This window comes from Pongo pygmaeus, chromosome 2 (genome assembly GCF_028885625.2).
Source record: "Pongo pygmaeus isolate AG05252 chromosome 2, NHGRI_mPonPyg2-v2.0_pri, whole genome shotgun sequence".
Lineage (NCBI taxonomy): Eukaryota > Metazoa > Chordata > Mammalia > Primates > Hominidae > Pongo > Pongo pygmaeus.
In genome coordinates, this window is record NC_085930.1 from 59,967,723 (window position 1) to 60,082,342 (window position 114,620).

General features: G+C 45.5%; 1 protein-coding gene and 1 long non-coding RNA gene across 2 annotated transcripts; both read right to left on the reverse strand.

Moving 5' to 3' along the window:
- Positions 1-4,207: 4,207 nt before the first annotated feature.
- On the reverse strand, positions 4,208-8,515 carry PRR20G (proline rich 20G). The gene is made up of 3 exons (XM_054482952.1): positions 8,348-8,515; positions 7,784-7,842; positions 4,208-5,109 (listed from the first exon to the last, which is right to left on the reverse strand). Exons 2-3 carry the CDS (start codon positions 7,833-7,835, stop codon positions 4,532-4,534), a joined length of 630 nt encoding a protein of 209 aa, XP_054338927.1. The 5' UTR covers positions 7,836-7,842; positions 8,348-8,515; the 3' UTR covers positions 4,208-4,531.
- A 31,408-nt stretch (positions 8,516-39,923) lies between these two features.
- Positions 39,924-113,849, reverse strand: LOC129033942 (uncharacterized). The gene is made up of 5 exons (XR_008501712.1): positions 113,626-113,849; positions 79,806-79,838; positions 79,445-79,495; positions 42,130-42,326; positions 39,924-40,329 (listed from the first exon to the last, which is right to left on the reverse strand). It is a non-coding gene; the product is annotated as an uncharacterized LOC129033942 (long non-coding RNA).
- Positions 113,850-114,620: the final 771 nt, after the last annotated feature.

Below are 114,620 nucleotides of genomic sequence, written 5' to 3' on the forward strand. Positions count from 1 at the left end.
GCTGAGGCTGGGCATACAGGCAGGCCAAAGACAGCCCAAGCCCTGCCAAAAGAGGAAGGTTGGAATGGGAAAAACACCTGCAGCACTTATGCATTTCTAACATGAGTTCCTACTAATTGATACACAAAAGATATAACATCCAACAAAAAAAATTGTGTAAAAAAGATATATTAGCAACTAACAGAAAAAGATACAAAAGTGGCCAATAAATGCATACAAAGATACTAAACCTTATTAGTAGCCAAGAAAATTCAAATTAGAATGATAATGAGATAATATACTTTTATCTAAGAGATTGGCAAAAATTATAGAGTCCCAACATTTATTGCTGGGGAGATAGTGTGGGGAAGAGGTGCCCTTATCACTGCAGGTTGGAATTGGCATTGATGCCACCTAATTTGAATACAATTTCTTAGTATCTATAAAAATAAAATATGGCTCAACCCAGCAATCCCATTACTGGTATATACCCAAAGGGATATAAATCGTTCTATTATAAAGACATGCATGCATATGTTCATTGCAGCACTATTCACAATAGCAAAGACATGGAATCAACTTAAATGCCCATAAATGATAGACCGGATGAAGGAAATGTGGTAGACACCATGGAATACTATGAAGCCATGACAAAAACAAAATGAGATCATGTCCTCTGGAGGGACACAGATGGAGCTGGAGGCCATTATCCTTGGCAAACTAACACAGGAACAGAAAACCAAATACCACATGTTTTCACTTATAAGTGGGAGCTAAATGATGAGAACACATGGACACATAGAGGGGAACGACATACACTGGGGTCTAATTTAACTTAAAAGTTAAATTAAAAAATAAATAAATAAAATAAAATATGGCCATATTGGTTGGCATAGGAATCTCACTTTGAGAATTTATTTTACAAAGTTAAAAAACACAAGGCCAGGTGCAGTGGCTCACATTACATTTCGGGAGGCCAAAGTGGGTGGATCGCTTGAGCTCAAGAGTTCAAGACCAGCCTGCACAACATGACAAAACCCTGTCTCTACAAAAAATGCAGAAATTACCCAAGTATAGTAGTGCATACCTGTGGTCCCAGCTACTGAGGAGGCTGAGGTGGAAGGATCACCTGAGCTCGAGAGGTGGAGGCTGTGGTGAGCCGTGATTGCACCACTGCATTTCAGCCTGGGCAACAGAATGAGACCCTGTCTTACACCATGTACAAATGTTTAGTGAAGCATTTTGGTAGTAGAAACACCCTGGAAGCAGCCTATTAGCAGACCGTTGCCTGCACAACCTAAAGCCTGTGCATCTTGCAGACAGATACCCAGCAAGGAGATAGTGGCACATGAGCGTAGGATGTCTGAGAGGGTGCTTGTAGGCTTATGCATAACAGACCCCAGTGACAACCCAAGAAGCAGCTCCCACTGCAGTGTGCTCATTGGGGTTCATGCTGTGCTTCAATACTAAGTCACCTCTGCCCACTTCGGAGGGGACATGGGCTCAAGAGAGGCACTGGTCCCCACCACATCTGCCACACCCGAGTTATCTGCCTGGACCCTGTAGTCACTTCAGCATGACCCCTGGTGGATGGCATGCCGGGTGTTTGTAAAATCAAACCACAAATGATGCTTTTAACATACACATTTGCTTATATAGACTCGTGTGATTATGGGGAAAGATACAATAGAAATGAAGACTAGAGACAGCCGACATTGTTTTTCTACCTTTTGTCTCTTTTTTCTGGTTTTGGTAAAGATATTTTACATTCATAATTTGTGAAATTTTAGTAAAAGAGCTATAGTAAAAAAAAAAAAAAAGTCAAAGGGAAGGGTTTATTTAAGAGGATTGAATACACATGACAAAAATTTTTGATGGGAAAAACTCTCTTCACGCTACTTGGACATTTTCTCTTACAAGTGACTCAAAATCAGCTAATAAAACCCTACTTAATAAAATACAAAATCCAATTCATAATACACATTTTATCAAACTCTAAAAAGATGAGAACTACCTCAACTTGATCAAACATCTATGAGAAACCTACAGCAAATATCTTGCTTAATTGTGAAACATTTAAAATATTCCCGTTAAAGCCCGGAGGAAGCTAAAGACAAAGCCATCCAATTACTGATTCCTTATTTAGCACCATAAGTATGTCACACTCTCCTTGTTTATATTAACCCCCCATGCCTTTTGTTCTAATTATCAAATTTTCTTTGATCCCCCTTTTCCTTAATCTGTTTGAAATTTTACATTCTATTCCAATTCATGTCGTGGTTCCCAATGGAGACATACATTTCAACTTATAAATGTGTCAGAGTCTAGAATTTCATTGTTCTCTTATATTCAGCCTCTATGTCATCTCCAGGAACTAGACAAGAACTTTAATAACGTCTAGCTCCTTCTGAAGTCCCCCATGCCCCAAATGTCTATGTCAAAGTCTTCTGGAATTTTAATTCTAGATCACCTATCTTTCTTCCAGAATCTTACTTATCTAGACTTAATAATATAGCTAACTAATTTCCTTGCTTTCTGATTCTTCTTGCATCCCACTTCTAGGTTTTTTGGGTTTTTTTCCCTGGCTGAAAAACATTATTCATACTTTCGCTGTACGTAACAGCTGAATTCAAACCGCCCTGAACAGAAAAGGGGTTTAGTAGCTTGCACACTATAAGTTGTGTACTCTAAGTTCAGGGGAAGCTCAGGCTTCAGGTCCAGTCTGAGTAGGAGTCTCACTTTTTCTCCTTTTTCTGTAGGCCCTTTCTCTCTTCATGTGGCCTTGCCCTTGAGCTGACACTTCTTGCCTCCTCCACTCCCAAAACATTTGATTGATCATAGAATTCTAGATTCAGAGTTACTTCCCTCTCGAAGCTCTAAGGATGTTGCACCATTGCTTTCCACAATCATTGATGCTGCCACGCAAAATCTACTGTAAGCCTAATTCTGTTTTCCATGCAGGTCTCAGCTCTCAGGCAGCTTTTGGAATGTTCTCTCTACCATACTTCATACTCTCAAAGGGTGTTATTCTTGTAGCCTGCTCAGGATTCACAACTTTCTTTCATCAGGAGAATTCATATAGCCATAATTTCCTCGTATTTTGCTGTCATCCACATGTTCAGGTTCTCCATGTTAGACGACCTCTGGATCCTGTGGATGATGGATCCTGTGGGTCCTCAGGATGACGGATCCTGGGGGAGCTCCATGTTAGATGACCTCTGGATCCTCAGGACGACTGATCATGGAAGATCTCCAAGTTAGATGACCTCTGATCCTCAGGACGATGGATTGTGAGAGAGGTCCACGTCACATGACAAGTGGATCCTCAGGATGATGAATCCCAGCAGAGTTCCACATTAGATGACCTCTGCATACTCAGGATGATAGATCCCGAGGGAGCTCCATGTTAGATGACCTCTGATCCTCAGGACGACAGATCGTGAGGGAGCTCCACGTCACATGATGTATGGATCCGCAGATAACAGATCTCAGGGGAGCTCCATGATCGATGACCTCTGGATACTCAGGACGACGGTTCCCAGGGGAGTTCCACATTAGATGACTTCTCATCCTCAGGATGATGGATCCTGGGGGGAACTCCATGTTAGGTGACCTGTGGATCCTCAGGACAACAGATCCTGGGAGAGCTCCACGTTAGATGCCTGTGGATCCTCAGGACAATGGATCCTGGGGGAGCTCCATGTTACATGACCTGAGTATCCTCTGTATGATGGATCCTGGGGGAGCTTCATGTTAGATGACCTGTGGATCCTCACGATGATGGATCCTGGGAGAGCTCTATGTTAGATGGCCTGAGAATCCTCAGGATGATGGATCCTTGGAGAGCTCCATATTAGATGACCTGTGGATCCTCAGGACAATGGATCCTGTAAGAGATCCACATTACATGGCCTGTAGATCCTCAGGACAATGGATCTCAGAAGAACTCCACATTACATGACCTGTGGATCCTCAGGACAATGGATCCCAGGAGAATTCCATGTTACATGACATCTGATCCCCAGGATGATGGATCCCTGGGGAGCTCCACGTTAGATCATCTGTGGATCCTCAGGACAATGGATCCCATGAGAGCTCCATGGATGACTGCTCTGTCACACTGTCCAACTCTCTCTTGCCCAAATATCTAGTTTTTATTCCTCAGTCCTATCTAGTCTGTGATTCAAACCAACAACATAACTTTGGATTCCAACAACCTTGTTTTTCATCCCAAGTATCTTTAATTGGCTTTTAATATAAGCACATTAAAAGGACTCAGAGAGCTGCTGGTTTATTTGAATAAGCATTGAGGAACTCCATGCATGTGTATCTTTGACAGAACATACAAAGCAGAGGCAAGAGGGGCATTGGAAGCAGATGGACTACTGTCAGGATCCTGGGAGGAGGACTTGGAGGCTCATGACAACACAAAGTAAGGGCTCTGACTGGAATGGGCAGGGAGGAATGGAGCAGAAATGGGGCTAGAGTTTGGGGATAGGGGGAAAGACCAGGTGGAAGAAAAGGAGGCTGGCAGCAATATGGGTGACAGAGGTTAGTGTGCAATGTGGGCAAGGAACACTGGGACCCTGTACACGGAGGTGCCACTAGAGGTCTGCACAATGTGCAAAATAGTTGAGTCACCCAGAGGCCTGAACCCGAGGCAGGGATAGAGGGCCAACATGGGCTGCCTGGCCACAGCCACAGGCCCAGGAGCAGGAGGTGGCTCCTGAAACCCCACCTCAGGCTGGGCTGCATGGGGGCCGGGGCCTTCCGGCACAATTCCAGGCATAGGAGCTGCTTCAGTGAAAGAGAAGGCTGGGGTCTGCCCGGCTTCCGGTCCCCCCTGGTGGCCTGGCTCTCCATGGTAATTCAGATGGAGGTACATGCCTGGCCCGGCTCTCTGGCCCGGGACCCTGAGAAGCCCAGCCCTACTGCCACGGCCTCGACCTGCCCGCCAGCTTCCTCCCCTGCGCTGGCGTCTTCCTGCAGGAGGAGCTGGCTCTGCGCGAGCTTGGGGCTCCCATCTCATGGGTTTCACATAAGCAGTGGGTTTTGCCGGTTGGACTGGGTCTACAGGGTCTTCACGGTCCACACCAGAGCAGCCTGGCTCTGTAGGAGGCCCACCTGAAGCTAAAAGAGAAGCAGAGTGTAAGGAGATGGAGTAGGGGCTGCCCAGGAAGCCTTCAGGAAGGGAGACCAGGAGAGGGGTTCTGGGAGGGCCCAGGGGAACCCGGGCAAACAGAGTGAGGGTCAGGAGATGCCTGCAGAGTGAACCCTCAGGAGCACTCTGTCCAAGGGCCTAGCCTGGGCTCAGCACTTTCCATGAGCCTCTCAAGTCCTCGCAACGACCTTGTCAGTCAGATATCATGATCGCCATTTTACTAATAAGTAAATGAGTCTATAGTTCCCTACAGAGGCTGAGTTTGAATAAAAATGACACACTGCCTGCCCTCACTGTGCTTAAACCTCAGTAGGAGAGACAAACAGAACACCTAAAAATGAATGATACTAACGAGTGACCAGCTGGGAGGTGAAGGGTATCATAAGGGAGGTGGCTCCGGATCCAGAAAGCTGGCGTTGTATTCCCAGGCAGCTTCACTTATCTGGGCATCAGTGGCCCTTTTCATAAATTGGTATAATAACATGCCAACCCCTGGGTCCTTACAAGAACTGAGTTACTACAAGAGAAATGTTTAGATTACTATCAGGTGCAAGTAAGCATCTTAACATGTATTGGGAAGGAGATGATCAGAAAGTCTTATTGGAGAAGTTAACCTAATCCAGGGATATCAAGGATGGGTGGGATTTAGCAAGGCAAAGGCGGGAGAGGATTAGTAGGGATAGCAGGGAGAGAGAGGATTCCAGGTGACAGGGGGCCGGGGGTAGCTGCATGGCTTCCAGGAGGAAAAAAGCCTGGGGTAGCTATAGGCTGGTTTGGCAGGGAGGGGAGGCATTCACACAAATACATGATTGAGCAATGGAACAGAACAGGAAGTCCAAAACTAGACAAACGTCTACAGAAATTTTATCAATGACAGAGTAGGCATTGAAGATCATCTGAAGATTCTTCCCTGGGAAACCTGTGTAGCCTAAGAAAAAGTCCCAAGAAACTGACATCTAAGGTTGCCCAATTTCATAGCCCAATCATATCTATTCTGTGGAACCCAATCAACAAGCCCCATCCATGAGCTTAGAGCTCCCAACAGCTTCTTCTGGGTCGCATTTTTAAACTATAAGCAGCAATCAGAGATCACCAAACATCAGAGGAAAGGCTCTAACACAAGAGATAGAACAATAACACAAGAAAAGCCAACTTGGAGGAAATAGTTTATGCCACAGATGAGACTTTCCAAAAACATCTATAATTAATATCCCCAGAGAGATAGAAGGAATTATGCCCATGAATCAATTATAGGGTACTTTTGAAAAGGAATGTTCAGAAAAACTACAGCTTTTTGAAATTAAAATTATGAGAGCAGAAATGAAAATCTCCATGGAAATTTTGGAGGATAAAGTTGAGAAGATCTCCCAGAAAAGAGAGCAAAAATCCAAAATGATGGAAAGGAAGGAAGATAAAATATAAGCAAATTAGAAGTGTATTGTTACTGAGACACATCCCCATAAAATTCCAGAGTGCTGGTGACAACGAAAGATCCTAAAATCTTCCAGAGAGGGAGAAAGAGAAAGGGAAGAAAGGCCATATGGAAAGGGTCAGGATTCAACATGTCTCAAAAATCACACAGCTCAAAACCAGCAATTAAATCTAGAAGATTATAGAAAATGTATTCAAAATTTCGAGGGAAATGGATTTCCCACCCAAAATTTGATATCCAACCAAAGTATCCCTTAGGAATTAGAATGAAGATGTTTGCAGACAAGCAAGATCTTAAATAATTTCCCTTCAAGGCATGCTTTATTGTAATGTGCCTATCAAACTAGACAAGATTAAAAGATTTAGGACAGTGTATGAAGGCAAATGTTTTCAAGAATAATTTGGCAATGGCCATCAAATTCCAATACCTCCAGAAAAGAACAAGGTGAGAGTACTGGTTTATCATACGTAGATCGAGACATAGTGTAAGGACTCACTCTTCCAAAGAGAAAAAGTAAAATAAGAAAGAAAAAAATACCAGATAAAGGAACTGGGATAAAACTCAAAAGAGGAAAAGGAATTTCCTAGATGATGTGGAAGGGAGATCCTGGAGTGGCAGCTGGGAGCTGACTCAGAGCAGCCAGTCCCGGTTGGAGCAGGCTATGAGAAAGTGAAACTGAGAGAACGCTTGATTGAGTTTGAATTTAAGCAATTGGGGAAGAATTGAGGGATAGACTCGCGATAAGTAAACACATAATAACCCAGGAGAAGTATCAAGTCTTGGAAAACTCAAGTTATGCAAGAGGCGCGAAGTAATCCTAGTGTCCTACTGGCTCCTGGGCGGTGGGGGAGGGGCAGAGGGTGTGTGCCCTGGGATTGGTGTGGCTGGGTGAGTGGTGGTGGTGGTGGGAATCTGTGAACTACAGCTAAATACTCCACTACTCTAGCGGGAAGACCATAAATAAAGTCTAAACGGAAAAAGAAATAGCAGTAGGGTACACATGTTATTTAAAGAATGAGAGGAAATGCTAGAAGAAATGGCTACCCAGATGGAGGTGGTGGTCCCAAAGGTGTGGGAGATTGAGAAGGAGCATGGGCTGCTGCATTTCATAACATGTCACATTTGCATATCTAAGTTCTATAAGTCAATACCAAAGGTAAAGTAAAAATCTGGAAAAAATTGAAAAGAGAGTGGTAGGCGTTTGATGGTACCTTGATTTGGGGCCATGGAGCGAAGTCGTTTCGAGCGCCTTGGTTCCTCCATGAGGAATCTGCGGGAGGGGGTGGGGGAGGAAAACGCGTCTGTCAGTGTTAAACCACAGCCTAATTTCCCAAGCATCACGCAGCGATGCGGACCCCACCTCACCCCCTCCTCCAGGGCCACTGCAGCTCGCGGGTCTCAGAGCATTTGCACTGAGCCCGCGGGGCGCAGCCAAGGGGATCCTGTGAAGGTGGGAGTTGGGGTGGGGGGAGACTTCCACATTGTAAGGGATTTCCAAGTGGAGCCAGTAGCAAGTGGGGATTGGCCTAGAGGCAGCTTGATTAACTTATCCCAGTTTCTTCAGGCAAAGCTGGTACCGGGGAGACTTAGGCCTCCTGGAGGAATGATCCCTCCTTAGCGGAAGAGAGAAAAAAGATGGAGGATGGGGAACAGAGTTGCGAAGAAGACAGCGGTGACAAGGCATGTGGCCTCGGCCTTCTAGAGCACTGAGGATTCTGTCCCTACTTGTACCCACGCAAACTCTACCCACCCCTCAGGGACACCCAGACACACACCTGATCTGCCTGCAGCTAGCTCTCTTCTATGAGGAGAGGCCTGAGGAGCTGGAGGTGTCCACGGGATCACGGCTATGGCTCCGACGTCGCCCTCAAATGCGCCCCCTACCAGGCAGGCAGGAGGGAGCACCCAGCGGTCCTAACTCTGAGCCCGGCAGAAAGCTGACTGACTGCTCGCGATTACGAGCGCTCCCTCTTATAAGGCGGTGAGGCCATCACGTGATGGGAGTGGTCAGGGGCGGGGCCAGCTGGGGCAGGCCTGACTGGGCGTGGAAGGCCATTGGGCCAGTCCTTTGCCTGTCAAATAAAGCCCACCGAGAAGCCCCTGTTCATAGATGTCAATGGTTGATTGATCAATCTAATTGTTGAGGAAAAAAAATTCGTAATTACAATTAAGTGCCAGCAAAAGGGAGGTGTGGTGCTGTGAGAGTAGCGAATAAGAAGATTTGATTTAATTAGATCTGAGCATGGTGTAGGAAAGCATGGAGGGGGGGATATTTGCACTGAAGTCTGGAATTTGGAATTTGAAATTAGTCGACGTGAACCTGGCTGGGAAGGGCAGGGAGGGAGGCAGGAGAGTGAAGAAGGGGCACTGAGGCCCGGACTGGAAGGGAGCCCAGCCCATTCTGGGAATGGAAGGGGAGACCAGGCCCAGGCCCCGGGTATGTGAGGTGGGGGCGGGGGCCGCAGGAGCTGGTCTTGTTCCTGGAAACCACCAAATGGTGTCCTGAGTGGGTGAACATTTCAAAAACGGTCAGCCTGGCTGTGAAGGAGAGAACTCAAGGTGCCCAGGTTAACTCTGAGAGGCAAGGAGGCTACGCAGCCCTAGGGGCTGGGCGCAGGATCGTGTTAGGCTAGGACTGTGGGCGGCAGAGGTGCAGAACATTCCCCGGGCGGAAGAGAAATCTGCAAGGGAAAGTGAGCCGAGTGTGGACAGCCCTTGGAGGGAAGGAGCCTGCAGCCTTGCCTCCCGTTCCTTCAGACGAAGGTGGACCAGGAACCTGCGCTGAGTGTAAGATGGGGAGCTTGGCTTCTGCACGTTGGGTTGAAGAAGCTTTTGAGGCACCAAGTGAGGATGTCAAGTGGCCTTTTGTAAAAAGGGTCTGGAGCTCAGAGAGATGGCGATGGGGCTGGAGATACGTGTAAGACACACACCTCGTGCGTTTACTGCTGTGGGTACATACACGGGCACACGGGAGGAGGAAGAGAGCAGGAAACACTCCAGGACAGAAGAGGGCGCCTGCAGAGGGTTGGTTAGTTGGTTTGCTTGTTTGTTTCTTAAAGAGCCGGAGTCTCCCTCTGTCGCCCAGGCTGGAGTGCAGTGGTGCAATCTTGGCTCACTGCAACCTCCGCCTTCCGGGTTGAAGCGATTGTCCTGTCTCAGCCTCCCGAGTAGCTGGGACCACAGGTTCGCACCACCACACCCGGCTAATTTTTGTACTTTTGTAGAGATGGGGTTCTCCATGTGCCCAGGCTGGTCTTGAACTCCTAAGCTCAAGCGATACTTCCACCTCAGCCTCCGGAGTAGCTGTGACCACAGGCTAACGCCACCACTCCTGCTAATTGGGTGGTGGTGTTGTCATCGAGACAAAGTTTTGCTGTGTTGCCCGAGGTTAATCTCAAACTCCTAGCCTCAAGCAATCCTCCCGCCTAGGCCTCCTAAGTGGCTGGGATTACAGGCATAAGCCGCCACACCCTGCTCCCATAATGCTGTTTTAAAAATCCTGGCGAGGTACCGTGTCTCATGCCTGTAATCCCAGAACTTTGGGAGATGGAGGTTAGAGGATTACTTGAGTTTGGGAGTTTGAGACCAGCCTGGGCAACATAGCAAGGCCCCATCTCTACCAAAAAAAAAAAAATTTTTACCCGTGTGTGGTGGCACTTCCCTGTGGTCCATCCACTAGGAAAGCTGAAGTGGGAGGATTGCTTGAGCCAGGGAGGTCAAGGCTGCAGTGAGCCAAGACTGCACCACTGCATTCCAGCCTGGGACGCAGAATCAGACCCTGTCTCAAAGAATATATATATATATATATATATATAAAAAATACATATTTATATATATATTTATATAAATATATTTTACATATTTATATAAATATATTTATATATATTTATATAAATATATTTATATATATTTATATAAATATATTTATATATATTTATATAAATATATTTATATATATTTATATAAATATATTTATACATAAATATAAATATATTTATATATTTTTATATTTATATCAATATTTATATATATAAATATATTTATATTTATATATAAATATATTTATATTTATATAAATATATTTTTTATATATTTATATAAATATATTTTATATATAAATATATTTCACATATTTATAGATTTATATAAATATATTTCACATATTTATAGATTTATATAAATATATTTCACATATTTATAGATTTATATAAATATATTTCACATTTTTATAGATTTATATAAATATATTTCACATTTTTATAGATTTATATTAATATATTTCACATTTTTATAGATTCATATAAACATATTTTATATTTTTATAGATTCATATAAATATATTTTATATTTTTATAGATTCACATAAATATATTTTATATTTTTATAGATTTATATAAATATATCTGATATATTTATATAAATATATCAAATATATCTGATATATTTATATAAATATATCAAATATATTTATATAAATATATTTGATATATTTATATATTTATATAAAATATATTTTATATAAATTTATATATATAATATATTTTATTTATATATAATATATTTATATATAATATATAATATATATTATGTATATTTATATTATATCATATATGATATATGATATAATATATAATATATAAAATATATTAAAATTATATATATTAAATATATATAAATTATATAATATATATTAAATAGATTATATATTATATATTAAGATATTATATATTTATATATTATATATAAATTTATATATAAATTTTAAATATATTATTATATATATTTATATATTACATTACTTATACACTATATATATATAGTGTGTGTGTATATATATATATAGTGTATAAGTAATGTAATTCCAGTTAGGCTCTCAATTTTTTTGTTGTTGTTTGTTGCTTTTGTTTTTAAAAAAATCAACTTCATTGAGGTACAATTTACACACAGTAAAATGCATCCATTTGAAGTACCCAATTTGATGGTTTTGATAAACTTGTAGACTTGGGTAACCACCCCCACAATTAAAATACAGAATAATTTCATCACTGGGCCAGCTCCCTTGTGTCCTTTAGCAGTCAGCCCCTTCCCCTATCCTCTGCCCTGGCAACCATTGATCTGCTTTTTATCTCTACAGATTATTTTTGCCTGTTCTAGGATTTCACATAAATGGAAGCATACAGTACATCCCCTTTTCTGCTGGGTTTCTCTTGCTTGACATAATGTTATTGAACTCCATCTATGTTGTAGAATGCATAAGTCATTCATTCCTTTTCATTGCTGAGTGGTGTCTCATTGCATTAATAGACCGCAGTTTGTTTATCCAGTCACTATTACCTGATGGACATTGATTGGGTTGTTTCCACTTTCGGACTATAATGAATAAAACTGCTAAGAACACTCATGTACAAGACTTTGGATAGACATATGCTTTCATTTTACTTGGGTAAATATCTACAGGTGAAATTTCTGGGTCAAATAATCAAGTTTTTTTTAGATTTATAAAAAATTATCAAATTGCTTTCCTATTGGTTGTGGGATTTTACATTCCTTCCCAAAGTGTGTGAGGGTTTTGGGCACTCCCACATCCCTGCCAACACTTGATGTTGCTGATCCTTTTCCTTTAAGCCACTCTAGTGTCTGTGGAGTGGTGTCTCATAGTGGTTTCAACTTGCATTCCCTTGATGACTAATGATATGCTTAATGGATTCTTAAAAATAAGTGTTTTTATTTTAGAATAGTTTTAGACTCACAGAAAAGTTGGAAAAAACACAGAGAGTTCTCATACAACCCACACAAAATTTATCGTTCCTAGCATCTTACATTAGCATGGTATATTTGTCATAATTAATTATTATGGAAATAGCAATTATTGATACATTAACCAATACTGATACATCGTTATTAACTAAAGTCTATGTTTGGTCTATCCTCAGTTTTGACCTAACATACCTTTTCTGTCTCAGGACCCCATCCAGGGTACCACATTACAATTAGTAATGGCTCCTCTTAGGTGCAAGGGTTTCTCAGGCTTGCTTTGTTTTTGATGACCTTGACACTTTGATTACTGGTCAGGTATATTGTAAGACGTCCTCTCCTGAAATTCGTCTGATGTGTTCCTCATGATCCTACTGGAATAGTGTGTTTTTGTAAGGAAGATTGCAGAGGGAAAGAACTATTCCCATACCATCCTGTCTAGGGTGCACACTATCAACATGGCTTATCACTGTTGGTATTTGTCCTGGTCACCTGGCTGGGACAGTGTTGGTTAGGTTTCTCCACCATAAAGTAATTTTCCCCTCTCTTTCTCTGCTGCATTTTTTGGGAGTCACTATCTGTAGCTTACACTTTAAAAAAGGGAAAGTACGCTTATCTCCTTGCAGGAGAATGGCTACCTAAATTATTTGGAGTTCCCCTGTGTGGGGGATTTGTCTATTCTTCCCCATGTATTTATTTATATAATCATTTATTTATATCAGTATGGACTCATGGATATCTGTTGTATACTTTGGATTATAATCCAATTCTTCATGGGATTAATTATTTAATAATTTAGCTAATTGTTTTATTAAATATTTTATTACATATTTAATTATTAATTATTTAGTTAATTATTTTGTTACTCAAAGTTTCCAGCTTTGGCCATTGGGAGCTCCTTCAGTTGGCTGCTGGGTCCTTTTGTCACACCCTCATACGGTTTTGCTGTGTCCCCACCTAAATCTCATATGGAATTGTAGCTCCCATAATTCCCAGGTGTTGTGGGAGGGACCCGGTGGGAGATAAGTGAATCATGGGGGCTCTTTCTCCCATACTGTTCTCATGGTAGTGAATAAGTCTCATGAGATCTGATGATTTTATAAGGGGTTTCCCCTTTCACTTGATTTTCATTCTCTCTTGTCTGCCTCCATGTAAGATGTGCCTTTTGCCTTCTGCCATGATTGTGAGGCCTCCCCAGCCACATGGAACTGAGAGTCCAGTAAACCTCTTTTTCTTTATAAATTACTCAGTCTCAGGTATGTCTTTATCAACAGTGTGAGAACTGACTAATACATGCCCCGTCACTGTGGCTTTTGATTTGGTTTGGGGCCCCTCCTTGCTCCCTGGCACCACAGGATGTTCTGTGCTCATTTGCATATTCTTATCCTTATTGGGCTTTCATGTTCTCACTGACCACAGCCATAGATATTTTTGTGAAGTTTCTGTTCAAAACTTTTACCCTTTTTATTGGGTTGACTTTCTATTCTTGAGTTGTAAGAGTTCTTTGTGTGTTATGGATACAGGTCTTTGATGAATATATGTATTGAGTGTGAATGTATTCTCCCAGTCTGTGTCTTGCCTTTTCATTTTCTTAACAGTGTCTTTGAAATAACAGATTTTAATTTTAATGAGGCCCAGTGTCTCAAGTTGGGATTCCCAGGAAGCCAACTCTGAGATGGAAATTAGAGTGCAGAAGGTGTATGAGGTATGCCTTTTAGGGATGTAGAAGGGAAAGAGGCAGGCCCACTCAGCCTCAATGCTGTGCCTCAGTAGACCCTGTGGGATGTTCTGGTGGTAAGGTGACCTGCTAAAACTGTTCTGAGTTGGGGCAACAGAGCTAGGCCTTGATGTCCCCATTGAATGTCGCTGGATGCAAGCTGCCTGGAGGATGAGTGTGCCCATGGGTAAGGGTCAGAGGAGTCCCTTCAGCCAAGGCAGTCCCTTAGGGTCCATCGGCAAGGGCTGAGGGCTGTCTGCTGGTGGCAATTCCACAGCTGAGTTCACAAGTACTTAATTTCTGAAGAAGGGTCTAGCAGCAAATCACAGTGCCCATTGCAAAAAATGCATCAATGTTTCCTTGTACAATTCATGTTTTTTGTGTCCCATCTAAGGAATCTTTGCCTACTCCAAAGTCATATAGAGTTTTCCTATATTTTCTTCTAGAAGTTTTATAGTTTTAGCTTTCACCTTTAGGTTAACAACCATTTTTGTTAATTTTTGTGTAGAGTGTGAAGTAAGGGTTGAGCTTTATATTTTTAATTATGGGCGTCCAGTTTGTTCCAACACCATTGGTTAAAATCAATGCTGTTTTTTTCTTTATTGGAATTGGATGAAATGTTTTAAATTTTATATGGAGAATTAAATTTCAGAGGAAAAAAGTTGTGAAAAAGAACAATAGTGAGTTGAGCCTTTCCCAGCTATTAAAATAGTAAGGTATTGGCAAAGGAACAGGTGAATTGGTTGATGAGAATAGGTCAGAAACATATAACAGCTAACAATAATAGCTAACATCTATTGGACACTGCCATGTGCCAGGCATTTTTCCCAGTCCTTTTCACATATTCATGCATTCAATCCTCCCAGTAACTTTAGTGTGTAGGTAATACTGTTATTCTTATTTTACAAAGGAAGAAACAGGGGCACTGGGTGCTTGAGAGGCTTATCCACAGTCACCCAGCTACTGTGGGGCAGAACCAGGATTTTAACCTGACTGTTATTCAAGAGCCCCAAGTCTTAACCTATGCATTATATTGCTTCTGTCCATAAGGGAAGTCAGTATCAGACAAAGACCATATTTTGATTCAGTAATAAAACATGTATACTAGTTTACTATTGCTGCTGTAACAAATTGCTGCCGTAACAAATTGCTGCCAACTTAGTGATTTAACGCAAATTTATTATTTTACAGCACTGGAGGTCAGAAGTCCAAAATATGTCCTACAAGGCTAAAATCAAGGTATCAGTGAGGCTGAGTTTCCTCTGGAGGATCCAGGGGATAATCCGTTTTCTTGCCTTTTCCAGCTACTAGAAGCTGCCTTCATTCATTGGCTCACAGCCCTTCCCTCCTTCTTTGAAGACTCTAATGTAACAAAAATACCCTCGAGGTCCCCAGTGCTGAACAACTGGGAGATAAGGAGGATGGAAATGAAGAGGCATTGGGGGTAAGTGTGTTTCACGGATTGCAATAAAATTGTTTTCTCCTCCTGTTTTTGAAAAATAATTCTTAAAAAGTTTTTTCTTCTATTAATTTTTGTGAACCATTTCACAAAATTTGTGAACCATTTCACAAAATTTGTGAACCATTTCAAGAAAAGCTGCCTATTATGAAAAAATTCAAACATTTCTACAGAAAAGTAGACAGGAGAGTGTGATACCTCCCTCATGTACCCATCACTCAGCCTCAACAGGTACCAAAACTTGGCCCATCTTCATCTGTGTTCTACCCACTCCCTCAACATTGGGTTATTTTGAAGTAAATCCCAGGCACAATGCCACTGAGACCATAAATATTTCAGTAAGTATTTAAAAGGTAAGGACTCTTCTTAAAAATCATAATCACGATAAGAATGTTTAAGTAAAATAAAAGAAATAAAGAGGATCCCATTAAGAGAATGGGATTGAATATATGAGGCTGAGAAAGATGAAATGATCAGGTTCCGAGAAGAGAAGGCAGGGATAATGAGAGAAGCAGGGTTGGAGGGATTGGTTTTAGACAAAAGGAGGGGACACTATGGTAACAGTGAGGAAGAAGAAGATGTATGTAGTGTGTTTGTGTATGTTGTGCCTCTATGACAGAATATCTGAGACTGAGCAATGTGTAAAGAACAGAGATTTATTTCTTACAAAGTAGCAGGCAAAACCTGGGTAACTGGCACTTGCTGTCACAACAGAACCCTTCTCCTCCCATCCCAGTTGCTTTCCTCAGTCCAAGTTTACTTCTCCCTCATGTAAGGTTGATGTGGGTTTGGCAGCCTCTGCCACTTGGAACATAACACCCCCATTTCACTCTCACTCCCGTTTCATTGGCCAGCTCCAGGTACCTGGCCTCAACTTAAGTTCAGGTGAGGCTGGGAATGTGGAGGAGCACCTGGATACCGGGTGGGGGCCAACTTTCTATCCTACAGGAGGTTTGTACTGGAAGACTGTTCTGGAACATTTAGCCACTTTAATAAAACACACAAAAAAGGTATTTTTTTAAAGCAAATGTATCATAATCATTTAGGGAGGTGCCATGGAGTAGGCATTAATTCTGCAGACTCAGAGTGGCTGTACCCAGGCTGCAAACCCCGTGTCCCACTCACGGTACATGACCTTGGGCAAGTCACCTAACAGCTCCAAGCCTTCATTCCTCCACCTGCAGAGTGGAGACTCATAATGGCACAGAGATTTATCTGAGGATAATTTGAAATAATAGGTGAAATAATGAAACAATGATGGATAATATTGTTTATAGGAAAACAATAAATTTTAATTATTATTTTTATAAACTTATTCAAGTGATATTGTCTATCTGAAAAATCCAAGAATAAGATAATTAAGAAAAGTCTTGATTACAAATTTAAATGGAAAAAGCTAAGTTATTTCCTATATACAATCAAAAACCAACGCCACGGCAGAACGTAGACTACAAACACACACATACATAGAAATGCTGGAAAATGTATAAATATAGAACTGACCTTGAAAGACAAAAATAACTGATATAATGGTGACTTTATAAACATTGGCTCAGAATGGAGACTTGCCCTCGTACCCCCACGTTTGAGAGCCAGAAGTGAGACTTCAGTTACAAACTGGGACCCTGGAAGAACTGCCCATTGGTGAAAAAGGGAACTAAAATGAATCTTCCCAGCAGCCCAGAGAAGCAACAAAGAGGCTGAGGTTTACTGAAGCTCTGGGTGAAAGAATCCTAGGTTCCTAAGCAGGGTGTGGAATCCCAATTTATACTAACCATATGTTGCCAAAATCTCAGACAAGATATCAATTTTTAAAAATCTTATCCAGCATCTGTTAAATTTATGAGGATAAGTAGCTCAGGAAAACAAAAATTTTCTCTCTAGCAATACTTCCACAACATAGAACATGAGAATTCCCAAAGGAAAAAGTCCTCAGTAAAGATGAGCTCATAAGTAAAAACTACAAATCCCAGACCCAATATTGCTTTATCTATACCCCACCCACTCCCTCAACACCCGATCCTTTTGAAGCAAACCCTAGGCATCATGCCATTTCAATAATAAATATTTCAATACACATCACCAGGAGATAAGGACTCCCATATGAATGATAACGAAGTGAGTCTCTGAGTGGAAGAGTAGGCTAAAAAAAGGAAGAGAAGGATTAGCATATCGAGAAATTTAAATAACAAGTATAAAGCCAATATGCTTAAAATTATTAACAAGATAAAATAAGGAATAAAATGCATAAGCATGAACAGGAAAATATGAAAACAAACAAAACATGTAGATTTTGAAATGAAGCAAATACAACTTCTTGAAGTAAATATAAACATAAAAATTTAAATTTTAAGTGGCCTAGCACTTTGGAAGACCAAGGTGGGAGAATCATTTGAGTCCAGAAGTTCGAGACTAGCTTGGGAAACATAGTGAGATCCCATTTCTATTTCAAAAATTTAAAAGAATAAAAGAAATTAGTTGGACATGGTGGCACATGCCTGCAGTCTCAGCAACATGGGATGCTTGAGCCCAGGAGTTCGAGGCTGCAGTGAGCTATGATTGCACCATTGCACTCCAGCCTGGGTAACAGAACAAGACCCTGCCTTAAAAATATTTAAATTAAATTAAATTAATATGACATAGCTTAAAGGTAAAGAATTCAAACATAGTGCAAATGGATAGACAAAGAGATGGAATATATGAAAGAGAGGTTAGGAGACAAACATGGGGGAGGTTCTAAAGGCCTCCAACATACACTTAAGAGGAGGGAGAAGAGGCACAGCCACAGAGGGCACAGCTGAACATGCTCTGGAATCGAGCTAAGACTTGAAGGCTAAGACAGAAGAATAAAAAAACTGCAAGCAGGCTAAGAATAAATAACTTGACACCCAAATATTATGTGAGTACAACTGCCAAAAACAAAAGGCAAAGAGAGAAAGCATAAAAGCAACTGGACAAAAAAGAGACTATATAAAACACCTAACAGCCTGGCAGAGCCCTCTCGCTGGCAGCCCTGGAGGAAAGAAGGCAGTGGAACAATGCTCTCAGAGTGGGAGAGCCCATCAAGGCAGAATTCCATACCCAACCAAACCGTCAGTACAGAAGATTAAAAAAAATAGATTTTCTAAAAACCTGTGCAGAAAATGTATAGCTCCATCCAGACTTCTGCTAAACGAACTTCTAAAGGAAGATGTTGTGTAGGGAAAAAAAAGAGTACCAAAGAAAGGCATGAGATACAAAAAGCAATGGTGAATAAACAACCGATAAACATATGCAAAATCCCAAGACAGCCTTCAGGACAAAAATAAATAAATAGTGACTATTGAAAGGGAAGCTCAAAAATCATATGGAATGAAACCAAAGAACACAGTGGTGTGAGAGGCGTGGGAGAGAGGAACTGCCACACTTAAAGGCCAAGGCTCTTCAAACTTGCTGCACGTTAGAATCACTCAAGCAGCATTAGAAATCTCAGTGCCCGGGCTCTATTCCATACTAGTTAAATCGGAACCTCTGGGAGTGGGAGCCAGGAGGCAGGATCCTCTCGGGCAATACAATGTGTAGCCAGGTTTAAAAACCAGTTGTCTAGGTTGGCAATGGCTTTCAACCTTGGCTGTCCTTGAAGTCACCTGAAGAGTGTGAAAAAACAAGGATGCCTGGGCCCCACCCCCAGAGATTCTGATGAAGTGCAGCCATGGAAAAAAAATCTCACAAGGAAAACACCAGCTCTGCTTCCTTTTATAGATTTCTTCACAAAAGTAATGACCCACAGGCCATTCAGTACACATGAGCTACAGTTATTCTTGAATCATTCAGATTTCAATCTCTCGCTCCCACAGCCCGTGGTGCAGAAGCTCTCGAGCTGTTGCTATGACCCTGGGTTCTGTTTAATGGTACAGGCCTCATGTGAGGTCTGCTACCCACCAAGAAAATGATAAGGACTTGGAGAAAACAAGAGGAGCAGCTTTCAACCACTAGATGTGACAAACACAATAATTATATGTTTTCCCTTAAAAAAAAACACTTTAATATACCTTCAATATACAATGTGAAAAGTACTTAAATACTTTTCTTCTGAATCTTTTTCCCTGTAAAACTGGCAAGTGGCACACTGTCTTCTGGCTCTAGGTAAGATGTCAAATTAGCACAGGATCACTGCTTCCAAAGATAGCCTCAGAGATACACCAATGCCAGAGGGAGGTTGATGGATTACTCAAACCAACACTAAAAGCAGTGAGACCCCCTGGGGCCACTGGCTGTGGCTGGTGCTTGGAGAACTGGCAGAGAGATGGAGCACTGGCACTTTTGAGTAGAAGAGAGGGCAGGACCCTTTGCACAGGACAGAGGTGGAGGAGGAAGGCCCTTTGCACAGACAGAGGTGGAGGAGAAGGGCCCTTTGCACAGGACAGAGGTGGAGGAGGAGTACTTTGGGGATAACTCTAGTCTCCCCACATTGCCTCAAGTAAGCCATAGCCTGCTGATCTCCACAGTAAGGCAGAAAGACAGCCATCAGCCAGAGAAGCGAATCTGGGATATACCAGTGACTCATGCAAATCAATGAGCAAAAGGCAGGACATTTATTCTTATTTATAAGTGGAAGCTAAACAATGTGTACACATGGGCCTAGTAAGTGAAGTAATAGACCCCGGAGACTCAGAAAGGTGGGAGGGTGGACTGGGGGTGGGGGTGAGAAACTGTCTAGTGGGTACAATGTCATTGTTCAGGTGATGGCTACACTCAAAGCCCACCTGCACATTATGCAATATATCTACGTAACAAAACTACATCTGCGCCCTCTAAATCTATAAAAAATAATAAATAAATAAGATAACATAACAAGATAGCCAAAAAAGGCGGGAAATTCAATAGAACAATGAGCAAAAGATATGAAAGGGCTGTCCGTTGAAGAAGCTGGACTAGAGAAGAAGAGGGAGCAGTGCTCAGGCTTTTCAGTAATTAAATGAAAACACTGCATCCACAGGATGCAACGTATTCCTGTTCAATGGACAAAATGAGGAAATTGGGTAATACACATGTTGGGGAGTACCAAGGTCATGGAAGCCCTGTGCACAGCTGGCCATAATGTGCGCTGTGCATTTATTATGAAGAGCAAGCTGGTAGCACTCAGGAAATTAAGTATGAGTGGCCCTATGACCCAGCACCCACCCTCCTGAGTCAATCCTGGTGAAAGTCACACATACACAAGAAATGAGAACCAGAAAGTTCTTTCATTGTAGTATCACATGTGGGACTGGGAAGGGTGAGGCAACCTCCATTGCTAGAGGAAGGGAGCCATCCACATGGTGGGCGCATTCTACGTGACACCGTGCAGCAGCCCAAAGCCGTACGTACACTAGAGCACATACAGCAACGTGGCTTCATCTGAAGATGCGTATTGTTGGGCTAAAAAGGAAAGAAATACAATTAGACCTACTGGATATTACCATTTAACTAAGCTGAAAATATATACATGAAACAATACTACCTATTTTTCAGAAGTACTTGCTTTTCTAAAGACATAAACCAAACACACTGGATTGGGTGCTGCTGGGGAGGTAAGGTCTGGATGAAGGATAAGGGGAAAACAAAAAAGAACCAGAAAGAACCTTGCATGGAGTAAGGATGAGAACCGTCCATGATCTGAGGAGTGCAACCAACAGCCTTCTGCACCTCAGGCCACAGTTAAAAATAAAATAAAACGGGATGCTTTTTGGATGACTGTATGCCTGATATGTCTGCAAATATGGCAATTCCTTCTTTTTTCAGTCCTTCAGAGCAGCCACCTTTATAGAGGCAAGCTCTCAAGCCTGTTTCGGGGTCAAGCATCCCATTTCCTTGCTCTGTTTTTGCATCAGAACTACATTGTTTTAAGGTTGTCCCTTTACATGTTTTAAAATCACTTATAGAAATTCACCCCCCAGCTTTGCTAATCCAATATTTACTTAGCTATTCCTCCTCTTTGGGAAATAACCTGCATAATTTTTGTGATCAGTTTTCCATTTTGGAAAAAAAATTACTGGGGATTTTGAATTACATTAAAATTAGTAAATTGACTAAGAAAGAGTTGACATATAATTTTAAGTAAATTTTTAACTTTAGAATAGTTTCATATTTACAGAAAAATTGTAGAGATATTACTGATGTTTGTTCCCCATACATTCAGTAGCCAGTTCCCCATTACTAACATCTTAAATTAGTTACGATTACCTTGTATTTGTTACAATTAATGAACCAATAATGATAATTATTATGAACTACAGCCCATACTCCATTCAGATTTTCTTCATTTTTATATGATGGCTTTCTTGCTGTCCCAGGATCCCATCGGGGGTGCCACATTACAACTAATCTTCACGCCTCCTTCAGTTCCTCATGGCTGTGACAGTTTCTCAGACGTTCTTTGCTTGATGACCTTGAGAGTTTTGAGGCATACTGGTCAGATATTTTGCAGGATGTCCTGCCACTGAGATTTGTCTAGTATTTTTCTCATGATTAGACTGATATGAGGTGTGTTGGGGAGGAAGACCACAGAGGAAAAGTGCCCTTCTTATCAAGGGCACCTGCTCTCAACATGATTCAAACCACTGCTAACGTTGACTATGGTCACCTGGCAGAGTTAGGGTTTGTCAGGTTTCTCCACTGCAGTTACTCCTTTTTCCCCATTTCCACCATAATCTTCAGAAGGAAGATACTATGTGCAGCCCACACTTAAGGGGTGGGGACTATGCCCTACCTCCCTGAGGGCAGAGTATCTAAATTATTTGGAATTCTTCTCTATAGATTTGTCTTTTCCCTTCCCCAACCCCACTAATTTCTTTATTCAATCATTTGCCTATATCAGTATGGACTTATGGGCATTTATTTTGCAACTCATTTGGGGGGGGTTATAACTTGATGCTACACTATTTATTTTGCCATTCAGAGGTTCATTGGAAACTCTTTCAGGTAGTGCCTGTGTCCTTTTAAATACTCCCATCATCGTAGGGGTTTTGGTTTTGGATTTGGTATATTTCCTGCCCTAGTCCTAAAACCAGTCGTTTTTCCAATGAGCTTTGGTTCCTTTCATTGGAGAGTATTAGAAACCAATACCTGGGCCCCAGCTGTGCTAGTTGGTGCTGGAGTGTCATTGCTTTGAGGTCTGCTCAGCTGACAGAACAAGGAAGTAGGTGTGTATACAAATCACACACATCTATTGACCTATTGATCATCTATCTATATGTGTGTATCTCTCTATATAACCAATTACATCTATATTAAGCTAAACCTAAGTTCATACTGATGTCTCCAATTCTAATCCATTGCCACATGGGTCATCCTAGCTTCCTCCCTTGCTTAACTGGAACCTCCCACTCCAAAAGTGAGAAACTTGGCTCTCACCATCCAATCCATTAACTTAGAAGTGTTATACTGAATGCCAATGGGAAACGACTTTATCAACAGTCCCATGATTTTGTAAAGTTCCTTTTGCCCATAACCAGTTATAGAAATTCACCTCCCAGCTTTGCTTATCCAATATTTACTTAACTATTCCTCCTCTTTTGAAAATAATCTGTATTATTTCTGTGATCAGTTCTTTTTGGAAAAAACAATTTTACTGGAGATTTTGAATTACATTAAATCAGTAAATTGGCTAAGAAAGAGTTGATATATATTTTTATTGACATACATTTATTATATTTTCAGTCTCCACCCATTTCTAAAGTTACTTAGGTCGGTGTCATTTTCCTTCATTCCCTTCCGTGAGGTGGTTTCATACATTTGTAATACAGTTAGATTGTTTTGTCATATCCTGCATTCTACATTGGGATCCTTCCACCTCCTAAATGACTGTTTCTTTACTTTGAATATATTAAGGTTCATTCCTCATGCTGTGAAGTTCTATGGGCTTTAACAAATGCATAGTGTTGCATTCACCACTACAGTATCATGTAGAATAGTTTCATTACAATAAAAAAACTCCTGTGCTTCCCCTGCGCTTCCCCTGCTCAACCAACCCCCAGCCCCTCATATTTCAATTGTCTCTATAGTTTTTCCTTTTCTAGAATGTCATATAATTGGAATCATACAATATGTAGCTTTTTCAGACTGACTTATTTCACTTAGCAATGAGTATTTATCCATGCTTTTTTGTGGCTGGATAGTTTTTTTTCTTTTAATTAATAGCTTTTATTTTTTTAGAGCAGTTTTAGGTTTACAGAAAAACTAAAAAAAAAGTACAGAGTTTATACCCACCTCCCCGGTTTCCTCTGTTGTTAATATCTTGCACTAGCGGGGTACACTTCTTAAAACTGATGAATGAACATTCATACTTTATGATGACCCACCCTTTACACTAGGGCTTGCTCTTTGTGGAGTACATTTTGTGGGTTTTGACAAATATATAATGTCATGTATTCACCATTATAGTGTCAGGTAGAGTAGCTTCATCATCCTAAATATTTTCTGTGTTCAATGTATTTATCCTTCTCTTCCCATGAACCCTTGGCAACCACTCATCTCTTTACTGTCCCCATAGTTTTATCTTTTTCCAGAATATCATGTAGTTGGAATCATACAGTGTGTAGCCTTTTCAGACCGGGTTCTTTCACTTAGTAATATGCATTTAAGCACTTAAGACATTTCTCCATGTCTTTTCACTGTGTGATAGCTCATTTAGTTTTATTGCTGAATAATATTTCATTGTATGGATGTACCACCATTTATTTATCCATTCGCCTATTAAAGGACATCTTGGTTGCTTCCAGGATTTGACAATAATGCATAAAGCTGCTATCAACATTCATGTGCAATTTTTTGTGGGCATAAGTTTTCAAATAATTTGAGTAAATACCTAGGAGTGCAAAATTGCTAAATTATATAGTAACACTATGTGTAGCTTTGTCAGAAATGGCCAAAGTATCTTTCAAGGTGGCTGTACCATTTTGCATTCCCATCAGCAATGAATGAGAGTTCTTTCTGCCTCACTTTTTCACCAGCATTTGGTGTTGTAGTGTTCTGGATTTTGGCCATTCTAATAAGTGTGCAGTGGTATCTCATTGTTTTAATTTTCATTTCCCTGATGGCATATGATGATGAAAATCTTATAAATGTGCTTAGTTTTCACAACATATTTTAAAATATATTAAGTGTTCTTATCCAGAAATACAGTACTCCATTGATTTTCTTTTCAGCAAAATATAGTAAATGTATTTATAGCAGTCTTAAAATTTTTTGGTAAATGTTACTTTCAAATACTTAAATATTTTCTGTCCCTATGTAAATGATCTCTTTTTCAATGGTACTGGTTACTTATACAGAAAATTCATTTGAGTAAAATTGTATTTAGACTGAAGCCTCTTAATTAATTCGTTATTTTTTCTTTGATACTCTTGGGAAGCATAGATATATAAACATATCATTTGCAAATAATTATAATTTTGTTTATTCACTTATAAGAATTATACCTCTTATTTATGGTTCATATGTAATTGAAGTAGCTAGAAACTGCAGGAAAATGTTAAATAAAAATAATAGAAACCAATATACACATTTTAGTCCTAATTTCTATTAGACTTTGGTGTGATGGTTGCTGATGTGAGATTGAGTTTCAGACTGAGTAAAAAAGAATCCTTCCAAATACCCAATTTCTTTCAGGGAATTAAATAAATTTGTCAATTAGGCACTGACAATGAAGCTGTAGAAGTTTATCTATATGGAAAAATGACCACAATACATTGTTACGTCAAATGCGAGATCCTAAACACTACTTATTCCTTCATCGCGTAAGGAAAAATCACATGAGGCCCAGAAGGCTGCGGACCTGCACCCTCCCGGGTACAGTGCACACTGCTCGGCCCCACCCCCTCTCGGGCACAGTGCACAGAGCTCGGCCCCGCCCTCTCCCGGGTACAGTACACATAACTCCATCCCGCCCCTCTCTAGTACAGTACACACAGCTCTGCCCTCTCTCAGGTACAGTGGCACGCAGCTCTGCCCGCCCCCTCCCGGGTACAGAACACACAGTTCTGCCCTGTCCCCTACCAGGTACGGTACACACAGTTCTGCGCTGCTCCCTCCCAGGTACAGTACACACAGCTCTGCCCCGCCCCCTCCCGGGTACAGTACATACTGTACTGTACCTGCCCGCCCCCTCCCGGGTGCGATACACAAAGCTCCGCCCTGCCCCCTCCTGGGTACAATGCACGCAGTTCTGCCCCGCCCCCTCCCAGGTACAATACGCACAGCTCTGCCCGCCCCCTCCCGGGTACAGTGCGCACAGCTCTGCCCCCTGTCTCTCGGGTACAGTGGCACACAGCTCCGCCCCCTCCCAGGTACAGTGGCACAGGGCACTGCTCTCCTCCCAACATGGCCTTTCCAGAGGACCCTCAGGTCTCCCTTCCCCAGGCCCTGGCATGGTGCTCAGCCTCGGGACCAGTGCAGGGCAGAGAGAGGGCACAGTCTGCACTTCCTCCACCCTCCGTGCTCTGGATCCTCTAGGATATGAGGAGAAGGGGTAAAGCCTTTTCCATTTACAGGTGCTGTGGTTCTAGAGCCAGCCCCCAAGGGACACCCACTGCACCATGCCCTGACTTGCCAATGAGCACTCCTCTTTCCCGCCTCTGCTCTCCGCTCCTGTCCCCCAAGGGAATGTCCACAGTCCCTTTGGCAGGCAGGCTTTGGGCCGGGGTCCTTCCGGGATGACTCATGACCAGACCTCCACCCTACTGTCCACTGACATGGAGATATCAAATGTCCTTGCCCTGACTGACAGTATCTGCAGGCAGCTTTCCTGCTCCCTGTTCCTGGCTGCTGTGGGGAGCACTGCCATCCAGGCTCCTGGGAGAGTCAGGCACCTGTCCTCATGCTCATAAGCCTCTAAACTCCAAGGGATACAAGTTGCTTCCAAGAACCAGCTGATGCTTCCATCCAAGCATAGCACAAGTTTCCACAGCTCCTCCAGCCATGGGCTCCCCTATTGCATGCCACCCTAAATTTTATAGTGACTCTCTTGGGGTGCCCTTGCATCTGACCCAAAGGAGGAACACACTATCTTTGACTATAGGTATTGAAAGGACAATCAATGGCATAGCCCTCTAAGTCTAAAAGTTTCCTGCAAATAATCTTTTCCTCTGCTGAGCAACTCACCTCTTCTCAAAGCTAGAGGCAGTGGGTGATGAAGATGGATCCAGCTGGCTATTGTTAAACCCTGCAGGGATGTGTCTAGCACCAGCTTTTCAGAGACACTTCTCTAAGACAACAGAAAGTGCCATTGCTGTCCAGTTATCAAATTTGAAAGACCAGACACAAAAATGTTATCTGTGAGAAGCAGCATACAGCAAGTTTTATTTTATTCTTTTTGTGCGTCTGTTATCTGATGGTGTGCCAAAATTGGGAATGCCTTACCTCTCTGACAGCAAAGTGCTTTGATTCCTTTGCTTCCAACGAAACAGAAACCACAGGACACCAAGAGGCAGCCACCAGCTAGAGGAGTTCACCCCCCTTTCGGTCCCCTTTAAATTTCCAGGCTTGACACTAAACTAGCTTGGCTCAGAAAGGGGCAGATAGAAAGCAGCCTCCATCTTTGACACTGCCGCCTTTTCTCCCGGCTGTGTTAAATCTTTCTTCCCCACCTCAGTGAAATCTCAGGCAGGCTTCACAGCACTTCTGATCCCTAACAAAGAAGACAATCTGGTCTGGTCCAATATCAAAACTCCAGACTTTTATCGCATTAAAAACTTTTGCTCCTCTAGCGCTTATCTCAGTGAGGCCTTCGGCTGGGAAAGGAAGAGTGGTTACTTTTTCCTCTCCTTGTCCCCCACTCCTCCTCTGCATGGTAGACCCTGTGGCTCCAGAGGTCACCTGGGTCGAGGACCGCCTCAGGCAGCCTTCCATCCCTTGGTGTTGCCAGAGCTCCCCATGTTGCGAGCCCAGATGCTGCCTCTTATGGAGTGAATGTTTGTGTCCCCTCAATCCACATGTTGAAATCTTAGCCCCTAATAGGATGGTGTTAGGAGTGGAGCTTTTGGGTGTGGCGTTAGTGATTGGGTCATGAGGATGGGGGCCCCATGAATGGGATAAGGGCCCTTATGAAAGAGGTCCCAGACAGCTCCCGCCTCTCTCTACCGTGTGAGGACAGTGAGAATGCAGTCAGCTGCAGCCTGAAAGGGAGCAGCCCAGAGCCCAGCCCCACGGGCGCCCAACCTCGGGCTCCAGCCTGCAGCCCCGCAAGGAGTAAAGGTCTGCTGCCGCCAAGCCGCCGACCTTGCCTGGGCTTTGTCGCAGCAGGCACTGACTGTTCCCTTCCATGGGGCTCCCAGCTTCTTGACATTCTCCCTAGGCGCCCTGGCAGCTTCAAGGCAGGACTGAGACTGTCTACAGGGTTGCACCCTCCTTCCTCTGTCCCTGGCCCTCCGCCCCATGCTGACTTCTAGGCCACCCCTCTGAAGGTGCCTTTTTTGAACAGAATCTCATTCAAGGTGGCCCAGTCCAGCTTCTCTTTATTGGGCCCTCCCGGGGCCTGCAGGAAAGCTGTGGTGGGAGTAAGGTCAGTGCTGAGGAGCCAGCAGCCCAGCAGTTGTCCCCCTCACCCCGCCGTCTCAGTCTCTCTCTTAAAGGCAGCTCAGGGGAGTCAGGTCGTTCACCACATGCCCTGAAGCTCGGGAAAAGGTGCTCGCCAATCTCAGAGTTGTCCCCCTGAGGCCCCTCACCTGGCGAAGGGGAGAAAGTGGCAGAGTGTGCCAGCAGCCATCCCCTCCAGTCGCCCTCCCACAGTCAGGTCTCAGCCCCCATTCTATGGCCTTTGCAAATCTAGCACCATGTCGCATTTCAATGTCCAAGCCAGTAGTTGTGCTTGGCTGTACTTGTAGAGCTTCCCAAACAGTGGCCTGAGTCCATCACCCAGATGAAGCCTGGAGGTAGAGTTCCACGCTGGCATGAGGCCATGCCCTGAGGGTCGCATTCTGCGTTTCCAAATGTCTGAGCCACTGTTGAGTCCTCAGGATGGTTGCAGAACTCTCGCTTTCCTCTTCGTATTTCAAGCAGAAAAACAGAGAAAGGCGAAGAGGGACAGGCTCCTGGGGTCAGCCTTCCTTCCTCTCCCTTATGTTTCGAGGTATCACAGGACCACATGAACTCCAAGGAAGACCAGGGAAGAAAGGAGAATGGTTGTTAGGAAGGGCAGGAGTCTCTACCACAGATAAGCCGGCATCTGGCCCCAGGATGTGGGCGCCAACACTGGGGCCTCGGACTTGGGGCCTCAGCCAAACTCCAGATGTCAGCAAAAGTCCCATTTTCACATCCTCTTTTCATACCATGCCAGATATTTCATGCACTCCCCTCAGCCTGCTCTCTGAAAGATGGAATTCTTCAAAGATCTGAGCCCATGCAACTCACTTGGGTGAGTAGGAGACATCAGATATCTGAGGTTCTGCAACTGTAGCCAAGACTTCCTAAACCATCAAGGAGCTGAGGGGTGGACATCTTCCGGGAAAGGGGAATGGAGTTAGTGTGTTCTATTCATTTTTATGTTGGTTTTCTCTTGAGGCATAAAATGAGGACCCAAGCTAACGTCTAATCAAAATATCTTTTTTACCTTAGTTTGGATACCAATAAAAAAATTTCCTATAACGTTTATATACATCAAAGGAAAAGCAAACAAAATAAGATAAAGATAATTTAGATATAGTATAATTATAAAATGAGGAAATAAACTCTGCAAAAAGGACCTTTCAGCTCTGCAGGAAGCCATGAAAATCTCGACTGACCCTGTTTAGAATGTGGCTCTCACCCATTAATTCCACTCACTGCCCAAGAGGAGGAAAGTGTCTTGGAATGAAGAAGATTGTCTCCAGGGACTGACTTTCTTTCTTTCTTTCCTTCTTTCTTTCTTTCTTTCTTTCTTCCTTTTCACCCATTTAAAAAATCAAGCTTTATTTTGATTTCTAGGCACATATCTTTTATATTCCCAAAGTAAAAACACTTTTTTATACAAAATAAAGTTATTTCCTTCAGTACAAGGATTCAATAAAGGCTTTATTTTTAAAGCCTTCATGAACTTTAATATTCCTTTTCTTGTCATGGTAAAAACACTTAACATGAGATCTACCCTCTTAAATTTTTAAGTATACATTACAGTATTGTTAACTATAGGTACAGTGTTGTACAGCAGAGTTCTGGAACCAGAGACTTTGGCAATAGCTGTTTTTCTCCTTATTTTCTCATAATGATAATGCGTTCCTTGTGTATTTACACATTTTTAAAGAAACTGGTTCCTAAGGATTTTATTATTAAATGCCTGCACTCGAGCTGGGATGGGAGCACCCATCAGTCTCCTCTCCAGGGAAAAATGGGGCCTCAATGGGGAGAAGTAACCAGCCCAGAAAAAAATCAACAGGGTATGAACAACAAAAGATAATAAATCCAGACTAAACGAGGAAAGAAATAACTCCTGTAGCTATCCTCAGTGAGGAATATCACCAAATCTTTGTATAGCCAGGAATTTACCAATTCCCTCAAAGTGTGGAAAAAAAAAATCCTACCCAGCAAAACTCCAGTGCTATCATTGAAGGTCATTTTTACTTTTGCATACCTTTGTTCTTTCATGGTTCCCAATATATCCCCTTTCTACACTTTCGTGAATTAATTTTGATCATTTGTATTTGTAAGATAAAATCTTTCACTTTTTCAGGGTTTCAAAATGACCAGCACAGATCTGAATGCAGCATACATTTGTAACACACATGTCCTCTGTCTGTAGACACAGTACCTTCCTCATTTTGATGTTGTAAAACGTTTTCATCCTATGACTAAATTTTCTATACTGCTAACAGGCTGTGGTCAATAAATTAGAGGGCTCCATGTTTATTGCATTGATCACTTGTCTGTAAAGGAAAAAAACATTTTTTTATCCTACTATATTCTCACTCGACACCCTCAATATTTCACTTCTGACATCAAGCGTGTGTGGGTTTTTCTCACACACCAAGCAATCCTCTAGCGGACATCAGCTGGGTGTCTCACAATTTAACTCAATTCCGACACTACCTACCTGGAGATTGTGTCAGATACCACAGGTTGAGGGCTCAGCACCACAAGTCCGCTCCCACTTTAGATGCCAATCACCAGTCCCAGGTTGTTTTTCCTGTGCTTCTGACTGACCTGCTATGAATCAGGGTTCCCATGAGCGCCTTTCTCATGTTTAATAATTTGCCAGGACAAATCAAAGAACCAGGGAAACATTTTACTTACTATTGCCAATGTATTACAAAAAGAAATAAGTATTTATTATAAAAGGTAAGACAAAAAGAGGATAAAAGCAATGGGATGAAAAAATATACCATGAAAATATTAACTGAAAGCTGCAGACAAACACAGGCATCACAAAAGATAAAAGGAAATATTATTCGTGGAAAAGGGGACTTTTTGCACAATGACAAAAGAGTCAATTCTGCAAGAAGATATTAATAATCCTGAACATACATGCACCTAGCAACAGAGCGTTAAAACACATGGAGCAGAAACCGACAGGATTGAAAGAAGAAACACACAAATCCATTAATACATCTAGAGACTAAATAAGTGGACCTTGGATTTATTCATCAGTTCTTCTAATTTTCTTGTTTTCAAAATTCTGATTGTAATGCTATCATTTCCTTTCTCTTGCTTTCTTTAGCTCTGCTTTTTTTTTAAAAAAATTGAATTATTAGTTTATTTTCAGGTTTTCTTATGTACTATTGAAAGTACTTGGCTGGGCAAGGTGGCTGACGTCGGTAATCTCAGCACTTTGGGAGGCCAAGGTGGGCAGATCACGAGATCAAGAGATCAAGACCATCCTGGCCAACATGGTGAAACCTTGTCTCTACTAAAAATACAAAAATTATCTGGGCTTGGTGGCATGCACCTGTAGTCCCAGCTACTCAGGAGGCTGAGGCAGGAGAATCACTTGAACCCAGGAGCCAGAGGTTGCAGTGAGCTGAGATTGCACCACTGTACTCCAGCCTGGTGACAGAGTGAGACTCCATCTCAAAAAAAAAAAGTACTTAAGGCTTTGAATAATCCTCTGAACATAGTTTTAAGTGTCCCCATTTGTTTAAATATGTAGTGTTTTCACTATTGTTGCTTTTTAAACAAATTTTAATTGAAGTCTTATTTTTCTTCAGCCAAGAACTTTCCCCCCCAGAAGACTGCAAGTATTAGTCAAAGGAAAAAATATTAAGATAATAATAGACATTAAAGAAGTCTATTAGATCCATGTCCCTGAATGGAAAGCCTAAATAGTTCCAATATGCTGTTTCTTCTTAAATAATTGTGATATCTAATTCAAATTGGCAGGGTAGTTCTAAAGATTACGTGGAAGAATACACTTAAAAAATGATGAGCATGATCTTATGTTACTAGATAATAATATTATTAAAAGGCATAATACCATGGTGTGATCCTGGCACTAGAATAGCTGAGCAGATAAATGGAAACTGACCTTGTATGTATGACAAACTTGTGTGTGATAGAGGTGACACAGAATACAGGAGCAAGGAAAATAGGGAGAAAGGCTAAGACATCAGAAGAAAAGGCTGGACTGTGCAGTAAATGCTACTGGGATATTGACTAAATACTCTAAAAAAATACAAATCATCACTTTGCACCAAAGTTAATTACAAATGGATTAAAGATTTCAAAGTAAAAAGTGAACCAATAAAATAAGTAGAAGAAAATAAACATGATTTACCTTATGCCAATATGGAAAAGCACTTCCAAGATAAATTTTATTGTTTTTATCAAAGTAATACATATTCTATGTAAAAATCATAGCACAGCTATTACCAAAATAAAAAGTACCCACAATTCCATAACTCAAAGAGTTCTCTACTAACATTTAATATAAAGCTTTCCAGAGATTACGTATGAATATGTATATAATGCTGTAATAGACCCTGTCTTAGTCCATTTGCATTGCTATAAAGAAATACCTGAGGCTGGGTAATTTATAAAGAAGAGAGGTTTATTTGGCTTATTTGGCTCATGGTTCTGCAGACTGTACAGGAGGCGTGGCTCCAGCACCTGCTCTTGGTGAGGCCTCAGGAAGCTTCCACTCATGCTGGAAGTGGAGGGGAGCTGGCACGTCACATGGCGAGAGCAGAGCAAGAAAGAGAGAGAGGAGAGGGAGGTGCCAGGCTCTTTTGAACAAGCAGTTCTCGTGGGGCTCATAGAGCAAGATGAAGGACTCCCCCCATGACCCAAACACCTCCCACCAGGACCTCCTTTGCCTCACTCCATGGCCAGGTGTGGAATCCCGAGGAAGTCCAGGCTCCAGAGGAGCCCTGGACCACTCGTGGCCTTCCAGAGCCCTGCAGGGCAGCAGGCACTAGAGTTTCTCCTATCCAGATTCCCAAACCCATCTGAGATTCTATCCATCCCGCCTCAGAAGCCTCTGCCCAGGGACTTCCCCAACCCCACCCAGCCTGCAAATGCCATGCCAGCCACAGGACAAGGAGATGTAACTTCATTCTGAGTTTTCTTTCTCCATTCCTTGTTCTTCCCTGCTGGGCAGGCCCCATAACTTCTCTGGTCCTGTAGATGGCAGGGGCAGTGATAGTTATAGTAATCGTGTTGCCAATACACCATCCCAGGGCCACATTAAATCACCAGCTTCTGTTTCAATTCAGTGATCTGACGTCCTCATGCAGGAAGCAATCAGACAGGATTTAGAGCCATGTCTCCTTCCCCTGCTCTGGGGCCTGCTGCAGACCAGGAAGAACCGTGTGCTCAGCTCCTTCCACTCCTCCATCATGCCAAGCTACATTACCCCTGCTGGAGAGCAGGGGACAGGAAGAATTTTCCTTGATTGGGACCTTGGTTGTTCTCTGGTTTCTGGAATGTGCCAGGTGTTTTGAGTTGGTACTTCCTCTTACAGGGCCTTCCAGGGGCTGCTCATCCTAGGGGATGCCTCATATTGACAGCCCCCTTGCTGTGATCACTCCCAATTCCCTCTACAGCCCTGGATCTGTGTGTCCCTTCAAGCCTCGGGCAGCCAGGAGGCTCTCTCAGGCATGTGTCCACCTCCAGTCCAGGTGACACGCTCACTCACTCCTTAGCCCAGCAAATCTTGGAAGCAGAGTGACTTTCCAAACCAGAGTCCTTTAGCTTAGCCTCTGCAGGTCACTCAGCCAGCCCTCACCCTCGGTACTTTCTTTGTTGTTGTTGTTGTTGTTGTTGTTGTTGTTGTTGTTGTTGTTTGAGACAGAGGCTCACTCTGTCACCCAAGCTGGAATGCAGTGGTGCAATCTCAGCTCACTGCAACCTCCGCCTCCAGGGTTCAAGTGATTCTTCTGCCTCAGCCTCCCGAGTAGCTGGGACTACAGGTGCGTGCCACCACGCCCAACTAATTATTTTTTGTATTTTTAGTAGAGACGGGGTTTCACCATATTGGCCAGGCTGGTCTTGAACTCCTGACCTCGTGATCTGCCCTCCTTGGCCTCCCAAAGTGCTTGGATTGCAGGCTTGAGCCACAACACCAGTAATGTACTTTCATATGTGATTCAGACAGTGTGCTATGGCATTCCCCAAACTGCAAGAGCAGACAGCAAGCTCTCAGCAGTTTCTTTGGTACGATGACAAGATCACAACCCCAACACACCCCTTGGGCAAGGTGGGAATAACAGCAGAGCTCTCTCCAAAGTAATCCTATTCCATATATTTCTCAAAAGCCAATTATTGGTCCTCTTATACCATCAATACAGATGAGAGGTTAAGAGCTATATAAATGGTTTTTACGACTTTTATTATTTTTCATATAAATTCGTCATACTTTCATGTGCATTTAAGCCACCTGGAGACCTTGCTAAGGTGCAGATTCTGAGGGGGCAGGTCTGAGGTGGGACTGAGATTCCGCATTTTAACGGAATGGTATCCATTGATTGGACCACACGTGCACAGCAAAAGGCAAGTAGCACTGGCTGCTACACACTGGAATCATCTGGAGAGATATAAAAAGCACTGAAGCCAGGATCCAGCCATGGAATCTGATGTCCTTCATCTGGAGCATGGCCCAGTTTCAGGAATTTGGAAAGCTCCCAGGGGATGGTGCCATGCAGCTGGGGAGAAGTACAGACCCAGGCAGGTTCCAGGGACCTGTACTCTGCTGTCTTTGGGCTTCAGGCCTCCACTCCTTTTGACTTGCTGTTGCATGGCTTTATCCTACCTGGGCTGGTGGGAAAACTGACTGTTGTTGATGGTGTTGACTTTGTGTCTTGCGGCTTTTAGGGTTTTGCTTTTGAAAAACAGAAAAGAATGAAACTTAGATGCCAACCTAGGAGAAGAGGAAAAAGGAGAGAAGCAGAAATGATCTGATTTTAAATCTCAAGTGACTGACTTTACCTGGAAATGACTAGATCAAAATTGCTGCCATCTGAAGAAAGGGTGTGAGGTGGAATTGAGTACAGACTTAAACAAATGCAACATGCTACAAATGTTTGTTATCTGAGGACAAGACTCAGAAATATCACATCTACCAGAATTACATTGCTGCAGTTATGTAAGCATGTTACACCCATAAGATAAAATGCTTTGTAGGCATAAAAAGGTGCTTTCAAAGAATATGTAATGAGATGAGAAAATGTCAAGTAAAAACATATATTAAGAACTTTGTATGTAATATAATTTCAACTTTGTTTATAATATGTATATGTTTATTTGTAGAAACAATGCTTGAAGGAAATACTCCAAAATACTGACAACAGTGATAAACTTATTAATAATTTAAATTTTGTTCTTTCCATTTTTCTGCATGTTTAGGGATTTTTTGTCTTTTTAAAACAATGAACATATGTTAATGTTGTAATCAGACAATAGTATAAATGAAAAACGAAATAAGCCAAAGAGGTGAAGGAAGCACCAGTACTGCTGGGGTTTCCTCCGAAGCTGAGGTCGGAGACTCATGGCGCACAGATGAGAGGTTCTCATAAAGAAGGTGAGAAGGATATAATTTAAAAAAACAGAAGAAGCTGAGAAGGAAGAAGAGATGCAGAGGAGGTCAACAAGAAATGGCTACCAGGACCATTGTATTGGTAGCAACACTTGCCAGGAGAGGCAGCCGTGAGCAGCTTGCTCCACCCCTGCTCAATCTCATGAGGTTGTGCCTGCAGCCATTCCTTCCCTGGAGATAAGGAGCTCAGGAAACAACCTGTGCTGAACTCACCACCGTGCTTGAGGACACCTTTCTCTGTTGTTTCCTCGTGCGTACTTCTTTGGTCTGCTTCAGCATATCCATCATATCGTACCTGGCCAACCTCACTGCCATATCTGTTGCCGACAAGAAGGAAATGAGGTCCTTCGCCTGCGGCCTGAGAGGGGCACGTGCAGACCACCTCCCTGCATTGGCTTCAGGACAAGACCCGCTGGCCATGGGGAACCAAGAGTTACTAGTGAAGTGTCTCCATGTAAGTAAAGTATTGTTCCATCCAGTGCCTGTGTGAGTTGTGTCTTTCTTGGCAACCCTGACACCTGCAAACTGTGCAGTGGGTTGACATCCTGCTCCAGGTGGTAGGCAGCAGGTGTCACCTGCTTCACAATACTAATGGCTATGTGAACACTTCCTTGGTGCCAGATGCAGTGCTTGGTGTCTAAGTATCTCTGTGCCCTGATGAGGCTACACTCTTGTTTATCCTTCCCTATTTCACAGTTGAGAAAATTGAGGCAGTAAGCATTGAGTAACCTGGCCGAGGCCACACAGCTCATAGTGCAATGCTGAGACTCAACCTCAAATTTCTCTAGCTTTAGATCCTCAAACAGGAGAATCTCAGTCTTGCTGCCTCTTCCTCCCTCAAGAGCAAGTGGAAGTATCCAGGGTCAATTGAACAAACTCCTCCTTCACATTGTCCAAGTTTGAGCCGAGTTGCACACTGAGCAGCCTCCAGGGCCAGGTGAGGTTGTGTAAGCTTTTGCTTTAATCAGCTCCCAATAGATTGCCCCCCTCCTGCTCCGTCAGTGCTGGTGATTTGTCTCTTGAATTTAAATTGTTTGCTCTCCTAGGAAGTCTCATTCATTCATTCATCCATTCATCTCTTTGTTCATCAATTCATCAAACTACGAGTAAGTCTTATTTTGTGCTGAGCATTGTGAAAGTTCACAGTCTACATTGTTACCCAACTAGTTAACCAGCCAGGAGTGAAATATGGAACTTGTAGGTCAAATGACAGAGCAGGCATATGTAAAATCCACCCCCAGCATGCACCCCAAAAGTGTGGAGGTACCTGCTATGTCTGAAGGCTTGTGTCTCCCTGCCATAATTCATATGTTGAACCCTAATCTCTAGTGCAGTAGTGTTGAGAGGTGGGGCATCTGGGAGGCAATTAGGTCATAAGGGCAGAGCCCTCATGAATGGGATTAGTGCCTTTATAAAAGAGGCCAGGGAGAACTTGTTTGTTCCTTCTGCCACGTGAAGACACAAAGAAGGCATCATCTATGAGGACTGGGCCCTCACCAGACACTGAACCTGCTGCTGTCTTGATCTTGGACTTCCCAGACTCCAGCACTGTGAGAAATACATTTCTATTGTTTGTAAACTGGGTGTTTTGTTACAGCACCCCAAATGGACTGAGACAGCATCCAGCTACATACTTAAGTTTTAAGAACTTAGCTGAGCTCTAAAGCAATAAGTGAAATTTCCAGGTGGCAGACACAAACTCAGTACAAGTGAATAAAATTAAAAACACATGACACACAGTCCAGGCACGGTGGCTCATACCTGTAATCTCAGAACTTTGGAAGGCCAAGGTGGGTGGATCACTTGAGGTCAGGAGTTCCAGACCAGCCTGGCCAACATGATGAAACCCAGTCTCTACTAAAAATACAAAACTTAGCAGGGCATGGTGGCAGGTGTGCGCCTGTAATCCCAGCTACTCAGGGAGGCTGAGGTACGAGAATTGCTTGAATCCAGGAGGCGTAGTTTGCATTAAGCCAATATCACACCATTGCACTCCAGCCTGGGTGACAGAGCGAGACTGCATCTCAACAACAACAACAAGAACAACAACAACAACAACACATGATGTACAGGAGCAGGGTCTCCAAGGAAGCAGGGGCTTAGTGCCCCAGCAGAGTCATAGAGAGAGACAGCAGAATGGGGCAGGTTCAGATGCGTGATTCCTTGGAGCCTGGAGCCAGATACACCTGACCCTCTGTGAACAAAGATTATGCTTTGGGTTTTAAAGTTGGTATGTACAGTATTTTGTTGTGCTTGCAGATACATTTTACATGGAAATGTGCATCTTACTATATTTCTAATATTAAGGAACTCAACACTTATACAGCTTGGTTTTGGTTCATTATCAAGGTGAATAAGCAGCTTTGCATAAACACTTTCCTACTACAAACATTTTAACAAATGTATTTTTTTCTAATAAACATTTTTAATCTTCAATGTTACAAGTTACAAAAAAAATACTTTTTGAAACTATTATGACAAAAATTTCAATATTACAGGAAAATGAATCTTCTTAGCAAACAGATGTACACAGAAACTCAACTTTCTGAAGTCAAGTCATAAAATAAGTATAGATTGAACTCAAATTTTATGGTAATTGGTATGCAAATATTCCCCAGTGTTCTCCTAATCCATCTAACAAGATGTAATGGCTAGCTTATTGCTTGTCTTCTCAAAGCATCTGTGTCAACAGACTCCCTTTTTTCTTTTTTCAAGGTTCTTCATTAGCTGCTAGGCAAAGCCCATGTCTTCTGCTTCAGTTATATTTCCTAGCCAAGGCTGAATGAAAGAACATGGGCTTATTTATTTCTGCTTCTACAACTGGGATCTGAATATGTATGCCCACTGGGTGTGGGAGGCACCAGAACCTACGGGAGCTCTCCGTGGTGCTGGCCATGACATCAGCTGTGGGCCAAGCTGCCCTTCCTCTAGCCTTGATCTCACCTTGAATGCCCTTCATGACTCTAAGGCCAGCAATGATAGTGACTCAGATGCTGGCTTAATTATCGTCTTGACCCCAGTCCTGGCCTTTGCCCTGTCCTGAGCACTTCCTGTCCTTCCTTACTCTGAAGAACACTGATTGCCACTGTGCTCCTCCTGGACCCATTTACCCAGTCCATCCCATTCTGCCGACTTTTGCAGCCCCTCCCTGAAGGTTTACCAGAAGTTTCAGGGCTCCTCTATGGCAGGTCCCCTCCAAGGGCCATTCTCTTTCCTTCTTTTTCAGACCGTTCCATCTTTTCATGTCCCATCAGCAAGTCACTCCATTATTCCATGCCCTGGACCAGAGCCAAAGTCTGAGCTAATATTGTGTTGTGTCCATTCTGAGTCCCATGTCTGAGTCTCACCTCCCCAAATAAACTGGGTTCTTGAGACAGGGAACCCCTCCTCCTTGCATCCTCTTGCTGTGGTTGGCACAGAGCTGGGCACACTGGGGGCTCTGGCTGCACAGACTGATTAGATGATTGATGACTAATTGCTAACAGCTAATTCTAACCAGGTATGAGGAGCTGAACAGGGGCTGCTGTCTTCTCCACCTTCCTCCACCTGCAGGAGTCTCTCTCTGTCTTGGGCATGGATCCTGTCCTGCCCGAGTGTGTAAATTAAGGAATAATAGAGCTGCAGAAGCATAAGCCCTCAATGATGGGGAATGTGTTTGTCTGCTAAGAAGCAATTTCAGTGAAAATTAACTCCATTTCAACAGAAAGAGTGAGGCTTGGCATAAGCTGGCCAATCCCAGAGGACAATAAAATTACTTTGTCAAAGCTCTGCTTGCTTAAATTAACCAAGTGAGCACTCCAGGATCCTGGCTAGATACAGCAAGTAACTAGGTTTTAATGAACAAAAATAGCTTCTTCGATAAATGAGAAAAATAAACCACAGCCTACCTCTGGCACAAGTACATGTGGTGGCTGTCTCAAGGACACTTCCCTCAAGGTTATGCATGGCCATGAGTATCCTGTACAGTTTAGAACCATCTACACTGTTGGCATTGGCTGTGCATCCTTGGGACTTGTTCTTGGTCAGTGATGTCCTTTCTGCTCTGTCTACACTGGCTTTGCCCTTGAGGACTATGTTCTTTGCCATAGTGTCATGGACAGTGAATCCTTTTTGGTTTTAGCCTCATGACTATGGACTGGCCACCCAGATCCTGGGAAACACTGGCCATTTCCCCCATGACTGTCTTCTTGGACAGCCACGTCCAGGACAATTGCTTGTCTTCATCTTGTCTTCTATATTGTGGCCTTAATCCATCCTGCCTGGTCAGCTGTGTTCTGGACAGCTGCTATACTGATTGTGCCATCCAGATCTATGGCACTGGCTGGCTATGCTTTGGCCTTAGATATTTAAGTCCACCTGATTAGGCTACTGATGACTGTGTCCTGACTGACCACATTTTGGAAAGTTGTCTGTACATATTGGTAAAACATCTGGTCAAGCCCCCTCTCCACATTAAATTTTTTCTGATTACTCATCTATATCAGTCAAGGTTCCACCAGAGAATTAGAACTAGTAAGACGTGTGTGTGTGTCTGTGTGTGTGTGTGTTTGTGTGTGTGTGTGAGAGAGAGAGAGAGACATGGAGAGAGGGAGATTGATTTATTAATACTAGGATATATTTATATGTATATTATTAAAGGATCATTAACACTAGGGACTTATTACAAGCAATTGGCTTATGTGGCTGTGAGGACTGGCTGGCAAATCTGGAATCCACAGGGAAGGCCCTCAGGAATGGCAGGCTGGAAACTGCAGCAGGAACTGAAGCTGCTGTCTACAGGTAGAATTTCCTCTTCCTCAGAGAAACTTTGGCTCTGTTCTCAAGGCTTTCCACTGATTCGATAAGGCCTACGTAGCTCATTTGGGATCATCTCCTGTATATAAAGTCAACAGATTGCAGACGTTAACCACATCTACGAAACACCTCCCAGCAGCACCTGGGCCCATGTGTGACTGAATCACTGGGCACTCCATGTGAGAAGGGCTGCCACCGCTGGTTCCCTCGTTACAAAGGTGGGTCTCCTTACTGTTCATCTGAATAAGATAGAGTCTTCTTCTGACGCTTGGTAAGGCCAATTTCATCAGCCATGGATGGAGGCGAGACCTGGGGTTTTGGTCAGCTCTGCTTCCTCACTGACATACCCACTAAACATTGTCCATTGTCCATCTATACACAACTTTAGGGATGTTTGGTGTCACTGTTGGCCAGCACCCTGGTCTCCAAGTGGAATTTTCTGTTAGTCTGAACTTTTCCTCCAGGTATATCACATGGCTGTGTCCTACCCACACTTCTGGGGACAATTTAGAAAGGACATGGGCTATGTTCTTAGCACGTCTCTGACACAGAAAGCCAAGCTTGCCTTCACGGCATGGCGACATTTGTATTTGTGGCTCTGATGCAGCGAATTCCATGGCCATAGAAGAATCTGAGTCCGTCCACTGCCTGCAGTTCCCTCCTCTCTTCCATTCATTCATTCGTTTATTCATTCATACAGTGAACACTGTCACATGGCCACCACAAGCCAGGCCCTGCTCCAGGCCCCAGAGACCCAGCAGTGAACAGGGCACAGAAATGCCTGCTGTCAGGCTTCCATTCTCCCAGGGAGAGGGAGTTCACGAATGAATGAGATCTGTCTGGCGGCAAGAAATGTTGTGGAAAATCATAAAGCAGGGTTTGAAGGACAGAGGATACCTGGGGAATGGTCCCCCCATTAAGCAGGGTGGTTAGAGTACATCTCTCGAGAAGGGAACATTTCAACAAGAAGGGGAAGAAGACAAGAACCAAGCCATGCTGTTATGAGGTAGGTGGGGGACATTCCAGGCAGAGTCCAAGGCCAGAGAATGCTTGGCGTGGTTCAGGGACAGTGGGGTTGGGCAAGTTTGGAGTGCATGAAGGGGAAAGAGAGGGACAGCTGGGGAAGAGGAGGTCGTAGAGGCAGCAGCAGACAGGGCTTGACAGCCACTGTGAGCCTGGCTCTGCTCTGAAGGAGACGGGAGCTATCAGAGCGTGCAGACACTGGAACGTGTCCTCTTCCGACAGAGCTGCTTAGTATCTGGTTGGGATTGCTGGCTGCTGAGGACCCCAGCCAAGCTGTCCCCAGGCATCACCCTCTGCTAAAAGGAGCTGCCTCTATCAAGGCTCCCCCTTCCCTGGAAAGTGCAGGGCTGAAAGGCCCAGCCCCTTCCCCTCAATATGGGACATGTTCTAAGCCCACTCCAGCCCCAGAGCTCGGTGAGTTTGGCAGAGGCCCTCAGTGAGACTACACTGCAGCCAGCTCTTCCTCTTTCCAATTCTCCGGCCTCCTGGAGAGGCTCCTGCCCACCGTCAGGGAGGTTCCCCCACTCCCTGCCTTCCATGCCAGGGGCGCAGCACCCTGTGTTCTTAGAAGAACGCATTGATTTGGTCTTTAGTGTTTCCTGCACACCACTCCAACTGTGCTCTGTTCAGCACACATCTCTGAGTGACAGTGTGTGGCTACCCCTTTTCTTAGCTTGAGGACCAGTGCTGATCTCCCTGCTGTAGTGTATTTCTGGGTGTTCATGCTGGATTTCCCCACTCCCAGAAGCAGATCCTTACTGAGACTGCCCCAGAATCGGGGTATCTCCCCAGTGGAGATTCCATTTACAGGTGGGATTGAAAACAGGAAATGACTGTCTGCACGATAAGGACTTACCACGTCCCCCACCTTCACTATGACCATAACTTGCACAGTACCCACTTCTTGGTGGAGAAAGTGCAGCTGTCAATCAAAAAAACAGGCAGGTTCTGATTAGAGACATGCCTGCAGCCCTCCACAGCCATTCCTGTGAACCGTCCTGGCAGGCCTCCAATATGCTGCTCCCACAGAGAAGTCTGTCTTGGAGGGAGTGCCTACAATATACAAACAACAGATCGCATTAATAAGAAAACATAGCCAACCTAATAGGAAAATGGCCAAAGGATATGAGTTTACTGAAGAGGATGTAGATAGGCCAACAGCCATAAAAAAAGATGCGCAACTTTACTAGTAATCAAGGAAATGCAAATTAAATCAACGAGGAGATACTGTTTTATTCACCTACATAACTGGCAAAAATTAGTTTGATAATCTCATGTGCTGTCAAGGTGGAAGGAAATTGGATGTTCTCATGCCCTGTGAAAATGCATGTGTCTCAGGGCCCAGCAACTTCACTTCTGGTTTTGGTTCCCCAGAGAACCCGTGGTGCCTAAGGTGCCTAAGAGAACCGTGGTGCCATCCAGGGATGTTGCAAGTGGACGCTGGAAATAAGGGCATTTCTGTCAACTGGGAAATGGCTAACTAAGATGTTTTGTAATCACGCAATAGAATATTGCACACACACACAAAAAACTTTTATCTACCCATATCAACATGGAAGAATGTTTTTGAGGTCTGGAAGGACACCATCAACTTCATAAAAGTAATTGTTTTGGGGAGTGCACCAGGGTAAGAAGTTGTTCAAAGGGAATTTGGGGCTTATCTGTAATCTTTCAATTGTCTTAAAAGACAGCATCTTAATGTATTTCTTGTGTAATTAGAAATAATGTTTGGAGTCTGTCTTGGGCATACATTTTCCTCCCCCACTGTCTTGTCTCCTGTCCTCAAGCAGGGAGCTCCTGTGCATTCAGCACCAGCTAATGGACAGCCTTCTCATACCCTCCATCTCTTATTTTTATGAGACACTCAGGGCTCTTCAGTTCACACCCATTTTTGCCCAGTCAACCACCCCACAGACCAACATGGAGAATGTCTAAAAATACTTCAGACCATGCCACTAGCTATTGCTGAGGAAAAAACTGCCCCAAAACTTCATGCCTTAAAACAATCACTAATTGTTTTTCCTCACACATTTGTGAGTTGGTTGGGAAATGCTTGTGGTTTGGGCCAGGTCCGTCTGAACTTGGCTGGCTCACTCTATGTCTGCAGTCAGTGGGTGGGTGGCCAGCTGGCTGGCTGGTCTGCAGTGGCCTCACTCCCATCAGCTGGAGCAGCAGGAATAGCAGGCCCTGGATGGCTCACTCTCTGGTGGGCAGGCCCAGGGTTGTCCGAGCAACAGGCACAGGCATCCAATAGCAAGTGGAGTAAGTACAGCCTCTTGAAACCTAGCTCAGAGATGGCACACTATGGTTCCCGTAACATTCTGTTGGCCAAGTCTTGACTCACAGGGCAGGAAAACAGACTCACCTCTTAATGGGAGGTGTGCAAAGTCACAGGCAAAAGGCAAGGCTTTAGGCAGGAGTGAAGAGTCGTAGCCATTTGTTTCAACCAAAACCAAGAGGGCCATGCTCCCTGACCATGTTGTTGGTCTGCATCCTTCATGACCCCCAGTGAGCACAAACTCAATGAACTAATTAGTCTAGAACACACTCTGTGACAGCTGCTGTGGCTTCCACCCCTGCAGTGTCCTTGTGCCGTTGCCATTCTGACAGTCTGGCAGGCCTAAAGGTGCTACAAACCACTAAGAAAGACCCAACAGGACATTCTCTAGGGGAGCAAGAAAAAATGTAAGAATTTTGCAGACCTCACACCAGGTCCTTGCAGCAGATGTCAGGAGCCTCCATCCTGCTCACCTACCTCCCCATAAACAAACTCTCTCAGGTGGAAGCCAGAGAGCTCTCCAGAGGAATGGAGGGACTCTCCTTTAATGCCATGGCATATGACTTCTGCACCCCCTCTACCATCTGTGTCACCAAGTCTCCTACTCTTGTTGTACCAGGCTGCCCTCCATCCAGGAGCCAAGTAGGGAAGCTGTATGTGCTGTCCTAGCAGGCCTGTCACATCACCTTTGCCAGCTGCTGCTCCAGAAGGACCTGGACTTAATGGCAGCTAGGCGAACTCCCAACCAGCCCTGAAGTTAGTTCATCCCTAGTTCTCAGGGCCAGCCAGCAGAGAAGCACACACTGCAGATCCAGGGAGGGCAGCCTTCAAAGGAGTCTATGTGCAGTTCCAGTCCTATTGCCCTGGGCAGCCCCTCTTGCTATACATCCCACAGATCAATCCCTCCCCCCTTGGCCCACCCAACACTGCCATGGAATTGGCTGGGGTGGCTGAAAGTCTAGCCCAGTGAGAAACACCAAATGCTACACTCCAGCCTCTCTAGGACAAGTTCCTTCAGTCATTCCATGGTTAAGATCTGACCTTTTAAGTCAGATCTGAAAGGAACTGGAAGGGTCCCTCTGGACTGGTCGGGGAGGATGCCTGGATCTAAAAGCCTAGCCTGCCCTTATCTCTGCTACCCATTCCTCACGTGTCCTGAGTTGACTCTTTCACATGGGAGGCACTTGGGCCTTGCATGGACATTCCTCCCATGGCCTAGGAAGCAGTCCTGGGTGTAAGAGGCTGGAGCCCTGTGCCAAGAACCAGGACTTGGGTTCAAATCCCAGCTTTATCATTTACTAGCTGTGTGACCTTAGCAACTGTCTTTACCTCTCTGAGCCTGAAAAAATTGGTGTGAGTAGAAAGTGCCCAATAAATGTTTGTGAGCTCTAGATATAACTGTAAAGTCTCAATTTGCCATGAATTTTCTTTAAACCAAGATTCCATGACTTTCAAAAGTTTGGGAATCCCTGGTGTAATCCCATAGTTTCTTTTCATAAGTTTTTGGCCTGCTTGCTTTTCAAAACATGAATTGCAGAAAGGAAACGTTAAAAGAGAAATAGCCCAGAGGAAAAAAAAATCTGCAGTATTAGGGCAAAGTGCTGGGTGACAGCTTTGAAATGAAGCCACAGGGTTGTTAATTGCATTCACTTTGCCCCGGGGCCTGTGCTCCCCTCTCTTCTCTGGTTTGGGATCAATGTGAGGGATGGCAAATGGGATTAAGGAAGGCAGACCTTGATTAGGCCATCAGACAGGTAAAAAGGTATTGAGCTGACTCCCAGTGACTTGTCACTAGATACAATTAACTGGTGCAATCCTGTATGTGTGTGTGCATGTGTGTGTATGTGTGTGTTCTTTGCCTCTATCTCTGTCTCTCTCCTCTCTCCCTCTTTCCTTTGCCCCCCACTTTATCCCATTTGATAAAGCATGTGCACTCACACAAAAGACTTACTAGGGACTTTCTCTCAGAATCCAATGTTCAATGTGTAACCAAATTTCCATAGTGGTGGACTCTGGGGCTCTGTTCATTTCACACATGTTTACTGAAAATCTACTCTATGCTGAGCAAACCTTACAGATGAGAGATAGAGCAGGGAACAAAACAGATGGTGCTGCTGTCCTTATGGTGCTTCTGAACCCTGAGAACCGAACAGGCAATTGACAAAGGGTAAACATCTCACATGAAGTAGTCATGAGCACTCTGAAGAAAGTAATTAGGGCAAGAAGATGGAGAGTGAATGGGAAACTATTCCAGATAAGGTGGTCATGCAAGCCCACAGTGTACTCAGTCAGTGAGCATTTCCCAAGCACCTACAGCATGTCCAGCTCTGGATGGGAGCTCTGGGGAACTCCAGAGAAGAGACACGAGCCCTACTCTACAGCTTTGTTGGGGAAGCAAAGCTTGTGTACCTAAGAGTGAGAGAAGTCTGAGACAGGACACCTGGTCAGATTGTGTGGATTAAATGTAAGATTAGATACAGGAGAGGAAAGCATTTGTAGGTTGGAAAATTGGAGGAAAGAGGGTAACACTGATGGAACAGAGCAGCTGGAAAAAGGGAGCCCTTTTTCTCCTGCACAGAGGGTAAAGGAGAACTCAGATATAAATGTGTTGAGCCAGAAGTGAAGGAGGTTAGCAACTGCTGACATAGCCCTAGCTATGGATGAACAGCTGCAATTCTGGCACAGACTGGGAGATTTACAAGCATCTTATTATGTCAGGTTTGCTCAAGCCTGTGAGAAAACTGGGACTAAATTAAGCAATAATTATCGGCAAACAATCTAAATTAATGAATGATGCATGTAAGTGTGCCTGAGGGTTGCCTTTCTTTAAATCTTGTTCTAAATGGTGACTTTGATGCAGGCCAAGCCTTGCATCAAGCACTTCACATACATGATCTCTTTTAATCCCTGTAGCAACAGCTGAAGGAGTACTATTACTATCCTTATTGTGTAGATAAAGAATTTGAGGCTTGGAGAGACAACATAACTTGCCCATGTTTTTTTCCTTAATTAAATAAGAACCCATTGAATACTTACAAACACAGTTAGTAAAACACAGGACCAGGATTCAGACCTAGGTCTGTCTGATTCTAAAAACCTCGTTCTGATCCATTGCACTAAACCTGTTTTCATAAATAAGCTTCATTTTAAAAAATACAGTTAACACTTATGCTGAGCTAAACTCACAGAATTCTACTTTGTTTTGTAATAAGCAAGAATTACAGAAGAATGTCTTATAACTCAGGGTCAATGTGGCAGGGTCGTCTATTGCCCCCAGTAGCAGGCCTGGTGCTGGTAAAGAAACTGCAGCTTCTGGACTGTTTACTTTTAAGATGCAAAGCTGCGGAGTGATGGCAGATATACCTCTGCTTTGCTTGAGATAGGCACCATTCCTCATGGGGTTTGTGACAAAGTGGCTTGCTCAGGAAAGAGGGCTACAGGGGCTGGCCAAGCTGAAATGTGGATAAAGACAATGAAATGAAGCTGGATCACAGAATCTCCTACCCTAATACCTAATGAAACAAATTAAATAGTAAAAACAAAAGGGAAAAATCTATTTAAAAGGTAAAAATTGATGAGCACAAACCTACAAAGAAATAGAAAAACCACATGTCATGAAATCACTTTTACCTGCCCATGTCCCTGTAGGTAGACCCACCAAGCCCAGTGCCACTGTAGATCTTAAAACAGTCTTGTAACTTGGCTCCAGTTCCTCTCCACTGTTGTCTTAAAGCACTGTCTTGCCAGCCCAAGGACCCAGAGGGAGACCTGCTTGTCTGTACCACCAGAGACAAGCCTGCAGACCTTAATCTCAGCTGTGGACTCTTAAGCATCTTTATGACTCGGTTCCAGCCCCTCTCAGCCATGGCCTGAGGCCAGTACTGCCTGCCCAGGGACCTAACCACTGACCCAGTGGAAGGCTTCCAAGGAACTTGGAGGAAGCCACACCTATCCACATACTTAGTACCAGACCCACTGTCTGTGGACCCTGAATCAGACTTCCATCCCAGCACCAGCCCCTACTTACCAAGGTCCTAAAGGCAATCCAGGCCACCCAGGGACCAGACAGGATTTACAATCCTTCAAACCCCTGGTAACAGGCTGCTGATTTTTTGCCAGCACCAGAGCCCACTAGCCGCAGACCCCACTGCAGATGCAACAGCATCCACATAACCCAGGTGAAATCCCACTTGGCTACAACCCCAGAAGTAGTCCCATGAGGTCAGGGACCCAGTGGGAGGTCTTCATCTGCCAAAACCAGTCTATAAAGACTAAAGAGGTGTTTCCTCTTTCAAATTCACAAGGCTACGCAGATGACAAAGAATCAAGCAAGTATGACACCACCAAAGAAACTAATAAAGCTTCAGTAATTGGCCCCAAAGAAATGGAGATCTATAAATTTCCTGAAAAATAATTCAAAATAAACATCTTATAGAAGCTCAGTGAGAGGCAAGACAATACAGACAACTAAATGAAATAAGAAAAACAATGCATAAACAAAATGAGAAGTTTAATAAAGAAACAGGAACCATTAAAACAAACCAAACAGAAATACTGGAGCTAAAGAATATAATGAAAGAACTAAAAAATACAAGAGAGTTTCAACAGCAGACACAATCATGCAGAAGAAATAATCAGTGAAGTCAAAGACAGGTCATTTGAAAATAGCCAACCAGAGGAACAGAAAGAAAAATGAATGAAAAAAAAGTGAAGCATAAGAAACCTATGGGACACCACCAAGAGGACAAATATACAAATTATAGGAGTCTCAGAAGGAGAAAAGAGAGAGAAAACTTATTTAAAGAAATACTGGCTTTAAAAGAAAAAAATTCCCAAATCTTGGGAGAGACATCCAGATGCATGAAGCTCAAAGGATCCCATGAAAAATTAATCCAAAGAAGAATATTCCAAGGCACATTCTAATCAAATTGTCAAAAGACAAAGATAAAGAGAACCCTGAAAGCAGCATAAGAAAAGAGACTCATCAATTACAAGGGAACCCGCATAAGGCTATCAGTGGACTTCTCAGAAGAAAACTTGGAAGCTAGTTTGGGAATTAGATGATATTTTTAAAGTACTGAAAGAAAAAACCTGCCAACCAAGAACACTATATTCAGCAAAGCTTTCATTTCTGAAGAATAGAGTCCCTCTATCCTTTCAATTTTCATATCTGAAGGATAAAGTCCCTCAGCTTTTATTTGTCTAAGACAATTTGGTTTGTCCCAGACAAATAAAAGCTGAAGGATTTTATCTCCATGAGATCTGCCTTAAAGAAATACTATAGAAAATTCTTTTGGTTGAAAAAAAGTGATGCTAAGTAACAACATAAAAACATATGAAAGTGTAATACTTACTTGCAAAAATAAATATATAGTCAAATTCAGAATACTCTAATACTATAATGATGACATATAAATCACTTTTAACTCTATTGTAAAAGTTAAAAAGAGTATTTTAAAAACCATAGATTTAGTAATCTGCTAATGGATACACAATATGAAAAAAAGTAAAGTATGGCATTCATATCATAAAACAAGGGGGAGCAGTGAAGAGGTAAAACGTAGTGTTTATATGCAATTAAAATTAAGTTGTTATCAGATTAAAATACATATTATAACTATGTTTTCGGTAAGCTTCATGGAAGCCACAGTGAGAAGACTTGTAGTAGATACACAAAAAATAAAGAGAAAAGAATCAAAGCATATGGATACAAAAAATCAACAAATCACAAAGGAAGACAGCAAGAGAGAAAGGAGCAAAAGAACTACAAAACATTCCAAACACAATAAACAGAATGGCAATGGTAAGTCTTTCCACATCAATAATTACTTTAAATGTAAACGAATTAAATTCTCTAATCAAAAGACATAGTATAGCTGAATGAACTTTAAAAACAACAATTAATATCCAACAACATGCTGGCTACAAGGGGCTCATTTCAGCTTTGAGGACCCATAGAGCCTGAAAGTGAAGGGATGGAAAAGATATTCCATGCAATGATAACCAAAAGAAAGCAGAAGTGCCTCTACTAATATAAGGCAAAATAGGCTTTCAGTCAAAACTTGTCACAAGTGACAAAGAAGGTCACTATATAATGATAAATCTGTCAATTCATCAAGAGGATACAGTAATTATAAATATTTGTGCACTCCACATTGGAGCATCTAAATAATAAAGCAAATATTAATAGAATTGAAGGGAGAGATGAACAATACAGAAATACTAAGGGACCTCAATACTTCACTTTCAACAATAAATAGATCATCTAGACAGAAAATCAATAAGAAAACAGTGGCCTTGAATAACACTGTAGACTGAATGGACCTAACAGACATTTACGGAGCATTCCACTCAACAACAGTGGGATATATTTTCTTCTCAAGCACACATGGAACATTCTCCAGGATAGATCATATGCTGGGCCACAAAATTAAACACACTCCTGAACAACCAATAAATCAAAGGAAAAATAAAAAAGGAACTCAAAAAGTATCTTGAGACAAATAAAAATGGAAACACAACATACCAAAACTTATGGAATGCAGCAAATACATTTTTTATGAAGGAAGTTTAGAGTAGTAAATGCCTATTTTTAAAAAAATCTCAGTAAACACCCTAACTTTACACCTCAAGGAATCAGAAAAAGAAGAAAAACTAAAACCCAAAGTCAACAGCAGGAAGGAAATAAAGATTAGAGATGAAATAGAGACTATAAAGACAATAGAAAAGATCAATAAAACTAAGAGATGTTTTCTGGGAAAAAATAAAGTTGAAAACATATAGCTAGACTAACCTAGAAAAAGGAGAGAGGAGTCAAATAAATAAAGTTTTAAATGAAAAAGGAGATATTACAACTGATGCCACAAAAATGCAAAGATGCTAAGAGACTACTATGAACAATTATGTGCCAAAAAATTTGATAACCTAAAAGAAATTGATAAGTTTCTAGAAACATGCAACCTACCAAGATGGAATCATGAAGAAATAGAAAAGCTGAACAAATTAACAACATGTAAGGAGATTGAATCAGTAATACAAAACTTCCCAACAAAGAAAATTCCAGGACCATATGGCTTTACAGGCAAATTCTACCAAGCATTTAAAAAAGAATTAATGCCAACCTTTCTCAAACTCTTCCAAAAAATTGAAAATAACGGAAAACTTCCAAATCTGTTTTATGAGGCCATCATTACTGTCATACCAAAGCCAGCTAAGAACATAACAAGAAAAGAAAATTATAGGCCAATATCCCTGATGAATATAGATATAAAAATCCTTAACAAAATACTAAGAAACAGAATTTGACAACACATTAAAAAGAGAATTCACCATGATTAAGTGGGATTTATCTGTGGGATACAAGTATGGTTCAATATACACAAATCAATAAATGTGACACACCACATTAACAAAAATAATATGAACATCTCAATGAATGCATAAAAAGTGTTCAACAAGGCCAGGAGTGGTGGCTCACACCTGTAATCCCAGCACTTTGGGAGACCAAGGCAGGTGGGTCACCTGAGGTCAGGAGTTCAAGACCAGCCTGGCCAACATCATGAAACCCCATCTCTACTAATAATACAAAAATTATCTGGGTGTCATGGCACAAGCCTGTAATCCCAGCTATTCAGGAGGCTGATATGGGAGAATCTCTTGAACCGAGGAGGTGGAGGTTGTAGTGAGCCGAGATCATGCCATCGAACTCCAGCCTGGGTGACAAGAGAGAAACTCCGTCAAAAAAAAAAAAAGTGTTCAACAACATTTAACATTATTTCGTGGCAAAAAAAAACCTCTCAATAAATTAGATTTAGAAAGAATGTACCTCAACGTAATAAAGGCCATATATGGCAAGCCAACCTAATATCACATTCAAGGGTGAAAAGCTGAAAGCTTTTCCTCTAAGAACAGGAACAATGCAAGGATGCCCACTCTTGCCACTCCTATTCTACATAGTACTGAAAGTCCTAGCCAGAGAAATTACTCAAGAAAAAAGTAATAAAAGGCATCCAAATTGGAATGGAAAAAGTTAAATTGTCTGTTCCAGATGGCATGATTCCAGATGGCATGATCTTATATATAGCAAACCCTAAAGTCTCCACCCCAAAACTGTTAGAATAAATGAATTTAGAAAACTTATAGAATACAAAATCAAAATACAAAAATCAGTTGTATTTCTATATATCAACAATAAACTGTATAATAAAGAAATTAAGAAAGCAATCTGATTTACAATGACATCACAAAGAATAAAATACTTAGAAATGAATTTAACCAAAGAATTAAAAGATCTCTACACAGAAAACTGTAATACATTGAAGAAAGAAATTGAAGAAGACATGAATACATGGAAAGATAGCCAGGTCCATGCATTTTAAAAATTAATATTGTTAAAATGTCCAAACTACCCAAGCAGTCTACAGATTCAGTGCAATCCCTGCAAGAATCCCAATGTCATTTTTCACAGAAAGGGAAAAAGACAATCCTAAAATTTGTTTGGAACCACAAAAGACCCCAAAGAGTCAAAGCAATCTTCAGGGGAAAAAAACAAAGCTGAAAGCATCACAGCCCCTGATTTCAAAATATACTACAAAGCTATAGTAATCAAAACAGCATGGTAGTGGCATAAAAACAGACACAGATGCCAATGGAACAGATTAGAGATCCCAGACATAACTTCATGTATCTTTGTTCAATTGATCTTTGCAAAGTTTTCAAGAATGTAAAATAGAGAATGGACAGTTTCTTCAATAAATGGTGCTGTGAAATCCATATGCAAAAAAAATAAACTTAGGTCCTCATCTCATACCACATATGAAAATCAACTTAAAATTCATTAAAGACTTAAATGTAAGACCTGAAACTGTAAAACTGCTAGAAGAAAACAAGGGAAAAGCTCCAGGGCGCTGGTCTGGGAAATGATTTTTTTGGATATGGCCCCAAAAGCACAGGCAACAAAAGTCAAATAGATCAAAGAAATTGCATTGAACTTAAAAGCTTCTGCACAGCAAAGGAAACAATCAACAGAGTGAAGAGACAAGCTATGGAATAGGAGAAAATATTTGCAAACCATCTGATAAGGGGTTAATATCAAAAATATATAAGGAATTCAAACAACTCAATAGCAAGAAAACTAATAACTTGATTTAAAAATGGTTGAAGGACCTGAATAGACATTTCTCAAAAGGGGACATAAAAATGGTCAAGAGGTGTATGAAAAATACTCAATGTCACCAATCATCAGGAAAATGCAAATGACAACTGTGATGAGATATCATCTCACAGCTGTTAGAACAGCTATTATCAAAAAGACAAAAGATAACAGGTGCTAGTGACGATGTGGAGAAAAGGGAACCCTTGTACACTGTTGATGGAAATGTAAATTAGGACAGCCATTATTGAAAATAGTTTAGAGGTTTCTCAAAAAACTAAAAATAGAACTACCATTTGATCCAACAATCCCATTTCTAGGTATATACTCAAAGGAAATGAAATCAGTATGTTGAAGACATATCTATACTCATTCATTGTAGCACTGTTCACAATAGCCAAGATATGAAATCAACCTAAGTAACCATCAACAGATGAATGGATAAAGAAAATATGGAATATAGGCACATGGGATACAATGCAGCCCTAAAAAAGAAGAAAATCCTGCCATTTGTGACAACATAGAGGAACCTGGAGGACACTGTGCTAAATGAAATAAGTCATTAACAAAAAAACAAATACTATATGACCTTATTTATGTGTGGAATCTAAGAAGTTGACCTTATAGAAGCAGAGAGAAAAATGGTGGTTGCTAGGGACTAGGGGATGAGGAGGATAGGCAGATATTGGTCAAAGGGACAGGATAAATAAGTTCTGCAGATCTATTGTACAGAATGCTATACAAGGTGCATTATTAGTTAATAATAATGTATGTATACTTGAAAATTACTGAAAGTAGATCCTGAATGTACTCACACCCCCCAAAAAATTCATAAGTATGTGAAGTGATCAATATGTTAATTGTCTCAATTTAATCATTTCAAAATGTATACTTGTATCAAAACATCATATTGTACACCATATAGTCTCATGAAAAGAAACACTCAGGTCAGGCCATCCTGAGCTTGTCCCCTGCCATTCAAGTCTATGTGGTCCTGAGCCTCCTTGGAAGCCTCTGATCTAGATGTGGTTGGATGGAGGGGCCTCAGGAGGTGTCTGGAGCAGGCCCTGCATAGCTGCACTGGACAAAGGTGAGTACAGTGTGGCAGGGCTGAGGGGCTTCCAACTTTGCTGCATGCAGGAGAAGCTGGAGCCCAGCAGTTGCTGGGGGGCACACCCGGCTGAGGAGTGGCCCCCATCTCACATTTCATGGAGTTCCAGGAGAGGGAATAGGCCAAAGAAGCTTCCCACAGCTGCTTTCATGCCCTCAGCCTGCAGAAAGTAGGATAGAAGAAAACACCAAGCTTCTCAGAGGAGAATTGAAAAGAGGTGGGGAAGACAAGGAGAGTTGCAGACAGACAGGCTGGATATTGGCTCGTCGCCCTCCGTCTGCATGTCAGTTGGGCTATATTTTTTACTGCAAGCAGCAGAAAACCCAATTTAATGTGGCTTAGCTAACAGACTTTATCATCCTGCTTAGTGAAAAGCCATAGGTCCCAGACCCTTCCATCTTTCTTTGTCTTTCTCAGCTTGTTTCCTTCAGGCTGACGTTCCTCATGATCCCAAAATGGTTGCAAAAATTCCAGGCATTACAGAGGCAACCTCAGGTCTCCATGGCTGGAATCAGGTCACCTGCTTCTTCCTAAGCCCAATGACTAGGGAAATGAAATTACTATCATTGGCTCAGGCTAGTTAAAACCTAACCCTCCCCAGGGTTCCATGCAGGACAGTGGACACCCAGACAGAACTGGGGCTGTAGCGATACAGAAAATAATGGCAGTAACAGGCAGTGGTGGATATGGGTGAGTAACCAACAAGGTTTGCTCTACTCTGGTTAGATCAACTGTCCCAGTACCTTTGTCTAAGCACCCAAAAGAGTCCTGCTGAACCTGGGCATGAAGAAAGGCAGGCACAGCAGGGGGTAGTTGGGACAGAGCCTCTGTTTAGGAGTGTGACAGGCAGTTCTCCATAATTATCAAGATTCTGACAGTGGTGTGCTGGGAAAGAGCTGGCCAGTGTGCTGGGGCCACAGCAAGCACCCTGGGGCTCAGAGAAGATGGACAAGTTCTCCTGAGTTGGGCCTGGGCTCACCCAACCCCAGCTCCTGGCAGGTGGATATCCTGTCAGTCAACTTTCTTATGGGTGCAGCTCAGCAATCCCAGAAACCACAGTCGTGTCTTGACCTTCCAGTAGAGGTGTGTCCACACCCAGGGATATGGTGGTAAAGGAAGGGGGCTGAGTTGAGAAGCCTTGACAAGAGGCCTCCACGGGCCGTTGGTACCTCGGGTGTGGTCCCAGATGCCCACGTCCCTCCTGCCTGTGTGAGGTGTCAACATGCTGGCCCAGCGTCGCCCACACCCTCTTGATCCCACACAGCTGCCAAACACCTCCTCAGCTACCCACTTCCCTCCCTTCCCTTATTTCAGACTTTCTCAAATTATGCTTTCTCAAATATTAATTATGTCTTAATTTACACTTAAATTTTCTTTGATTTTTTGCATTTCTTTAATTTACATAGTGTGTACCTAACAGGACACTTTATATCTTTTCACAAATGGAAGAGAGCCTCATTTTCCATAATGCGACTACAAGAAAGCACAATGAAGTCACAATAAAGTTATTAAGCCCTAATTTGATACCTCAGCCTGGCAGGACTCTAAGCCCCAGGCCTACTTTCTCTTTGTTAGAGCAGAGAGATTAGCAAGTATTATAAAGGTGTTAAACATGCTAGCACCAAATCCAGACGTTCCCCTGGAAGTCATTAGGAGACGGGAAGGATAATTTGTAAGGGAGCAACTTCTTCCACCGCGGAGTCTGATGGCGGTGGGCTGCGCCCAGGCCCTTCAGTGCACCGGCTGAGCCTCCTCCCGTGGGGGGTGTCAAGGAGGGTATGTGTCTGCCAGGCAGGCGGCAGCTGCGGGGAGGCACGTGGGGAAGGGGAGGTGACCGCCGGAGAGGAGCAGCCTGCAGCCCGCTGGAGGGGCCCCGGAGCCGCGCTTGGAACGCCTGTCCCCGACCCCTCAGTGCCCGCGGATACGACGCTCTTGCGCGGAGTTCGCGAGGCTGCGGGACAGCTGGCGCGCATGGCTCTCACCTGAGACTCCGGCGGGACACGGGAGGCACGGACACTCACGTTCCGGAGGAGGCACAGAGGAGGAGCTCCGATTTGGGAGCGACTCCCCGGTCTGGGGCAGGCAGAGGTGACCAGTTCGGTCCTGGGTGGCAGACGCTCCGTGGGCCCGAGTCGCGCCCCGCCCTGAGGCCGAGGGCGGGAGGCGGAACCGCAGGTGAGGGGCCAGGGAAGGGAGGGGACGTCATGAGCGGGCGCGGAGCCGCCAGCGCCTTCCCTCGGCCTCAGGACTGTGTCCCACAGCAGCCACAGGGCAGGCAGGCAGGGAGAGGGCAGCGCCTCAGGCTTGGAGCGCCCGCTCCCAGGGCAGGGCGCATGAGAGGCCCAGGGGCAAAGGAGGCTCCGCGTTCTCCATCCTCTGTCCACAGGCTGTCAGGCACGCGGGGGACCCTCTTCCCAGCTATCTCCTTCTGTGAACCAGTGTACATCTCCCTCTGATGTTATTTTTCACAAATAGTAGACAAACACAAGCTACACACACACATACACACATATGCAGATATACACACACTACACACATCTATGCACACATGCACACACACACTACACACACACAGGCACACATACAGATACTACACACACAGTACACGCACATAGGCACGCACACGCACATATGCAAACATATGCACATTACACAAACACATATGCACACATACACATGCTACACACATATATACACATACACTATACATGTATATACATATGCACACACTACACAGGCACACATACACATGCTATAAACATATATATACACTACACATGTATACACATGTATACAGCACATATATACTATGCACATGTGCATGCATGCACACACATACTACACACACATAGACACATACCACACACTATACACACATGCACACATATGCACACACTACATGTGCATGCACACATAGGCACACATACACATGCTACACACACATAGACACACATACACGTGCTACACACATCTATACACACAGATGCACTACACACATACACACTACACATACATAGACATACACACTACACATACTATACACACATACACGCATATGCACACATACACTACACATACATAGGCAGACATACACTACACACTACACACACACACACACACACACATAGGCAAACATACACACACTACACCCATATGCACACATATACACATACTACACATATGGACACACATGCTACACATATACACATATATGCACACATACACATATACACATATACACACGTAGGCACACATACACACACATACATCCTCAGTCTCAATGTAAAGTTCTTATTTCTATGGGTCACAAAGAGGTAGAAAAACATTGCTCTAAACAATGCTCACATGTTCACATGTGAAATGCTAAAAAGAGCATGGATTTTGGAGTCAAACAGACTTGAATTCTAGGCTGGCCCTGAAACCTACCAGCTCTAGGATCTAGAAGGGCAGGGGATCTCTCCTCTCTCACCTCATCTGTGATATGGGGTAGAAATCCACCCTCCCTCAACCCCAGTTAATTTAAAGTGACAATGAAATGGCAGATCAGCCAAAGTGATTTCCAAACAGTTAAGTCCTGTACAAACGCATGATATTAAGATTGTTAATATTAGGCCCCAGCCAAGAACCCGTCTTAAGCCATGGTCCAGAAAATCAAATCTTGTTCTTCAATTGCATCTACTTAGCCAGCTGTTCAGTTCCCATATGCTCCTTTCTCTTCCAAAGCCTTAGCCGCCAATTGGAATACAAGATAAAAAACACCATCTGTGCCCCCAGTCCTTCAGTTCCCTGCCCAGGACATCTCGAGGCCGGGAGATGATTTCCCAGTTTCTTCTGGCACTGCCGTTTCCCCCTGGCTGGCTGCACTGGAGCAGAGCTGAGAGCCTCGGCAGCCTCTCCACCTTGATGTGGATGGTTCTCCACTGCCCACCAGAGGCCCCTGTGACTCCCAGACCCGGCCCCACTGTGGCTGGCCACGGGGCTGCTGCATATTAACTCTTTGGCTCTGCGGCTCTTTTGCAGTGTCCACCACATCAGTCCCGCCCCAGCCTGGAGGGATATGTGCCTCTCACCCCAGAGACTACATTGAGGGAGCAACCCATAGGAGGGAGAGCAGCAATGGCCTCTGCTGGAGGTCTTCCCAGGAGCCTCTAGTTACAGGGTGCAAGATGTGATAGACTGATGCAAACATGGTCCCAATTCTGCATCCTTCCCTGTGTCCATGCCCTTGCAGTATGGCTGCGTACTTCTTCCCATCAAGATGTGAGGTCCATTCTCCTGCCCCTTCAGTCTGGGCTGGCCTGTGACTTGCCTTATCAGTAGAATGGAGTGGAAGTGAAAGTGACACTGTGCCAGTTCACCTGCAATGTAAACAAGCTTGGGTGAACCTGTGGGGGAACCCAGAAGAGAGCTTGTACGCCCTCCTAGACCAGCCTCCACCCAGCAAACCCTCAAACGAGTAATGGACCCCAGCCTATATCAACAGAGCTGCCTTGCCGACCCTCACTGGCCCCAGATGCATGAGCGAGCCCACCTGAGATTATCAGAATTGCCCAGCCAAATCATAGACTTATAAGAAATAATGGTTATGGTTTCAAGCCACTAGGTTATAGGGTAATTGTTATACAGCAACAGGTAAGTGATACATAAGAGCATGCCCCCCTCCATTAGAGGCACCAGGTGGGAAGGTATGGACTCTTTTAGGTTATTCTAATGATATCCTGCCACCCCAATCAGCCTTTGGACAGAGCCTAAGAACCCTGGGGGTGAGGTGAGAATCTAGCCCCCTATCCTGAAGCCATGTGGCAGGAAATGAAGGGAAAAGTGTACATAGCATCACAGCAAGTAGGTTGACACTAATCACCAGACATCCCTGTCCCTGCTCAAAACCCCCCAGGCCCTCTCATCCACCCCAGCTTCTCCTATCCTAGGTCCCCTACCATTCACTGTTCCCCAGTTTGCTAGAGAAGTCTCAGCAGGCTTCTTGCTGAATTATGCTGAGCGATTTCTCTCTCCCTCTCCAAGCCAACCAGGTCAAGCTCTGGGTGTGCTTTTGCACAAAGGCTTGCCTTGGTGTCCTGCTAGCCGAGTAGTTCCCAAAGGATGGTGCAGTTACCACTGGGGATGCAAGCAATGATTGTAGGTGGTACAGGGTCAAACATTTTAAATGCTAATTGTTCCATTTCGATTGTAACATTATTCCAGCATGGTCATCCCTTGGTATGTGTGGGGATTGGCCCCTGAGGAGACCAAAATCCATGGATGCTCAAGTCCTTGATATGAAATAATGTTGTATTTACATACATACATACATCCTCTTCACATACCTACATACATCCTCCCGTATACTTTAAATCATCTCTGATTACTTATAATGCCTAATATAAGGTAATGTGATTTAAATAGTCATCATGCTGTATTGTTTTATTCATATTATTTTTTATTGTTATATGTTATTTTTATTGGATTTTTAAAAAAAATCTTTGATCTGCAGTTGGTTGAATCCATGATGCAGAACCCTTGGACATGGTGTGCCAACTGCATACTTATCCCTTACCCTTCAAGCTGCCATAACAAAATACCATAGACTGGGGAGCTTTTAAACAACAGAAATTTATCTCACACCTGGCAAGTTCAAGGTCAAGGTGCTGGCAGATTCAGTGTCTGCTGAGGGCCCACTATCTGATTCTTAGGTGGCGCCTTCTTACCGTGTCCCTGCACCATGGGAAGGGGGAAACCAGGTGTCTCTGGAGCCTCTTGTATATGGGCACTAATCCAACCATGAGGGCTCCACCCTCACGACCTTGTCACCTCCCAAAGGCACCACCTCCTAACACTATCACATGGGGGATTCCATTTCAGCAGGTATTTTGAGGGGACACAAACATTCAGTCTATAGAAATTTGTTAGCAAATATATTTAACTAAAATATAGCTAGCCCTAGCAATCTTTGATGTAGTGTTCCCATTTAAAATAAATGTGTTTAAATGCAACTGGATGCTCAATTGGGAATTTCAATGGAAATATCCAAATCCAATAGATGCCACACCTCAAGGTGTTGAGAGGCCGGATGCAGAATTCACAAAGAAGATGGCTTGCAACAAGAGTAAGAGTCGAGTGGAGAGAGACGGTTTCTGAAGAAGGATGTTGAGCAGAGAGTGGCTTGTGTGCTGGGAGGGCCGAGGGGAGTGGATGAAGGGGAGTGTGCCCCTCACCTCTTACTCAGTGGGAGGGGCTCTGGGGAGGACCTTCAGCAGGATGCGGGGTGTACCTCTGAGTTTGGGGGACACAAGAGCTGGCAGGTGATAACATAGCTGAGGACTAGGGCGGCAGGGGGTTGTGGCTCTTGGGCTTCAGGGCTGAGAGAAAAAAGACCCACATTGGGAGAAAGGGTGGATCCAGGTTCTGTGGAGCCTGCAGCGTACACAATCTGGGATCCCCTTGCTATGGACAAGAATATCAAATTACCATGGAAGCACCTGGTGGGTCCCTCAGGATCTGGGAAGGGGCCCGGGCAAGTCATAGCTCTGAAGCCAAAGCTGCACCAGCTGCACGGCACATGACCTCTGCGTGGACAGCAGCTACACCAGAAACCAGGACAATGTGAAGGGGGAAGAGTAGGTTGTGCGCTAGATGTGGCCACATGGGAGAGAGAAACAGCCAGGACTGTTCTTCATCCTGCCCAACAGGGGCGGTAGGACTCCAACAGAGAAAGTCCACACTGAGAGAAGGGCAAGCCAGAGGAACGGGGCTGCCAGGATCCCAAAAAAGCCCGCGCCGGAAGGAGCCCAGATGACTGGGAGATAGCCTCTGAGCAGAGCACCAGTCACAGGTGAACACTCCTGTTGCCTTAGGTCTCCTCTGCTCCAGAGTGGGGCAAGAAGAGAGAAATGTACCTAAAGAAGGACTATCTCACCTCCTGCCATAAACCACCAACCCTCGGTGGCAATCAGGAGGGTAGAGGACACATTTTTCAATTACTTGGACCTGGACACTCTCAATTACTGAAATGTGACTTAAAGTGACCACAGGACTCTTTTTCATCACCTAAGGCCAATCAGAGAAGGCTCAGCACAGGCCCTAGCTTTCACAATCATTCCCTTTGAATTATGTTTGCTCAATGTTCCAAAGGGTCGATTTTTTTATATACGGAGTTTTCCATTTTTAATATTTGGTTAAACAAAATAGATCTCTTATAAACAAACCCAGCACAAGGCCAACAACAAAAAGGAATAAAAGCAAGACAATCAAAAAGCCTAGGATTGCCTGTTATTGGGCATCAGGGTCAGGCCTGCTCACCTTCCTTAAAGGAAGTGTGGCTTTTTGCCCTTGGGCATCAGCATGGGTCCCTGTTCCTAAGCACCAGAATTGGATATGAAGAGAGAAACCAGCCCTGAAATGGTTAAGCATCTTTCCATATCCCATTGGCTCAGGGACTCCAAGTGCATGGGGACTCCCAAAGAGTCAGTTTTTAAAAATGTATTGTTTCACTTTGCTAGCACAGCCACAACAAAGCACCAAGACTGGGTGCCATAAACAACAGACACTCATTGTCTCAGCTCTGGAGGCTGAAAGTTTGAGATGAAGGTGTCAGAGTGGCTGCTTTCTTCTGAGATCACTCTCCTTGGCTTGTGCGTGGCCGCCTTCTCATTGTTTTCTCATGTCCTTCCCTCTTGGTGGTCTGTGTGTCTGATATTCTTATATGGATACCAGTCACATAGAATTAAGGCCCACCCTGACAGCCTCATTGTAACTCGGTTACCTTTTTAAGACCCTATCTCCAAATATAACCACATTCTGATGTACTAGGGGTTAAGATTTCAACATGTGAATTATGGGAATACACAAGCCAGCCCATAACATATATAAAATAAATAAAAGCTATTTAGACTCCAGGATAGGGAGCTAGACTAAAAACTTCAATACCTTAACCACACCCAAGGAATTTAACATTTGAACACTAACATTATCTACTATCTAGCACATAGTAAAATTTCCCGATTGCCCCCAGATTTCCTTCATATATTGTTTTATGACCCAAGATCTAATTAAGGATTTTGCACTGCATTAGACTGATTTTTTTAGTCTCCTTTAATCTAGAACACTTCTCCTGATTTTCTGTTGTCTTTCATGACTTCGAGGTTTTGAAGAGTCCAGATTTTATGGACAGCACCTAGATTTGGCCAACTGTGTGCTCGTCATTAGACCCAGGTTAGACACTTGGACAGGAGCTTTCCATAGGTGGCAGGGGTTCTTCCTACCGTCTTGCCTCAGGAGTTGCGTGACATATGTCTGCCCCATTGCTGGGGATGCTAAGTGTTTTCCCTTGGTGAAGGTGGTGTCCCTCAGACTCCATCATACAAAGATGCCTTTTCCAAGTTTTTAAATTAACAACTAGTTTTCAGGGTGATGCTTTAAGACCCTGTGACGCTCCAGTTCCCCAACAGACTTTGACCTGAAGGTTGTTGCATTCACGGATGACCTTCACCTGAGTCAGTTACTATAGGTGGGTGGTTGCAAAATGAAGTATGTCATGTATATACAATCAATACTACAAAAGCATCCTTGGAAAGTGTTACTAAATGAGATAAACAATAAGGATGTGGAAGGGTGGAACCAAAGACAAGGCCTATAACTAAAGATAATACAGGCAGGCGCAGTAGCTCATGCCTATAATCCCAGCACTCTGGAAGGCCAAAGCAGGAGGATCGCTTGAGACCAGGAGTTCAAGACCAGCCTGGGCAACATAACGAGACCCTGTCTCCAAACAATCGTGATATTAGGATAGTCTCATATTAAACCTAATGTGGCTGGGCACAGAGGCTCATGCCTGTAACCCCAACACTTTGGGAGGCTGAGGTGGGCGGATCACCTGAGGTTAGGAGTTCGAGACCAGCCTGGCCAACATGGCGAAACCCCATAAATACAAAAATTAACCGGGCATGGTGGCGGGCGTGCACCCACCCACCCAGCTACTCGGGAGGCTGAGGCAGGAGAATTGCTTGAACCCAGGAGGCAGTGAGTTGAGATCGTGCCATTGCATTCCAGCCTGGACGACAGAGTGAGACTCTGTCAAAAAAAAAACAACAAAAAACAAAAAACCTAATGTGTTTTTTGAAGTCAGTAACCACTCCATGTTGTGGCTGGTCTATCCCAGCAATGGACTTTTCATTCCTTTAATGACTCATTCTGTGAAGATAAGTGCAGAGAATCTATTAAGATGTTAAAACTGGCAGCCTGGGCAACATAGCAAGACCTCATCTCTACAAAAATTAGCCAGGTATGGTGGCTCATGCCTGTAGTCCCAGCTACTCAGGAGGCTTGAGCCCAGGAGTTCAAGACTGCATTGAGCTGCAATGGTGCCACTGCACTCCAGCCTGGGCAATAGAGCAAGACCCTGTGTCTAAAAAAAGTCTTTAAGATAATCTATAGATTTGCTACAGCAAATATTTAGGGCATAAATATGTCTTAAAACTTTCTAGAAGCTAATGTGAAAAAGAAATTTATCAGTTACACAATCCGGCTACTGGGACCTTGAGATTGGCTGCCAACAATGAATGTGAGGTGGGTGTCACTATGAAAGAACAGGTCTCCTCCTCTTACCCATGAGGGGACTCAGAACTCAATGCTGAGTTCTGCTTAAATGTAACTGACCAAAAATGGATATTAACCTCTGCTCCATCCTGACTTCCCACTAACACGGCAATAAGAAGATGTTAAAAGGAGGGGGGATGACTACACTTATAAGGACAAAGAGAACAGAAGAGGAGAAAATAGCAACAAATGTTAGAGTCAGGAAAGGAGATGGATGAGGGATAAATGAATTCACTGATTTTAGAAAGCTGACTCCCGAGCCAGCTGTGGGAAGCCTAATAAACCGCAGCTCCAAAAGTCCTGAGAACGGAAGGCATGAGGTGCCTCTGCAGCAGGGGTGAAGGCAGTAATAGAAATAGAGAGTGGACTGAAAGCATTTTCATAAGCAGGCAGATGCCCAGAGCCTCTCCATCAGACTGGACAACCTCATTCGGGCAGAAGGCTAACTTCTAGAAACCACAATACGGGTCTCTGAACTGGGCACAGTTAAAGTCAGAAGAGCCAGGGGAAATGAATGAACTTGACACACTCAGTGCTGAACACTCCAGCCCTGTTCCCCACCAGCATCCAGAACACTGGTACCCAGGCTTCTCTTTCCAGGCCTCAGATACTCAGAGGAATTCAACCTGATCAGGAAGAAAGGACCTCCCAATGAAAGAGCCCAAGCCAATCATCCTACAATGAAGTCCACAGTTGACAAGCCACCATTTCCCATGACACACACACACACACGCACACACATGAACGTGCACACACATGCACATGCACAAAACTTTCCACCAGTGTTTTAGTGCCATGCTTTTAAATATGAGCAATCAAAAGGATTGTCAGACATCTGAGGAAGCCTCTGATATGAGAGACAGAGGTCAGAACAAACACAAATGGAAAAAAAAAAAGCAACTTAAAGGAAACAAAGGTTACTTGGGAGGAAGAAAACTTCAAAATCATTATCATTAATATAAGCAGAGAGCTAAGAAATGATATTCTGACCATGAAATAAGAACAGAGTATTATTAAACAAAAGGAACGTAGAAAGAGCTCTTGGAAACTTAAAATATGATAGTAGAAATGGAAAATGTAAGAGAAGAGTTTGGATGATACAGTCGAGGAAAGCCGTAAGATGGAGCAGAGAGACAGGAAAAGGAGAACAAGGATCAGAAAGTTAGAGGGCCAGTTCAGGAAGCCCAACATTTGGGTAATAGGAGTTCCAAAAAAGAGAGAACAGAGAAAAAGTGGAAGAAATTACCAAGGGGAAAAAGTTCATGAAAGTGTCCCAGAACAGTTCTGGAGATTCTAGGTCAGAAGGGCCAGAAAAATGGAGGGGTGTGGACCTACATCAAGATACATGTGTGAAACTTCAGGGCACTGAGGACAAAGAGACAGCCCAAAAGACTTCCAGAGAGAGAGAATAAAATAAAACAAAACAAATTTTACAACTGTGCAAAGTCAAAGGTGGCACTGGCACCAGCTTTGCAATAGCATCCTGGAAGATGGAAGACAACAAAGCAACGTCTTCAACGTTCCCAGAAAACTCATTTCTAACTAGAATTCTATATCCAGCCAAGTAAGAGTGAGAGGAGAATAAAAATACGTTCAAATACTCAATGCCTCAAAAAATGAGGAATGACCAAGGAAGACGGAAATGTGGAACTCAGGAAATGGGTGCTTTAGCCTGAGAAATGGGAAGGGCATTCAGGATGCGGTGAAGGAAGTACTGTCCATGAGGAGTGAAGGGCAGGTTTCCCATAGACACTAGAAGGTTCTGGGAAAGGCCCCTTAGAAGATAGCATGGGTGGGCCGGGCACAATGGCTCACGCTTGTAATCCTAGCACTTTGGGAGGCCAAGGTGGGCAGACCACTTCAGGCCAGGAATTCGAGACCAGCCTGACTAACATGGTGAGACCCCGTATCTGAAAAAAAAAAAAATTAGCCGGGCATGGTGGTATGCACCTGTAATCCTAGCCACTCAGGAGGCTGAGACATGAGAATCCCTTGAGCACAGCAGTGGGAGGTTGCAATGAGCCAAGGTCTCACCATTGCACTCCAGCCTGGGCAACAGAGGGAGACTTATCTCAAAAAAAAAAAAAGGAGGAAGAAGAAGGAGGAGGAGGAGGAGAAGGAGAAGGAGAAGAAGGAGGAGGAGGAGGCATAAGTAGAGTCACTGATGCTTTGAAGATACTAAAGCAGACTGGTTCAATTAGAGGCTGTTTGAACATGAATTCATAACAAAAGAATAGAAAATTAATAGAACAGATTATTAACAGAGTAAGTTATAGAAAATTAAGCAAACAGTAACTCCAGGAAATATAAAAGTTGTCCAATAAAGGAAAATAACTGTAGACTGCTGTATGGTTTAGCACCAAAAAACTGTATAAACTCTAAATATGGATCTAAACCGAATTGCAAATTTACCATACCACAAGAACTGTGATAGGATGCATGTCTACATCACGGGGGGAGGGGACAAGTTTTGCAAGAGCACTAAAGCCTCATTTCCCAAGTAAGAAGTCAACACACATTGCTTGAAATGAAATATAAAATCAACAAATAACAATATAAGCTTGTTCTGTAGAGGTGAGGAGATAAATCCAAAAGGGATCCACTAAAAAAATTGAAAGCAATTTCCTTCAGGACCTGGGAAATGAGGAAAGATGAAAGGAAGAATGCTATTTTTCATAGCAAGCCTTGCCAAAATTATCTGTGACTCTTTATGTACACTTATAACTTTGATTTACACAATTAGAAGTAAATTTTAAAAAATCAGTCAATGTCCACCCAAATTGTTGTTCATGTGTGAGACCAACAGAAAGATCATCTCAGATATCCATGAGTTCATACATTACAACCTTCTGGAAAAATCAGTAGAAAAAATATTCCACCTAATTAAGATTCAGGAATGGGAAAGTTAAGTTAGAAAAGAAAGAGATTCTTTTTTTAATTATTATTATGATTATTATTATTATACTTTAGGTTTTATGGTACATGTGCGCAATGTGCAGGTAAGTTACATATGTATACATGTGCCATGCTGGTGCGCTGCACCCACTAACTCGTCATCTGGCATTAGGTATATCTCCCAATGCTATCCCTCCCCCCTCCCCCCACCCCACAACAGTCCCTGAAGTGTGATGTTCCCCTTCCTGTGTCCATGTGTTCTCATTATTCAATTCCCACCTATGAGTGAGAATATGCGGTGTTTGGTTTTTTGTTCTTGCGATAGTTTACTGAGAATGATGATTTCCAATTTCATCCATGTCCCTACAAAGGACATGAACTCATCATTTTTTATGGCTGCATAGTATTCCATGGTGTATATGTGCCACATTTTCTTAATCCAGTCTATCATTGTTGGACATTTGGGTTAGTTCCAAGTCTTTGCTATTGTGAATAATGCCGCAATAAACATACGTGTGCATGTGTCTTTATAGCAGCATGATTTATAGTCCTTTGGGTATATACCCAGTAATGGGATGGCTGGGTCGAATGGAATTTCTAGTTCTAGATCCCTGAGGAATCGCCACACTGACTTCCACAATGGTTGAACTAGTTTACAGTCCCACCAACAGTGTAAAAGTGTTCCTGTTTCTCCACATCCTCTCCAGCACCTGTTGTTTCCTGACTTTTTAATGATTGCCATTCTAACTGGTGTGAGATGGTATCTCATTGTGGTTTTGATTTGCATTTCTCTGATGGCCAGTGATGGTGAGCATTTTTTCATGTGATTTTTGGCTGCATAAATGTCTTCTTTTGAGAAGTGTCTGTTCATGTCCTTCGCCCACTTTTTGATGGGGTTGTTTGTTTTTTTCTTGTAAATTTGTTGGAGTTCATTGTAGATTCTGGATATTAGCCCTTTGTCAGATGAGTAGGTTGCGAAAATTTTCTCCCATTTTGTAGGTTGCCCATTCACTCTGATGGTAGTTTCTTTTGCTGTGCAGAAGCTCTTGAGTTTAATTAGTTCCCATTTGTCAATTTTGGCTTTTGTTGCCATTGCTTTTGGTGTTTTAGACATGAAGTCCTTGCCCATGCCTATGTCCTGAATGGTAATGCCTAGGTTTTCTTCTAGGGTTTTTATGGTTTTAGGTCTAACATTTAAGTCTTTAATCCATCTTGAATTGATTTTTGTATAAGGTGTAAGGAAGGGATCCAGTTTCAGCTTTCTACATATGGCTAGCCAGTTTTCCCAGCACCATTTATTAAATAGGGAATCCTTTCCCCATTTCTTGTTTTTCTCAGGTTTGTCAAAGATCAGATAGTTGTAGATATGTGGCATTATTTCTGACGGCTCTGTTCTGTTCCATTGATCTATATCTCTGTTTTGGTACCAGTACCATGCTGTTTTGGTTACTGTAGCCTTGTAGTATAGTTTGAAGTCAGGTAGTGTGATGCCTCCAGCTTTGTTCTTTTGGCTTAGGATTGACTTGGTGATGTGGGCTCTTTTTTGGTTCCATATGAACTTTAAAGTAGTTTTTCCAATTCTCTGAAGAAAGTCATTGGTAGCTTGATGGGGATGGCATTGAATCTGTAAATTACCTTGGGCAGTATGGCCATTTTCACGATATTGATTCTTCCTACCCATGAGCATGGAATGTTCTTCCATTTGTTTGTATCCTCTTTTATTTCCTTGAGCAGTGTTTTGTAGTTCTCCTTGAAGAGGTCCTTCACATCCCTTGTAAGTTGGATTCCTAGGTATTTTATTCTCTTTGAAGCAATTGTGAATGGGAGTTCACTCATGATTTGGCTCTCTGTTTGTCTGTTATTGATGTATAAGAATGCTTGTGATTTTTGTACATTGATTTTGTATCCTGAGACTTTGCTGAAGTTGCTTATCAGCTTAAGGAGATTTTGGGCTGAGACAATGGGGTTTTCTAGATATACAGTCATGTCATCTGCAAACAGGGACAATTTGACTTCCTCTTTTCCTAATTGAATACCCTTTATTTCCTTCTCCTGCCTAATTGCCCTGGCCAGAACTTCCAACACTATGTTGAATAGAAGTGGTGAGAGAGGGCATCCCTGTCTTGTGCCAGTTTTCAAAGGGAATGCTTCCAGTTTTTGCCCATTCAGTATGATATTGGCTGTGGGTTTGTCATAGATAGCTCTTACTATTTTGAGATACGTCCCATCAATACCTAATTTATTGAGAGTTTTTAGCATGAAGGGTTGTTGAATTTTGTCAAAGGCCTTTTCTGCATCTATTGAGATAATCATGTGGTTTTTGTCTTTGGTTCTGTTTATATGCTGGATTACATTTATTGATTTGCGTATATTGAACCAGCTTTGCATCCCAGGGATGAAGCCCACTTGATCATGGTGGATAAGCTTTTTGATGTGCTGCTGGATTCTGTTTGCCAGTATTTTATTGAGGATTTTTGCATCAATGTTCATCAAGGATATTGGTCTAAAATTCTCTTTTTTTGTTGTGTCTCTGCCAGGCTTTGGTATCAGGATGATGCTGGCCTCATAAAATGAGTTAGGGAGGATTCCCTCTTTTTCTATTGATTGGAATCGTTTCAGAAGGAATGGTACCAGTTCCTCCTTGTACCTCTGGTAGAATTCGGCTGTGAACCCATCTGGTCCTGGACTTTTTTTGGTTGGTAAGCTATTGATTATTGCCACAATTTCAGCTCCTGTTATTGGTCTATTCAGAGATTCAACTTCTTCCTGGTTTAGTCTTGGGAGGGTGTATGTGTCCAGGAATTTATCCATTTCTTCTAGATTTTCTAGTTTATTTGCGTAGAGGTGTTTGTAGTATTCTCTGATGGTAGTTTGTATTTCTGTGGGATCGGTGGTGATATCCCCTTTATCATTTTTTATTGCATCTATTTGATTCTTCTCTCTTTTTTTCTTTATTAATCTTGCTAGCGGTCTATCAATTTTGTTGATCCTTTCAAAAAACCAGCTCCTGGATTCATTTATTTTTTGAAGGGTTTTTTGTGTCTCTATTTCCTTCAGTTCTGCTCTGATTTTAGTTATTTCTTTCCTTCTGCTAGCTTTTGAATGTGTTTGCTCTTGCTTTTCTAGTTCTTTTAATTGTAATGTTAGGGTGTCAATTTTGGATCTTTCCTGCTTTCTCTTGTGGGCATTTAGTGCTATAAATTTCCCTCTACACACTGCTTTGAATGCATCCCAGAGATTCTGGTATGTTGTGTCTTGGTTCTCGTTGGTTTCAAAGAACATCTTTATTTCTGCCTTCATTTCGTTATGTACCCAGTAGTCATTCAGGAGCAGGTTGTTCAGTTTCCATGTAGTTGAGTGGTTTTGAGTGAGATTCTTAATCCTGAGTTCTAGCTTGATTGCACTGTGATCTGAGAGATAGTTTGTTGTAATTTCTGTTCTTTTACATTTATTGAGGAGAGCTTTACTTCCAAGTATGTGGTCAATTTTGGAATAGGTGTGGTGTGGTGCTGAAAAAAATGTATATTCTGTTGATTTGGGGTGAAGAGTTCTGTAGATGTCTATTAGGTCTGCTTGGTGCAGAGCTGAGTTCAATTCCTGGGTATCCTTGTTGACTTTCTGTCTTGTTGATCTGTCTAATGTTGACAGTGGGGTGTTAAAGTCTCCCATTATTAATGTGTGGGAGTCTAAGTCTCTTTGTAGGTCACTCAGGACTTGCTTTATGAATCTGGGTGCTCCTGTATTGGGTGCATATATATTTAGGATAGTTAGCTCTTCTTGTTGAATTAATCCCTTTACCATTATGTAATGGCCTTCTTCGTCTCCTTTGATCTTTGTTGGTTTAAAGTCTGTTTTATCAGAGACTAGGATTGCAACCCCTGCTTCTTTTTGTTTTCCATTTGCTTGGTAGATCTTCCTCCATCTTTTTATTTTGAGCCTATGTGTCTCTGCACGTGAGATGGGTTTCCTGAATACAGCACACTGTTGGGTCTTGAGTCTTTATCCAATTTGCCAGTCTGTGTCTTTTAATTGGAGCATTTAGTCCATTTACATTTAAAGTTAATATTGTTATGTGTGAATTTGATCCTGTCATTATGATGTTAGCTGGTTATTTTGCTCGTTAGTTGATGCAGTCTCTTCCTAGTCTCGATGGTCTTTACATTTTGGCATTATTTTGCAGTGGCTGGTACCGGTTGTGCCTTTCCATGTTTAGCGCTTCCTTCAGGAGCTCTTTTAGGGCAGGCCTGGTGGTGACAAAATCTCTCAGCATTTGCTTGTCTGTAAAGTATTTTATTTCTCCTTCACTTATGAAGCTTAGTTTGGCTGGATATGAAATTCTGGGTTGAAAATTCTTTTCTTTAAGAATGTTGAATATTGGCCCCCACTCTCTTCTGGCTTGTAGGGTTTCTGCCGAGAGATCCGCTGTTAGTCTGATGGGCTTCCCTTTGATGGTAACCCGACCTTTCTCTCTGGCTGCCCTTAACATTTTTTCCTTCATTTCAACTTTGGTGAATCTGACAATTATGTGTCTTGGAGTTGCTCTTCTCGAGGAGTATCTTTGTGGCGTTCTCTGTATTTCCTGAATCTGAATGTTGGCCTGCCTTGCTAGATTGGGGAAGTTCTCCTGGATAATATACTGCAGAGTGTTTTCCAACTTGTTTCCATTCTCCCCGTCACTTTCAGGTATACCAATCAGACATAGATTTGGTCTTTTCACGTACTCCCGCATTTCTTGGAGGCTTTGCTCGTTTCTTTTTATTCTTTTTTCTCTAAACTTCCCTTCTCACTTCATTTCATTCATTTCATCTTCCATTGCTGATACCCTTTCTTCCATTTGATCGCATCGGCTCCTGAGGCTTCTGCATTCTTCACGTAGTTCTCGAGCCTTGGTTTTCAGCTCCATCAGCTCCTTTAAGCACTTCTCTGTATTGGTTATTCTAGTTATACATTCTTCTAAATTTTTTTCAAAGTTTTCAATTTCTTTGCCTTTGGTTTGAATATCCTCCTGTAGCTCGGAGTAATTTGATCGTCTGAAGCCTTCTTCTCTCAGCTCGTCAAAGTCATTCTCCGTCCAGCTTTGTTCCGTTGCTGGTGAGGAACTGCGTTCCTTTGGAGGAGGAGAGGTACTTTGCTTTTTAGAGTTTCCAGTTTTTCTGCTCTGTTTTTTCCCCATCTTTGTGGTTTTATCTACTTTTGGTCTTTGATGATGGTGATGTACAGATGGGTTTTTGGTGTGGATGTCCTTTCTGTTAGTTTTCCTTCTAACAGACAGGACCCTCGGCTGCAGGTCTGTTGGAGTACCTGGCCGGCCGTGTGAGGTGTCAGTCTGCCCCTGCTGGGGGGTGCCTCCCAGTTAGGCTGCTCGGGGGTCAGGGGTCAGGGACCCACTTAAGGAGGCAGTCTGCCCGTTCTCAGATCTCCAGCTGCGTGCTGGGAGAACCACTGCTCTCCTCAAAGCTGTCAGACAGGGACATTTAAGTCTGCAGAGGTTACTGCTGTCTTTTTGTTTGTCTGTGCCCTGCCCCCAGAGGTGGAGCCTACAGAGGCAGGCAGGCCTCCTCGAGCTGTGGTGAGCTCCACCCAGTTCAAGCTTCCCGGCTGCTTTGTTTACCTAAGCGAGCCTGGGCAATGGCGGGCGCCCCTCCCCCAGCCTTGCTGCCGACTTGCTGTTTGATCTCAGACTGCTGTGCTAGCAATCAGCGAGACTCCGTGGGCGTAGGACCCTCTGAGCCAGGTGCGGGCTATAATCTCCTGGGGCACCGTTTCCTGGGGCACCCGAAAAGCACAGTATTCGGGTGGGAGTGGCCCAATTTTCCAGGTGCCGTCTGTCACCCCTGGAAAGGGAACTCCCTGACCCCTTGCGCTTCCTGAGTGAGGCAATGCTTCGCCCCTGCTTCGGCTGGCGCACGGTGCGCTCACCCACTGACCTGCGCCCACTCTCTGGCACTCCCTAGTGAGATGAACATGGTACCTCAGATGGAAATGCAGAAATCACCCGTCTTCTGCGTCGCTCACGCTGGGAGCTGTAGACCGGAGCTGTTCCTATTCGGCCATCTTGGCTCCTCCTCCAAGAAAGAGATTCTTAGTATTGACAATTATTTTCTGAACTAGAAGATGCATAATAATAAAATAAATGAACAAATTAAAAATGAGAATTGCATCTAAAATCCTAGATTATACCTACAAAACGCAGTGGAGAGGGGGAGATAGTTTTTACAGAGAGAGGAATCAATAGTTATCACTTTATTTTTGATATTCATTTTTATGACATAGGTCCACTTAAAAATAAAGGTAAACAAGCAAAATTAAATATAAGTCTACTTCCCAGTCACTAGTGGGGAAATCAAAGACAATGAAATTAAAAGAGCAAAAAGATAGCAAAGAAATTAAGTGGGAAAGCAGAAAACAACACCAGTAATGAGACCAAATAGTTATGGCATTTAAGTAAATAGGCTAAACTTTCTCGTTAAAAAACATAACAGTTTTTTTAAAAATCCGAAACCACTGCTGTTTTTAAGCAAAAACTCCTAAAACAAAATGACAAGGAACATTTCAGAATGAATGGATGATAGTGCACTTTAGTTAGACCAAAGAGACATCATGGAATAAAAAATAAAAGTCAAGTCGTCAGGGAGAGAGTGAATGAAATGTCAGCGCAGGAGCGAAGCCTGCTCTGAGCAGGGAGCAGGAGCCAAGAGCCTTGAGTTTCTGTTATATTTTTTGCTGGTGTGGGATGAAACGATCTGTGAGGCGGGGACCATCACTGTGCCCATTTTAGGGATGAAGAAATAGAAGCACAGAGAGATGCTAAGTCTGGCACCAGGCAGTGGCAGGACTGGAAAAGGAGACTGGGTCTGGCCAACCCCGAAGCTGTGCTTCTTCTCGTCCTGCCAGGAGTGTGGCGCTCATTATAGAGGAAGTTCCTAATAAAAGCAGCCTCATTTGTCAGGGGTCAGGGGTTCCCTGCTTGGCCCTCTCGCAAATGGCATCCCTCTGGAGAGGTGGGTAACCCTAGACATCAGGGGTCCCCTGCGGGCCATGTGTGCAGAGTCCAAGTCTGTCCTATCCACCTCTTGGCACAGGTCTTGGCAGCGGCCTACCTCCTGGACACAGGGCTCCCCTCCCCCTACAGTGGGTGCCCTCTCTCCTGGCCCACACCTCTGGGTGCCGCTCAGCCTCCTCACGCCCTGGCCAGGGTTGTCAGCCTTTCTACTAGTGCAGCCCCCACATCCCCAGAGGCTGCTGGGCAGGCTGGGGCAGGTCCCCTGGAAGGTGGCCTCAGACCCCCTGCAGTTCAGGAGGATGTCTGCTGCTCCTATTGCCTGCCCCGCCCAGGCGGAGAAGTGCTGGGGCCTCCCACCTCTGAGCCACAGAAAGACCCACGGGGGAGCCCCCAGGGAAGGCCGTGGAGAAGCCCAGCCACTCAGCGTTTTCCTTTGGAGAAAGCATGGGGCTCTAAGGAGAGGCAGCGCCAGGCCTGGGTGCAGGGTGAGGAGTCCTGACCCTTGCTCTCTGTCTCTCCCCGGGGCTTTCCTGTCCAATACCAAGGGCTTGTGCTGGCCGCGCATCTGTGCAAACGTGTACGTGCTGTGTTGCAGTGGCTCAGTGCCCTCGCTGAGCCCTGGTCGTCTTGTCCCTGGACATACCTCCTGTTAGGATTCCCACAACAATGCCCACGTGGCACTTTTTCCGCCTGGGTTTTCGGCACAAAAGAGAAGGAGTTCACAGGGCCCTGCAGGCCCCAGCCTCTGCGGGCTCATCTGCCCGGGGTGTGATCAACGATGAGCTCCCCATAGGGAAGCTCTGCAAACCCACACTCCCAGAGCTCCTCCAGCAAACACTGGATGCCTGCTCAGAAGTGCAGGGAACACAGGGGCCACCAGATCAGAACCCCATTCCCCTTCTGGCTGCTGCTCCCCATCTCCCCTCCATGAAAGCCCAGTCTGGTCCCTGTGACCCCTCTGGCCTCACCACCTAGGTCTCACCTTGCTGTTTCCTGAAGGAGCCGGGAATGCCCCGCCTCCACACCTACTGTTCCCGTCTCAAATGGGTGTTGTCACCTAAACACCCACAGCCCCCCACCCCAACCTCCTCTGCATCAGCCACTGCTGCCTTCCCGGTAAGGCCACCCTGACCACCTTATTTAAAGTTGCACTCCCACTTCCTATGTGCTGTTTCCCATGTGCGGATGGCTGAATGGATGTGTTGTCCCCGTGCAGGCTGAGTGGCCGGCTCCGTGCCCCCTGAGGCCTTTGCCCACTCCCTCCCCAGCACACACATGATCTCCACTCAGTCTATTCCCAATCTCAGCTTCTCTGTGGTTTCCTGGACTTTTCCTCCTCACTGCCACCCCCATCACGGCCAGAGTCCCAGTCAGGGGGCTCTGCCACTCAGCACAGTGCTGAGTGGCAGAAAGAGAGGGCCTCACCCAGGAAGCCAGACTGCCTCCTCTCCACCCTCCCTGGAGAGCCCCCAGGGGTGGCTGAGCCGGAGAGACTGAGATGAAAACTCTGAAGGAAGCTGCAGAGAAGGAGTATTAGCCCCAACAAAACTTAGAGTCTTGGCAGCTAAATTCAAATCAAATGTGATTTTGATACCAATTCAAACAGCCTAGGCAGAAGAGCTAAGGGATTTTCTTCTTGAAAGCATAAAAGGAACGGAGAAGACGTCTGAATTCTAACAGCTGAGAATTACTGAGATGAGAGATTTGGGGAATCAGAAGAAGTCTACTTGGAGCAGCCTCCCTTCCCGGATGGCAAAAGGAGTGCCAATCACGGCTGCCATGGCAACAGGTAGGCGCCAAATGCCAGCACAGAGAGAAGCCGAGTGCGACTTCCCACAAAAACGCCACGGTTATTGTTCTAACAGGAGCAGGATGGAAGTCATGTCCATGCATCACCCCACATCCCCAGCATCACTCCACATCCCCAGCGCCACCCACAATGCCTGAAAGTTCTCTCCACGGCCAGAAGCATTGGAAGGAACTGACACACAGCTCCCCCAATACACACACACACACACACCACACACACCACTCATTTCCCTTCTGCTCCAATTCCTAAAATTTAGTAGCTTAAAACAACAACCATCAATTTATTATCCTCATTCTTTTGTGGGTCAGGAATGCAGAAAGGGCTTGGCTAGGTGGTTGGGCGTGGGGCCTCTGCTGCTGTTGTGGCTGGTGGTTGGAGCGGCAGTGGCTGCCAGGCATCTCTCTTCACACAAGCTCAGGGCCTGCTGAGGTGTGTGCTGACACAGACACATGTGCCTGCCTGAGGCAGAAGCTGCACGTGGCCTCTTCACACCTGGTCCTGCACCATGTAGCATCACTCTGCCACCTGCTACAGGTTACCTGTGGGAGTGGCAAGAGGACAGAAATTAGACCCCACACTTGACCTTGCAGTGGCAAAGTTCTGAAGGGACAGTGAAACAGGAGACGCTATGTGGCCACCCTGCCCTCATCCTCAGAGAGGAGCATGGAACTGGGAAGGCGGTAAGGGAACACAGTGCCGGAAGGGAAAGCAACCTGTCAGCACTTTCTGGTTTGACAGAGAGGGTGAGGGCATTCTAAGGGGAAACAACAAGAAGAGCCACATAGAATGGAGTTTTAAGAGCTCTAAGAATTCTCCCCACAACCTAGAAAATGAATCTAGAAAGCCTAGAGGCGGTATGAGTGCTCACCAGCTGTGTAGGGGGTGGAGATGCCTGACTACAGCAGCACTACCCAGGAGAAGATTCTGCCGTAACAGAAATGTCCCATGTCTGCCTTGTCAGGTACAGGAGCCACAAGCCACGTGTGGCTCTGAGCCCTTGAAATGTGGCTAATGAAACTGAGACACTGAATTTTAACTTTCATTTCATTGTAATTAACTTAAATTTAAACTTAGAAAGCCATGTTTCTCTAATAGCTATCATATCAAACAGTGTGGGTCTGGAATTAAGTATCTCAGCCAACAAACCAAACCGTGTCTTAAAGGAGAGAAAAGGAAAGTGCAAAGAGCGGCCCACCTGAAGCCTGCCTCCCACTGCCAAGACAGCTCGCGGGTTTGCCTCTCCACCCACCTCTCTGGAGAAAGAAGAGAAAAGTTCAACACTAAGGGCTGATTCAAGGTAACAGTCTCATAGGGCAAACAATAACTTATTACAACATTCTCCTGGAAGAGTTAATCAATGCAATTAAATACGTGGCCAGGCTCAGTGGCTCCCACCTGTAATCCCAGCACTTTGGGAAGCCCAGGAAGGAGGATTACTTGAGCCCAGGAGTTTAAGACCAATTTAGGCAACAAATTGAGACCCTATGTCTACAAAAGATGTTTTAAAATCAGCTCAGCATGGTGGTGCACCCCTGTGGTCCCAGCAGCTCGGGAGGTTGAGGTGGGAAGATTGCTTGAACTTAGTAGTTCAAGGCTTCAATGAGCCATGATAACACCACTGCACTCCAGCCTGGGCAACACAGCAAGACCTTGTCTTTAAAAATAAATAAATAAATAAATAAGATGCATACAAATTGGAAAGGAGGAGACAAATTTATCATTGAAAATAATAGTATGGTATCACTGGGTAAAGATTTTTAAAATATTGGAAACAAGCCAATTTAATAATGTAGTCAGTTATAAAATTAGCATATCAAAATCAATAACTTTCTTTTATATAAAACATAAGCAGCTAAAAATATAATGAAGGAAAAGAGCTCATTCTCAATAGCAACTGAAAGTATAAAATGCCTAAGAAAAAAACTTAAGAAATGTGAAGGCCTTACATGAAAAAAACTATAAAGCTCGACTAAGACATAAAATAAGATAGAATAATTGGAGAGCCATATCTTTTTATTGAAGAGAAAGACTTAAAGTTGTAAAGATGTCAATCCTCTCTAAATCAAATTTCTAATTGAATTTTTTGACAAAAAAAACTCAATTAAACTTGACAAAGTATTCAAAATATGAACAGATCCATCAATGGGGGAGAATAGAGCATCCAGAAATAAGCCCATGAATATGTGAGTGTTTAAACGCTGATAAAAATGGCATAAAAATTGAAGAAGTGATGGAATGTTTAATAAATGGTATTGGGATAAATGTGTAAGCACTTGGAAAACAATAAAGCTGAATCTCTACTTTCTTAGACTAAAAAGAAAAAAATCCAAAAGTATCAAAATTCAAATGTCAAAAATGAATCTAAAAATGTAATAGAAGAAAACGTGGGTGAATTTTTTATCCTGGTGTGAGAAAAAGTCTTTCTAAGCATGACAAAAAATCCCAGAAGCCAGAATGGAAAAGACTGACTGATTTGACTAAGTAAAAGTGGAAGACTTCACTTCAGCAAAATACCCATTTAAAAACATAATAGACACACTGGGAAAAATTAGCTGCCATCCAGAAGCTAGACAAAGGTCTAGCTTCCCTAAATTACAAATTACTCTCACAAGTCGTGAGGGAAAATTACAACACAATAGAAAAGTGGGCAAAGTAAATTGGCAGGCAATTTATCAAAGAAAAAATTCAAACGCTCCCCTCCAAAACAGACACATGAAAAGAAGCCCAGTTTCACTGCTAGTAAGAGAAACACAAATTAAATTAGAATATATTATATTCATCACCTCTATTGGAAACAACGAAAAAGACTGTATACCCATTGCTGGTAAGGAGCTTAGGAAAGGTGGGTGTATAAACAAAGACAGCTTTTCTGGAGGACCGTTGGTGACAACTAATATAATTATAATTACAAAAACTTTTTACCTGGCAATTCAAATTCTAGGAACTTATCTTACACCCATACTTACTCAAAGATACATGGGCAAGACTGCAGCTTTGCTTGTTATCGTAGAATTTGCAAAACAAAACAAAACAAAAAACAAACATCAAATGTCTAGAGGGAATTGGACTCTCCAATACAGTAAGCCCATCCCTGGTGTGAAGTAACATGTGGCCAATATGCACTGGCTTGGGGAAATGCACAACACACACTGACAAGAGAGAAAAGATTGGAAGCAACATGGCCCCAGTGTTGGAGTTGTCCAGTCCAGTACCTTGCTGCCCACAGGGATCACTCCAGCCTCCCCTTGCTCTGCTCTCTTCCTTTCTATATTTTGTGCAGGTCCCAATTACCTCCTGACGACCTTTAGAGCATCCGGCTCTGAGCACCTCAGGGGGCCAGCTGCTCTGCCTGTGTGTGGCCTGCTCTGCCTCTGGCCCTGCACGTGGCCAACTTTTCTTTAGTAGCATCTCCTCCAGGCTACCTTCCCTGACCACAGCTCCTTACCCATCCCTCCCTCTCTCCCCCTACACCCTGAATATTTTCTTGATAGCATTGATACAAGGCAAGTGAGCCCCAAAATTGGGGCTTAGTTGGGAAGGGTTCTTGGCTTCACCCAGGAAAGAATTCAAGGGCAAGCCAGTGATGTTAGACAGCAACTTTTATTGAAGCAGCAGTGCACAGTGGCAGCCGAGGTACTGCTTCTTGTGGAGCAGGGCAGAGCCACCCCATAGGCAGTGTGCCCAGAGCAGCAGCTCAGAGGCAGCCCTGAAGTCATATTTATACCCACTTTTAATTACATGCAAATTAAGGGGTGGATTATGCAGAAATTTCCAGAAAAAGGGTAGTAACTTCTAGATTACTGGGTAGTTGCTATGGAAAGGGACAGTAACTTCCAGATGTTGCCATGGAAACAGTAAACTGACATGGCACACTGGTGGGCATGACTTATGGATGGCTGTTTCCATCCTGTCCCTGTTTCAGTTAGTCCTCAATTTGTCCCAGCACCTGGGTCCCACATCCAGAGTCGAGTCCCACCTCCTACCTTAGCATATGTCACCATTTCAACTTTTGTTTATTTACCTGTTTGGTTGTTCAGTCACTTTCTCCCTAATGCAGTCTCCATGAGGGCTAGAACCATACCTGGCTCATCACCTCCAAAGATCACCCTTGTGCTTAGAATTAGAAGAACAGCCCAAGCCCCTGGGGCTGGCTCCCTGTCTGCCTTCACCCCACACACATATACGCCACCCTCCCCATCCCTGGTTTTGCTCCAGCCATGCTGGCTGTATTACTCTGTTCTCATGCTGCTATGAAGAAACACCTGAGACTGGGTAATTTATAAAGAAAAGAGGTTTAATTGACTCACAGTTCCAAGGCCTCAGGAAACTTACAATCATGGTGGAAGGCACCTCTTCTCAGGGTGGCAGGAGAGAGAATTAGAGCTGAGCAAAGGAGGAAACCCCTTATAAAACCAGCAGATCTCATGAGAACTTACTATCATGAGAACAGCATGGGGGAAACCACTCCCATAATTCAATTCTCTCCACCTGGTCCTGCCCTTGACAAGTGTGGATTATTACAATTCAAGGTGAGATTTGGATGGGACACAGAGCCAAACCATGTCATTCTGCCCCTTGCCCCTCCCAAATCTTATGTTCTCACATTTCAAAACACAACCATGGCCTTCCAACAGTCCCCCAAAGTCTTAACTCATTCCAGCATTGACTCAGAAGTCTAAGTCCAAAGTCTCACCTGAGACAAGGCAAGTCCATTCCTCCTATGAACCTGTAAAATCAAAAGCAAGTTAGTTACTTCCTATGTACAATGGTGGTACAGGCACTGGGTAAATACACCCATTCCAAATGGGAGAAATTGGCCTAAACAATGGGGCTACAGGTCCCATGCAAGTGTGAAATCCAACAGGGCAGTCACTAAACCTTAAAGTTCCAAAATGATCTCCTTTGACTCCTTGTCTCACATCCAGGTCACACTGATGCAAGAGGTGGGCTCCCATCACCTGAGGCAGCTCTGCCCCTGTGGCTTTGCAGTTTACAGCCCCAGCCTGGCTGCTTTCACAAGTAGGTGTTGAATGTCTGTGGCGTTTCCAAGTTCATGGTGAAAGCTGTTGGTGGATCTGCCATTCTGGGAGCTGGAAGACAGTGGCCCTCTTCTCACAGCTCCACTAGGCAATGCTCCAGTGGGGACTCTGTGTTGGGGCTCCAACTCCATATTTCCCTTCTGCACTGACCTAGCAGAGGTTTTTCATGAGGGCTACTTCTCTGCAGCAGACTTCTTCCCAGAAATCCAGGCATTTCCATACATCCTTTGAAATCTAGAGACAGGTTCCCCAACCTCAATTCTTGGCTTTTGTGCACCTGCAGGCCCAACATTATGTTTAAGCTGCCAAGGCTTGGGGCTTACACCCTCTGAACAATGGCCCAAGCTGTGTCTTAGCCCCTTTTAGCCACAGCTAGAGCTGAAGCAGCTGGGACACAGGGCACCCATCATGTCCCAAGGCTGCATAGAGCAGGGTGTCCCTGTGCTCAGTCAATGAAACCATTTTTCCCTCCTAGGCCTCCAGGACTGTCATGGGCGGGGCTGCTGTGAAGCTCTCTGACATGCCCTGGAAACATTTTCCCCATTGTCTTGGTGATTAACATTTGGCTCCTCACTACTTATGCAAATTTCTGCAGCCAGCTTGAACTTCTGCCCAGAAAATTGGTTTTTCTTTCTATGGCATCATCAGGCTGCAAATTTTCCAAACTTTCCTGCTCTGCTTCCTCTTGAATCTTTGCTGCTTAGAAATTTCTTCCACCAGATACCCTAAATCATTTCTCTCAAGTTCAGTGTTCCACAAATCTCTAGGACAGGGGCAAAATGTCACCAGTCTCTTTGCTTAAGCAAAGCAACAAGTCACCTTTATTCCAGTTCCCAGCAAATTCCTCATCTCCATCTGAGACCACCTCAGCCTGGACTTCATCATCCATATCACTATCAGCATTTTGGTCAAAACCATTCAGCAAGTCTCTAGGAAGTTCCAAACTTTCCCACATCTTCCAGTCTTCTGAGCCCTCCAATCTCAAGGAAGTTCCAAACTTTTCCACATTTTCCTGTCTTCTTCTGAGCCCTCCAAACTGTTCCAACTCCTGCCTGTTACCCAGTTCCAAAGTCAGTTCCCTGTTTTGGGGTATCCTAATAGCAGCACCCCACTCTTTGTGGTACCACTTTACTGTATTAGTCTGTTCTCATGCTGCTATGAAGAAATACCTGAGACTGGGTAATGTATAAAGAAAAGAAGTTTAATTAACTCAGTTCCACATGGCTGGGGAGGCCTTAGGAAACTTAGAATCATGGTAGAAGTCAGCTCTTCTCGGGTGGCAGGAGAGAGAATGAGAGCCAAGCTAAGGGGGAAGCCCCTTATAAAACCATCAGATCTCGTGAGAACTCGTGAGAACAGCATGGGGGAAACTGCCCCCATCATCTGATTACCTCCATCTGGTCCTGCCCTTGACACGTGGTAATTATTCAAGGTGAGATATGGGTGGAGACAAAGAGCCAAACAATATCACTGGCCTTCTTTTTCCTCAAACACACAGAGACCCTTTTTCTGTTCCATCCACCTGGGCACCAGCCCCCTCCTGAAAACATTTACATGCCTCATTCCTCACTCTGCCTGAGGCATATCTAAAATAGCAGCTGTTGCCTCCAGGCCCTGGTTTGCCTGTCTCCCTGCACTCCCTACGCCTCCTCTTTCCCCTGTAGGTTTGACCTCTGTTCTTCTGCTGGCACTGAGCACTGTGAAGGGGGACTTTGTTCTGTCACTGTTATGTCCCCTGCCTTGAACACTGCTAGACACAAACCCACTCATTTGGGCTCACAATAGGTCTAAATTCAGCTTCATTTTCTTTCCCAAACAGTGACTTAATTGTCCTGATAACTTTTTAAAAAATCCACCTTTCGCCTTTGGTTGGAAATGCCACTTCCATCCGTATTGAATCCATATGGACCTGGGCCTATGTGTAGCTTTCTGTTCTGTCCCACCAAAATGCCTTTCTCTGCTGAGCTGTCTCCGTTCTTCCTCTCTACTGTCCCTATTGACAACCAATACTCACTGAGCCCTACCCCATGCCAGGCACTTGCTTAGATGACACAGCAAAGAATGAGACAGATGTGTGCCAGCCCTCCAGGAACTTGCATGGGTCCCTAAAATACAGTGGGTGCCCTGGACACCCTGGGATGAGGGTGGAGGTGATGGATAAAGACAGAGACGCACATGGAGAACAACATGGAGTCACAGGCAGCCTCTGAGAGGGAAGTGGTTACTCCGCGTTGTCAAAGGCCTCCCAGCAAGAGTGTGGAGCACAGATGGGAGTAGAGGCACTGCAGGTAGATACGGTGAGTGGGTGCAGGGGGAAAGGGCCTCAGTGAGAATTGGGCAATGACACTGGCTAGAAGGTGGGGGTGGGAGGATTGAGAGACATCTGGAAGTGGAATTGCTGAGACCTTGTGATTATGTCTGATGAAGAAGTAGGCTAGGCACAGTGGCTCACGCCTGTAATCCCAACACTTTGGGAGGCCAAGAAGGGCAGATCACCTGAGGTCAGGAGTTTGAGACCAGCCTGGCCAACATGGTGAAACCTTGTCTCTACTAAAAATACAAAATTAGTGGGGTGTGGTCATGCATGCCTGTAGTCCTAGCTACTCGGGAGGCTGAGGCAGAAGAATCACTTGAACCCAGTAGCAGAGGATACAGTGAGCTGAGATCGCCCTACTGCACTCCAGCCTGAGCAACAGAGACTCTGTCTAAAAAAAAAAAAAAAAAAAAAAAAGTGGCGGGGGAGGGGAGGATGGAATTCACACACTGAGGCCCAGGACCCTGCCTGAGGAACTGGATGGGCAGAAGCTGTTCCCTGGGATGGCCGGAGGGGCACATGCGTGGGAAGCCTGCAAGGCCTGTACGATGCTGGGCAGGGCTGTCTAGCAGGCACTTAGAAAGGGTGTCTGGTGCTCAGGGGTGAAAGCCTGGCTTAAGATGGGAGCTTGGGAGTTCGTGGTCCTTGCATAGATGGGAAGCAACCAGCTAAGGGCAGGTGTGCAGAATGAGAAGAGAACGATAGGGCGATCTGAGGCAGAGCCCTGTGGACACCCCAGCACTCCAGGGGCTGGCAGAAGTGTCACCCCATCAAAGGGGCAAATGAGGACCAGGTGGGCTGATGTCATCGAAGCCAAAAGTACAGGAGTGGCCAGCTATCACCTGGTAACCATCCCCTGTCCTTAGCAGGGGACATAGGGGCTGAGCACAAAGACATTTCCCAGACTTCCTTGCAGCTGGGTGAGGTCATGTGACAAAGTTCTGACCAGTGGATATAAGCAGAAGTGGAGCATGCAGCTTGCTGGAAGGGCCCCCACAGGCAGGGGCAAAACTCTTTCCTCATTCTCCCTCCCACTGACTGGAATGTAGGCATGATGGCTGGAGCTGCAGCAGTCTTTTAGACCATAAGGGAAAAAGCTGCATGTCTGAGATGCGGGAGCAGCACTGTGGAAGGAGTCTGAGTTTGTGCAGACATTGGAGCTGCTGCATCAGGCCTGGACTGTGTGCATAGGCAGAGAGAGAACTCAACTGTCATGTCAGCCCCATATTATTTTGGATTTCACTGAAGCTTCTGAGAGGTCAGCTAACACAAGAACTTAACAGCTACTCATGTTAGCAGCCATACAGGTTTCTGGTGGCCCTAAGATGGGACAATTTTAGGGAGTGAGGTGAGACAGCCCCCAGTGCAGGTGGAAATGGGTTGAAGAATGAGAAATGGAGACAGTGAGTGTAGAAGCTCTTTCTAGAAGTTTGTCATGGTGGCACCAAGGTCTGAGAGTGCTTTAGCTCCCTCTCCCATAGTCCCCAACATCCCCACAACAGTCTCCCCAAGTAAACATGCAAGCTGAATAAAGCAAGTCTCATATGTCCCCACCGCCACCTGCCACCTCTAAGCTCCTCCAAGGAGATTTTTTAGACATACCACAGCTGTGAAGGGCACAGAGGAGGAAACAACGTGGTGGGAGGCGGAGGGCGGGTGTTCAGTGTGGGAGTGGCCATTCCAGAGCCCCATCTGGGCTTGGGCTGGGGCGACGGGGTGCAGAGTTGAGGTGGCTGAACCCCAGAGCCATCTGTGGCACCCTAGGGGGTGTCCCCCACCTTTTATCCCACTGCTGCATTCAGTGCATGGGGTCATAGCTACGTGGCAGTCCCCAGTGATGCTGCTGAGGCTGTGCCTGGCCTGGCCTGTTCCCAACCCTGGGATTCTCCCCATGAACCCAAGATCCATGCCTGCTCCACAGTCCCCACCTCATCAGCCTAACAAGCCAGTTCATGCAGTGAGAAGACACCCATCAGCTCTTTCTCTAGGCCGGGTCGTGCTGCAGACTGGAGACCAAGAGAGCAGCCAGGCACCATGAGGGCCCTCAGGGCTATGGTCTCGATCACCATTGTCACAGCACAGCAGACAGGCCGGCAAGGAGTCCTGCCAGCATGGAATGGCCTGGAGCTTTAGCCAGTGGCTGGAGGGCTTCCGGGACATGGTGGCCTTCAGGCTGTCCCTTGGCTAACAGGAGTTCAACGAATTCAGATGTGGGTGTGGTAACACCTGTTTCTGAGAGGACTTGAGGGTCTTCTGCCAAGTCCATTCATCCTTCCCTTGGTTAGGAAAACAACAAACTTGATTTTCTTCTGGGGCCCACCCTGATCATCCACTCTCAGGCTACATGGCCCCATGACAGCCAGGGCCATCTGGACTTCTGGGAAGGATGCAGGGGTATGAGGGTGTGGGCACCAGAGCTGCAGCGGAGCAGGGGAGCCAAGGAGGTCCGGGCTCTTGGGATTGTTGCTTGATGGGCAGATCCAGTCTCAATGGAGGCGGCCCACTAGACTCCTGAGTGCCTGGGCCACCCTTCCTCTGCCACTGATGGTGGTTTGCATGGAGTTGTCTGTCATTTGTGTTATAAAGAGGCCTGGCAGTACGAGCCACTCGAGATGGTGGTGTGTGCTGGCTGCGCACAGTGCCCAGACCACAGGGACATTTGGGGCTGCTTTGTGGAGGGGGTGACACTTGAGTCAAGGCTCGAAGCTGGTTCAAACACAGGAAAGAGCCTCATAGAGTTTCTGCGAATATCTTTTCAACTGTCAGTTTCTACTATGACAAAAATCATTTCATTCATTGACTTTATTAAGAAAAGTTCATGTAATTAAAAAAAAAAAGGACACTTGAGGCGCAGTGGCTCATGCCTGTAATCCCAGCACTTTGGGAGGCCGAGGCTAGCACATTACTTGGGCTCAGGAGTTTGAGACCAGCCTGGGAAACATGGTGAAACCCCATCTCTATCAAAAATAAAAAATTCACTGGGCATGGTGGTGCATGCTTGCGGTCCAGCTACTCCAGAGGCTGAAGTGGGAGGATCACATGAGCCTAGGAGTCTGAGGTTGTGGTGAACCATATCTGTGCCACCACACTCCAACCTAGGCAATAGAGTGAGACCCTGTCTCTAAAAATAAAAAAAATTTAAGAAGGACAGTAAAAGACCTAAATGTTGGATCTGGCACATCCTATTGTCATAGGGCGTCCGGTAAAAGAGGAATTAATGCTAAGAAAATGATAGGACAATGGTGGAAGCCACAGTTGAACTGAGAAGTGAAGGCACTAACAGATTACCAGTGCCCGCTCCACACCAGGAAAGCCTGGCCCTGGGGACCCAAGACAGGGACAAATCAGACCTGGGATCTTTTTCTGATTGGTAAAATATCTCAGAGGCAGCCCACCAAGATCACACCATCCTTGTAAGGACTGATAATCTGGCTGAAAGCCCTGGACAGGGTGAGCTCCCTGCTGCCTCTCTGTCCTCATCACTGCATCTCACCCAGAGCAAGAGGCTTCCGAGTTCCACACCTTAGAGACTGGTGTGCTGGAGGCCGCATCACACCACCCAGGTCCCTCTAGGGCTTATTCCCCAGCTCCCAGCAGTGCTGGGGGCAGAAAGGCCTTGGCAGAGGTCACCCCAGAGGCATACGTCATTGCCCCAGGGAGAGCCCATGTCCCATGACTGCCCCACGTAAGCATTGCCCGGCCACATCCCAGACTCAGAACAGCTCTAGGATTCCTACAAGGGTAATGGAGGCTGTCACTGCACCTGCACTGCAGCTCAGCGTGCCCCTCTGCCCCTTCCTGCTTCCTCCCTCCCTGCCACAGGACGGGCCCCCAACCACCCTGCCTACTGAGCTTTGTCTCAAGATCCCCTTCCTGGAGACTCAGGTGGGCAAGTGCCCTGCCCAAGTCACTCTCAAGCGTGTGGGAAATGCAGGGCTCCCCAACTCCGAGCTGGTGGAGGAGTCGTAGGAAGAACTCCTGCCAGTCTGCCTGCCTTATACCCCCACCACTGATGGACCAGCATCATCCTTCTTGTAGCTCTAGCCAGTCATGTCCCAGGCTGGGACATGAGGAAACCCCGGGCCACAGTAGGGAGTGCCTGCCAGGCTGGCAGGCATGTCAGGATGGCTCCCCCACCCAGCCCCAGAAGGTGCAAGCAGATTTCTCACCGTCTGCCACTGCTCATTGTTGAAGGAAAACTCTACATCCCAAACATTTGTTTGGAGGAAATTAGATCATCACCTCCCCACTAATGAAGCCAGGCTGTGCACACAGAGGGAAGGGAGATGGCAGGTTGTTTGTCTCTTGGGGCTGCGGCCCAGAAGCTGGCACCCCAGGTGTCTCCAAGGCTCCACGCACGTGTGGCGAGAGCAGCCTACGCCAGGCTGGCTTGAAACTTCTGCAGGTAATGTTTGCCTGGGTATACGAGGATCCAGGCCCTGAGCCGAGACTGCCACCGCGTTCCAGGACCACAGACAGCCCCTGCCGCCTTCAGAAGGCAGCATGCACCTGTCCTCCCCAGGTTGAGGAGATGACCCTGCCTCTCCTCACGTGGGTCCCCCTCCACCATGGGTGCCTTTGATGGGGAAGAAGGCACATGTTCTCAGGTGGAACAGCCTCCCTCCTCAGCTTTCAGCCTGGAGCCTCTCCAGGCACAAGGTCCTTTTTAACAATTTTTTAATTGAGATATAAGTCACATAACAAGCTACATAAACTTCACCATTTAAAAATGGGTACTTCTGTGGTTCTTAGTATATTTACTATGTTGCAGTAGCACCACCACTATCTAATTCCAGAACATTTTAATCACACTCCAAGAAACCTATACCCTTAACACCATGGCCCATTTCCGCCCTCCCTCAGCCCCTGGGAGTCATTCATCTGCTTTCTTTCTCCATGGATTTGCCTCTTCGGGATATTTCATATAAATGGAATTGCAGGCTACACAATCTTTTGTGACTGGCTTCTTCCACTTAGGACAATGTTTCCAAGGTTCAGTACTTGGAATAGCAAGTTCTTCATGCCTTTTTATGGCTGAATAATATTTCATTGTATGGATATGCCACATTTGGATGGGTTCCACTTTTTGACTATTATGAATAATGCTGCTATGAATATTCATGTATAAGTTTTTGTGTGAACATACGTTTTATACCCAGGAGTGGAATTGCTGGGTCATATGGTAGTTCTATGTTTAACTTTTTGAGGGACTGCCAAGCTATCTTCCACAGTGGCTGCATCATTTTACATTCCCATCAGCAATACACCAGCATTCTAATTTCTTTACATCCTCAGAAACACTTGTTATTTTCCCTTTTTTAAAAGTTGTAGCCATCCTAGCGGGTGTGAAATCATTATCTTGTTGCAGGTTTGATTTCCATTTCCCTAATGACTGGTGATATTCAGAGGATATTTTCATGTCTTACTGACCATTTGTACATACATCTTCTTTGGAGAAATGTCTACTCAGATCCTTTGTCTGTTTTTTAATTGGGTTCTTCATCCTTTTATTTTTGAGTTGTAGGAGGTCTTTAAGTTTTCTGAATACTAGACCCCTATCGGATATATGATTTGAACATATTTTCTCCCATTCTATGAGTTGTCTTTTCACTTTCTTGATAGTGTCCTTTGATGTACTAGTTTTTACTAGTTTTGCAATCTACTTTATTTTTTATTTTATTGTTTGTGCTTTGGGAACAATATCTAAGAAACTGTTCCCTAATTCAGGGTCCCACATCTTTTCCCCTATCGTTCCTTCTAAGAGTTTTATAGTTTTAACTCTTATAGTTTTAGGTATTTCATCCATTTTGAGTTAATTTTTTGTATATGGTGTGAGGTAGGAGCCCAAATTTATTTGTGTGTGTGTAGATATTCAATTTCCCCAGCACTATTGTTCAAAAGACCACTCTTTCTGCATTGAATAGTTTTTTGGCACCCTTGCCATAAAGCAGTTGAACATAAATGACCATAAATTATTGCTAGACTCTCAATTCTATCTATTGGTCTATATATCTGTTCTTAAGTAGTACCACACTGTAGCTTTGTAATAAGCTTTGAAAGTGGGATGTGTAGTCCTCCAAACTTGTTCTTTTCCAAGATTGTTCTGGTCATTCTGTGTTCTTTGTAATTCCATAATGTATATGAATTTTAACAAGGGCCACAAACTCAAATGCATCCTGAACTAAACAGATTTTGTAAGTTAGCAAAGCTGGCAGTTTCAAAACAGTATATTGAGTTATGTTCTTTTGACACGCATAATTTGCTTGCATCTTAAACACAGGAAAGTTCTTCCCCTTTACATAGAAGCATGCTTTCTCCACTTTTTCTTGCAATATGCCAAGATATCTTCTCCCCTGGCCACCCCTGAATTCAGGAATGGCTATGAATACAGTCCTAGTTCTAACCATGAGACATAGAGCAGTCCGCTGGGAGAGCTTCTGGGAGAGAGATCACATGATAAGAGAAAGGCAGGGAAACTCCCAGCTGTGTGCTAGTGCTGGGACTAAGGTGAGGCAAGAGAGGTGCCCAGGGTACCATATTTAAGGAGGTCCTCACCGTCAGGGCCATACACCAAGACCAATGCCTCCTTCAATGTGCCACCCTGGGTCCCTGGCTGGCCACACCCTGGCCCAGCCCTGCTCTGTCTGCTTTTGCTCTTCTTCCTGCTCTGAACCATGGGTGTGATGCCCAGAGCTGGGCAACCATCCGGTAACTTGGGGCAATAAGACTGAGGGCAAACATTATCAGGCTGTGGAATCTGAAGGTGGTGTGGAGAGGTGGGAAGGCCTAGCCCTTGACGACACTACCTTTTCAAGGTTCCCTGTTCCATGGGATAATCACGTCTATTAGGATAACTCCCAAAGGCCTTGAAAGTTGAGTTTTCTGTAACTTTCTACCAAAATCATTTATAACATATCAGTTTATGACAAGTACGATGAGTTTGCCATGTAAAGCTGTAAAACAACATGTTTAAGCTTTAAAAGTAAGTTGAAGACTTCATCAAACTTAAATAACCCTGCTCTTTGAAAAACACATTAAGAAGCTGGGTGTGGTGGCTCACACCTGTAATCTCAACACTTTGGGAGGCTGAGGCAGATGGATCGCTTAAGCCCAGTTGTTCAAGACCATCCTGCGCAACATGGCAAAACCTCATCTCTACAAAAATACTAAAATTAGCCAGGTGTGGTGGTGCCCACCCATGGTCCCAGCTACTCAGGAGGCTGAGGTGGGAAGGTCTCTTGAGCCCAGGAGGTTGAGGCTGCAGTGAGCTAAGATTGCACCACTGCACTCCAGCCTGGGTGATACAGCAAGACCCTGTCTCAAAAAAAAATTAAACGGAAAGAAAAAGGACACTGTTAAGAGAATGAAAAAGCATCCAACGACTGGGAAAAATATGTGCCAAACGTATATCTGACCAAAGACTGATGTCTAGAGTATAAAGTGAACTCTTACAACTCCATAAGAAAAAGGCAAATTTTTACCCAATAAAAATGGACAAAAGAGATAAAGAGATACATCACCCAAGAGATACAGGTGGAAATGAGCCTCCAAAAGGATGCTCAACATCATTAGTTGTCCTTAGTCATTAGGGAGATGCAAATTAAAACCACAGTGAGCTACCACTTCACACCTACTCGATCTGCTAAAATGTAAAACCTCACAGCTGAGTGCTGACAGATACAGAGCGGCTAGAACTCTCGCACGCTGCTGGCGGGAAGGGAAAGAGTGCAGCCTGGTTGGAAGACAGTTGGGCCATCTCTTATAAAGCTATACATACATTTCCCATACAACCGTGCAAGTCTGTGTGAGGTGAGAGAAATGAACACATATGGCCAAAGACCTGTGTACAAATGTTTATAGCAGCTTTATTTGTAACAGGCCCACACCAGAAACAACCCAAGTGTCCATCGGCTGGTGAATGGATTAAGGAACAGTGGCACATCTGTACAATAAAATAGTACTCAGTAATGAAAAGGAAACAAATATTAATACATGCAGGACTATGGAAGAATCTCAAACATGCTCAGTGACAGACACCAGACTTGAAATGCCACATCTATTCCACTCACATGAAACTCTGGCAAAAGTAAACCTATGGGAGGGATGTCAGCTCAGTGCCTACAGGGGGAGGGTTTGGGGAGAGGGAAGTGATTGATGGCAAAAGGAGGCCCAGGAGGTTTTGGGGTGATGGCACTGTCTGTACCTTTCTTGCAGTGGGGGATACATGACTGTATGCATTTGTCACAACTAAGAAGGGAGAATTCTACTGCCTAAAAACATTTCAGAACTAGAGCCAGGCTATGGGTTTGTTGAATTATTACATGCAAACACAGCATATAGAAACAAGAATGCTGGACAATAAAATGAGTACATTATGGTTTTGGTTTCAGCTTGATTAAAAAAAAAAAAAGGTGGGCTGGGCAAGGTGGCTCACGCCTGTAATCCCAGCACTTTGGGAGGCCAAGGCAGGCAGATTACCTGAGGTCAGGAGTTCAAGAGCAGCCTGACCAACATAGCGAAACCCTGTCTTTACTAAAAATACAAAATTACAGGTGTGGTGGCATATGCCTGTAATCCCAGCTACTCGGGAGGCTGAGGCAGGCGAATCGCTTGAACCTGGGAGGCAGAGGTTGCAGTGAACCAAGATCACGCCATTGCACTCTAGTTTGGGTAACAAAGCAAGACTCCGCCTCAAAAAAAAATAAAAACGAAAAAGGTTGGGGTGGCAGCATCATGCTAAGTGAAAGGAGTGAGACACAAAAGACACACGCTGTATGACCCCATTCACACGAAGTTCTGGAAAAGGCAGAACCGTGGGAAACCCTGGGAACAGGAATCAGATCGGGGTGGCCCGGGGCCTCAGGCAGCAGACAGGTCTGACCACTGAGGGACACCAGGGCAGCATGGGGGTGGTGCGCCGGTCTAGGTCTTGGTGGTGGTGGTCACATGGCTGTGTGCATTTGTCAAAATTCACTGAACGACACGCTTCAAAGGGGTAAATTCTACTGTATGTAAATTATATCTCCAATTATGTAAATTATATACACCTGACTGTTTCAAAAAGTAAGCTGAGTGAAAGGAAATTATTAGATAAATAATCATACAGGTGGTGTGCAGATACGGCAAAAATTGTGGAGGTGGTAGAAGAATGAACACATTTTGGGAAACACTTAGTCCCAATTATCTCTCTAAAAAAAGGAAAAAAGTAACTTAAGAAGGTGAATGGGTGTGCCTATTTTCTCCCATCTGATCCGTATAATTTAGCATTTTGGTGGTTTGTCCTGGAATAGTTTAATTGAAGCGTCAATCAGAAAACTCTCTAAAGATGAAAGGCAGCTTCTCAGGTTAATGGTTGGGGATCACCCCTCCCCCTTGCCCAGCCCAGCCCTGCCATTGTCATCCCTGTTATCAAGGCTGGCAAGAAACCAAAACTCACACCGGTGGAACAATGAAGGAGCATTTCACTCAGGACCCTTTACAAAGAGCGGTCAGGGCTCAGGGAAATGGTGATGGTAAAGCACTTGGGGCCAGCGACAGCAGGAAGCCCTTGCCGTGACAAGACCTGCAGGGTGAGAAGAGAAAGCACATCCCAGAACCCAGAGAAAGAACCCCTATGGGAGCAGGGCACCCAAGAAGAGCCGTGGCCTCTGCAGAGGAGCTCAGAGAGCCCATGCCCTGCAGGGAGGGGCATGGGGAGAATCCCCCAACCTCACTCTCCTCCTGCCCTTAGGCTTCTGGCTGGTGTCTCTAAAGCTACCTGGAAGCCAGAAGCCCAGAGCCTGCAGGTGTCATCCTTGCCAAGGACAGGCTGCTAGGGCCCCGAGAAGAGGAAGAAGGCAGTGGGCCTGCAGGGGCACACGGAGGGGCCTGGCACACACCCTGGGAGGCTGCATTAAATGCTCAGTGTGGTGAGGCCAGCAGAGAAGGAGCAGACTGCCATTTGAAAGAGGGCTGGTTACTCACAGATCCTGAGGAACAGCGTGGGGTGCACCACGCAGGGCCATGCAAAGAAGCAGCGGGTTGGCAGGAGGCAGAGGGAGAGGGAGTTGTGGGCAGGAGCCTCCATTACAGAATACACAAGAAGAAACAGCAAGCTAGGTAAGCAGATATAGGGTTAATTCATTTGAATAATTTTGGGGCTCTGGGACACAGGACTGTCCCTGGCTGTCTGATCCTGGCCCTGGGGGTATAGGGTAGGAGGACAGTGGTCCGGAGTGTGAGAGGCACTGGCTGGGTGTGGGCTGTGGACAGAGTGGTTTGCATATAAAAGGTACGCTGGCAGGGAGACATCTCCTATCTCTAGGAACTGAAAGGGGTGGTCCCTCCAAGGTCAGCAAAGCCCCAAGATACCAAAACATCAGAATATAAAAACCAAAGAGCAGCCCTATAAAACTCAGGCTCCTACCTAGTACTGGGAGGCCCATGGGGAGGGAAGGCCAGTTGCCAAAAGAAGTCTTTAAAGGCATCAGTCAGTCCTAATTCGATTATCAGGCACTGGGGCACAGGTCCAGGCTGCTAGAGAGCCGCAGGAGGTGCTCAGCCTCTTTCTCTCCACCTTTCCAAGGCCTCCCCACCAGCTGAGGCCCACTGCACCTCTTCACTGCAGCCCTCCTGACACTGGGGCCCATACTGTCCTCCCACTACCTCCCTCTGCAGGTGCACCCTCCGAAGAGAGCTTAACCCCTACCTGTGTCCTTCTCCCAGTCTCGTCTCCAATACTGGTTCCCTCTCACCCAGTGGTGGAGGCTGCAGGACCACATGTCCTGTGGATTGTAAGAAACACAGCTCAGACGCCCTGGGCAGCATCAGCTGGCACTTGGAGCTGCTGGGACCAGGGCTTGACAAGAGGGGAGAAGCTTCCACCTTGAGGAGAGACTACACAGAGCCACATGCATGCTCCAGGACAGAGCAGTGGCACTGTACCCACCACCCAGCCCCATCCTCACGGGGCATCTTTTAGAAAGAGGTAGGATAACTAATGGGGACAGATGGGGTCAAAGCAACTGGAGACGGAGGGACAGAGGACAGGCTTCAGGCTGCCTGGGGGGGACGAGGGGCAGGTGGCTGAAGGGAGAAACCCTTCCCTCCTGGGGGTTCTTGTTGGGAGGAGCTGGCTCCCTGCAGTCTGGTCCCACAGAAGCAATGGCTGGGTGGGGCTGGAAGTCCCCAGGGTGGTGACAGCCTTGTTCTTCAACTCAGTTCTGCATGGGTAGCTGGGAGTGGGGAAGAGGATGTAGGTGCTCAGCTCTCTCCGGAGCCCCCTGGCCCCCCTGCGAGGAGCCTTCACCCCACTCCAGGTCCTTCCTAATCTGCCCAGGTGGGCCTCACACCCAGCTCTACACCTGTCTACAGTCCGCGCACGCCGCCCTCCAAACCCACCTTCGCACAATGCACCCAGTAGACACCCACACACCCCACCAGACCCTGCTCAGACCTCGTCTGGCGGTATCCTCTGGCTCTGCCTTCCATTAACAGGGTGGTGGGAGCAGAGGGGAGTCTGCTTCTTTGATCCCCGACTTCCTGTATTTCCCCAATCATTGCACTTTCATTTCTATATTATAGTTACTGAATTCCTCAATTTCCTCATCTGTAAAATGGGAACAATTAGTCCCTATCTCAAAGATTTACCATGCAGGTTAAATGGATAAGGGCGCATAGACAGTTTAGAAAAGGACATAAGAAAACAAGTCCATTAATAATGCCTACTCATTATATAGTTAATAAGTAATCATTATTATTGCACAAACCCACATCTTACTCACAGATGACTCTGGTGTACAAGTGAGTAAATGCTGATGAAACAACCATGGCCACTCCAGAAGCAGATGGTTCAAGTCCAGTCCAAGTTCACAGGGTTCTCTAACTTGGACAGCAGAGGCTGGTGTGTGGCCAGCCAGGCCAGTGTGGCACTGTGCTGGGTGCTGTACAGGGATCGTCTCTGTTAATCCCCATGATGACCAAATTGGGGCTGGGCAGAGGAGATCAAGGATGCTTTTGCAAAGCTGCCTGGGAAAACTGGAATGTGTACCTGGTCTGAGAATGGCCAGAGCCTGGTCTCTTCTGCCCACCTCTTGTCCCCAGCCCCTGGCCCCCACCTCCAGCTAAAAGGCCAGTAGGAGGTACAATGCACCTCCCACTTCCACGTGTGGCCACAAAACCCTATCTTGTGTCCGGCTGTGACGCTCCAGGCTTAGCGGGGGTCTAAAATTGTGCTCAGAACTGAGCAGGGGGAGCCGGCTGCAGGCGATGCCAGCCCCGGGTGCCAGGCAAAGTGGCTTCCAGGCCCTCTAATCACCCCACTCCCAGAATCTGGCCATTAACTCCCTCCAGGCACAGGAGGGGGAACTGCCACTCTCCCTGCCTGGCTTTTAGTCCAATACAATTAGGAGCCATTATTTCTGTCGTGTTGATTCTTGAAAAATCATTTTAAATTGTCGCCCTTTTTTATGCTTTGGAAAAGGAAAGCACCAAAGAAGATGAAAACAGAAAAGCGTACCCACACCCTCCGCCTGGCTCCCAGTCCCCGCCTCAGTCCCCCCATTTCTCCTGACCTGTTCCCTTGGCAACCGTCAACTCGCTGCTGCAATATTCAAAGGGAATCTCACAACTGCACATCAAATGGGACGCAGCGGGTATTTTCAGTTGTCTGAGATCCAGTGGATGGACAGACAGACACACACCCCCTCAGGGAAGACAGAGACATAGAGAGGCAGAGATGGACAGAGAGAGACACAGAGAGAGAAGAGCAAAAAGACCAGACACAAAGAGACAAAGACCCCCAGGGAGATAGCGATGTGGGGACCCAGAGATGCTGGAGTGGATGCCCAGACTGAGACAGAGACAGAGCAAGAAAGAGACAGACATGCAGAGTGACAGACAGACACTGATGTGGGAAGAGACCAACCCAGAGAGACAGAAAAGACAGACATGGTGCAATGGAGAGGAGACAGATGGGGCTGGGCAGGGGGAATGGACGGAGGGAGAAGAGGGGCACGGGCAGGAGGGGACGGGCTGAGGGTGGCAGAGAGGAGAGAGGAGGAGGCAGCGGGAGCCACAGTGCCTGGCCTGGGCACCACAGCCTCTGAGGGCCCCTCTAAGCCTGGCTGCCTCTCCTCCTCCCCTTTCCCTGCCCCAGGGAGGCTTCTCCCCTGACCAGACACCTCACCCTCTCCGAAGCACCTTGCTGTTTCCCGCACACACTCTGCCTCTCTTGCCTTTGCCACGCTCCTCCACAGCCAGCCTGGGATGAGGTCATTGTGAGGATGTCCCTCTGGATGGCCACCCCACTCATTCCCAGACCCTTACTCCTTCCTAAAAGTGAGAATGACATTGCTAAAGATGCCAATGGTGGAATTCCAGCTACCCTAGCAGATATTAGGGAAGAGAGACTCCCCTCAAAGCACATGGAGGAGGATCAGGAGGGTCCTGGGGCTCCAGCTTAGGGCTAAGGAGCAGGGTCAGGGCATGGGAACCTGTAGCTGCCCCATACTCAGTGGCAGCCACATGGAGGGTGGAGGGAGGGGCCTGGCAGGCATTTTGGCCCTGTGGCCTCCTCTCGGGCCCTTGCTTCTGCACCTGAGCCCCTACTCCACCCAGGCCCAAAATTCCTTGGCTCTCAGCATCTGGCATAATTCTGACCTGAGGAGGCTGTTAGGCCAGAGGCTGGGAGAAGGGACCAGAGGAGTAAAAAGGCTCAGGTTAGAAGTCAGAGGTCAGAGGGCATGGGCAAAGCTCAGGTCCCCCTCAGAGGGAGCATAGCAGGCAAACCTAGATTGCAGCACCCGCTTTGCCACTGACCACCATGGAGTAATGGAGCCACTCTGGACCTCAGCTTTCCCACATATAAAATGGGTAAATAGGTCTTGCCCAGAGCAATTGCTGGAGTGAGGCTCTGAGAGTGCATGTGTGCAGTGAGCGAGGCTCTGAGAGTTTGTGTGTGCAGTGAGCCAGGAGCGAAGCTCTGAGAATGCATGTGTGCAGTGAGTGAGGCTCTGAGAGTGCATGTGTGCAGTGAGTGAGGCTCTGAGAGTGTATATGTGTAGTGAGTGAGGCTCTGAGAGTACACGTGTGCAGTGAACCAGGAGTGAGGCTCTGAGAGTTCATGTGTGCAATGCGCGAGGCTCTGAGAGTTTGTGTGTGCAGTGAGCCAGGAGCGAGGCTCTGAGAATGCATGTGTGCAGTGAGTGAGGCTCTGAGAGTGCATGTGTGCAGTGAGTGAGGCTCTGAGAGTGTATGTGTGCAGTGAGTGAGGCTCTGAGAGTACACGTGTGCAGTGAGCCAGGAGTGAGGCTCTGAGAGTTCATGTGTGCAATGAGCAAGGCTCTGAGAGTTTGTGTGTGCAGTGAGCCAGGAGTGAGGTTTTGAGAGTGCATGTGTGCAGTGAACGATGCTCTGAGAGTGTATGTGTGCAGTGAGCCAGGAGTGAGGTTCTGAGAATGCATGTGTGCAGTGAGCAACGCTCTGAGAGTGCATGTGTGCAGTGAGCCAGGATTGAGGCTCTGAGAGTGTATGTGTGTAGTGAGCCAGGAGTGAGGCTCTGACAGTGCATGTATGTGTGCAGGGAATGATAGCTCTAAGGACAAACAGTGACCGTGATGACAATGAGAACAATAATCATAATTTTTTGGCAGAATGAGAGCTGGATGCCTGGCCGGGGTCAGAACCTCAAAGCCCTGGGGCCAGCAACAGGAAGAAGCCATGTGAGACTCCATGGAGGTGGGGCTGCAGAGCCCAGACCCACCCCCCAACCTGGGCTCAGGTGCATTGGGGACCCAAGGGGGCAAACTCTGCCAAGTTTTCAAAAGGAGCTGGAAATAAGAATTTTTAATGCCGAACTTTGAGTTTTAAATATTGGTAACCAATTCCTTTTTCAAAGCACGTTGCAGGCCAAATAAAACATCCAGGGCTAGATGGGCCGTGTTGGCCAGTTTGTACCCTTACCTCCTCTCAGTGAACCATCGGCTCAGGGCTTGATCCACCGGCAGGGGGCACCCTTGCCAGGGCTGCTGGGGCCTAGCAGCTCAAAGAGGCTGTGCAGGAGCAGCTTAGTCCAAAACTCTCTGTCCCTGGGGGGGCAGATGCTGCACACTGGGATCCATTCCCTAGGCACCATGGCTCCTGGAGGATCCTGGACCTCAGCCGGGCTGTGGGAGAGCCTCAGTTCTGCTGCAGCTCCTTCCCCACCACACCTGCCCCTGGTGCTGCCCCTGCTGCCCAGCACCTTGGACACACAGAGGCGTAGAGAGAGGGCCAGCACTCAGGGCTCAGGACCAAGCACTGTGAAGGCGGGGAGGGTGGTCAAAGACCATGGTTCACAAATGGTCCTGGGCAGGTGGTGGGGATTGTGACTGCCACCCTGAGGACCTCAATTAAAAAGCAGTTTCCTGGGGCCCAGCCCTGCAGAGTCTGATTCCTTGGGGCCAGTGAGTGTGCATTTTAAGAAGCATCCCGAGGGACTCTGATAGGTGTGCTGCAGACCCACTGAGAAGACAGGGAGGAGTGGGATCTGGTGTCCTGCCCCTCTGGCCCAGCCCCCAGGGTCCCCAGGACCTGCTGTGTCCCCAGCTAGCACCCAGGCTCCTGCCATGGCTGCCCCCATGCCAGTGAATCTAAGGGGAGCACAGACTCCCCCTCATTGCATGGTGACTCCCAGGAGGAAGCCATGGAGCATCTCCACCCACAGGTCCTTCTGGCTAGTGCATGCCCCTCCTGGCACTTTAAGAAGCAGGCCCGCAGCAAGCAGTGGGGGCTTCTCCTACTCAACCCTTGAGACCAGTTTGGAGGTGTTTGTCTCAGGCTCTGGTCTTCAGCTGTGGCTCTGTCCTCTTGGTCTGCAAGGGTGACTCCCCAGTCTGGCTGTGCATCCCAGGTCCCTAGAGGCTTTGGAAAACTAGGGCTCCCTGGTTTCTACACGAGAGAGAACCAGCTGGCTCCAGTGCCCAGCTCCAGGAAAGCACCCTCCAGAACCGTCCCGGTGCATGAGGCAGCAGAGTCCTCAGGAGGCCCTGCACATGCCCTGTGCCCCTACCCTGGCCCCAACCTCAACATGGCCAGTCACAGAACCTAGCCCCCTGGCAGCATTTCTGGGGCACACCCAGGCCGGGACAATAGGAGCCCTCCCCAGGGATTTTTCCTGCAGGAACCCTGTGGAGAGAGAGGTCACTCCCTCTGGGGTGGGAGCTGCTCCTCAGTGCACCCCAGAGCTGGAGGAGCAAAGAAGAGGGCAGCCCCAAAGGCAATGGGATTCTTGGCCAGCTGCCAGGGCACCCCAGCCTCCTCGCAGTTCCAAGAGAAGCCCCTGTGCCCTCACAGTCAATTCCCTTCTTGCCTAAGCTAGTTGGCATTATGTCACTTGCAACCAAATATATCACCCTAAACCTACTGACTCAGAAGTTTTGTATTTTTAACAAGTTCCCCAGGTGATTCTCGGCCGAACTGCGCTTGAGGAGCACTGATGTACAGCACTGCCAATTAGGCTGCTGGTGCTCTTGGGACTCAGGCCATCTTCACGCTGGAATCTGTCAGTTCCGATTCATACCAGCCCTCCCCCTACCCCCAGCATCTGCACATCAAACCCCGTGATATAATCCCTGCACAGCCGTCGGGGGGGAGGGGTCTGAACATCTAGGCCCAATCACTGAGCAGCTGGAAACATGAAGCCCCTGGAGGGAAAGCCCCAGAGGTCTTCTCCAGAGAGAATAAAAGGTAGGGAATGTGAAAGAAGGGGCTCTATCCTGAAGGCTTGATCAGAGAAGAGCAAAGGGAGGAGTCCAGGACTAGTTTTATCTACCCGTTTAGCAAATATTTCCTGAGCTTCTACTGACTGTATCCCAGATACTGTGCAAGGTACAGGGGACCCCTGTGAGCAGGCGGGGGCTCCCTGCTCTCCAGGCCCTGACTTTGTCAGGGAGAGATATGAAATACCCAGGCCAGTGCTACATGGAACATATGACTACAGACCCTGCAGGAAAGAAGCAGGGTCTCGGCACACACACTCGCTTCCCAATATCTATTCTCGCCTCCTTTTTAGCTGGGTACAGCCATCGTGCACACTTCTCAGCCTCTTCTGCAACTGGATGTGGCCACAAGAGAGTTCCTGCCAATGGAATTTGGGCAGAAGTAAATGTGTAACTTCTGTCTTAGTCTGACCAGGCTGCTATAACAAAATGACTTAGACTGGGTAATTTACAAACACTAGAAATTTATTGCTCACAGTTCTAGAGGTTGGAAAGTTCAAGATCAAGGCACCAGTTTGATGTCTGGTGAGGGCCTGTTCCTTGTGAATGGAGCCTACTACATGTCCCCACATGGTGGAAAGGGTGGACAGGCTCCTTCAGGCCTCTTTTATAAGGGCACTAATTCCATTTGTGAGGGTCCCACCCTCATAACTTAATCACTCCCTAAACACACCACCTCTTTACACGATTACACTGGGTATTAGGCTCCAATATATACATTTTGGACAGACACAAACGACTATACTTCCTTAGAAGTATCTTATGGTTGGAGAGGTGAGCCTCCTCCTTCCTCATCCTCCCTCCTTCCCATTGGAAGGGAGACGCAATGGCCAGAGCTGGAGCAGCCTTCTGGGTCTATGAGGGGTACGCCACATGTTGAGAGGCATGGAACAAGGGAGGAGCCTGGGTTCCTGAGGCTAACGGAGGTGCCGTGGGAGTCTGGCACTGTTGACCTCCAGACCTCACTTACAAAAGAGAGAGAAAGAAATCTTTCTCTAGCTCTGTCATGGCTGTCCCGACACAATGGCCCTCTGAGAAATTGTAACAGGGGGATTCATTTCAACTGGGAAAAGACCTCTTTGAGGAAATCTCTTTGACTTGGGTACTGAAAGACAGACAAAAGTTGGCCAAGGAGAGAGAAGGTGGAGAAGCTCTTAAATGAGAAAAATTCCAAAAGGAGGCTGCTGGGGCTGGAGCAGAGAGTTACCAGAATTGGGGGATCTGGAATGGGTCCCAGTTTGAGAGGTAGGGATGTTTTTTAAATAAAAATAGTGGGTTTTTTTTTTTTTTGAGACAGTCTCGCTCTGTCGCCCAGGCTGGAGCTGAGGCTGCAAGGGGCGGGGGGACAAATGCAACCTGTGGGCCAAGTCAGGGAGCTAGGGGCACTGAGAAACCCCAAGAGAGTCTTAAAGCAGGCAAGCAACAGAAACAGATTTTTATGGCTGGGTGCAATGGTTCATGCCTGTAATCCCAGCAATTTGGGAGGCCAAGGCATGCGGATCACCTGAGGTCAGGAGTTTAAGACCAGCCTGGCCAACATGGTGAAACCCCATCTCTATTAGAAATACAAAAAATTAGCCAGGCATGATGGCACACACCTGTAATCCAAGCTACTCGAGAGGCTGAGAGAATCACTTGAAGCTGGAAGGTGGAGGTTGCAGTAAGCCAAGATAGCACCACTGCACTCCAGCCTGGGCGACAGAGCAAGACTCCGTCTCAAAAAAAAAAAAAAAAAAAACACTGATTTTAATTTAAAAAACATCCCTACCTCTCAAACTTGGACCCATTCCAGATCCTCCTATTCTGGTAAGCACCTGCCATCCTCATTAAAGGGCACCATTAGTTGCCTTTTACAGATGCAGAATCAGAGAGGTTAAGTGGCATGCTCAGGGTAACTCAGCTCACATGAGTCCCAGCAGGCACCTGAGCCCAGACCCACCTGACTCTCAGACCCTGAGATCTCTCTGCACTGTTTCCCACACCGCTCCCATTCCAAGCCCTTACCCCCAGGTGACCAGGCTTCTGGTGTCCAGCCAGACCCACCTGGAGGAGATGTAAGCTCACCCTGGCTGCAAGCACTGGAGGTTTCCAGGCTGCTCAGGGGCCTAAGAGAGCACTGGTCTCCCAAACACGCACTGCACAGATTGGGGATTGAGGCCCTGCGGAAGCAGGGTCTCCCAAGGCCAAAGGATGCAGACCAAAAATGAGGTCCAGAGCTCGAAGCTTCTCAGGACAGGCTCACAGGGGCCGGGGAGCTAGTCTGAAAAACTGCCCCTCATTCAAACGCAGCAGGCTAGCCCTGCCTTCCCACAGACAAGCCTCCACATCTGCTTTCCCTTCTTCCCTGCCCCTTGTCATCCCAGAATCCAGTGATCTGGGCCAAAGAATCCGGAACCAACTCACAAGTACGAAAGGTGCCGTTGTAGGCCGGAGAGCGAGGGGGGCTGAACTCTCTCCCTCCCTCTTACATGGCTAACAGGGCTCATCAGCATTAATCATCGAGTGCTTGGGAGCCAGAGCCTCTAAGGGAAAGCACAGAGTGCAGCTGCTTAGGCTCTCCTTGCCCAAGCTCCAGACAGCGTGGAAAGGACATGGGCAGAAGAGGCAGAAAGTGGCTCAAGCCTAACCCCCACCCCTTCCAGAAGACTGTGAACTCCCCTGAGACTCCTTTCCTCAGACCCACCTGGTTGAGATGAAAGGACTTTGCAAACTAGAAAATGTTATGCTAATATGGAGACTGGTTATAATCAGGTATAGCAAAAGAGTTGCTGCCTTCGTGGTATTTTAAATGTGGATAGTTTTCTCAGTTCCCCAAGTACCTTATCTGGCCAGAATTCACACAATTATGGAGTCATCCCTCCAGTGACAGGACTGCCAATTTCAAATCCCTTCTGGGAAAAGCAAAACCCTACTAGGAACAACACAACATTGTCTAATTAGTCATTTATACTTTAGTATAAATGAGTTGGTACCCATCCTTTCTCAGAGGAGAGCCTCAAGCAGGAAAGGGAATTTTATTAGGGAAAGGTTGATGGGAAGGGATGATTATGGAGCCAGGGACAGAGACTTGCTGGGGGGTCCTTTCCAGAAGTTGGGGTCAGACTGGACACAACTGAGACCACAGGCCTTGTAAGGCCTGGAGGTAAAGGAGGACTCAGGGGGCATCAGGAGAAGGAGTTGGCTGCCTCCTGAGGCCCTAGCCTTTCTTTACCTTTAATCCTTCTCTCTTGTGGGCCCTGCCGCACAGCCTGCAAACATGCTCAAGATTCTCCCACCCAGAAAAGTCCTTCTTTCAGTCCCCTGCACATGTCAGCAGACAGAATGTGGGCTTTGCAGTCAGATGATCTTGAGTTCCATGCTTCACTCTACCACTTGTCCACAAAATGGCTTCAAGAACCACTGTTTTACAAATCTTTGTACCTCCAGACTCAAACCCAGAGCCTGGTACTAAAAATAAAAATAAAAAACAGGCTCCAAAAACATTGTTGAGATGGATGATGGATTTTCTGAGCTTCAGTGTCCTCACCTGCAAAATGTTATGAAGGAAAAGCAGAGTAAAAATAATTTGTTTATACTAAAGTATGAATGACTGATAGGATTTTGCAGAGATTTTAAAGAGGAGTATCCCTGGACTCAAAATAAGCCCTTCCTCATAGGGCAGTGATGAGGACTAAATGCAATTATTTATGTATTCATTTAATAAATCTATAGCAAACTACTATGTGTGCCACACACTGTTCTAGGCACTGGGGTTAAAACAGTGAACAACAATGAAAAATTCCTGCCCTTATGGAGCTGACATTTAGTGTAGAGGACAGGCAATAAACTAACAAATAAATAATAACTCAATATATAATATAAAGTCAAATAATGATCAGTTCATTGAAGAAGATTAAAATGGAGTGAGGCGTGGCATGTGATGGTGGAACACTGGTTTAGATGGGATGGTCTGGGAAGATCTCTGTGAGGAGGTGACATTTGAACAGAGACCTAAATGAATGCATCATGCAAATATCTTGGGAAAAAGAGGCTTAGAAGAATAACCATATTACCTCGGGGCGAGCAAAGATGGCTTGAAAGATATACAGAAAACCTTCAGCCATAAAGAATATAATTGGCAAGTTGGACTACATTGAAGTGAAGACTTTCCATCCATCAGAAGGCACCATCAGGAGACTGAAAATGCAAGCCATGGAGTGGGAGAGGATATTCAGAACATGTACATCTGTCAAAGGACTCATAACCAGAATAGAAACATTTCCTACAAAGCAATAAACAAAGATACCACTCAATAGAAAAGTGAGCAGGACTTGGACCTTCATGAAACAGGATAGCCCAATAGCCAGTAAATGCAGGAGAGGGTGCCTGACTTCAATGATCATCAGAGGAATGCAAATTAAAACACCAATGAGCTACTGCTGCACACCTTCGAATGATTATAATGAAAATGACAGAAAAAGGCCATGTGCTGGAAATCCTGGAACACTCTTAGGCTGCTGGTGGGGGAGTACATTGGTACAATCTCTGTGGAAGAGAGATTTGCAGCATCTATTAAAGCTAACATATGCCAACCCTATGACCAAGCACTTCCACTCCTAGGCCCACACTCAATTGAATGGCATACATACATTCATTAAGAGAATGGTATGAGAAGATTCATAGCAGCATTTGTGAAAACTAAAAACGAAAAGCTACCCAAATGCTCAGTAATGAAGAGGTGGATGTGAAGTGTGGGGCGCTGGGACAAGCTGGAAACCAAAAGACAGACTGGCCCCATGTTGGTCTCTCTCATGCCAGCCCCAGCCTCTGACTTTATTGATGGAGTGAGCTGGCCCAGGAGTCAGAGAAACTGAAAAACACTGGCTGATGACACGTCTGATGGGGGGGCAGGATTTAAAATCAGAAGTGACGATAGCCACCTCTGCTTTCTGAGTTGTGTGAAACAATCCCAAACAGCAGAGAAATTGGGATTTTTGTGTGCTGTCCCTTTGATGGAGAAAATTGTAAAAGGAGGAGGTGGCCCTGGTTTGGCACAACATGGATGTGGTGGGTCTCTGGCCATGCAAAAGTGGAGCTGTGCTGAGAACAGAGGGTAGTGAAATCAGTCTGCCTGAGTAGCGGAATGAAGTTGGGGGAGCCAAAAGCTGAGGGTCCCAGAAAACAGACACCTGGCCATTCCTTGGAGGAGAGAGAGTGTATGAGTGTGTGGGGCCCTTCCTGGGGAGGCCAAAGGAGACTTGAAGACAGTGGTTGTCTTCTGTTTACCTTGGGGCTATCTTCTGGGAGATACTGTGACATAGCCCTCCTCAATCTTAAATCTTCAGTCAGTTTTGCAAGACACCCACCTGCCTGGTGTAAGGAAAAGAGAATGTGTCATACGTTAGGAGCAATTGAAGGCAGAACAGGAACAGCCCATATGGCTCAGAAAGACAATCCAAAAATGGAACCACCTCAGTTGCAACAGAAGCTCAGAGCTAAGAGGGAAGTGGGAAAATGTACACCTCCTCCAAAATACCCAGAGAACCTGGGAGAGAACCGGACCTCTCCAAGGACAAGACATCTCAGCTGACATCCAGATTACACCCATGTAACCTAAACTAGTTCAGAGTGTAGAGATGGAGGAAACTTTTCTAAGTTCATTTCATAGAACTTAACAAAACATACATACTAAACTAATTTTTACTTATAAAAAGATGCAAAACTCCTGAATAAAATATTAGCAGAATGAGTCCAGTAGTAGCAACAGAATAATATGCTAATACAATGCAGAAATATAGGAATGCAAGGCTGGTTCAATATTAGCAGAGCTGTTGGTGTCGTTCACATTAACAGGCTAACAAGGAGGGCTTGGACTATGTTCATGGCTGTAAAAAGGAATTTGATAAAATCAAACATCCATTGCTGATTTTTTTAAAAAAGCTTTCAGTAAGCAGAATATTAAAAGAAACTTTCTTACCTTTGATAGAATATTTATCAGAAACCAAATAGGAAAGATCAGATTTCATTATAAAAGACACAGGGTATCATTGGCGTGATTTCTTCCAGGAAGACCTCATATTCTCCAGGGTACAGCTGCATCCAGTTTCCCCACTATACACTTTCACTCTCTCCATCCTTGTTTCTCCTCAAAGCTTCCTGATAGACTGTCCATCTTGTTTACATCTGCATTTCCAGGACCTAGAGCAACCTCTGCCACACAGCTAATGTTAAAGCAATGGTGAATGAGTGAAAAAATAGAAACAAATCAAATATGCTCACTATTACCATTCTATTCAACATTATCCTAGGGATTATAGATGAGGCAAAAAAAAGAGGGAAATGAGACGAAGGGTAAATATTGGAAAGAAAAGGATAAAACTATAAGTCTTTGCAGCTAATGTAAACATCTATCTGGAAAATTCAAGAAGAGACTTCAGAAAGATATTCAGATATGATATTCATATACAAATACAACACTATTTTCAAAAATCATATATAAGTCATGATGATACTGGTCACAAGGGCACCCAACTGAAAATGGTTAAAAGCAAGAAAGTTTGGGGTTTTGTGTTTGGGTTTGGTGAGAGGTGGGTTAGCTCCTTAACAAGACAGGCTGTGGACATTTCCATCTTAAGCACAGCTAGCTTGAGGGCCTCCAATGATGCCAAAACAGCTTCTTAATTTTCATTTTTGTTTTTATCTCTGCCTGTCTATGTCTGGCTCCATTTTTCAGACAGAAATTTTATAAGCATCAGAGGAAACAGCCACTGGCAACCCCAGACATACAATCCCAGCAGAAACAGTGTTTCTCCCTCACCACATTTAAAGAATATTTTCAGAGGATTGTTGGTCTGCCTTGGGTCACATTCCAACTGCCCCAGCCAAATAGGATGTCATTAGTAGTCCAGCCAGGACTGTGTGGCTATCCTGGTGACTCCGTGTGTGTGTGTGTGTGTGTGTGTGTGTGTGTGTGTGTGTGGTGTGGCCAGTGGAAGGAGGGTGGACTTTAATTGGTAGGTTCAACAGGACCACATGGAATGGGGCAAGAGTTCCTCTAAGGCAAGGGGTGCTATTATCACTGGAAAAGTGAGGTGGCAGGCATTCTGAGAGCACACAACATAGCGGCAACAGCCGACTACAATCCACCCCTTGGCTACTCAGAAGAGAAACACACGCTGTCACCATGCATAAAATCTCAAAACTCTTCCTTGCTTAAATTATGCTTTCATCCCACGTACATCCAAAATACATTCCCCTCCCCGAAGGGAGACAACCCAAATCACATTGAGATAACGTCAGCAGCTCCTAGTCCTGGATCTCTGAGCGATGCACCTTCCTCTAATGTGTTCTCGCTGTGACCCTTTGTCTGACAAGCTGTGCCTTAGTCATGGATCTGAACCCCTCCACACACCCGGTATAGAATGCCCACCAGTGCACTTAGAAAATGTGAGCTTGTACAGCACCTTTCTCTCACCCTCTCCACCTCTTCAGTACTGCACCAGGAGAGTTCTTCATTCCGTGGTCACATTCACCAAGCTACCTTCAGAGGTGGCCACTTGCTGTTCAGCCTGCCACTGAACCCTGACTTCAATGGCTTTCTTCCTGAGACCTGTAACTGGCTCTTTTCCACACTGTTACTATCTTAAACTTGCCCCTCTGAAGATGTTAATTCTACTTTTCTCTTTGTGCTGCTAGCTGCGTCTCCCTGGGTGTTAGTTCCCTAGTTATTGAATGCTGTATTTCGGTTTGCTGATTTGGGATGGATGCTCACGTTTGTAAATGAGATTATGGCTTCCCCGGTTGCCTCTGTTTACTGTGGCGGTGGGGGTGGGGCATGGGGTCCCCCCTGGAACCCCCGTTTCTCTCAGATCCCCCATCACCAGAGGATTATTCAACAGCCACTCCTCTGCTCCAGCCTGGAGGCAGACATCTTCCCACCTCCCTGTTGACAGGTGTCAGGGAAGAGGAGGGAGGCTGACAATTACTCAGACGCCAGCTCTGCACCCAGACACCTGAGCAACTGTCCCCAAGCCTTCTGCTCCTTGTCTGTGAGCCTTGCCTTTAGAACACCGTGGGCAGCTCCTGCCTGGGATTCTTCATCCAGCCGGTCCCTCTGTGTTCAAACTCTCAGGAACTCCTCAGCATCTCTGCCTTGTTTATGGCACTTATTTTGTCATTGTTTTCTAGAGCTATTCTGGATTCATGGCAGCAGGAGAGAATGAGAGAGGCAAAGAGACAGAAAGATACTTTCTGTCATTTCCAGGGATCTGGAGCAGGAGGAGGAGGTGGGGGAGGGGTGTATGCTTAATCTGCCATCTGTATCTTTTCCTTTTTTATCCCCATATAAAAGTATATTACAACAGCTGATAATAAAGGATATGCATAGAATAAAATTAAAATAGAAATAGAAGATCAGAACTGACGAAAGGAAGAGGGGCAAATATTTCAATTATAAGGGTTACAGATTGCAGCCATAAACTACCCAGTGGCCAGAGTAAAGTTCCACAAACTAGTCCCAGTGGAACTAGACTGTGAGCTCCCAGAGATCAAAGACAGTGTCCCGGCCACCTCAGTGTTCTCAGCCCTGGGCCGATCCCAACCCAAGCAGTTTTTCAATAACCGTTTGGTGAATGAACACATGTAACCACTTGATTCTTCATCAAGCAACCCTGCCCTTGTTAACTGGTAAGAAGACGGCATAAGATTTCATCGGTAGTGATATTGTTTTTCCTGCCAGTAAATCAAAAGCCATTTATTATATATAATATCATGGATAGGGCCTTTGACTGCTGCTGAGAAGAAGCAGGAAATATTGTTGTGACCAGTTTTCAAATGATCTTTGACAAAACCGGAGAGCGGAACAGACAGACCCCAGGGAGGCTGCTCTCGACCTCTGTTGTCCAGTGGCCCCTCCTCAGGGCTGTCCTGCCCAGTCCGCTCTGGCCAGGGGAGCGGAGCTGGAGGTGATGACTCTCACCACACTCTCCCTCCCCGCAGCGCTCGGCTCTGAAGAGGGACAGCTCTTTCTGTACTGTTCATGACCTAAGACACTCGACTTCATTCAGCTGAGCCAGGTCTTGCCGAAGCTGCTCATATCTGCTCCCTGGTGCTTGGACCAGAAGACAAAGGCCCTGAGTGCTGGTCCTGGGCATTCCATGGACTCTCATGCAGTCACTGCTTCGCTCCCGCTTTCATTCTTGTGCAGGAAGGTTGTGCAGCCCCTCCTCGGAGCCAGGCCTTGTGTAGGACATGAGACACAGGGAGCCCAGTGAGACCCCCGCCCTTCAAGAGCCATGGTGTGATGAAGAACGTAACTTGCATAGAGGGCTCCATTTCCTCCTCTGTAGAACAGGGATGATGATGTCTGTGTCCTGGAACCCTCAGGTGGTGGTGATCGGCACACATCTACTCTCAGCTTCCCAAGGCTCTGGGGGGGTGGTCAGGGATTTTATACACATGCCCAGCCCTCATCCCCTAGAGCTGCCTCACTGCCTGTCCTGGCGGTTTGGATAAGGCAGTGCATTGGGAAAGTGGATTCCAGTACCCAAGGGGAAGACTCCAGTAAGTTTCGCTTTATAAGCTAAACACTCTATATTACCTGTAGTTAAGTTGTCTCTTTGAAGATTAAGTAGAGGTTTCCTCCCTTAGGGCAGCTGGAGAAGAGGAGAGGGATGCTAAATGGGCTGATCCTCCTTCGAGGCCGAGGCTGAGGGTCCCTTTCATGGACCTGCCTGCTAGAGGCTGTTGGGCTGTGCAGGAGGCAGCCTTGAGCGGGGGACGCCTCCAGGGCAATCCTGAGGTGCATCTCAGCTCAGCCTCTTGCTACCTCTGGACTTGTCTTTGTCTCAGTTTTCCCATCTGTAAAATAGGCATTAATATTCTCTTGCCTTAAGTATGCTGAAGTGTGAATATGGCTCCCCCGACAAAGTACCCACCTGTGGGAGGAGGTGTTCCCCTGGAGTGGGCGTGTCTCCTCGCTGGTCCTCCTCGCCCTCTTTTTCACAAAAGAGGCAGCCAGGGAGCACAGCACATGGGTGGCTGTGACCCAGACCCACACAAGGATGAAATGGCACAGTCCCCTAGTGTCACATGCTGATGGCCCTGTAGCAATAGTTCTGCAAGAAGCTGTGCATTTGCATTACGTGAGGAACTTGTAGAAAAAGGCAAATTTTACAAAGTATATGGTATACAGATAATAAGATTTTCTAGTGTTTCAAAATTGAAGCATTAAGGGAAAATGCTTAGACAAAGATTTATTAAAACACTTGTAAAGACATAGAAGTGGAAACAGTAGAAACCACTCAAATGTCCATCAACTGCTGAAGGGGTGGATGCAACGTGGCACATCCACGGGGTGGATTATTACTCAACCATAAAAGAATCAGCCGGGCATGGTGGCTTATGCCTGTAATCCCAGCAGTATGGGAGGCCGAGGCTGGGGGATCGCCTGAGGTTGGGAGTTCAAGACCAGCCTGACCAATGTGGAGAAACCCCGTCTCTACTAAAAATACAAAATTAACTGAGCGTGGTGGCTCATGCCTCTAATCCCAGTTACTCAGGAGGCTGAGGCAGGAGAATCACTTGAACCTGGGAGGCAGAGGTTGTGGTGAGCTGAGATTGCACCATTGCACTCCAGCCTGGACATCAAGAGCAAAACTCCATCTCAAAAAAAAAAAAAGAATCAAAGAATGAAGTGTTGCGGCACAGCGTCGGGAGCCCTGAAACCCCTATGGGTGGTGAAGGAAGCCAGGCATGGGACCACACCGCCTGCAAGACAAATTCCATTCTGTACGAAAGGTCCAGAATAGTGCGTCCCTGCAGACAGAAAGTAGATTGGTGGGTTCAAGGGCATGGGGATAGGCCATGGGGCATGGTTGTTGTTTCTTTTTGGGGGTGACATGTTCTGGGATTGGATATTGGTGACTGCCACAAAAAAAACCCACTGAATTGTTTATTTTTAAAAGGTAAATTTTAAGGAATATGAATTCCATATCAAAGTGTTATTTAAAATGTTTGTGTCCTCAAATTAGTAAAAGATTCACACAAAGACAGAGAAGCTGACTTTGTGTCTGATAGAAAACACCTCAGAATGACGTCCCCTGTTGTGGAAACAGATCACTAGGACTATTTAATTGTTTAAATCTCCAGCAGCATATCTAAACATTTGTCATTGTGTAAAAAAAAAAAAAAAAAAAAAAGATGTCCCTGGCTAAGCCCTGCTCTAGGCTATCGAGAGTCCCTCACCCAGCAGTGTCCATCCCCCCGCAGCATCCATCCCCCTGGCAGTGTTGTGCACTCAGCAGTGTCATTCCCCCAGAGGTGTCATCCCCCCACCAATGTCACTCACCCGGCAATGTCATCCCCCTGCCAGTGTCACCCACCCACTGGTGTCACTCACCAAGCAGTGTCATCCCCCCACCAGTGTCATCCACCTGCCAGTGACACCCACCCAGCAGTGTCACCCCCAGCCAGTGTCACCCACCCACCAGTGTCACCCCCCAGCCAGTGTCACCCACCCACCAGTGTCACCCCCAGCCAGTGTCACCCACTCACCAGTGTCACCCACCCAGCAGTGTCATCCCCCACCAGTGTCACCCACCCAGCAGTGTCATCTCCCCACCAGTTTCCTCCTCCTGCCAGTGTCATCCCCCTGCCAATGTCACCCCCTCACCAGTGTCAATCCCACCAGTGTCACCCCTGCCAGTGTCATCCCTCCACCAGTGTCACCCACCTGCCAGTGTCACCCCCTCCCAGTGTCACCCACCTGCCAGTGTCACTTGCCTGTCAGTGTCATCCCACCCGCCAGTGTCATCCCCCCGCCAGTGTCACCCACCCACTGGTGTCATCTACCCGGCGGTGTCATCCACCCAACAGTGTCACCCACCCGGCAATGTCATCCACCCAGCAATGTCACCCACCCAGATGGCAAGTGGGGTTTTGGACCCCTGCCTGTGCTTCCCCTGCCCCTGGGGACCTGGAAGTGTTCCATTTTGCATCTTGGTTTGCCCTCCCTGGTTTCTCCTGGGCTCTCTGCTGGCCCTCTTGTCTCCAGGCCTAGGTCCCCAGATAGCTCTGTGTCCTGTTCACCCCACACCGGGGTCCAGTAGTAATACCCACTGTGTCCGTTCCCTGGTGTTCTGTACCCCATCCACCCCGCCTTGTCTGCCACTCCTGAGCCATGTTGTCTTCCAGAAAATGCTACAAAGACAGCCATCTCTCTGGATCCCCCAACTCCTCCCCCGGCTTCTACCATCCCTGCTCCCCAGCTCCACCCAGAAGACGCTGGCAGGGCATAGAGCCTTCGCAGGACACAGGTCTGTCTCACTCAAATCCTCCTCCTCTCCCTGCGGTGAGTTGCAAATAAAAAGGTCACAAATGTCTTTACTCCCCTATGCTCACCCCCTCGCAAGATGACTGTGTGCTCTGCTTCTCATGTCAGGAGAGTAGCGGCTCCTTCATTCTAGCCCCCAGCCTGGGCCTGGCCAAGGGGACGCTAGCAAATGATGCAAGAAGAGACTGGAAAAGAGCCTGGCTTTCCAGCCCTCTGAGACTGCCCAGGGAAGAAGCCTGGGCTGGGCTTCTTGAGGATAGAAGACTGGCACCCATCCCCGGGCCTCTCAGTGGCCACCCAGACATGTGAGCAAGGCTGCCACAATGATCCAGCCCCAGCTGAGCCCACGGAGACCAGAACTCCCCAGGCAACCCACAGAACAATGAAAAAATTACTGTCAGTTGTGCTGCCTTCGGCCCCTGGGTTTTGGGAAGGCTTGCTATGCCGTAAAAGCTAATTGACGCACCCCCTCCTGCTTCTCCAGCCCCAGAGACTCTGTTTCCTCCTGAGAGGGAGAAGCTGTCACTGGCTCCACACCTGCTCCTTCATGTCTCTGAGAAGCTTTGAGACCCTCAGGGCATTTGATAGGGGCACACCAGGCTCTTGCAAATTAAAAGCACTGACTCCTGAAATGGAAAAACTAAGACTCTAACTCTTGTTCACCTGCAGTAACTTTCCTCCATAAGGCGACTGGATGTCTCATAGTCAAGTTTTGTTTGTTTGTTTGTTTGAGACGGAGTCTCTCTCTGTTGCCCAGGCTGGACTGCAGTAGCGCGATCTCGGCTCACCGCAAGCTCCGCCTCCTGGGTTCATGCCATTCTCCTGCCTCAGCCTCCCGAGTAGCTGGGACTACAGGTGCCTGCCACGACGCCCGGCTAATTTTTTGTATTTTTAGTAGAGACGGGGTTTCACCTTGTTAGCCAGGATGGTCTCAATCTCCTGACCTCCTGATCCGCCTGCCTCTGCCTCCCAAAGTACTGGGATTACAGGCGTGAGCCACTGCGCCCGGCCCATGGTCAAGTTTTAATAGGGGAAGAACTACTAGTCAAAAAGGAATTAGGATAGACAAAAAAATAATTTTTAACACACCAAAATACGATCTCATCACATACTTATTGAGTGCCTGCTAGACTCTGGACGCCTGGTAGGTGCCAAGGACACAATGAAGGTGAGGAGACCCAGACCCCACTCTCCTGGGCTCTTTGTCTGGCCTGGGATCCAGCTAGCCCTCAGGTCACCACACGAATGGTGACTCATCCATCCATTCGCTCTTCCACTCCCATGGCAAGTATTTCCTGAGTCCCTGCAGTGCTCCAGGAACTCTAAGAGTCACAGGGCATACCACCGTGAGAGCACCAAGATGTGCGAGCCCCTCGGGAGAGGGGACAGGGCAGGCTCATCCCATTTGGGGCCAGGAAGGGCTTCCTGAGCCAGCGCAGATGACACGCAAACCCAAAGGATGAGATGCAGTTAACTGGGCAAAGACTTGGTAGTGGGGGTGCAGAGGAGCAGAGGAGAGCACTCCAGAAGTGCTAAGGCCCAGCAGTGGCTGGGAGGGCCTGAGAGAAGGCCAGAGTGTCTGGGGAACACAGATGTGGGGAAGCCCTGGTGAGAGCCTGGAGGGATGGGCAGGGCCAGCTTGAAGGGTGTCCTTGGACCCTGAGTGAGGATTCCAAGGGCTTTTGGGGCGACCAGATAGGCATTATCCCCATCAGACCACTCCCACCTGCTCCACCTGGTTCCAGGTACCAGAGGCACCCCGTCAGCAGGCACAGGGGCCCCAGCAGCAGCCACATCTCTACAGCCTGACCTCCCACCCCCACAGCTCACCCAAAGCTGTTCTTGTGGTGGCTGTTCTGAAAACAGCCCACACCTCTGCGCCCCCAGCTTGGCCCACCCTTTTGGTCCTCTTCTTGTTAAAAGACACCCTAAAGAGGCAGCTCAGACTCCATCTCCTCCAGGAAGGCTTTTCTGATGCTGTGCAACCCCAAGCTGGATGCTACTGATGGTCTGTGCTGGCAGAGCTGCCTCTTATGTCCCTCGATTCTATTCCTGTATCACTGTGACAGTCCCACAGAGCAGTGACACCCCCGGGTCAGGGGCTCTGCACACACCTGGGATGCTCGGCCCTGCATGGGTCACAGTGGCGGCTCCAGAACCGCTAGGTAGGGTGGGGGCTAAATCCAGGCAGGCTGGGTGTCACTATGCTGTGCTGCATTGGCACTGTGTTCTCCTTACACAGGTGACCTGAGCAGGGGCTCTGAGGAGCCGGTGGCGAGTCTGGAGTCTCAAGTGCCCAGGCCTGTGTGCAGCTACAGAGTTAGGGGCCGGCAAGTGCAGGATTGGCTGTGGAGAGGCACAGGCTGAATTTGGCACAGAGTAAGCATTCTGGGAATGTGTGGCGCTGCTACTGGGACTTGGGCTGCCTTGAGTGTGGCTTCATACCGTGGGCCCAGGGAGGTGGGGAGTGGGGGCTGCGGGGAGTCTGGGCAGTCACTGAAGATGCAGGTGCTGAAAGACACAGCCATCTTCAGGCAAGCCCAGGCTGAAGGGTGCAGGAACTCAGACTGTCCTGGGGATTGGGGTGTTTCCCAGAGGCGCTCGTGCTGGGTGCAGGCTAGGGACAAAGGGAGGAAGCCCAGCCCAGGGTTCGTCCACGCCACACCTCAGGGTCAGGCTCCCAGGGAGCCATGCTGAGCGTGGCAGTGAGCACAGAGGTTGGAGCGCCACATCCTGGGGCCCACACCTTCACCTCTTCATCCATGATAGACACAGTGGGACCCCCTGGCCAGTGGGGAGGAGGAGGCACAGAGGCTGCTGGAAGCTCCCAGCACAGGACCCTGGGCTCCATAGTGTGGGTGTCGTTTCCTGCAGAACAGGGACTCAGACATGGACAACCAAAAGTTATCAGAATTGGGGTTCTTGGTAGGGACTAGATCCTATACAGCCAGCCAAAGAGTAACTAAGCACCCACTATGTTACAAGTGCTTTGTCTACTTAGAGGTGAAGGTACTTACCTCTGTGGGAGATGCAGGGATGTGCCTCAGACCTGCTTCATGGAAGGATGCACTGCCCAGCTGCTAGGGGCTGTAACCAGACTTGCTCAGCA

What these genes read in the sequence shown, in the direction of transcription:
- PRR20G (XM_054482952.1), bottom strand. Translation starts at nt 7,835, where the DNA reads ATGGAGGAACCAAGGCGCTCGAAACGACTTCGCTCCATGGCCCCAAAT. An exon ending in CTCCATGGCCCCAAATCAAG is followed by an intron (nt 5,110 to 7,783) that starts GTACCATCAAAC and finishes CTTCTCTTTTAG; the next exon opens with CTTCAGGTGGGCCTCCTACA.